At 34.8% G+C, this 144,179-nt stretch overlaps 5 protein-coding genes and 1 long non-coding RNA gene across 8 annotated transcripts in view; 1 reads left to right on the top strand and 5 right to left on the bottom strand.

The window, feature by feature from the left end:
- Nucleotides 1-35,642: 35,642 nt before the first annotated feature.
- LOC120351777 (charged multivesicular body protein 2b-like) lies at nucleotides 35,643-41,691 on the bottom strand. Its single transcript, XM_039430032.1, is given in 7 exon segments — nucleotides 35,643-35,770; nucleotides 37,128-37,234; nucleotides 37,873-38,053; nucleotides 40,286-40,402; nucleotides 40,579-40,593; nucleotides 40,595-40,671; nucleotides 41,503-41,691. Coding segments are annotated over 7 exon segments (645 nt in total). The 5' UTR covers nucleotides 41,540-41,691; the 3' UTR covers nucleotides 35,643-35,659.
- Nucleotides 41,692-43,280: 1,589 nt separating this feature from the next.
- On the bottom strand, nucleotides 43,281-94,515 carry LOC111055412 (valine--tRNA ligase). The gene is made up of 19 exons (XM_039431336.1): nucleotides 94,263-94,515; nucleotides 93,490-93,669; nucleotides 93,178-93,305; nucleotides 92,515-92,679; nucleotides 89,054-89,255; nucleotides 78,846-78,941; nucleotides 77,084-77,276; nucleotides 75,522-75,646; nucleotides 74,004-74,149; nucleotides 69,503-69,619; nucleotides 67,831-67,921; nucleotides 66,189-66,365; nucleotides 65,640-65,761; nucleotides 63,283-63,539; nucleotides 59,570-60,127; nucleotides 50,745-51,013; nucleotides 48,353-48,473; nucleotides 47,323-47,489; nucleotides 43,281-43,562 (listed from the first exon to the last, which is right to left on the bottom strand). Exons 1-19 carry the CDS (start codon nucleotides 94,398-94,400, stop codon nucleotides 43,347-43,349), a joined length of 3,468 nt encoding a protein of 1,155 aa, XP_039287270.1. The 5' UTR covers nucleotides 94,401-94,515; the 3' UTR covers nucleotides 43,281-43,346.
- On the bottom strand, nucleotides 79,398-79,627 carry LOC120351776. The gene is made up of 2 exons (XR_005571521.1): nucleotides 79,554-79,627; nucleotides 79,398-79,518 (listed from the first exon to the last, which is right to left on the bottom strand). It is a non-coding gene; the product is annotated as an uncharacterized LOC120351776 (long non-coding RNA).
- A 3,927-nt stretch (nucleotides 94,516-98,442) lies between the features above and the next one.
- On the bottom strand, nucleotides 98,443-108,002 carry LOC111059339 (U6 snRNA-associated Sm-like protein LSm2). The gene is made up of 4 exons (XM_022346984.2): nucleotides 107,552-108,002; nucleotides 105,645-105,712; nucleotides 104,501-104,591; nucleotides 98,443-98,680 (listed from the first exon to the last, which is right to left on the bottom strand). Exons 1-4 carry the CDS (start codon nucleotides 107,552-107,554, stop codon nucleotides 98,555-98,557), a joined length of 288 nt encoding a protein of 95 aa, XP_022202676.1. The 5' UTR covers nucleotides 107,555-108,002; the 3' UTR covers nucleotides 98,443-98,554.
- LOC111059342 (eukaryotic translation initiation factor 2 subunit 2) lies at nucleotides 107,988-121,192 on the top strand. Of its 2 annotated transcripts, XM_039430029.1 has the most exons (7): nucleotides 107,988-108,193; nucleotides 110,479-110,650; nucleotides 111,706-111,869; nucleotides 113,736-113,853; nucleotides 114,947-114,979; nucleotides 116,107-116,311; nucleotides 120,826-121,192. In XM_039430029.1, exons 1-7 carry the CDS (start codon nucleotides 108,176-108,178, stop codon nucleotides 121,175-121,177), a joined length of 1,062 nt encoding a protein of 353 aa, XP_039285963.1. In that variant the 5' UTR covers nucleotides 107,988-108,175; the 3' UTR covers nucleotides 121,178-121,192. The 2 variants fall into 2 exon arrangements, with proteins under 2 accessions (XP_039285963.1, XP_039285964.1); XM_039430030.1 differs by lacking the exon at nucleotides 114,947-114,979.
- Nucleotides 121,193-132,795: 11,603 nt separating this feature from the next.
- The window catches only part of LOC111050320 (ecdysone-induced protein 78C), a 126,450-nt gene continuing 115,066 nt past the window's right edge, over nucleotides 132,796-144,179 (bottom strand). For both annotated transcript variants that reach the window (XM_039430028.1, XM_039430027.1), the window contains 4 exons: nucleotides 143,508-143,665; nucleotides 141,316-141,495; nucleotides 138,629-138,888; nucleotides 132,796-137,974 (listed from right to left, as the gene is read on the bottom strand). In XM_039430028.1, coding sequence (XP_039285962.1) covers nucleotides 138,637-138,888; nucleotides 141,316-141,495; nucleotides 143,508-143,665 — 590 coding nt within the window. In that variant the 3' untranslated portion in view covers nucleotides 132,796-137,974; nucleotides 138,629-138,636. The remainder of the gene's footprint in view (nucleotides 137,975-138,628; nucleotides 138,889-141,315; nucleotides 141,496-143,507; nucleotides 143,666-144,179) is intronic.

Below are 144,179 nucleotides of genomic sequence, written 5' to 3'. Positions count from 1 at the left end.
GCGCATGTTTGTGTTAAATTTCCGGTGTAGCTGACGTCATTTTATATCCAATAATCTGTTTTTAGCAAATAAGTTTCTTGAATTGCCAATAGGTGTTGAAAACCTCGGTTGGTGGCGATGAGGCAATCTAACTGGCTGGCCACTGCGCACACATTTCATGACCACTACCGTTTTTATCTAAATACCGTGCCCTATACCATGGGATATCTACTTATGCTATTGTTTCTCTATGGTATCATCCAAGTTTTGAAATATATTCACAATAAATAGAGATATTATAATGTAGAGAGACCCTTGGATTTGGAATTCTGTTTCCGACTTGTGGTCATTCGTTCTCATGGGATCACTTTTCCCATTTCCTGTTTCGCACATACCTTTGAATTTCCCTCATGCACCTCTCTCTCTATATGCCTTCTACAGTGCGGTGCCCTTATTCTCATACTGTTGTGCCTTTGCACATAAGTGTAATAATTTGTACATGACTGACTGAATACCTTTCTATCTGCTTATTTCCCTCTCTCGTCTGCTTCGAATACGAATGTATCAGCATTCCTTCTCTTCCTCCACCTTCTCTACTTCATCCATCTGCTTCTTTTTCTCCTTAACATCCTCCACCACCACCTCCACCACCTCCTTTTCATCCTATTGATCATCCTCCTCATCTTCCTCCATCTTCTCCCACTTTTCTTACTCCTTCTTCACCTCCTCCACCACCTCCTCATCCTTCTACTCCTCCTCCACCACCTCCTCATCCTTCTACTCCTACTCCTTCTCCTCCTCCTCCTCCTCCTCTAAACCCCCTTTCTCCTCCTCCTCCTCCTCCTCCTCCTCCTCCTCCTCCTCCTCCTCCTCCTCCTCCTCCTCCTCCCATCATCATCATCATCATCATCATCATCATCATCATCATCCTCATCATCATATCATCATCATCCATCATCATCATCATCATCATCTTCATCATCATCATCATCATCATCATCATCATCATCATCATCATCATCATCATCATCATCCTTCTCTCTTCATCAACTATCAGCCTTACTTCTCCCTCTCTTTCATTACTTCCTCCTCCTCCTTCTTTTCGCCCATCTCCTCAACCACCTTCTCTTACCTATCCTCCTCTTCTCCCTCTTATTCTTTCTCCACCATCTCCTCCACCACCGCCTCCTCCTTCACCTACAAATCCTCTCTCTTCTCCTTCGCCTTCTTTTCCCATCACCTCCTCATTCTCCTCCTCCTTCCCTCCTTCTTTCCTTTTCTTCTTCTTCTTCTTCTTCTTTTTTCTTCTTCTTCTTCTTCTCCTTCTTCTCCTTCTTCTTCTTTTTCTTCTTTGAAATTGGCGTGTAGATTGATTTCATGAAGTAATAGACGCCAGGAAAAATTCTAAAGAAGGCTAGAGTCTACCAATTATTGATCACTTTGAAAGAAGGCAACGGGATGTCAAAGATTTCTGGAAAGTGGGTCACAAAATAGTCTTGTACAGGTGGCAGGGGGTTCTTCTCCAAGTCACCTGTTGCTCTGTGAAATGTTGGCGATTTTCTTTTGCTGAGGGTGATGCTCATATATAAGCTTCAGACTTGTGCCTGGGTATTGGGAGGATTTTTTTACTATTATTTGTATTAAAACTAGTCACTAGGACTAACCATTAATTTTGTTCTCTTATTTCTTATCCTAAACATATTAATCTTTATTGCTTAAGTCTTTCAGTGAAGCCTTCAGTTCTAATCTATAATTTCACTACATTAAATTCTTTCACTACACATTCATTTAATATACTTTTTTCGCTTTACTAACACTACACCAACTCGAAAAGTTTTGTTCTCTTCAACCTCCTTGTGAGTTCAGTGTTGTCTAGCAGTTGAATGACTTCGGTTTTGTCGTGTATTGGCAGGATGATGGTGAGAGTTTAAAGCTCCACAGATTTATTTATGTATTTATTCATACATTGATCAATACAATAATAATTCTCAACTATGAATTATTGGGGAAGGAACAACAGGCTTAAAGCCCAAAACTGTTCCTTTCCCAAATTTAGATAGAAATTGTCCAAAAATAGGTTATATTTTTATCACTCTATAATATTGTCTAATTAAGATGAGTTCTGCACCACTGTTAAGTTATTTTTACACTCATGTCTGTTATTGAGACTTTCCTGAGATGAACACCCTTCCAACTGGAGTTCCGACAGTTCGTTACTTACTTATGTTATAAAAATTCTAATTTTAGATAATTTTTCTGTGAAAGGAGTCAGACTGCAAATCAAGTCTCAATAGTATAGGCAAAATTTATCTAGACAAAAAAGTCAAATTTGTGATAGATTGTAATTATAAATGATATTAATAAAAGAAACTTGTCTGATCTGAGCGAATAGACAAATGTAGGAATAGACTGTCCGTGCTAGCTGATGGATCTAAGCAAAAACTGATAATAATCTGACCAAATATAGACTAATATCGACGAACTTCGCTCTGAAATGTAAAAGCATAGAAAATTTGTAACGAAAGATTGAATTTATAGTTATTATTTATTCATTCATTTTCTCAGTTGTACAATTATTTTTGCAGTTATAGGAGGAGGCACAACAGGCTTATGCCCAAAACTGTCCCTTTTCAAATTTATACCACAGTCCAAATCAAAATCTAGGTTAAGCTACTATCACTCATCAAAATACGGTAACAATTCATTCACACTTCAAAAAACAAACACATCATCAATAATAATTACAAATGGATCTACTATGAATTCCATTCATATTATGTTTTTGCTACAATATTTGTTAATATACTATGTACTACTCTACACTAACAGCATCTAGTTACTATTTTGGACTTTCTGAAGTAAACATGTTTTCTAAAAGATGAGAAATCCTTCTTCTTCCTATTCTTCTTCTTCTTCTTCTTCTTCTTCTTCTTCTTCTTCTTCTTCTTCTTCTTCTCTTCCTCCTTCCTCTCATCCTCCTCCTTCCCAATATTCCTCCACCTCCTACTTCCTAACATTCCTCATTTTCAACCAAGTCCTCATCCTCCTCCTCCTCCTCCTTCTCATCATTCTCTTCCTCCTCCTTCTCCTTCCTTCATCCCTTCACATTTAACAAATAATGAAGTCAGTTTAAAGAGAATCTCTCAAACAGCGGTCAGCGTAGAAGCCGACTGGTTTCCATTTCCATTGTTCTCCCAGTTTCTTTGCATTAGTAGCCATGCTTTTATCCACATTTTTGTTGAGCCACTGAAGTGTACACATGACTGAAAAATGGAGATGAATACATTTTTTAGCGTTTTTGGTTTGAGAACGCCAGTGAGGTCAATTTCATCTCACGTTACTCACCATACATTCCACTTCTATTACCTTTTTTTGTGTTAAGATGATCCCCACATAAGCTCCAGGCTTGTGCTTCTAATGAGGCGTATGGTGATTGGAGATGAAAAAGTTTTATTATTCATTCTGTATGGAATTTTCCTTTTTTTTATATGTTATGTAGTGAAGATTACTTTCCCATTACAACTTTTCCTTATACCTTTTCCTCTATTTTTCCTTTATCGTGAGTATTTAATCTTCTTTCGGTTTCAGTGAGTCCTCTCTGATTTAAGCCTTTTGGCTTCTTTTCTCAAAAGTATTAAAATAAATCTTTACTATAGTGATAGCTTCAATAATTCTCCTCTTTCTTGTTCTCTCGAAGCTTCTTTCTCCCACTGTACAATATTGCAACGTTCTTCAGTGAGGTCCACGTTATAATGGCAGTGTTCGATTAACAATGGTATTGCTATCCTAGTCTACCATTCAACAAAGCGGATAGCACTATCTCTTTCTTGCTTTGCTCTGTTACCATATTGTCTTTTAACAATGTAGAATTTATAATTAATTAACAGAATATTTCATCTTAATTATGAAGATTCATTAAGAGATTAATGAAAAATAATATGATTTCTTGCTTAATAAAATATTATTGATTTTTTTAAACGAGAATGAACAGTCGATATTACACCAATAAACCTGTATCAGCTACCGTCTAAAGAAGGCATTGAAAAGACAGAAGATCGGCAAGGTTTTTCTGCTATCTTTCTCCACTGGCATTATAACGTGGACCTATAGCCTCACCATGGACAGCGAAAAGGTCCTCTTGCATTGTTCAAATTTATAAACATCATATTATGGAATACTCAAAAAGTGATATTTCAAGCCATAGAAATACAACAGTCTCTTTTCTGTATAGGGCTACTTGTAATATAAATATAAAGAAAATAAAAATCTCAGTACCCTTTTTTTGAAATATTTTATCACAACATGTTTCGGACATTTATGCCATTTTCAATTAATTGATCAATTAATCAATTCATTGAAAATGGCATAAATGTCCGAAACATGTTGTGATAAAATATTTCAAAAAAAGGGTACTGAGATTTTTATTTTCTTTATATTTAAATACAACAGTATATTAGATTGTATTAAGGTGCGTACAGATATACGCGCCGCGAACATGAGCAATTCACTTTTAATCAGCTGATTATATCTGTATTTTTACCGAAACGGTAAGATACAGATATAAAAACCTTGGCATCAGCTGATTAAAAGTGAATTGCTAATGTTCGCGGCGCGTAAATCTGAACGCACCTATAAGCTGCGTACAGATATACGCGCCTCCAACCCGCTCCGCCTCCGCCTTCATTCCGCCATCGCTCCGCAATCGCTCCGCCCCCGCTCTTCACTCGCACCGATCATGAACGTTACGGGAGATGTTAGCTCTTCTCGCGTTGCACTCTTGCTCCCCGGTCGATCATCAATCGCTCTGCTGGAGTGACGTTCGGTTGCGGAGCAGAGCGAAAGTCTGTACTCACCTTTAGATGCCGTGTGACACTGTTTCTAGTACTTAGCAGCTCTGCATCTAGTAACTGCAACTTGCTCTGGCAATGTTGCGATGCTATCTGCTATGTCGAATGATAGACAAGGATAGCATTACTGATGTTAATCAAAATAATACTGCCATTATAACGTGGACCTCACTATATAAGAGAATGATACAAAGATGTTACGTAGATGATACAAGGATGATAGACAAGGATAGCAACACCTATTATAATAAAATACCGTTATTTTAACGTGGACTTCACTATATAGGAGGATGATACAAGGATGATAGACAAGGATAGCAACACCAATTATAATCAAATACTGCTATTATAACTTGGACCGCACTATAGGAAGATGATAGAAAAGGATAGCAACACATATGTTAATCAAATACTTCCATTATAACGTAGACCTCACTAAAGGAACTTTTGTAGGAAGATGTTTGATTTCAGGAACGTGATTGGTTCTCCACCCACTCAGTGTTTGTTAACCTTCGAGTGACATTCGCGATGCCAAACTATTGCAGCACTCAGTTTCTCTGTGATTTGACCCAAATGTGAAGTTCCGACGCACTCCAAGTTCAAGTTCAAGAGTGTAACTTGAGTAGGGGTGTCTCGATTCGACCCGTATTACTTGCACCAACATAACAGACTTGTTTGGCAGACAAATATTGGCGAACGATCTATCTCTGCCAGGCCATTAATTAATTTATACTGCGCAACTAAGCTGCTGAATACATTTAGCGCTCATCATTTTCCAGGAAGACAAATCTCTGCAACCAACCACCGCTAAGACGTTCTATTAAAATCACGTAATCCCTTTATTCTGCTCGAATTTCCTTGTTTTCCTCCTCGTACTATATACCACCTCTTCCTCATCCACGTCCTTCTCAACCTCCTCCCCTTCTTCTTCTTTTACTCGTCTTCTCTTCCTCCTTCTCCTTCTCTTCACTACCGTTTCCTCCTCCTCTTTCTTCTCCCCCTCCTTCTCGTCACTATTGTTTTCTCTACTTTCTTCTACACTTCCTCCTCCGCCTCATCCCCTACCACCACCTTCTCCGTCCCTTCCACCCCATCACCTTCTTCTCAACATACTCATTTTCTACTTCTACTCCTTCTCGTAATTATTTTTCTCCACCTCTTCCTACCCGTTACCCCCCTCACCCCTCACCCTTTACCTTATCATACTCATCTTTTACTCTTCCTCCTTCCCGTCACTACCATATTCTCACTTTCTCTTCCTCCTCCTCTTTATCTTCATCTCATACTGCTCCCCTCCATCATCAACACATGTTTTTCCTTGAACTACTCCTCTATTTCTTCCATCGTCCACTTCCCTTTTGGCTTCTTTGATGAGTCTATCTTATTTCTTTTTCATTACTTTATTCTTAGATTTTTCAGTTTCTCGTTATGTTTTTCTTATTGTCTTGAAATGTTTTTATCTCTTTCTGTATCATGTTTTTCCAATTACGGAAACACATTATCTTTCTATAATTGAGATACAATATGTTATTAATTATATTTCTACATTGTTAATAAACTATCTTAGGAGTTAAAAAAGGTTACTACTATTTACTTCGTCGAAAGATACACAAGGATAATGTTCATCTAATGCTGTCATCATTATCACGTGACCCTCACTAAAACACACAAGAAGTCTATTTATTCACACACACACACATTTTCAGACGTATGATGATTTGCCGTCCTCATGAATTCTATTAGATTAAACCTAATAACTTGGCATACAGATGATGATTGTTGTTCATGTATTTGCCAAGTTCCGTGTTGATGTATTTGCTGGTTGATTTTATAGGGACGGCACAAGTGTGTGTAACTGGCTTTATATTATTTCATTTCCGACAAGAGTAAATCCGGTTAAAATCTAGGCATCACCAGCAAAAAGAAAATCTTTGCCCGCTGGTGAGAGTTGCAAAACAGTAAAAGAAAAACATAATATTTCGAAATAATGCAGAAAGTTGAAGTTAAATTTAACTAATAATTACGAAATTTTATAACAGCAGAATCATAAGAAATCAAACAAATATTGTGCAGAGAAAAGACTGTAAAATGAAAATAAAATAATCTAAATTAAATTGCTATATTTAAGGTAAAGAAATATTCCCTCTTGATCCACTCATTGACGCTCGTTTTACTAATTTTGAAATCCAAGTCAAAAGGTATTGGATTGATCAGTTTACTGCTTGTGTAAATTAGCTGTCTTCTGATCAATGAAAGTTTAGTAGGATAAACTTGAAATTCCTCTGTTACACCCGGTCTAAAATGATAAGTGTTCTTGATCAACTTTGGGAAGATATTTTTATTTTTTATCAAGTATTTTATTAAGACTGACATATAGTTGTCTCACTGTAAAAACATCAAAATCCAGGAAAATTAGATTTGTTGGGTATAACCATAGAGAAACGATAGCATAAGTAGATATCCCATGGTATAGGGCGTTTATGTCGCAACTTTTACTGTTATCTCAAGCCGATAGTTCACGTAGTTCTTTCCCATGCAGCTGTGTGACGCTGGTAGTCTCTCAAATTGTGCCGTTCATACACTATCACCCCAACAAAACAGTAAAAATTGACAATAATCGACAGTAATCGGATTAAGATAACAGTAAAAGTTGCGACATAAATTCCCTATACCATGGGATATCTTCTTACGCTATTGTTTCTCTATGGTATAACCTTGGTTTATTCAAGATAGTTTTTATTATATTTTTTTGAATGATAAATTAGTAGATTTTTCATGTGTACATCATATGCAGCACCCCATATCACTAATCCATATTGTAAAACTGATTGAACTATGGCATGATAAACGATTTTTAATTTATTTATATTCAATATGTTGTGATATTTTATTCCGTCTTTTAGTTCTGATTAATGTAGAGAATGTGCATTATACATAAATATGAGATACTAGCAGTAACAACAAATAGATTAATACCACCCAGTTTTATTAATGTCGACCGTAAATTGCAAGGCGGCTTCTTGAAGCTAGATTTGCGCGCTTTGACGCTTCTGCTGCCGCTCGGTTGACGCTAGCGACATTAACAGGATGCCAAACTAATTAGCTGAAGCGTAGCACGCACGCACGCCAAGCGATGAGCGTTTTTCGGCGAGTGATTAAGCGATTATCGGCTCATCGCCGCGGATATTCGTCAGATCTGACAGCTACACGCCTTTATATACTAGACTGGCTTTGCGGCTGCATTTTATTGGTGATATCACCGTGTTAACGTGAGTTTGTCCTTCTCTTCCCATCTACACAACTGTTTTCACTCTATTGCTTTGTATTCTTCAATGTATTGCTTTTGAACTTCCTCATACATGATTAATTCATGAATACAGGTTAAAATCACGATAAAGGAATAGTTCCTAAACTATCTACTGTATTCACTTTATTTTGCTTCCACCTGCAATCAATTTATTTATTTCCATTCATAATTTTATTCAATTTAGCTATTTAATTCAACACAAAAAAATACAATGAGAGAAAACAGTTTACGATAAGCTTAGTAAGCTTATCGTATTTAGAACTTTTTCATAGATAATTAATTCATAAATACATTATAAAAATCACAATGGAATAGGAATGATTTGAGAGCAAGATTACAGTCCTGGAAATATATTTATTCCAAATTGAGATTGATATAATAATTTATACATTCATTCATTTCTTTATTGATTGACAATCACAGATCATCATATACAATACATTGTATACAATAATATGATTGGGAGGAGACAACAGGCATAGCCCAAAACTGTCTTTCTCCCACATTTTGTTGAATAAAAGTTTTGAAAAAAGGGATGAGGTTATGTTTTCACTTTCCACTTTCAAGTCAAATTATCACCCCAAAATTTACGACTTGACTTGAAATTTTAAATTTTTTGGTTTGAAAACTGATAGAAGAGAAAAATACTCAACTGAAACCTCTACTAATTGGAAATTTTCTAGCCACAGCTATTAATAGAATTTGTGTTACTATAATTACCGTTAATTATAATTCATTTGAAGGAATTGTGTTTAATGAAGCTGTTCCAACTCTTCTCTATGGTAGTGAAAATTGGACTCAAACAAGTGAACTTGATAGCTAGAATCAAGGTCAGGAATGAGGTTTCTGAGGAGTGCATATTGTTGCACCAGAACTGATAGAATCGGAAAATGTTGTGATACGAAGAGTTCTTTCTGTTACACTTTAATACAATAAGATAGCACAAAATAGAAGGAACTTGTTTCAACATTTGAATTCAGGAGAATTCCTCTAGAGGCTCAATATTGCGAACCCACCGGAGAAAGAGATGTAGGAAGACCGAGAACGAGATGAGTACTGGAACAGGTTATTTGAAAGAAACCTAATCCTTGAAGTGAAGATGGTGATGATGATGATGATGATGAAGATGATGATGCGATCAATGGATGAATGACTGATTAGAGTTTGAATGATATGGAATTCAAATCTTATAAGGATTATACTCTATTTTATTGGGTCATTTCTTAAAATGTACTTTCTTTTAATAGTGAGTCCAATGAGTTTCACAAGTTGAATGAAAACGACTTGATATTTTTAAAGCCACTAATTTATTATTAAATCAAGTTGAGATAGTAGTCTCTGTTGTTACACCATCATCAATCTCTAGTAAACTAAAAGCTTGAACAAATGAGCAGAAGAATGTCATATAGAATGGGAGGAGCTCTATCATTAGCCATTAGCTGCTGACCAATGAAGGTTGAGCTACACGAGACTAGACGAGGCTATTGGTCGAGACTAGACACGCCCCCAAGTATTCCACATATAGTAATGAAAACCGTTAAGCAACAATGCAACAATGCAACAGAGAAACTAAGTAGCTCTGTGGACAGTAGACCTCACGCAGTTTTCTCATCCACAAGTATCTAGTGTCACCTGTTCACCGGCTTCTCCCGACATCTGTGTAATGCATGCAATGAATAATCGACTTGTCAGCTGATTAATTATGAATAGCTCTATAGTCTGATTAATCCTATCTTCAGAGTAGATGATATATATAGTGATATCGGAGTGGAGGAAGAAATTCCTTTTCCTTTCATATTATCCTTGAGATTCAAAATTAAAAAAAAACCTTGTGAAAACATCGACGCGCAGATAGAAAAGGAATATTCCTGCCAAATCTCATAGAATTCTATCTACGTGTTTGGCCGTAAATGCGTTACATACATACAGACATATAGACATACAGACATACAGACATACAGACATACAGACATACAGACATACAGACATACAGACATACAGACATACAGACATACAGACATACAGACATACAGACATACAGACATACAGACATACAGACATACAGACATACAGACATACAGACATACAGACATACAGACATACAGACATACAGACATACAGACATACAGACATACAGACAGACGAAAGAAAATCCGAGTTAAGACATAGACCTCAATTCTTTCAGTCAAATATGAGAAAAAATGGGAGAATATACAATATCATACGATGCTATATTCTCTGTACTCATGCAATGTAGGCCCTCCAACTGTTTTATTAAAAACATGTTTCAAGGAATTACAGTGATCATCTTTATTGGCAGTGACTGCAAGCTGATACCTCGAAACATGTTTCACTTGCCCAATTTCAAACAAAAACATATCGACAGGAATTTGAAAGCCGAGATCAGCCGAGATGCAAAAACAATTTGCCAAATTACAACCGTCTCTTAATCTCGTCTCTTTTTATCACTCTGTTTCTGGTAAGCTCTTCTCTTTCTATCACTTTGTTTCTGGTAATCTCCTCTCTTTCTATCACTGTGTCGGCTCAAGCTTGAGCTAGAAGTGTTGTGACAGCCTGGGGCGATTCGAACCATGATATAAACAATGTATATTTTTGTAATAGAAGCGCCAGGATTTTTTCGAAATGTCTCGTCTTTTTGATGTTTTGCTGAATTGAATTGAACCGTGTCGTTTGGTGGCATTATTAAAATGGTTGGAAAGAGAGGAAGAAGGGGGGAGAGAGAGAGAGAGCCTAGATGTGTAGAAGACAGGTGGGAAGAGAAAGAGGACAGAGTGTGAAAGGAATGAATAGAAAGGGTTTGGGAGACAAGATGAGTCAGTCAAGAGAAATTGAGAGAGAGAAAGTGAGAGAGAATAAATAGAGAGAAAGATGGAGAGTGAGAGAGAAGTTAGGCTAAAGGCCAATAATTCCTGTGTCTGTCTAGACTAGACCTCCAGATCTTCTTTGATGAGTAGACTACACATGTGTGAGCTAGGATTCATGATATATATCCTCACTGTTGGGATCTGTTTGAAAGCGTGGGTGTAAAGGGAATGAGAGTGAGGAGGTAGAGGAATAGGAGGAGGTGGAGGAGGAGGAGGATGTGGAGGAGGTGAATGAGGGGTAGGAGCAGCAGGAGGAGGAAGAGGAGTAGGAGGAGGTGGAGGAGGAGGAGGAGGAGCAGGAGAGGATTGATTGATTGATTTACAATATATACTGGCTTATACATTCATATACTACAATAGCTTAAAATACAGCAAAATTATAGATGAATTTACAAAATATAAATTAAGAAAATGATTATTGAGCTGTATATAATATGAAAAAAAAACATTTTTGATGGACCTGATAGTAACGGGAAGTGCATTCCATGCTCGACAGGCACTAACTAGAAAGGATTTTGTGAAAATAGAAGTCGATGGTTGGGTATCCTTGAAGTACTTCCTCCGGTTCTAGTATGTGAAGCATCTATCCTCCTACCTTCAGAGACAAATTTGAAATCATCTTTAAAATAGTTCGGATTCCCGTATGTCAAGATATCTTTAACAAGCTTGACTATTCGAAAAAACCTTTGATCGGGAAGCTTTAATGTTGAACTAGCAATGTGGGCTGGGGTGATAATGATCATGGCGTTGGAGAGAGTAGACGAAACGTGGACAATAATTTTGGCAACGCTGTAGTTTATCATTCAGAGTGACTTGCATATAGTTAAGAACAGAATTACAATACATTAAATGTGGAAAGATGAGAGATTGAACCAATAATAATTTAATGTTTCTAGGGAGGATATCGTGATAAGGAGGAGAAGGAGGAGGAGGATGAGGTGAAGGAGGAGGAGGAGGAAGATAGGAAGGAGAGCTGGGGGAAGAAAGGGAGAAAGAAATGGAAAGGCAATTACAAGAGAATTGATTTGTACTTCAATTCAGACTACTCAAGGACAACCAATATCTTTGAGACTTTCCAATCTTATCTTTTGATCAACATGATCTCAATTATTCGAAATGACAAACATATTTAATTATTGTTAATTGACCTGCTTAAACGAGATAGAAAGATCATTCTTTGGCGGAGCTAGTAAGTTCTTCTCCACCTTCAGATTCGAATTCTTCATTTGCCAAAAATACAATTACTGAAAGGAATTAAACAAAGTAATTCGAGTCACTGTCAACGTTGTAGAACCGTTCCGTAATGAAATAAAATCACATATTTTGTCAAATTCTACACTTTTCTGTGTGGTCTCGAAACCATGCCATGGTCCTGTAACAAATAAATGTGTAGAATTCGACAATATAATATATGTGTGTTTTCATTTCATTAAACAAAGTAATATAAAAAATCTGGTGTGGCGCACTCACACAACTTTCCTTGCCGTTAAGAAAATGTATCACCTGACGCTAGTGTTCACGCGCATCTCAAGTCTATTATTCGAAGATCCAAGCCAGCTGGTGACAGGACAATAACGCTGGAGTCACACGAAGTCTGCTATCTCTTCATAGTAAATGATTCAATAGAATCAACAGTTGCCAACAGTTTGCAATTGAAATAGTAACATTTTCTCGAATTTCGAGCTTATTTTAAATTTAGGTAAAAATGTTACTGAACATTAATTGTAGTAATTTTCATGCTTAATCTTTTCCACTTGCTGTTTTTTGTTTAAATTCTATCTGAAGCCTGATAATTGAGAATCTTAAATCAAACTTTGCAAAGATGGGGCAGAGCTCCTGGAATTTTTACAGTTATGGGACTTGTGGCAGTTAATAGAGCTTATCAATAACTATTTCAGGTCTGAATTTGATCAAAATCGTTGGAGCCATTTTCGAGAAAATCGCGAAAAAACCTGTTTTCCCATTTTAGTCGCCATTTTATCCGCCATCTTGAATTTCATTTGATCAAGATTGTTCGTGTCGGATCTTTATATTGTAAGGACCTTAAGTTCCAAATTTCAAGTCATTCCGTTGATTGGGAGATGAGATATCGTGTACACAGGCGCACTTACACTCATACACACCTTATTTATCTCTTTTCTGTATAGGGCTACTTGTAATATAAATATGAAGAAAATAAAAATCTCAGTACCCATTTTTTGGAATATTTTATCACAACATGTTTCGGACATTTATGCCATTTTCAATTGATATGAAAATCACTTGAAAATGGCATAAATGCCCGAAACATGTTGTGATAAAATATTTCAAAAAATGGGTACTGAGATTTTTATTCTCTTTATACTCATACACACAGACCAATACCCAAAAACTACTTTTTTGGACTCAGGGAACCTTCAAACGTATAGAAATTTAGAAATTGGGGTACCTTAATTTTTTTCGGAAATCAATACTTTTTTTACCTATGGTAATAGGGCAAGGAAAGTAAAACGTTCTTGAACTACTTTCACGACACTACAGTCCAATTTTTTGAATAATAGTTATTATTAAAACTTACTGGTAATCCCAAGATAAATAAAATAGAAACCTTGAAACAAATCAACAAGTTTTAACGATGCTCCCAACTTTGATGATTCAATGAACAAAGTTTGAATCTAGTATCCCCAGAGACCGTTCTGTTAATGGAAGCGAAATGCTGTACACTATGCTTGTTGAGTAAAGTTAGCATTCAGCTTCCAAATAGTTCTGACTCAGATAAGTCAAATTTGTTTCTCCAATCCTTTTAAGGCGCCGGTTTCGGGGAGTAGACGGAGAAAATCGATCATTTTGTTGCTGCTTCCTTATTTGGTAATGACAGCTGAGTTGAACTTGGATGGCTTATCATAAATTGATCAGTGGAAAGAGAAATAACTACAACAAAATGACTAGATAGAGAGATAATGGCTACAACAAAATGGAAAGCAAACACAAAGACTGTCGAAAAACAAGGTGTCAGTTACGTTCAAGATAGGTTGGTTCAAGATCAAGACAGTCTTAGTTCATCGTTTTGATCTTGACTTTTGTACGAAGTCGTAGAAGACAAAATTATTTGTTTATTAAATCATGATATTATTAGATCACTAGCTGTAAGGCTCGCTTCGCTCGCCATATCCGTCTAGCCATTTTTCATTTGAGCATTTTCATCATATGTTAGGACAATCCAGTCGGGGGTCCAGACTAAACGTCTGGCTAAACGGATATGGCGAGCGAAGCGAGCCTGACGGCTAGTAATATAATATTCCCAGGATTGAAGTAGCACTGCCCAATCAATTTTTCCGCGATAAATGCATATAAATCTTCAACTTGGTGCCAACCTAACAAAGTCAACTCACCTTAATGCCATCCTGACAAAATTATTAATTTAGTTGCCAGTTAACAACTGTTTCGAAGAGGTACTCTATCTAGATTATAGTTCTATAATAACATATGATATGGAAATTTCAATTATAATTAAGAGATTGGGAGAAGAAGAATATACATGCTAAAAGACGAACTTTAAACCCTTAAAAGCAACCCTTAGAGTTAAAATATTGCCAAAAGATTTCTTAGTGCGCCTCTAAAGGGCCAACTGAACATACCTACCAAATTTGAACGTTTTTGGTCCGGTAGATTTTTAGTTGTGCGAGTGAGTCAGTCAGTCGTCAGTCAGTGCCATTTCGCTTTTATATATTATATAGATTTACAAATCATCATATAAGGTCAAAAATTACAAAATGACAATCATATAGTTCCTATTATGTTACAGTGGATTAGAATAATTACAGTAGACCATAATTATAGATCACATTATGATGTAGCATGTACCCTATCAGACTATAATATTGATGAAATTGTGATCTTAGCTAGAATCTCAAATGGAAATATTCATGCATTATCAAATGCCTGTCTACTCAATTTGATGTTTGACACTTATGGATAACTTTCTAATGGATTTCTGCTCTGCTGGAAAGTATTGACACGTGAGTACATATCAATTAAATTTCAAGTGAATGTCTATATATATTATGGCTTTTAATTATGTTTACAGAGCTTTTTCTTACACAAACTTGGTAAGGAATTTCCTTGCATTGAAATGAAGAAAAATGTTCTAGTGAATTTGTGTCCTAAAAAGCTTTATTACTGAGATAATAATTGAAGAGGATTTCAATTCATTCTTCAAATTTTCATCATTATAATGTTATGGCTAAAGCCCCTTACACACACATTGATTTTTGTTCAAACGATATTTTGCCGTCCTTTTGAATTCTATCAGATTAAACGGAACTTGACAAACATGATCTGTTTGAAAACATCGGTTTAATCTAATAGAATTTATAAGGACAGAACAATACCGTACGAACAAAAAGCGATGTGTGTATACGGGGCTTGACACTGTGTAAATTAGCAAAAGAAACAACTAGTACAACAAAACTCAAATTCCAGATTCTATAGAATGTAGATGTGCCATTTTATAGAAGCACGCTGGTTTCGTCTTTTTCCCTCAAATGTCTCATTCATATAAATTTTGAGGCGTCAAGTTGCTCTTGACGCAACAAGATTCACAATAACCAGTCAGCATTTGTTGAATGAAGAGCATTCATATTGATTACAAGGAATGCCGACAGTATAAAGTGAATCTTATTCTACCTCATTATATTTGAAACGAGGAAATTCTTCCTCATTTCCGTGTTTCTATTCTGTTCCTCATTTCACGCTCTCTATTGAGGCGTGAGGCAATACTCGTATTCTGACTGAATATTCATTTAAATTCTCATATTCACGCGCACTCATTTGAGTATGTCCTGGAGCATTTCGAACTAATGGAGAAGAAATTTATCAGTATTTCCGCATGCAGTACTCACGCTATCAAAATTATGCTTGAGATGAAGTGACGTATTTTATTGAGTATTAAAATGTTTGGTGATTGCTACAATGCTATAGTGAGGTCCACGTTATAATGGTATTGGAGAAAGATAGGAAAACAGCGTTGCCGATTCTTTGCCTTGCTACTGCCATCTCTATGGAAGATAGATGTTACCGGTATATCTGATATAATATTAACTGTTTATTCTTGTTAAAAAAAACAATTGTATTTTATTTGTCAAGTAAATATATTTTTCAATGGATTTTCATCATAGGGATTGAATATTTTGTTGATTAATTATATCTCTATATTGTTGAAAAACGAACTGGCAACGTTGCGGAGCTAGATAAGAAAGTCACTATCCGCTTCGTCACAAGCGATAGACAACGATAGCAACACCAACTAGGTTAATCAAATACTGCCATTTTGACATAGACTAAACTTTGCTATTGAAATCTCAAATAATTGCCATTCTTCTACATCATAGAAATATCGCTATTGAATGAAAAAGACTCAATATTGTTAAAGCCATCAATTTATTGAAACAATTAGAGTTACTAGTTTCGATTGTTACACCATTATCAATCTCCATTAAACTGAAAGCTTAAGCATTTAGCAGCGGAATGTACAGTATGGTTGAAGCCCTCCGATTGGCCATTACCTGTTGACCAATGGAGGTTGAGCTCTACTGTCATTGGCGGAGACTATTATAGACACGCCCAACTATTCCAAATATGGTCATGAAAGCCGTTAACAACAAATCCACTTTCCCCCTTATTCTTGTTTTTTTTTTATTATTTGACATTGTCTTCACCCTCTATATCAATTTTCTAAATTTGTTTCTTCTTGTTATTATTGTATTTTATTTAGAAAAACTTATGGAGAAACTTTGTATAGAGAGAAAAACTAAGTTAACTAACAAAGTCAAAAGGATAATAAATTATGAGTAAGAATGGAAGAATATAGAAATTGAAAATCAGAAAATATGAAAAAACAAAAACAGGTGGAAAATTCTCCACAGTGGTACTGTACTTCTTCTTCGACTCAATTTCAATTTATCAACAACACACAAAAATTACAATGAGAGGAAACAATAGCAAATAAACCAATTTCCATCATCCATTTATTCTAATGCTCAATGTTTAAGTTATCAGTCTATTATTAATTTTTTTTATACTTTTTTACAATGGAGCCCAGATCGAGAGAGAGAAAAAGAATACCTTGTACTATTTCTCTCTCAAATTTACGTAACATTAAAAGTCCAAATGAGGTTAATATGTCTTCTAGATTTCCACAAAATTTTCTGTCCAAAAATATTCTTACAAACCATTCTTTTGAGTTTGAATGCTCCAAATAGTAAAATAATAATAATTTATACACTCAGTTATTTTTAAAGTAGAAAATATTTACTTATTCGACTTGATTGATAATAGCCGAAACTAGTATTTCAAATTGTTTTAATAAATCGGCGGTTTGGCAATATCAATTCGTTTCATTTATTATGGATATCTACCACAACATAACCTTCACAACATCATAGGAAGATAAATATCATACATCATACAATTTAAATATAATACAGTATAGTACATATCAATCAAACCCATTATTCCAGACTTTTTCCATAAAGGACGGCAGAATTTGTCAGCACGGAGGCACGGATATGAATTCTGTGATACTCATCAATACAATCAGACTGGAAATGCGTTATTTTTACGAAACATTTTCCTCATTGGACGAGGTCAAAAATGATGGATGATCTCCAAAAGTATGTGTAGATTTTTATCGAGTATAGTTGTCACTATTCTACTTGTACTATTCTCCTAACTATACTCGTATGATACTAAAAACAAAGTTCCCAATCGTATGATACTGTATATTGAAATCACTTATACCTGCAACCGTATGAAAAAAAACAATATGATTTTACTTTCCTTGTCCTATTACCATAGGTAAGGAAAGTATTGTTTTCCGAAAAAAATTAAGGTATCCCAATTTCCAGATTTCTATACGTTTCAAGGTCCCCTGAATCCAAAAAAGTGTGTGTGTGTGTGTGTGTGTGTGGTGTGTGTGTGTGTGTGTGTGTGTGTGTGTATGTGTGTCTGTGTATGAGTGTATGTGTGTATGTGTACACGATATCTCATCTCCCAATTAACGGAATGACTTGAAATCTAGAACTCAAGGTCCTTACACTATAAGGATCCGACACGAACAATTTCGATCAAATGCAATTCAAGATGGCAACTAAAATGGCGAAAATGTTGTGAAAAACAGGGTTTTTCGCGATTTTCTAGAAAACGGCTCAAACGATTTTGATCACATTTATACCTGGAATAGTCATTGATAAGCTCTATCAACTGCAACAAGTCCCATATCTGTAAAAATTTCAGGAGCTCCGCCTCATATATGCAAAGTTTGATTTTTGATTCCCAATCATCAGGCTTCAGGTACAATTTAAACAAGAAATTCGAAGTGGAAAAGATTGAGCATGAAAATCTCTACAATTAATGTTCAGTAACATTTTCACCTAAAATTGAAAATAAGCTCGAAATTCGAGATAATGTGATTAATAAATTGCCAACTGTCAGTGGGCAACTGTTGATTCTATTAAATGATTCACTATGAAGAGATAGCAGACCCCGTATGTCACCAGCGCTATTGTCCTGCCACCAGCTGGCTCATATCTTTGAATTGTAGACTTGAGATGCGCATGAATCCTGGCGTCAGGTGATCAATTTTCATAACGGCAAGGAAAGTTGTGTGAGTGCGCCACACCAGATTTTTATCTGGTACTCCAATTAATTCACTCCTGCATCCTGTTTTCGGAATTGGAATTGGAAACGTAATGAATTGTATTTCTGATAACTGCTGTTATCAGACTTCTATTATCTGATAATGCTGATAATTATCTGATATTATCTTATATTGCTGATAATATTCTTCATTTATTTATTTCACAAAGTTAAGAATTGTTATCAAACATTGTTTTTCAATAAACCGCATTCTATCCATGATGAAGATGAACTTCAAGAGATAACTTCTAGATAATAAAAAGATAAGATAGAGAAACTTGCTCATTGGAAGCGTTCGCAACGAGAATAATAATTCAGAGGATTCAACACTTTTCAATAAAAGTTGCTCTGTCTTTCTCTAGCAATCGAACACAACCCTTCCGATGAACTTATTGGAAATTGAAATATTGTTTTTTTTTCTATCTTCAAGTTACAGGCCTTATTAAAACTGCCCTTATTTATTAAAACTGCGACCCGTTGAAACAATTCTTCACAATCTGACTGCTAGATTTTTAATTTCCAAGTTTTATTCGATTGGTAAAGTGCAACATCAGTGAATGAGGATGAAGATGGTAGAGGGGTTGGAGAAGTGGGAATAGTTGAAGAAGGAGAAGAAGAAGAAGAAGAAGAAGAAGGAGAGGAAGAAGAAGAAGAGAAGAAGAAGAAGAAGAAGAAGAAGAAGAAGAAGAAGAAGAAGAAGAAGAGGAAGAAGAAGAAGAAGACAGGCGGAGGAGATGAAGAAGAGGGAGGAGAAGGAGGGGGAGAAGAAGAAGAAGAAGAAGAAGAAGAAGAAGGAGAAGAATATGAACTGGTGAGGGAGAAGAAGGAATAGGAGGATAAAGAACACGAACAGGAGAAGATGTGGAAAGAGAGAAATAAGGAATAAGAATAGAGAAAGAGCGCGCAATAAAAGAAGATAGAGTGAGGAGGAAGAGCGCACGAACAGAAGAAGACAAGTAGAAAAAGAAGGAGGGAGGAGTGAAATAGGGGAAAAAGAGAAAGAATAGAGAGAAGAGGATGAGAAGAGAAGATACCTTGGAAGTTGGAGTAGAAAGAGGTAAGTGTAGTTGGAGAGAGAGTGAAGGAAGAGGAGGAACAGGACGAGCTAGAGAAAAGTAAAAGGAGAGGGATGAGAGAGCTGAAATATGGAAAATATTTGAAACAATAGAGAGAGGAGGATGAGAAGGAGGAGAGAGAAGAAGAGAGGAGGAGGAGGAGGATGAAATATATGATTAGTGGTGAGGGAGAGAAAAAGGAAGAGGGTGTGTAGGTAAAGAAGGAATAGGGGGAGGGGAGAATGAAGGAGAAGGATGATTAATAGGATTCCATGTTTATCATCGAGACCCGCATTTTCATGAACTAAATGTTAGGATGTACAGATCCACTCATGAAGGTTTCATTTGACGACCTTGATATTCAACAACCTGCAAAATGGAGAGAAGGAGAGATGGATAGATAGAGAGAGAGTGTGTGTGTTCGAGAGAGTGAGAAATGGTGAGAGGGAGAGAGAAAGGTTCAATGTATGATTAATTCAAAGCACAAATATAAGTGCAAGAGTGAGAGACAGGGAGAGAGAGTGTTTGTGAAAGAGAGACGGTGAGAGTCGAGAAGAGCTCTTCAAAGTTTCGATGGTACATAACCGCTACAGAGGAAAGCCCTTGTTTACATTCTGTCTCCATTCCATCAAGGAGCAAGCTAGGCCTAACATAATACAAAGAAGCACCTTGAGAGCGTAATATGGAAATTTACTAACCACATTATACTGATTTATGACTTTATCAACTTACATCAAGTTTTTAACAGCCTCTCATTTTACTTTACTACAAAATATATCACTTTTTTACGTTCATTATTATATTTGAGAGATTTAAGTTATCTAGGTAGCCCACTATTATTCCTGAACAATAGTATATTTCGCACCTAGAGCAGAAAATGAGATTTTTCCGGCTCGAAATCGAAGAAAAGAATCGGCTAGAAAAGATTGAGAGCCGGAAAAATTTTTGCCCGTGGTGCGAACTATTTTTCGCCACACAGAAAAATATACAATATATATATATATGAGAATAATTGTTCATTAAGCACTTCCGAAAGCAGAAGTGGAAGGTGATAGCTCCAGCAAATCTGAGGTAATCTGAATATCAGGAAATTGTGCAAGTATTTTATTTTTTATTCTGATTGTCTAAATAACCTAAAAGATGATGTTCAATTATGTGGGAGGTTGAGTTTATAATTTTTTATTCTTTCAAATGACAAGATGATATTATTATAAACGTTTTTAATTATTGAATAATGAACACAAATGATGAAAAATTTTTGATCACCTTCCTTAGTTCCATGTTAGCGGCTGGAAAGGGTACTCTTTCCGGCCTAGGCCGGAAAGAAACCTGTTCTGACGTCAGACGAGAGTCGTCTGCAAACAATGTCTTTCAGATCTACGTAGGGACTGGAAAACAGCTGCTTTCTGTGCAGTGTGGCGAAAAATTTATATACTTCTTGAAATTTCTGCTATGGGTGATCGCGAGATCCAGATACCCACATGTAGGTTTCTTCTTACTGTACAGTATATATTATCAGGTTTCCTTCAAGAAAAATATCAAATTCAGTCTCCCAATCACACAAGTACGTTGATTAAGGTTGTAGCCTCTTTCTCAACTATTCAGTTTTATTCATTTAGAGCCGGTTCCGAGCTCGGGATTTAGCCAAGTCCTAGACTTTAAACAGCTGGAGTCAGAAAATTGGTTTTCCAAAACGGGGCTTAGTCGCAGTCATATGCAGGCTAGTTTCACACTCATTCGGTTCGTTTCGTTTTCGGAAAATTCCGATAAGTGTGAAACGGTAATTCGGTTTGAATTCGGTAACGAATAAAAACCGCATAGAACCGAATGCCCACTTGACTCTAATAAATTCCATCAGGTTTCAATTCGTTGCTAGCAAGAGGCTACTTTCACACACTTTCGGTTCGGTTCGGTTCGTTTCGTTTTTGGTTCGTTTTCGGCAAATTCCGATAAGTGTGAAACGATGATTCGGTTTGAATTCGGTACCGAATAGCAACCGCATAGCACCGAACGCCCCCTCGACACGAATAGGTTTCATCATATTCGAATTCGTTGCTAGGGAAACAGGAAAAAACAAAGTCTTTTACACACGCTTGCCTTTTTTGTTTTTATTTTAACCTGATGTCGTGATTATCTGTTTCAAAATTTTCCAAGTCAAAATCATATGGTCAATTCATTCCTGTTAGTTCACAGGAACATTTTTTCCTCAATGAATAGTTTGCTAAAAAATATGAAATATATAAATTAAAACTCAGGGAGAATTTTAATTTTATTTTATATTCTTCCACGAATATTACATGATTTCATCAATGGAGAGAGGAGATGAAGTTTATATACCATGTGTCAAAACAAGGTACAAATTTTCAATGTAAAAGAATAATCTCTCAGAACATCCAAAATTAACACAATCATACTAATCAACAGAAGGATACTATTCAAATGATCCACAATTTTTAATTGACTTTGAAATTTTGTTGTTCAAGAAATAACATCTTACAATTTAATACCAGCTGTTATATTTAAATATACCAGCATGAACTGTGAAAGTTCAAACACAGCTGTGTTTGAGAAGAAAATACCTAATAAATTAGAACCGTACGAATTAAAACCTGACATGTATGAAAGCCTCATTCGTTTTCGGTAACGAACCGAACCAAAACGAACCGAACCGAATGAAACCGAATGCGTGTGAAGCTAGCCTAACAGTGAATTATTCACTAGCTATTTCAAGTAATCTACTAACTCTATCCACTATTCACAAGTAACTGAGTATTATTCACTTGTGGGGGCGGTTATTTGAATATCGAGCCTACAGAAGCCTCAAGCAGAACACCCCCCCCACCCCAAGATCACCCCACTATAGTGAATTCACTATCAATTGTCAGCGTCCCTAGTGAATAACTTCAACGGCACCCCATTCAACAAATTCTGACAGTTTGAAGTGAATCTCACCATATCAGAAATCCACCAGTAGAAAGCACTATAGTGAAATTTCTTTTCCTACAGTTACGTTGAAAAGTGCCATTGCTGCACTGATTACAGAACGCAAAGAATCACTTTTCCGCTCTAGTGCGGGAAAAATTTTTCTGCACTCCAGATTTGCAACATGGCAACGAAAAATACTTAGTAGGTTATATGGAGCAACAGTGCAGCAAAATCAAAATGAAGTTGGTAACAGTGACTGGGCTGCTATAGTGAGCAGAGGTGCAACCAAGCACAACGAGCTAATTATTACCATTATATATTATAACGAGGACAGCAACAGCACAGTGCCACCACAGCACACACCACACAGCTGCCCCCGCCATTCAAACACTACTAAGTTATTTGATGGATTTCAGGCAATTTAACCCATAATTACCCACTTTTCATATTCAATGGTAACTGTAGGAAAAACTTAATGTGAAATACGTGCGCAAAGTTCTCTGCTGCACTCAAGAAACCATTCCGCCCTCGCCTACGGCTCGGGCGTAAACGTTTCTTTCGGTGCAGCAAACTGTCACTTTGCGCACTAGTTGCACAAATAACTATTCAACTGTCAGAGCATCCCGTATGTATAACTCAAATGCTTCCCATTCAACAAAAACTGACAGTTTGAAGTGACGCTCACTATATATAGTGCGATCCACGTTATAATGACAGTATTTGATCAACTTTGGTTTTGCTATCCTTGTCTATCACTCGACAAAGCCGGTGTTACTATCCTTTTCTAGGTCCACAACGATGACAATTATGTTTTTGACGGTGTAGATAATTAATAATGAAGAGAATGGCATCGCTATTCTTCTATTTATCTACTGCCATTATAACGTGGACCACACTATAGTAGAAACCACTATAGTGAAGTTCACTTTGATGGTATTCCTTGTGAATAATGACGTCAATGATTCGCATGCAACCTATGCTGACAGATTGGAGTGAATTATAGTAGAAAGCCGCCCGCAGAGCCTATGTGAAATCCTCCATCATCAACCGCACAGCGCATACGGAATTAGTAAACTGTCGTTGTCAGTAACTGATTATAGTGGCTGTTCCACATGTAGAGCAGCTTAAGACAAATGAATCTTTTATCTTGAAGACGCGACAATCTTGTACAAGCCGATTAGAATCATTCTGCACATCAGTCGCTTTGTCTCTCTCACACTCCTCACTCTCTCTCTCTATCTCTCTCTCACAATTTCTCTCCCTCCCACAATTTCTCTCTCTCCCTCTTTCTCTCTCTCCCTCACTCTCCTGCCCCCTCTCACGCTCTCTCTCACACACTTTCTCTCTCTCTTGGTAGAGAGTTAGTGGGAAGGATATTTTTAATATTCTTTCCGAAGAATGGACATTGATATGTCCAAAGCTCCGCCAAGATGCATAACAAATAATTATCTATAGTTATTATATTACAAATTTCTTTTCATATCATATACAGTTCAATAATTAATTTCTTAGTCTATATTATGTAAATTCATTATATAATTTGCTGTATTGTAAGCTATGTATATAAGTGTATAAGCCAGCATAATATATGTAATCTACATAAATAAAGTACTCAATCAATCACTTCAGTCTCTGTCTGTATCGCTCTCTTTCTCTTTGTCTCTTTATTGAATTTATTGAATAATTGGCTCTATAAAGGGCGGAGTTAGGACTCTAGGTTCTCTCTGCCACACAACCCTTTTGGCCGTTGCACAGTCAAAGCTTAAACTGAATTCAAACAGCTGGTGACTTAAACTAAAAATTAACCACATTATAACAAACGAGAGTTGACATGGATTTAATCCAGTTTAAAATGGAATCTAGTTGAAACTGAAACTGTGCAAACGCCCTTACTCTCATAGGGTTGTGTGTCAGAGAGGACCTGTGGTCCTAGCTCCACCCTTATTAAATGCAATTATTCAATTCATTTCAATTATTATTCTCTCTCACTCACTCTTTCATTCATTCGCGCTCTCTCTCTCTCGGGAATTTAAGGTTGTATAACAGAGAGGACCTGGAGTCCTAACTCCGTCCTTAATAAATGCATATAATCAATCCATCTCTCTCTCTCTCTCACCCTCTCTCTATCTATTTATGCCATGTAATTGTGTTGGCCTGGTTGGGTGGTAGAGGGAACCAAATGGTTTCAACCCTGCCAGAAGAAAAATAAAACAATCAGTCAATCAATCAATCTCTCTTTTCCGGTCGTGTGTTGATGGGAAGGATTTCATTTGATATCCTTTTCAGAGAATCGACTATTATATTTGTTGAAACACCGCTGATTTATGAAGTTACATCACAATCTTATACTATCGTTATTAAATTGCATTCAATCTATACTCTCATTGATAAACTTTTCATACTTTGTAAAATTCGTTGAATAATTAGCAATACTGTCATTTTATTGTCATTTTACTGTCATTAGTGTTTAAGCCAGTACCCATTTATAGTAACATATATGAATAGAGAACTCTGATCACTCTCTCTCTCTCTCTCTTTTCTCTCTCTCACTCTCTCTGCCTGTCTCTCACTAACTCACTCTCTCTCTTTTCTCTTTCTCACTCTCTCACTAACTCACTCTCTCTCTCTCTTCCCTCTCTCTCTCTCTCTCTCTCTCTCTCTCTCTCTCTCTCTCTCTCTTCTCTCTCTGCCTGTCTCTCACTAACTCACTCTCTCTCTCTCTCTCCTTCTCTCTCTATTACGGTTAAGTGCTGAAGGGGAGGGTATCCTTGATACCCTCTCTGAGAATGTACTTCTTAAGGTCCAAACTTCACCGTTTCATGTGAAAACATTACAGTAGTACCTTAACTTTTGCATTTTTCATCATTATTCTTGCTCAATATTATTGTAGAACTCATCAGTTCAATATGATTCACCATGTCATTTTACCGCTACTGGTATTTATTTTTAACGCTAGAACGCAAGTTGAATTATGTTTTGTTAAACACATGAATAAAGGAATCTGAATCTGTCTCTCTCAGAAATTTAAGGTTGTTTGGCAGAGAGGACCCAGAGTCCTAGCTTCACACTTAATAGGAGCATAATATAATCAATCAATCTCTCTCTCTCCCTTTCGCTCCCATTGGCTTAGCGGTGTACCGTGAACGTGTCACGGTTACTGTGGAGCAGTTACACTGTAGTAAGATTCACTTAATACTGTCATCGTTCCTCTAAAATAACCTCAATGCTTCCCATAGAACGGTTAATGTGGATCAAGATCCCTGAATCAAGATTCCTACAAAGATCCTACTAGCAGAAGTTTTTCATTCTCTTCCCTTCTAGAGAACGTGCCATAGAGTAGTATGACTATCGTAAAATCATCATAGATTGTCAGCATTTCTTGAGAATAACATTTAAGCTTCCCATTTATGCTGATGTTTATCAGTTCTAATATATCTTACTATGTCTGTTCCAACAGTTCCTCCGTGTAATCGTTCTAAATCATTCTAACCGTGTAAATCGTGATGGGGTTTCAGTACTTATTTCAAATACGAGTAGTATTTTCACCACTCGCTATTCGATACAAGTCGCAAGTCGATCGTACCGTGCTAATCTTGGAAGATACTATCAAAGTCTCAAATCCTAATTCAATACTATCAATCCCATCTCCTTTCAATAATCCCAGTTTGTCATTAATCTCTAAAAGTACTATCAAATTCAATCAGTGAGTATCCTCTTCGATTTAATTTTATAACTTTCAGCATTCCATATGAAGTCAGGGATGAGGGAAAATACTTCATGCTGTATGATTTGAATATTACATATAACTTTCCTTGCCCTACTACCATAGGTAAGGAAAGTATTGTTTTCCAAAAAAAATTAAGGTACCCCGATTTCAAGTTTTCTATACGTTTCAAGGTCCCCTGAGTACAAAAACATGATTTTTGGGTGTTGGTCTGTGTGTGTGTATGTGTGTGTGTGTATGTGTGTATGTGTGCATGTCTGTGAACACGATAACTCCATTTCTAATTAACCGATTGACTTGAAATTTTAAACTTAAGGTCCTTATACCATGAGGATCCGACAATAAGAAATTCAATGAAATTCAATTCAAGCGGATAATTACTAAAAAACCATGTTTTTCACGATTTTCTCAAAAACGGCTCTAACGATTGTCTTCAAATTTATACCATATATAGCTATTATAAGTCCTATCTACTGACATGAGTCTATTTCTGGGAAAATAGCAGGAGCTCCTTAATATTCTTGAGAAAAATGGCGCATAGCTACTAAAAAACCATGTTTTTCACGATTTTCTCAAAAATGACTTGACCGATTTATTTAAAATTCATACCCTCTATACTTATTTATCAGCTCTATCAACTGGCATGAGTCTTTTTCCTGGGAAACTAATGGGGTCCACCCCATCCTTGAGAAATGTTCTTTGTAAACTCCTTCTCGTGCATGAAGTAGGTAGGTAGAGCAGTTTATAAAAAAGAACACAGTCATATTCGAGATATTTCATCTGTAGAACAGCTGTTTTGACGACTTTTAAAAAATCATTGAATTTCACAATTTACACAAAGGAAAAAGTACTCTGAAAACAATCATATATGCACATAATTATACAGTATAGTCTGATCGTAGTTTCAAATATGTTCCCGCCAATCGTCATTACGTTAATCCCATAAATTATTCTCGTTCAAGAATGAGGCTTACAGTTCACTGAGCAAGGAAAGTTGTGTGAGTGTACCACACCAGATTTTTTTTTTTTTTTTATTTGTATAGGCTATAGGCTATAGGCTGATGAGCAAAGGAAGACAGAACATAGAAAACATTATTTCAAACAACAATTAACCACCTAATGACTTACTAAACACTAACTAATTAATAATACGCACAAAAAAACTAACAAAACCTACTCTAGAACATGGCACGCCATATTGGAGTAGGTCAATTTCCACACAGAAAAAACTTAACAAGTAGAGGACACATTATAAGAATTTTTTGTAACTAACTATTGTATGTAATATTGTAATTTATCTGATATTTTGTGTAATTGATGTTGTAGTTCTTTTTGAGAAATAAACATTTATTTATTTATTTATTATATTATATTATTATTGTCGATATGTTATTTATATATTCTCAAATCACATAATATGAGAATACATGATCTATTATTTCCTTATTCTATTATCAACAGTATAATAGAGAATAGCACAGGACAGAGAGGAATAAAGGAGGAATCATGCATGGACCTGCCCAGGGGCAGTATACTGATGATGATGGTGATGATGATGATGATGATGATGATGATGATGATTCCTCACAAATGACAACAATGCTGGCAGCAATTCAATCATTGCTGGCAGTTTGGAGTGAGCTTAATACTCAACTCCAAAACATATCGTCTATCATCATATTATCATACTAATTTCTTCAACAGATTCAGATGTTGTAATTTGAAATCTCATTACCACAAAAATATGAATTGGAAAATAGTTTTACTCACCGTCAATTCATCGATCGAATACAGCCAGAAACACTAAAACACTATAATCCAATTATCCGGTATTCAGAAGGAAATAATGGGGTTGACTCCCAAAATTGATAATCACTATTTTGAAGCTAATGAACCAAACACTATTCACTTATCTCACCAGTTATTCAAAACTCAAATTCAATATTAGTTGATTATCAAGTTAAATATTCACTAAGAATCCTAGTTGTCCAACATAACTAATGATCACCGATATTGTCACTATTTTAGTGACTACACTGAAAAAAAATATTGATCACTACTTATTTAAATAAAACTTTTAATGCATTCTACAATAATTATTTCATTTAAAGTGTGAAAAATCGCTAGTGACCGGTGGTCATCGAAAACAAGAATAGTTTACTCTTCCAGGGTTCATATTATGAAAAATCCTTTCTGTTCAAGTAAAGATACTAGAGGTAAATAGTACTAATCTACTATAAGAGATAGTGGGCTCTCAGACAAATATACGTAGTAATTTCTTGTTTTTTATTCAAAGATTTGATTTGTTCATTGAGGTTTCAGTATCGCTATGGTTGTCAGTGACTTGGAAGTATTCTGTAGGGGATCATTATTTAATCTTCTTTTTTCAAATCGTCAAAAGAATTGACTTTGAAGATGATACTACTTCAGTTTCCCATTCTGATCATTATCAACTATAGTCTAATAAACATTAGATAAGACTTGATCCTCAACCTAACAAAAAATATCAGCGATTATAATACCACATAATCTAATAGACTACTTATTTTCAATTCAACCACAGACCTGAATGTGAAATTTCATCTAGTACTGGGAATGTATTGCTGGATAACTTTTATGGTACGTTGTGGAAAGTTTGCTTCACCTAGGATCACTAGTGTCGGTCCCAGGGACCAGGAACGTCACCAAAGAAGTTTCTATGACCAGAAAATGTCACTAACAATGAAATGGATAACAATTAATTTCACAAACAATGAAATGGAGCTTCATGAAATATGATGTAATGTATTAATAGGCAATAGCGTTTCAGTTGCCAGTATACTACACCAATGATTAAAGACTTTTATTGGCCAGAAATGTCACTTAAGACGATTTCAATGTATGTATCTATGTATTTTGGTAGAGAGCTAGTGGGAAGGATATTTTGAATATTCCTCCCAAAGAATGGACATTGATATGTCCAAAGCTCCGTCAATTTATGTACATGCATAACAATATTATCTATAGCTATTACCAATTGCTTTTTTTATATAATATGCAGTTCAAAAATCATTTTCTTAGTCTATATTATGTAAATTCATCTATAATTTTGCTGTATTGTAAGCTATTACATATAAGTGTAAAAGCCAGTATATATTGTAATCTACATACATGAAGTACTCAATCAATCAAAAATTATCTTTCAAAAACTCTTCTACTACTAATGATTGCCAATCACCATCTGCTTGATAGTACGCAGCCCATGAGATGAATGCAAATTCATTAATCACACCCAACGTAATTAATGGTATAAACGTTACTATCTACGATTTTATGATTAGATGTACTTATTCTATGAATCAATAACAATCTCATTATCATAAAAATTTGGTACCAACTCTAGAGAAAAATGTTTCGAAAATTCGGGTACTTCTTTTGATGGACACTAGCGATTTTTCAACGCTCATGATTAGACTATTTTGAGATTCCTATACCTCTACCGCATGATGGTCACTAGTGTTTCTACGTCAATGATCACTGGTAATGATTTTATTTTACGGACCAAAAATGTCACTAATGACGGTTGTACGGTATGGCAAACGTCACTGAAAACAACTGGTCACTACGACCACGGCCGGTCGTAGTCGCTAAGAAGTCGTAGTGATGTCGTAGTCGCAACACGACTCACGCGACACGCGAACGAGAAACGACGGAACACGACTGAATCTGTAATCGCTCGCGGACTTTGAATGCGTCGCGGACAAGTTTTTGCGTTGTTCTGCGCATGCGCCAGCCTCGTCCAATCAGGTGGCTTCATTTTGGCAGGCCACCCTCACCTGTTATCACAAATGAAATAATGATAGCAGGATTGTAGACGGCAACAGGCGACTTGGAATACGGTATCGTTTGGTAGGCTAGAGTAGATTAGATACGAGAATAGAAATACAACTCGAACAACTTGTGTAGCATAGCCTTCCCTACAAACCATGGAGGATAGGCAGTCCTGCTTTGATTATTGCAACATACAACCCAACTCTATACAAACAGTAGCATGTTTCAAAATACTGTAGGCTACGAATTGCACCAGCTGGATTTATTATTTCACAGGATTAATAAAATAAATAACAGTTTCCATTACAACGTAGGTACGAAGGTACCTATTTCATGTTTTTGAGCCTTGAAGATGAAATCATGTACGAGACGTCTCCATTTATAAAGTAATTTATTAATAATATAGAGTCCATAAAAACGCAGTACATCTTGGCGTTTTGCTGCGGCGTTTCAAGCCACTACCTCCGTAAACAAAGCCGTAGTACATTCGTGTGACGTCAGCACAGGTAGGGCTCCTACACCAATAAAAACACTAGCTGATATAGATCAGCTGAAATCAACGAATTTTTATTGGTGTAGGAGCCCTACCTGTGCTGACGTCACACGAATGCACTACGGCTTTGTTTACGGAGGTAGTGCTCAAGCCCTCAACCAACCTTACCTGGCCCTCCAACCAAGAAACAAGCATATTATAACGTTGTTACCGTACGTCCTCAAGTAGATGAAAATAGTTCAAGTCAATCAAAATCAAAATCGTCAACTCCTCTTGAATATTTACTCTGACAAGGTGCGTACAGACTTACGCGCCACGAGCACACGCTTTACGCTTTCCAGCAGCTATGATCCTATGCTTATTACGTCTGTATTTGAACAGATACAGAAGGGTATAGCATTAGCTGATGAAAAGCGGTGTTTCCGGCGCATGAGGGCCAATCCTCACGAAGCGTTTCTTCAGGCGTTTTAAGGCGAGTCGGCAGGGCATGAAGCTCTCCGATTGTCTGGTTGGGTTAGCGCTCGGGAATCAGCTGATAATCAGCCAATCGGAGAACTTCCTGCCCTGTCGACTCGTCTTAAAATGCCTGAGAAAATGCTTCGTGTGGCTTGGCCCTTAGTCTGAGCGCAGCTAAAGATGTATCTCTTCTTAAAAAATGAAGACCGGGGATCTCTCTCCTTTGAAAAAATTATCTGAAACAGCAACACCTCTTAAATATCCCCTTTCTAGTTAGCACGCTTCCAAACTACCCATTTATCATCATCTTGAAATTTGAATGCTTCAAATTCTGAATTATTAAAATTTTAAAAATCTTCTGTTCCCCCTCCCCCACCGAGGAGGGAACCATCCTCCATCAATTTGTCCATCAATTAACCATCAATTTGTTAAGAATAATCAACAATTATAATTTTTATATCTCCATCCGCTCATTTTCAAAAAGAATTCAAACTCAACTGAATACTAGAATACATCAAATCATTTAACTTTATCTGTTCTTGCTAGTCACAGTTCACTACAGATTGATAATGGTGGTAACAGCCGAAAATAGTATCTCAAACTGTTTTAATAAGCCATCTGTTGGACAATATCAAGTCGATTTCATTTAGATTGAAGTCTCATAGATGACAGTATCTCAATTGTTCCAATAAACCAGGGCTTTGACAATATCAAATCAATTTCATTTGAATATTCATAAAATTTATGAAGTTTCGGTTTTTGCTGAATATTTCGAGAATCTGACCACAGAAAATATCCAAGAACCAATGTTCGAATCGACCATTACGCAGCTGCGAATTTGAGTGGAATAATAACAGGAAAGACGATCCAAATAACACAGATGCTGCTTGATAAAACTGATAAGAGCGATTCGAATACCGGTTTGATCAGTGCAATCCTTACTATCATTAGACATTAGATTTGCTTCTTAAACCAGACCACAATTGGGCATAACTCAGGTTACTCAGGTACAGCCTACCTTATAATCGCTAATAATGATATCAACTTGAAGAATTTTATACATTCTTGATTGCGTCTTGCTTACTCTTTCCCTCTAAAAAAATATTAAATCTTTCTCTCTCTTCCTCTAAAAAAAATTAAAATAGGATATCTCTCTCTTGCCGTTTAGGCCTACTCTCTTCTACGTTTACTGGACTTCTTCTAAGCAGCCTCACAAACTGACTCTCTCTTTCTCTCTAAAAAGAACTAAATCTTTCTCTCTCACTCTTTCTCTAAAAAATCAAAATATCTCTCTCTGACTGGTTACTCTCTTTTACGTTTACAGGTCTTTTTCTACGCAGTCGTTTTTTAAGGCTGTTCAATCAGGTCAAGATTTATGTTTTTTCGCACCCGTATTTAATAGAGATTGAGAGAAATTACAAGCTAGCTATATTTTAAAATCTATGTACGGCATTTAAAAGTTGTTTTTTAGCGGAATTCTTGATTTAATATTCATTCATTCATCTAGATTACTTTATTTTATTTTGAGGGCCTATAGTTTATTTCAGTTGATAAGGCGGGTTGAAAAAAATATCAAATGAATATATCGAAGTTGGTGAATAGTTGGTAGCCTAATAATATCATAGAGAAAAGATAGTAAGAGAAGTATCTATACAGTAGTTAAGTCAACTACTAGAATAGTATAATCAGGGTTTTTTAGAAATTTGGTTATACAAAAAATTAAATTGATTTGGCGGTTTTTTAAACGTTTTAGGTTGTTTATCAGGATGGTAAAGGTTGTTTATTATGTTCCAAATTTCAAGTCAATGTTTTGTTAAATCAAACCGATTACTGTCGACTACTGTTTACTCCTGTCTATTATTACTGTTTTGAGAGTGTAAGAATGGGAATGTATGAGAGACTACCAGCGTCATATAGCTTCAAAAATCACAAAAAAATACTAGGACTATATAGGCTTTGATTAACAGTGAAATTTGGAGAAATATAAACGCCCTCTATCATGGGATATCTTCTCAAGATATTATTCTGTATGGTAAAAATCTGAAGGAATATTTGGTGAGCTTATCTCTGTATTCTTTGCAGGAGTTCAGCGATCACTGATTTATTTTGAATTATATTTGTGTACCAACTATAGTTAAGACATTCATTCATTCATTCATTCTTTATTGATTGATATAATAAATATACATCATATAAATGACAGGGAGAGGAAAAATAAGGTAACCTTGTGCTAATCCTCTCCCCAATTTAGATATGGTTACACATAGTCCGAAATAGGTTAAGTCTTATCTAAGACTTATCTGTAATTTCAAACTGACGCTATTCATATGTATTTGTATAAGTCTGATGGTAATATCAGAGACAAGAAATATAGTAATATTCAATAATAATTAAATATTATGCTTATCCTTTATCTATGGTAATATACTTACGAATAGCGACAACGAGATACTGAGGTGTGCTGTTTGGCCGTGTATGGAAGGGGTGTCGACAGGTGGCTATGTAGCATTGGCTGGGAGGCAGCTGAAGCCCTTCTCTGCTCTCGTTACACCCGCCAACAACCCTTGTACAGATAAAATTCCTTGAAATCATTAAGTGATTTTTCTTGACACGATATAAATGTTATTTTTTCCTTTTTTTTAAATGATAAATTATTCCTTTCTCTTATTTGCAACCCACCGTGACACGGTCTCAGAGCCATCCTCTCTCATTATGAATAAGTTATCTTTCTTTATTTTACTTATTTTTTAAAAAATATTCATTTACTTAGTAATTATTATAAAAAATATGTTGTGATTGCAAATGTGTTGTCCATGGAACTCTCCTCCACACGCAGACGATTGGTCTTTGTGGGGGAATTCCGTGTACTATATGTATCTCGCTTGCTATTTTTGTAAACTACCTATGTTGTAAAGAAGGAATAAAGATTATTTGAATTTGAATACCAGTATATCAACGAATACAGTCTAATTAAACACATGTAGAATGTAAAACTTGTAACCTTAATCAGGACCTCCTATATACTACAGGACCTGCGCCTACGAAAAAAATGGCCGCCGTAAGTGGTGGCCTGGCAATGATATTTTGAACGGGAACTGGACGAACTGAGATCTCGATAAACTGAGACGCTCTCTTACAGCTGATTAGTGATTTTTTTCTTAGTAGGAATTTCTATAAGACCACCACATACGGCGGCCATTTTTTTATAGGCTTAGGTCCGGTAGTATATAGGAGATCCTGCCTTAACGAAATATGCATTTTAAAGTGCAATTCCTTAACGACGACTCTTAGGATAAAAATATCCTCTGAGATTTTTACGATGTCTCAAGACTAGTATACTATAATGAGATTCTGGTTCCAAAGTCATTGAAAGTGATAGGAAGGCATTATTTGCACTTTTCCTTTACCATCGACACACCGACTTCTATACTACGGTAGTAGATAGCTGTGGTTCAAGTTAAATCCTATCTTATCCCAAGAATCCTACCCACCTACCTACCATAGAATCTTATCCTAAAAATCTAAGTAAAATCCCGCTAAATCCTATCTAATATTAATAATGCGGATGATACACATTGTCTATGAATGTGACAGACGTGCCTACCTGGGTGACAGTAATGACTTTACTGTGGCAAGCCCTCAGGCGATCCAGTACATTTTAAATTTGGACGTGCACTTGTAAACAGTGCGAAATTACAAGGACCTACGAATAAGAAAATGTCATACGCTATATATGAAATATATAATGTTAATTCTTGATTATAATTAATGTTTAGTTTCATCTGAAGTATGTTTTATTCCTCAATAAGATATTTTTTTCACAAGTCAATAATATTGATTTTCATGATATTGAGATTGGTTTGTAAAGAGAGATTAGATAATACATACTGTATTGAGATTTATGTTCAGTTTCATCTGAAGTATGTTTTATCCGTCAATAAAATATTTTTCACAAGTCAATAAAAGATTTTCATGATATTGAGATAGGTTTGTAAAGAGAGATTATTTGAGAATACAAATTGAGATTTTGGTAGTTCATAATATTCATATTTACAGTTAGTCTACAACCAATTTGACAACGGTGTGGAGTTGGAAAAGGATAGAGCTACCTTCTTTGGCTAATGACAGACAAGGATAGCAAACTAATATTATCTATTCAACTTGTTATCTATTTTTTTAATTTATTTTATTTTATTTTAATGTTAATCAAATGATGACTTTAGAAAACTTGTGTCTCACTAGAGAATACACTTTTTTAATATGCAGAGCAATTTGATGAAAGCGAGACATATTGTACTGGCTACAGGATTCTAATAAAGAGTAACAAATGTATTATAGACAAGAGGAGTCTTTATTCATAATATTAAAATTGTAAATAAACATAGAAATATATAATATAGCAATGATAATACCATTATTTGTTGTGGTGTAAGGCAATAGCTCTTATGATAATAATATATAGTACAAAAATCAACAATTGGAATTTCAAATTCGTGTTAGAGAGCTATAAGGCTCTCAGTTTAGCAAGCTGAGCTTCGATTTCTTCGTCTGTGGGAACTCGTGATTTGGAGGGTGCTCCAATCCTGTCTTTGATGGCGGAAGGAGCTTCGCTGACCTAAAAATTTAAGAATAGAGACTTAAGATAGACGGAAATCCACCAAAATACACAGAATTACAAGAAGGGAGATTTATTCATGGTGCCATAAAATATTATAGATAATTGAAGAGACTTGAAATGTTGTCAAAAATCCTCTCTATTTAAATAAGAATTAATATTTTACAGGAGCATGCTTTCGTGTGTGCTCACACATCATCAGCTAGTTAAAGTACAGTTGGGGAGTAGAAAGATTCCAAATTAACAAAACAAAAGTAACAACTACTTGCTCATTCTGACTAATTATTATTTGCTATTTTTAATTTCAATTCTAATTTATATATTCTTAATTCTAACAAAATTATTCGAAATTACATAAATTAGGCCTACTCTATGACGAATACCTAAACTAACAAAAAGAAAAGCAAGAGCCACTTGATCATTGTAACTAATTATTAATAGCTCTTGCTTTTCGTTTTGTTAGGTTGGAATCTTTCTAATTCCCAACTGTACTGTAACTTACAGCTAATGATGTATGAGCACATACGAAAGCATGCTCCTGTAAAATATTAATTTTTATTTAAATAAAGAGGATTTTCAACAACATTTCAAATCATGGAAAAGTTCCACAACATCAATATTCACGCTACAAACTTAATTATAGATAATCTCTGATTGAATTATCAGTACAATCAACGTATTATCAGTACAAGAGGGGATACAGATGGAATTAATAGAGCAATGAGGTATCATATTATGTTATGATATATCTGATTAATTTCTCATGTAAATACAAGTAATTGTAAATTTCCTTGTACAATTTAGTAATGAAAATTTCTTAATAAAAATATTTTTTATAGATGTATTTTTGTAGATTGTCAACAAACTTCAAACTGAGCTTCAATTGATGCAACAAAAATAGATCGTCTCTCGAGTGAGTATGAAAAATTCTATTACAACTTAGATCTATCTCTACATAACATCGAGGTAGGTTTTTTACTAACCAGAATGAAGTTTAATTTTTACTTTTTACAGTATACAATACTGATTAATAAGTATTATAAGTTTTGTTTTATTTCTGCTCTTATGTCTGATGAGGTTCTATACAATGTCCACATAAATTTAACATTACAGTTGTGTTATGCGTGATATTGTGGTATTCATCCATCCATAATGAGAAAACAAATATATGTTGTCAAATAAAAAGTGGATGACAAAATGTATTTGAATTTCAAAGTCCACATAATTAATGAGTAAAGTAATAGGCTAATGAAGAAGGCATTAAATCAAGAAAATCTATTGGTTACTAACTTTTGTGAACAAGTATCCAGGAATATAAGGTTGAATATTTTTCAATTAACAAAAATAATTCACAAACCTTTCCAGAAATTTCTATTCCGATTTCATCCAAGACTTGTTGAACCACGTGATCACTTTCCTCTTCAAGACCATCTTCGTCTAGAATGTCATCTAGCGTATCGTTGACTAGAAAAAAGCACAAAAATTATTATCTCAATTAGTATCTCTACTCTAATTAGTAACACAAAATTAAAAATATTCTATTAAAATACTGACTTCAGCATGATATAGCTGCACCGGTCATGGGTTCGATTCACATTGCAGTAGGCTTTTCCTACTAATAAAATAGAACTTGAAATAGGAAACGATTCAAATTTTCAAGTATGACATTTTTAATTTCTAATCTGAAAATTTCAGCTTAGTTTCTGAGAATTCTGTGTTCTACTTTGATCCGTTGGAAATATTCGCAAGGCCAACTTCAGTGATAGGTTATAGATCGAATCACTTTTTAATAGTTCGGACCCCACCTAAAACTTCAAGTGCATTCACGTCTAATCATAATCCCTCCCATTAAACTCACACAAGCCTGGGTCTCATTTACGCATCATCCTTATTGAAAGTATATATTAAGGAAAATTTTCTCCAACAAGGAATCCATATTTATTGGAATGTCATAACAATATTGGTAATACAAAGTGATCAAAAAGTCAAGCAACATACATTTTAGAGGTTGGGTTCTGCAACTCTTTAATCGCTCTATATTCATTTATTTTGTATTATCGTTAAATAAATTTAATTTATGTATTTCATAAGTAGTTACTCACTCATTTCCTCAGTCATGTCCATTTTCATGGCTGCTTTAGAGAAGTTGGACATATCAGCTGCCATTTTTTCAGGTTTCATGATGTCGTTCATGTTTTGCATGGTTTTCGCCGTAGTTGACATCGCTTCTGCCAGTTTCATGTTTGCTCCCATTGCTTTGTTCTTTACGCCAATATTTTGCACCTACAACATTTAATAATTCTTTTGTATTTAATTCGATTTTTGAATTAATCAAAAGTTAAAACGGTTTATTCATTTGTAGGCATTAATAGTTTCCGTGCTGGTCTGCTGGCACTAGGGACGTCAATCCCGGATCCCGGTCCATTTTTTATACTTAACAATCCCGGGATTTCTAAGCGTCAATCCCGGGATTTTCGGGATTAGAAAACCTGAAATTGTGAATAGTATTTTTCAAAAAAAAATCAATATAGAATTCATCTACAGTGACGAATATGAGTTTTGCATGGCTAATTTACTGTTCTAATGCTCAACTCACATGTGACTCAGGTCGAGAAGAGACTCGACTCTAGTCGAGGGCATGTGTTTAGAATGATGAGGTCGCGGAGACTAGAATCGACTGGTCTGAGTGTCACCATTTGGAAACACATGCTCTCTACTAGAGTCGAGTCTCTTCTCGATTCAATTTCCTTGAAATGCACTCAAAACTTTGAAAGGACTCCAGAAATCAGAAATAGACAAGCACCATCTATAACTCTCTTATCTGTCTAATGATTAATCATATATCTTCTCTGTCTCTATCATAAGTAGAATAGCTAGTTGAAGTGAATAATAAAGTTGGCTCTACAATAATCCATTCAGTAGTGGTACAGCTTTTGAAAAAAGTTACTCCTAATCTTGAAAACATTTATTTTACCTAAGTGATGTTTTTTTTTTTTTAAATAATATCCTCTCCCAATATAATGAGCATTTTTTCATCTCCACACACTGTTACTGAACATGTAATTGAGGAGGAACAATTGGTTAATAATGCATGAAACTGATTTTTGGCCAATCCCGGGATCCCGGGATTGATATTGGATAATCCCGAAATACCGGGATTGGAAATCAGTCCCGGGATTGACATCCCTAGCTGGCACGCTCGCGTTTTTGTATTTTCTGTCAAAGAACTTCTTCCCGCTAGAGTTCTCATTGAGATCTGCGGTCCGTCAGCCGGTAGTGTGAACTCAGAACGCCCTCTGTGTGTGAAGCCTTAGGAGTACTGAACGGTCAATTTTGTAACACACTATAGTGAGGTCCTCGTTGTGAAGTCAACACTTGATAAACAATGGTCTTACTATCCTTGTCTGTCATTAGACAAAGCAGATAACTGTATCCTCTTCTAGCTCCGCAACGTAGCCAGATTTTTCCTGGACCATGTAGAAATATTATTAATTACTAAATTATTCATTCTAAATTGAAAGAATTCATTCAAAATATTTTCTTGGTGAATAAAATATGATTATCCTTCTTCTTTCGTGTATGGGGATACACACAGTCAAATACTATTCCAAAATTTAGCAGCAGAAACTGCTTTGTCATTTCCTGAAATAATATCCTCCATCGTGCAATGTATTTCCATATTTGGACAGGTCATGAGATGTTCGTAGTTTTGAGTCATTCCACATTCGCAAATTGCATCTTCACTATAACCCCATCTCACAAGCTCCGACCTGCATCTAGTGTCACCTGTTCTCAAACGATTCCACGTTATGTATGGCAGACTCATGGTAAACTCAAGTTTATGATTGATTATTATTAACAAGAATCAACAAATTAATATTATATAGGATATATTGGAAATGCTATCTACTATAGAAGGCAGTGGTGACGCAGAGAATCGAAACACAGTTGTCATATCTTTTCCACTGGCATTATAACATGGAGCTAACTACATTAGACCGAATAAAGAATGAACTGACTGAGTTTATAGTCTACCATTGCTTTAGTTCGGACTTTACTAGTGTTGAAAACCTTAGTTTCAATGAAGTTTGATAGGGTGGTGGTTTAAACTCTGAATACGACACATTGGCCCGGTTGCACAATAGCCGGTTAAATTTTAATCGTGATTAATTTCACGAGAACCAATCAGAGAAGGCCTTTTTGATAAGACGGCTTCTCTGATTGGTTCTCGTGAAATTAATCACGATTAAAATTTAACCGGCTGTTGTGCAACCGGCACAACGAATGGAACCTTATAATGAATTTATGGAATCACCAGATTCTATTCCAAGTTTTTATTTCTCAGAATCCTAGATTAACTTGGGTAGTGCATAAATATGATCCTTATACGCCATTATGGTGAATATCATGCATTAGCCGACAATGCGACTGTGTTTGGAAAAAATTATTTATAATGTTTTAAAAAACATTTAAAAGCTTATCTAATTCTAAGGAATAATTCAATCCTATTTATACCTTGCTGCCAGCTGCAAACGTCCTGTTTTTCTGCTTCCTCAACTGAACTAGTTGTTTGGCTAGAATTGTGTATCCCTCTTTGTTACCTTCTTTGACTAGTTTTTTTATTTCCATTTCCTGGGGAAAAGAAATAAAAATGTAATCTTGTTTTCAAATGGCAAATACATGGATAAATAAATGGCTGATTCAGTATAGAAGTGGAGATTTGAATTGTTTCAAACCTATTAGAAATAAATAAAATGTAAGTGAATGAAGGAAAATTACCAATATAATAGTTAAAGAAAAATACTTACTATTTTCTTTTCCTCCCCTTTCCAACTGCTGACGATCCCTTTCAATGTCTCTTCCCACTTTTCGAAGGGCTCGGTCATTTTCACGTTGTTGTTCTGTAATTGAAAATTGAATACTTTGGTAAGATAAAGCATAAAATACATGGTGGAAGGGAGAAAATGGTATTACTCCTAGATAAGGATTACTTCATTGATGAAACTAGTACTAGACCAATCATTATGTATAAATAAGTTTAAGGTTAAAAATTGTTATGATAATTATGAATAAATATCCTATACGGTAGTTGAATTCAAGACTTTCTTGTCCCCCAAATAGGGACATGACAAGTGTGACGGCAGTAGGATATGAGATAAATTGTAAGAACTTTCCAAAAGCCTGTAGTTGGAGGTGAGAAGATAAGTAGATTCAAAATTTTATTATTATAGGAATATAATTATGTTTCATAAGAATCTACATAGAGGTGCAATTTCTTAGAGGCGTTCTAGCAGCGCCGCTTGGGCAGTGCAGCTATAAACAGGAAGCTCTTGATGCAGTCAAACCTGCTTATAGCTGCGAGCTTCCTGCTTACAGCTGCGCTGCTCGAGTGGCGCTGCTATATAAGGAATTGCATCTTTAGTATTTGTATTAGTGCCATAAATGTATGTTGTTGTGTACTCTAACCAAGATGAACAAGAACAAAAGGTAAGAAATCTTCCAAGTTATTTAAAATTTCGAAGTGCTATCGAATGTTAAACCTGGTTAAAATTTGATAAAACACGATAGAAAATAATGATATGAATTTTAGAGAGCAGTTGTCAATCATTGCAATTTGTTGCGTAAACATTAGCTAAGTTACAGTAGCCTAGTCCTATCTTGACAACCTAGATTTTAATGTGATAAACTATATTTTTTCATCATTTAGAACTATTGAAAAAGTCATGACTTACCTTTTGGCGTTACCTTTTTACCGAAAAGAAAGTCCATTGTTTTTTATCTTTTAACAAACTAGAGGAAAATAGATCTGATAAGAGTGATTCATAACCGTCAACAAACACATAACCTGAAAAGTCAGAATCAACATAACCTATAAATTCAGCCTTGATGTATTAATCCATTAGAGAAATGATATTATTTCAATAAAATTATGAATTATCATAAAATTGAAATTACATTTCAAATTGTAAATGAGGATAAGAAAGATTTCAAATAATTGAAAGAAAAGCAATTAAGCAGACGACTTTTTAACGGATTTCATGATCGCATCTTCATGAACTGCCTTCTTGAATTCACTTAGCGCCAAATTCAAATTGAACTTTTTTCTTTGACGATGATTATATATTTATTTATACATTGATGCATACAATATCATTCTCAATTATGAATGATTGGGGAAAAAACAACAGGCTTAATGCACAAAAATATTCCTTTCCCAAATTTAGATAGAAATTGTACAAAAATAGGTTATATTTACACTTCATGATTGAGCAAACTCATCTTTGAGTTTTATTATTGTATGTGTAATTATAGCAGAGACCTGTTTTATATTATATATTAGCTGGTGATCACGAGGAGTCGTTCGTGGAGCAAGGTGGAACAGTGAGACACCATTATTGTCTCAGTGGTGTCCAGAGTGTGATAAACGCAATAAGAACTACAGTAGTAATAAATCGCGACTCACTAAGAAACTTGATGTCTCAGGGTTCATATTGTTAATAAGCTATGAGTATACCGAACGGACACAAGAGAGGCACCAGCTGGTAGCCTAGTGGTGACCGGTCTGGTCACCAGTCAACTACAAAAATTTGGTGTTCTCAGTCTCTTAGTGTAATATAGGGCATTTATTACATAAGGACACCAGACTGGGTCGCCAGTGATATCCGTGTATAAAGGAAGGTGGAACTCCAGGAATGGTGTCCGGGCTGGTGACCCTATTAAGACATTAGCCATCCACCAATAACAGGGTGTCTGAGAGCTGGTGTCACTAGTGTAAATAACGCCGTAATAACTAAAGCCTCGTGACATGCTTGGACACTAGACCTACTTAATGTCCAATTAGCGACCCAGCCTATTCGTATATTATTTTGAAATAACATAATAATCTTCATAACCGTAGTACAGTTTCTGCAACTGATATTCTGAATTGAGTTGAAAACTCAGAATAAATTAGACAATTATGATTTTAATTTTGACAACCTAAATGTTGATTTAGGGCCGGTTTCCGAGCTCGGGATTTAGCTAAGTCCTAGACTTTAAACAGAAAATTGGTTTTCCAAAACGGGGCGTAGTCGCAGTCATTGTCATAGTCACGTTTGAATTAAATTTCAAAAACTAGAAAATTGAACACAAAATGAAATAAAGAGATAATATTGTAAAGTTTCAGCTGTTTTGAATTATTTAGAAATGTTTTATTTCGTCAAGGAAAAAGTTTCCATATTATAGAAATGAGAAATTAAAAAACTGCTACTACTGTTATAAAAACTGCGACTACGCCCCGTTTTGGAAAGCCAATTTTCTGACTTCAGCTGTTTAAAGTGTAGGACTTAGCTAAATCCCGAGCTCGGAAACCGGCCCTAAATGTAGTACGGTAAACGTATAGACTCGATTTGAAAAGGGGCAGTTTTGGGTTTCAGCCTGTTGAGCCTTTTCATATGAGTAACTAACTGTACAAGACTGAATAAAATAGCAAATATGATAGACCACTAAAAGGGCAGGAAAACACAATAAATCTATACGAATGTTATTTTATTCACTGTTATTTGGAATAACGAGCAAGTTAACAACAAACAACTCGCTATAAAGTTTTGAGTGCGGCGATTGCATCGATAACCCTCTGCATTTCTCCGTTGTATTGCCTCAGTTTTTCCGAGTTTGCTTCTTGCACATCGACAGGCACTTTCTTATCGTAGTCGGCCATCGACATATTTTGTTCCAATTTACTTTTCACGCCTTCAAGGCCTTCCTTCTTCTTCTGCAAGCGAGTCAGCTCTTTTTCCGCGTCGATTAGTCCCTGAAACAGAAAATTAAATATTATAATTAAAAAAACAATATACAGTTAAGTAGGTACTCTATAATCTACTTTCTAACTGAATGTACTGTTTTCTCTGAATATTGTATTTCTTTGAATACTGTCTACAGAATGAATACTGATTGTTAAGAATTCAGTAATAATTATTATTACAGTCACCTTTGCTGTTTTGATTTAAAAAAAGGTATGGTTGCACGTACATAGTTGCACATAGTATTATTAAGTTCAACCGCTGCAAAATGACATCAAATTGTTGACCAATTCGTACATTGGGTCTCTTGTTATTGCTTCCAATGGAAAACATCATTTTACGGCGATTAACGTTGATTAATTCACCGAAGTGCAACCTGGTAATTAGAAAATAGATTATTATGATTAGATAGAATAAGTAAATTGTATCATTTTATTATTATTAGATTGATTTATCAAAATAATTGGATAAATTATTTTAGAAAACTGTTTATTGTATTGGAATCCAATACTGCAGTTGTAGAAAAAATTTTTTTTGTAATTCGAGCGGAAAGCATCTTTATCGCTCGCGTCAAAATTACAAAATTCCGCTACGCGTCGCGTGGTAACTGTTTTGACTCGAGCGATAAAGTCGAGTTTTACGCTCTAAATACATGAATAACTATTATTTATATTAGAAAATATAGATTTTACTTGAAATTGTAATAACACAACAGTATTCATAATAATTTGAAACACCAATTTATAGATTATCAGCCTTCAAACAGGCTGTGATGACTATATACAGGCATCTTGCTAGCAACCGTTCATCACCCTAGTCCTGAATGACTCTAGTGACTGAGAATCCCTTATATTTCGGGCAAGGCGTTGAAGATTTTTTTCCCAATATATTTAGGTTTCAGCTCATAAAAATTTGTCTTAAGCTGTTCAGTATGAATTTAATTTCCGCAACTTGTGTTATGCTGGTAGATGTCAGCCCTTGTCACCCATTCATGTTTTCAATTTATAGGAGTATACAGTCTCATGATAAACGAAAAGATTTGGGACTGTGAGTATTAACAATGCTGACAATATAATATTTATAATAATGACAATATGAGTACTAGTAGTTCTGTGAACAGTAGACCTCGCGCTCAGTGAGTTACATTGACCTGTTGTTTATGTTTCTCAAGAATTTAATAAATAATTTATCAATTAAAAATGTCTAGAAAAAATCCTAAATAAACATAGAGCTTTCTGTCCTATATCGTACCGTGACGTGTCGTCCCGGAATGTGAGTGTGAGCGCTGTTATTAGGTCTGGCTGCAACTGTCTACAACGTTGATGGAAAGATACAATTTTCAAGATGTTCGATGTTTTTGAACGGGTAGTATTATAGTCAACTGTCTACTAACGTTAATGGAAAGATACATTTTCAAGATGTTCGATGTTTTTGAACAGGTAGTATTATAGTCCACTAGACAGCTGATTTATAATGAATAATTCTATAGTCTGATTTTTACGGTAATATTGGCGTAAGAAGGAGGCTCCTTTTTTCTTTTATATTATCCTTGAAATGCAAAATTTCCAAAAACCAGTTGTATATACATCGACGTGCAATTTAAAAAGGAACATTCCTGTCAAATTTCATGGAAATCTATTACCGTGTTTCGCCGTAAATGCGCAACATGAAAACATATAAACATTTGAACATTCAAACATTAAAACATTAAGAGAAATGCCAAACCGTCGACTTGAATCTTAGACCTCACTTCGCTCGGTCAATTATAATATTTGGACAATTTGAGACAAGGTTAGGAAAATGAAGAAGTTTTGGGCAATAGCCTGTTTTTTCTTTTCCGACTATTGTATTGTTTGCTCTTTCCAATAAATAAATAAAGGCCGACAAGAGAAGCGTGGTCTAACCGCTGATTTAATACGTCATTTAGTTCTCTGTGGCATTTAAACGTCATTTTATTAAATCAAAATCTTTATTGCAGAAAACATTGTACAATGTTATAGCAACAAACAACGAATACAAGTCAGGTCACGATTAAATTAATATACAGGGTGGGTGAAAAGTCCGAGAAGACTTTCATATGATTTAATATCTCATACACAAAGGTAATATTTGACGATGGGTGTGATTGGGGATCCTACTCAAATTGAAAATTGTACTTTATTGTAACTTCAAAAATCTGGTCTACCTTCTTGGATCCGCCATTTTGAATGCAACTTAGTTTTTTTAAATAGAATTTAAATAAATTCACTTATCTATTTCATTTCTGATTTTCATGGTATTGATTAATAATGTGAATATCTAGGAAACGGATTGAGATATCGATGTGCGGTTTTCACCATTCATTTTTTCTTGAAATTCTATATTGAAAGCATGTATCGCATGACCACCTTCCTATTAGAAAAAAAATAAGTTGCATTCAAAATGGCGGACTAGATTTTTGAAGTTACAATGAAGTAGTATTTTTATTTTAGTAGGATCTTCAATCACACTCACCATCAAATTACCATTGTTTATGAGATATTAAGCCGTTCTGAGACTTTTTTCTTTCCTTTCTGCTTTGAATAGTATTGATTAATATTGTGAATATCTTCGAAACGGTTTGAGATATCGATTTGCGGTTTCGCCATTCATTTTTTCTTGAAATCTCGTATCGAAATACTGTATCGCATGACCACCTTCCTATTTAAAAAAACAAAGTTGCATTCAAAATGGCGGATCAGATTTTTGAAGTTGCAATAAAGTAGTATTTTCAATTTTAGTAGGATCCCCAATTTACACCCACCGTCAAATTACCTTTTCCTCCACCTACTGTCAAAAGTGCTCCCTGAAACATGATACTAAAGTGTCACTTTTTCGCTCTCGGTACTAAAAAACAGATAAACTCCCTAGGGAGTAAAAGTGACTCCATTTAAATAAATAACATGGGAAGCATCTCTATTTTAAAAACGTACATTTGGAATAGGTCAGAAGGTCTAAGCTCAGATGAGGAAGCATAAAGAGTAGTCATTAAACCAACTAAATTCAATACCTCAACCAGACATTTGATCGATTTAAAAAAAATTATGTTTGTATGCTGAAATTATTATTACAAACTTCATATCACTATACTAAAAAATATATATATTTTTTTCTTTTATTCCATGTTATTCAAAATATCAGCCAACAAATATTACTTATTAACTAATCAAATTTGAAACGGGAACTTCATCATAGCTGTAGTTTTGGCTGTCATTGTTGTTACAACTTTAGCCGACAGATAGTGCTGTCGGAGGAGAACTGTGATTACAAGCCAGCTGTTCCTGTTTACTTTTTAGATTATGTTGTAACACATTGTTTGGTCACATACGTTTTATTTATTTATTATAAATTATTTTATCAGCAGTTTTTATAAAAATGTAGGTGGAGGAAAAATGTTGTGTATATCACGAGTGAAAAATGTTTTTTCTCCCTCAGGAAAATTTTTGCCCTCGGCTTCGCTTTATTATAAATTATTTTATCAGCAGTTTTTATAAAAATGTAGGTGGAGGAAAAATGTTGTGTATATCACGAGTGAAAAATGTTTTTTCTCCCTCAGGAAAAATTTTGCCCTCGGCTTCGCCTCGGGCTTCAAACTTTTCCCTCAGGGAGAAAAAACAGCACTTTTCACTCTAGATATACAAATAACTATTGTGTATGAGATATTAAGCCGTTCTCAGACTTTTCACTCACCCTGTAGATCTGCTTGCAACAGAGTGAAAGTATTAATAATTGAACAAATATAAATTCACTTACCTTGATCAACATATGCACGATACACTTGTCGGAGATTGTGAGAATAGCACAGCCCACTGGAGGCTCCTGAGTGAGTTCAAGCTTATTGCAGCCTGCCAAAGTCTTAATCAGCAACGAAAACTTCTCAACTATGCTCTCTGTGCTCTTGTCAGAACAGCACACAAATACTGAAAGAAAGAAATTTTGATTACACATAGTAATATAGAATAATTTGAATTGCATGGAGCAGAGAGCTTGAAAAATAATAAATTTGAAATGTGAAAACTTGAAAAATGAAAAAGATTTAAAAAAATAACGAAGAATATTTCCAGTGATAAGAATTTCATATGAGATATCTATGAACTATCATCTTGAAATGACAATGCATACCAATATTCCAAAAGAGTAATAATTACAGTGACAGAGAAAAAGTTCAGGCGTGACTTAATAGCCAATAGATTGTTCTACTTATGTCTAGTACCAAGTTCCTGTAATACCGTAAAGCCTAGTTTATACGATGCCAATTGGCGAGACAATTGTCATAAGGCAACTGACTGGCAAGACAATTATTGTCTTCGTATAAACACTTCAGGCCAACTGTACCGACAATTGGCCCGAAATTCAACTGTCTCCGGGAGTAGACTATGGACAGTCAATTGAGCCCAGCGAGCCCCCCACCACTCGGAATCTCAGTTGTCGCTATAATTGGCGTCGTGTGAACGGTGTAGGCCGATAGCGCTGTCTTGGTTTTGCCAGTTCAGCTGTTTAGTCACAACAGATGCCGATAACTCGGACATGTTTAGCTGTCAACTGGCAGGATTTGAGTCAGCTGTACAATCTTCAGTTTTCGACTGTCGTGCCAATAGTTGGCCGCGTATAAACATCTTCTCGTTTAACTGGCCTGGCCTCCGACAATCCGCAATCACGTGATGACAATTGTCCAAAGACAACTGTCTCGCCAATTGGCATCGTATAAGCTAGGCTTAATTAAGAACTCTAGGACAAACGAAAATCTTGAAATTCTTGAAACACAATATTGAAATGAACTCACCATCAACCTTGACCTTGGCGACAAGATTGTAGTCCGACCTTGTAGATCTCAAACTGCGCACAATGGAATGCGCAAATTCCAATTCTTGTTCAAGAGCCACATTGCGCCAGTTGCATTCTTCCTGTGAACACAAATTACATCAAAATATTAAAATACTTTGGTATCACTAGAATTGATTTTATCTTACAAAGTAAATATAAATATTGTATTGTTCTAGAATCTAGATCATCAACTAAAATATTATAATCATTACATAATTGTCAACATAACAAATGAGATTCGCTCCTTTCAGAAAAATGTAAGCTGTTTTGAATCTAATTATATTTTTTCAGTGATTGTTTATATAGCTGTAGTTTTTATGTAATTATAATCCTTATTTTTTTTCTTCGTTCCTGTTTGAAGTGCTCATAGAGAATTGCACTGGAATGTTTACTGTAGGTGGGGGTCTCTTAACTTCGCCCCTCACATGGAAAAAATAAAGGCAGCCGATTCATCTTATTTAAGCTAATTTATCCTAATAACGGATATTTTCATTAATTGATTCTATTTCAATGTTTATCAAATTGCAAAACTTGGTTTCCAAGTCAAAATTAAGATAAGATCGTCGTCGTCTTCCTACAAGGATTAGGCAATTTGCCAGTTCCGACTTCAAACTTACCCCACTTGAGATAAGATATATTTTATTACCAATAAACATATACAATGCAGTAATAGGCAAAAGTCACAATACAAACAATACAATAGACGGTGGCTAAGAACCCAAATGAAACTGTAGTCATCCAATTCACTTTCCATAACCAACTCAGTAACTACATTTTAGCGCTATAGTTTTGTAATCAATTTTATATCACCATCTCAAACAGGTTTTAGTACCTCGAGATCCAAATACTCAATTGGCACTGCATTTTATTTTGTAATAGTATTTTCTCATGTTGTAAAATTTTTATTGCTTTTATTATGTATTTCTAAGATGTTGTAATTTTATATTTCTGCTAATAAAAAACATACAAACTGCTAGTTGATAATTGAGAAAGGAACAGTTTTGGGCTTCAAGCCTGTTGTTCCTTTCCCAATTATTCACAGTTGAGAATAATATTGTATCTATAGTGAGGTCCACGTTATAATGGCAGTGAAGAAAGATAGGAGAACAACGTTGCCGATTCCCCGTCTTTGTCAATGCCTTCTATAGTCGGTAGCTGATACAGGTTTATTGATGTAATATTAACTGTTCATTCTCGTTTAAAAAGATCAATTATATTTTATTAGGCAAGAAATTATATTCTTCGATAATTTCATAGTTAAGATGAAATATTTTGTTTATTAATTCTACATTGTTAAAAGACGATCTGGCAACAGAGCAAAGCGAGAAAGAGATAGCGCTATCCGCTTTGTTGAATTATAGAGGAGGATAGCAATACCATTCTATTCAAACACTGTCATTATTACGTGGACCTCACTATATCAATGTATTAATGAAATAAATAATTCTTTTTTGACAACATTACATAATAGAATATTTATTTAACCTCAAAGGCACTACGTAATCAAGCATAGCTCGCAGCTTACAGTCTAATTGGACTGTCTAATGGAACAGTCTAACTAGACTGTAATGTCATCAAAACTATCGAAAATAGTTAAAAAAAGGATTAAACTGTAGCTCTCTTCAACAGCAAGGTCTCAAGTTTAGTATATTCTCATATTCGTTTATTTTTCTAAATTCTAACCAATTAAGGTTGTGCATTCAATATTTTTTTTTCAAAAAAATTCTTTTTCTGATCTATTGGACAGGTTCTTAGGACATAATCTATGCAATTGAAATATTTTCATCACCTACTGTTAGCTAACAAAAGGGCTTCAAAAGTCACTTTTTTGAGGCAGATGGTACACATACCCTTCAAAAACTACTGGTCAGAAAAATTTGAGAAAAATATGCAAGTTCTCCCAATTTAGCAAAAATTACGTCAACTTTGTTTTTGAAAATCTGCATTTTTATGCATTTTAAACTCCTTTTTCACATTCAATGTTCGTTATATAGACTTCAAAGTCATAGCAACTTGTAGCGCTGTTCTTGATGAATAAAGTTGATGCTTAAACTTCTTTTATAGACACAATAATAGCCGCTGGTATGTGTACCTTTAAAGCACGGTTTTACGCCTGCTATGCTCGGGCAGCAAGTGAATAGTACAGCTGGAGCGATCTAGCGGAATTAGTTTGTCCCTAGAGCTAAGCGCTCGACGTTAAGGGATATTTGTGCATTTGTTAATGTAAATGACTAAATAAATAAATATACATTATATTAATAGAGATTCAAGAAATATTGTGGTATTTTCCTTGTAACGAGTGAAAAATATAATTCCAGACAAAAGTATTCATTTGCAAACGAATCTCTCACCAAATCCGGATAAGGCGCCACACAGATACTGGCCGCTTTCGGTTTAACGGGCGCATTTTGGACCAATGGCAGCCGCTGATACAACTCCTCAGTGATGAACGGCATAAACGGAGACAACAGCCTCAGTCCGGCATCGAAAACAGTGTACAGGGTGACACGGGCCGCCTCTTTCGCCTCCTGATCATCGCCGCTGAACACTGGTTTGATCGATTCCTGAAATGAAAACAGTGTAAATGAGTGGAGGTGTTCACACCGGCAACTAGTTTGTTCTGAAATGAAACTAATGTTGGTGAATGGAGGTGTTCACACTGGCAATTAGTTGGTTCTGAAATTGAAATAATGAAGGTGGATGAAGGTGTTCACACTGGAAACTAATTGGTTCTGATATGGAAATGATGTTGGTGAATGGAGGTGTTCACACTGGAAACTAATTGGTTCCGAAATGGAAATGATGTTGGTGAATGTAGGTGTTCACACTGGCAACTAATTGGTTCTGAAATGAAAATGATGTTGGTGAATGGAGGTGTTCACACTGGCAACTAATTGGTTCCGAAATGGAAATTATGTTGGTGAATGTGGGTGTTCACACTGGCAACTAATTGGTTCCGAAATGGAAATGATGTTGGTGAATGTAGGTGTTCACACTGGCAACTGATTGCTTCCGAAATGAAAATGTAGTAGATGAATGGAGGTGTTCACACCAGCAACTAGTTGGTTCCTGAATTAAAATGTAGTAGATCCCATCTATAGAGGTGAACATTGTTGAAATGAATAGGATAAGTTAGAAATGAATTATTGCTAATCTATATAAATAAAAATCGAGCCTCAAATTTTGACATTCAATAACTTTTTTATGTGTGCATCGAATTTAATGATTTTTTAGTAGTTCGTTATGTTCAAGACCAGGTTTATGGCCTATCAAATTTATAATCCGACTTCAGGACTCCTTCCTACGGTACTTCAAAGTTTACATGTAATCCTCATGAGAGAAGATTTGTGAGCTGGCCACACACAGAAATAAATAAATAAATAAGCTGTTATAATCATTTTCTCATACAACAGCCGTCGGTAGATAGCAGACAAGAGTGTGTGCTGCTCCATAACCGCCCATGTATTTTATTCGTAAATAGTGGATGTATTACATAGTATTTGTTGAAATTGAGTGAACAGTCGTGACCATTCAAGTGCTGGCATACGTTTTTCTTTCTTGAATTGTCAAGTTTTAATAATATTAGAGTTTAAATCGATATTTATTGAACAAATCAATAGTTAATTTTGAGATCATTGGAAACGATGACAAGATCCAAGGCTAAATCGGCGGATGGTGGGGATGGGAAGGATGGTGCTAGCGGTGGCGAGGCAGGTGGCAGCGGTGCTGGTGGTGAGGGGAGCAGTGATAAGGGTACCGGTAAGCAAACAACAACTATCAGTGCAAGTGATCAAATCGACTTCAAAGCCAATTTCGAAATGCTCTTCGACAAGCTAGATAATATAGAAAAAGAGATAAAGTCTGTTAAAACGGAGCAGAAGGACATGATTAAAAGCATTGAGTTTCTATTCGAATTAAACAAGGAAAATAAATCAGATATTGAGAAAAACTCCGAAGACATCAATAAGTGTTTCAATCATATAGATGTGATTGAAAAAAACAACGTGTTATTGGGAAAGGACATTGAAAGACTTACCGCAGAAAACAACAATATACAACAATACTTGAGAAAAGACTGTATTGACATAATCGGCATCCCCTACGATAAAAGTGAGAATTTGACCGTAGTTCTACACAAAATATCTGATGCAATAGGATTTGAACTGAAAGAACATATGCTAGGAAACTATCACAGGAACCCCGCAAACGTTAATTCGTATCAATCACCAAGTGATCAACTCATTAAATATCCACCTATCATAGTGAAATTCTGTGGTCATTTGTATAAGGAAAAGTTTTTGAACTGTAAGAAAAACAAAGGGGATCTGACACTGTCCGAAATAGGGTGGTCGGGTAACAAATTAAAGGTATTTATCAACGAAACAATGTCCCCGTTCAATCGCACACTGTTCAGGTCTGCCAAATCTATGCAGAAGGACGGTAAATTGAAATTTGTCTGGTTCAGAAATGGGCGTATCTATGTAAGAAAGGACTTGAACTCTAGACCACAGTCTATAGTCACGATAAAGGATCTCGTTCATCAAATATAGTCCTGACTACAAGAAAAAACTAATTAATAGGAGAGACTTTTCAAATGTATTTCTTTTTTTTTTTAATTTACTTTTTTCATAACGCTTAGCAGCTTCTTGGAAGGTTTGTTACGATGGATACGATTTATTTTTTTTTTTTTTTACCAATTACATAGAATGGACTCTTTCAATATTCTTATTTTTAACTTAAGTGTATTTTCAATGGACTATCTAATACTTTATTTTTATCAACAGTATGGACAATAAACTAGGCTGAATTTAGTGTGAATGGACTCAATCATAATATTATACATTCAATCTTAGTTGTATCCAGTATTTGGAGTACATAATACTTCAATTTAATAGTCTCTTCAAAGAAATAGCCTATTTTACTTACAAGTTCATGTTGATTGACTTCTAAATAACAATATTTTTCACACTCAGTTTCAGTACTAAGATAAGATTTTTATTTCTGTTTATTTTTATTATTAATATGTTAGTAGCCTCACAAGAGATCATTTGGCTTTCGTGTACGTGACTAATGAATGCTAATCAACTGATCATCTTATTCACTTCGATCATTATTATCTTATCTCCTTCACTCTCTATTTCATTTCATCATGTATTCTCTATTTCAGTTTTTATATATTTGTGTAATGCCTCAGAACTAGGCACATCTATTCACTTCAGAATAGACGCTAAAGCTAAAAGTGTTTTAAAAAATTATTTAGTTTCTCATAGAATATTTCTTTTTCTTTCTTTAAAAAGTTTTTTTTTTGTTCTCAAAGTACTTTATCTTTTGCTATTTTGTAATTAATGAATCTTGAAGGGATTGAAGATCCAATCATATACGGCAATGATAAGGAAACAATTGAAGTTAACGATTTATTTTCTTTTGACCCATGTAATTATCACGTACAGACGGGTACACTTTTCAACATTGTACACATGAACATACGTAGTATAGCCAAAAACTTTGATGAGTTTCTTTATTATATAAGCAACAGTAATGTTAAATTTGATATTATAGTTTTGACAGAGACGTGGGTTCATAGTTCTTCTGCTTTCAACTTCAATATTGATGGCTATTCCGTTGTCAATCAAAACAATAGATTCACGAAATGTGATGGCCTATGTGTTTTCGTAAATAACGATATTAAATTCAATAGAATTGATATCACAATAGACTTTACAAACACAATCTGTCTGGATTTTGAATTTGATAGCAAAATGTACAAATTGTTGGCTCTTTATCGATCTCCGTCCTTAGCTGTTAATAGTTTTCTTATCAGTTTGGATTCATATCTGCAGTCTTTACGGCCAGACAGTTCCGTCATCTTGATAGGAGACATAAATATAAATATTCTCGACAATGATAATTTAAGTAATGAATATCTAGGTGTCATGCAACTGAATGGATTCAAGTCATTTATAAATAAATCCACTCGAGCTCAAAACTATAGCAGCAGCTGCATTGATCACATATTTTTCAAAACAAGATCCGTTAAAGAGAGTGATACATTTGCAACTATTATAAAATCTACTATCACTGACCACTACTGTACCTCATTCCATATAAATTGCCTTTCTAATTCTATCCAAAATCCACCTGTTAAAAATACCGTTATGAAAATAAACTACGAGACATTGAAGAATGACTTAGTGGGAGAAAATTGGAATTGTTTAAATATGATACACTCTGAGGGCATTGATAAATTGGTAGATGTTTTTATTGACAAATTAACCTATTACATAGTTAGACACACTGATATCATACACATATCACATAAGAAAAGGCCATTAAAAAAATGGATTACACAGAGTATGGTGAGTGCAATGCGCAAAAGAGATAGAATGGCCCAAAAACTGAAAAAGCAGCCTTTCAATACAGTTCTGAAAAATCATTATAAGAATTACAGAAACACCTTAAATAACATTGTTAGAAATGCAAAAATTGAATATTTTAATAATAAGTTTGAATTGAACAAAGGTAACACAAAAAAGACATGGGAAAATATTAGAGAAATTTTAGAAATAGAAAAAAACTCAAAGATAGAACCAAAAATAGATGCTGAAATATTTAATGATTATTTTGTAAATGTTGGGAAAAAATATGCAGAAGCACTAGATAACAATAGAAATACATCTCCCCTACGATCATCATCCATACCTCCTGTAAATAGTCTCTATCTACATCCAACAAATGCTGTTGAAATTTCACTCACGATAAATTCCCTAAAAAATGATGCTTCACCTGGAGAGGATAAATTCACTGGTCGCTGCCTGAAACAGATCTCCCCTTATATTGCTGGCCCACTTGAAATAATAATAAATAGATGCTTCAGTGAGGGTTACTTTCCAAAACGTTTTAAAATAGCCAAAATGATATTAATCCATAAAATAGGCGATAAGACCAATCCAGCAAATTATAGACCAATTAGCCTACTTAGCAATTTTGCTAAAATAATAGAAAGACTGATTAAAAAGAGATTGGTTGACTTCCTAAATAAAAATAATTTAATTGCAAAAAATCAGTATGGTTTCCAGTCTGGTAAATCAACCAAAGATGCTGTTATGGTATTGATTGATTCAGTTAACAGGAATTTCAATAAGAACATTAAAACACTGGCTGTTTTCCTAGACTTGGCCAAAGCTTTTGATACCATACCTCATTCGACATTGATAGATAAGCTCAATGGATGTGGTATCCGTGGAGTGGCAAAAAAGTTGATTACCAGCTATCTGCAGGATAGATCACAAACTATGACCTTTAACAATAAAACTGATACAAGAATTCTAACAAGTTTTGGTCTTCCTCAAGGAACGGTCTTATCGCCAATATTATTCTTGATTTATTTGAATGATCTTCTCAAATTAAATATCCCGAATTCCACCAAGATATCTTTTGCTGATGATACAGTATTGTTATTTACTGGATCATCATGGAGAGAGGCATATGAAAACGCAAATGAAGGATTAAGCATTGCTAAGCGATGGTTTGATGAGCAAACTCTCACATTAAATTCAAATAAGACAAAATTTATTGCTTTTACTCCAACAAAAACTGGTGAACCACCTATTGAATTAGATATAAAAATTCACAACCATGACTCTCATATCGTCTCTAGACCCAATAATTGTATCTGTGGAACAATCGAAAAAGTCAATTTTCTAAAATATCTTGGAATAATAGTTGACAGTCACTTGAAATGGAACTTTCATGTACAACACATAATATCTAAATTAAAATACCTAATATACATTTTCTATAAAATTAATACTCTAAAGGATATCAGAATCATAAGAACCATATATCATGCATACGCTCACTCCTTGTTCCAATATGGAATAGAATTATGGGGGGGTACCTTTGACACACACTTTAATAGAATATTTACCCTGCAAAAGCATTTAATTAGAGCCGCTCTAAAACGGCCTAGACTGTATCCAAGCAGGAATTTGTTTGTTGAATTTGGGGTTCCAACGCTACGACAGGTCTTTGTAGGGAAAATCATTACACATGCCAATAGAAATAAGCAGCATCTTACTTTGAATACACATTTACACAACCTTCGTCCGTCTGTACTCAATCCTTATACTCGAAACTTTACAAGATTAACTATAAATAAACATCAATTCACATACTTCATGGAATACTTTGCTAATATAGTCCCATATCACTTTATAAACAATAGAATAACAAAAAAACTAAGTAGTGAAATAGAAGAGTGGGTAAAATCTAGAGTTTATTTTAAGATAAGTGTATGAAATGATAATTTTGTAATAACTATAAGATCATAGTGTATAATACGTCTGTTATAGTACGTTTTTCTTGATTCTCTACTATGGATATTATAGTATATATCCACTTTTAGTCTTGATTAATGTTAGGCTATAATATTTGTAATTTTCAATCGCACTCACTGCTGGCGAACAAGTTCCACTTATGCCGGTAGTGCCTTTTATATAAATTCACTTATTTATAATATTACTTATAGTATCTATCATATTTTTAATGTAAGTACTGATTGTAAAATGTTATGGCAAATAAGGTTGCATAAGACATGAACCTGATAGATCAAAATTCAAGGAATTGCTGAGAGCATATTTGATAGATTTAGCATGCTACACTATAAACGAGTTTACTGTAAAAAAATGAATTTTAAACAGTCACTATTTCTCTTCAGCTTTAAGTTAGTTTTTAGTTTTTGACTTTTTCATGTACATTTTAATGTATGTTTTGGAGAGAAATAAATGATTGATTGATTGAATCAGTCCCTTCAAACATATCATATAATGATCAATTAAAAAACAATCTATTATAAATAAATATTCCTTATTGGAAAAGCAAGCAGGGATGGATATAGATGATCGATAGCCTACTCATTTTTACTATGATCAATACTTACCATTGTGTAAAAAATAAATGTATTGAAAAATACAGATCGAAATTTAGAATCAAGGTAATTGGATCATTATCACTCTAATCGATGTATTCTAAATTGCATTTATTTATGTGCAAATTGAAAGTCCTCATTTAGCAAAACAATAATATAGATTAAATTGGAAAACATAGGAATACAAGAAAAATATATAAGAATAGAATCTTTAAAAAGATCAATCAAAAGCGTACTACAAATCATAACACATGACTGATTTACAAATCACAAAGAAGATCAAGAAGAGAGAAAAACCATGTAATTGGGAAAATTGTATGCAAGCTGAAGAAGGGATGGGAAGAGAAAAAGTAGGGGATAAGAGAAGCGAAAGAAACAAAGGAAGAGAAAGCAAAGATGAGAAGTGAACGAGGAAAATAAGAGAAAAGAAGCAAATAATATGGAAACTATGAAGAATATAGGAAGTGAAAAAGAAATGAAGAGGTTAGAATAGAGGAAATGTAGATAAAGAAGAATAAAAGTGAAAGAGAAAATTGAATAACTAGAAGGTAAAAGAAAATAAAGAGAGAAAACATTAACATTTCATCGAAATTTTTGGAGAGGAATAGTACAGGCTGAGCCTAGTTTTTCCTCCAATGTCATAATTGTATTATGATACAAGAAGTAGTGTTTTTATACAATAAACAAGGATAGTGTTTTTTACAATAAATGAATAAATAAAATAAAGGGCAGAAGGAAAAGAGAATTAATAATATTTAAGAATACTTGAGCAAGAATTGATAATGAGAAGATTGAAATAAGAAATAAGAAGAGGAATAAAGAGAACAGAGAATATGATAGAAAAAAAAGAGATAGAGGAAGAAGAAGAAATGGAAAGAACAATAAAAATAAATGAATATTTACAGCATGCTTGCAGTATAATGAGAATACGTACATTGATATGTACCACAATAAAGATGAAAGTTATCAAGTACCCTTTCATTTTATCACGAATAACACTGTGTTGTGATGAAATAGAAGGGTACTTCACTTTTATATGGTCCACGTTATAATGGCAGTGGAGAAAGATAGGAGAACAAAGTTGCCGAACCTCTGTCTTGTCAATGCCTTCTATAGACGGTAGCTGATATAGGTTTATTGATGTAATATTAACTGTTCATTCTCGTTTAAAATAATCAATTATATTTTATTGAGCAAAAATCATATTTTCAAATAATTTCATAATACTTATTATTATTAAACGAAAATCCAAATTAAATGATGTAATTCTAATCCTCGAAGACTCCTGCTACTGCAAATATTGACAACAAGGTAAACAGCTAGATGGAAATTCGATGAGCGCTACTATTCAAAAATTATTTGTCAGCCCGGGAATCGAACCCAGTACCTCCTAATTGCCGGTCAGGAATGCTTACCCTTACACCAAACTGTCAATCTCTGGATAGCAGCGCTCATTTTATACAAAGCCATAGCGGCCAGTCGTCAGTCTACAGATGGAAATTACTGAGATATTGCAATTATTCAAATGCTAATGAATTAATTATTATTATTAAACGAAAATCCAAATTAAATGCTGTAATTCACCTCGAAGACTTCTGCTACTGCAAAGACTGACAACAGGGTAAATAGCAGAAGTCTTCGGGGTGAATTATAGCATTTAATTTGGATTTTCGTTTAATAATAATTAATTCATTAGCATTTTAATAGTTACAATATCTCAGTAATTTTCATCTGTAGACTGGCTGGCCGCTATGGCTTCGTATAAAATGAGCGCTGCTATCCGGAGATTGTCAGTTTGGTGTAAGGGTAAGCATTCCTGACCAGAAATTAGGAGGTACTGGGTTCGATTCCCGGGCTGACAAATAATTTTTGAATAGTAGCGCTCATCGAATTTCCATCTAGCTGTTTACCCTGTTGTCAATATTTGTAGTAGCAAAAGTCTTCGGGGTGAATTACAGCATTTAATTTGGATTTTCGTTTAATAATATTAATTTATTCATTAGCATTTGATTAATTGCAATATCTCAGTAATTTCCATCTGTAGATTTCATAATACATTTTGATGTATTATTTGAAATATTTTGTTAATGATTAATTCTACATTGTTAAAGACGATCTGGCAACAGAGCAAAGCGAGAAAAAGATAGTGCTATCCGCTTTGTTGAATGATAGACAAGGATAGCAATACCATTGCAAATCAAACACTGCCATTATAACGTGGACCTCACTATAGTGTTTCAACAATTTCAGTAGCCCTAAAAATAAATATGAGTATTGATATGTAAAGTACAAAAATGAGACGGTAAAGAAAATGCAAAGGAAGACATGAAGTAGATGAAGAATGCATAGAAGGCGAGAACAGAGAAGGAACAAGCATTAGAATGAGAAAGTTGAAGAAGAATCTTACTGCAGATACATCATTGCTCCCAGATCCATGAGGAAAACTTTTGATATGTCTTGCCCAGCGATTAATGTGCGGAAAAGTCTTTCGGGAGCCGAACCCACCACAGACAGCAAGCTCCTCATACACCCTACGGTCCAACTCAGTCAACGTGTAACCGTCCAAGTAACTGTTATCAGCCAGGTAACTGTTAATAACCGTTATTGCATCTGTTGACTTTTGAGCACAGTTCCTGCTACACCTGTCCACCACCACTGATATCACACTATTATTGCTTACAGATTGCTTAACATTGCTGCCGCTTTCCTGCTTGAGGTAAGTCAGCGCGAACTTTGTGGCGTTCCACAACTTGTTGCAGAAGAACCGGTAGCCCTGCACCCGGAGGATGTCCAGGTTGATGTCACGACCTAGGTAAGTGAATAGAAATCACACAACAAATTAATTGAGAAGTAGATCAGAAGGTAAATAAACTAATGTAGCATTATAAATTTAAGAGCCGTTTGCACAGTGCAAGTTTAAGCTAAAGCTTAAACCAAATCTGATTTTTTTTTTGGTTTAAACTAAAATTCCGTTTGCACACTATCAGTTTAAACTCTGTATTGTGTTTAAACTCTGGGAAAGTTTAAACCTTCAAAGCAGGAGGTTTAAACCAAATAATTTGGATTAACTTGACATTTGTAAAGATTTGATGGGGAAACAGCTCATAGTAAATTATTTTTCGACGGTTGTTTTTATTGCTTCTGTAGACGATAATAATTATTTAGGTTATGGTGAATCATTATTTGAATGTAAAAATAATTATAATAGAAAAAATTAATAGACGTTTTTAATGCGATTGATAAAGATGACTGCGAAGAAATTTTGAAACTGAGAAAAATTGGGCAAAAACGAATAATTTAAATTTCTGGGATAGATATTTTTTTACGGTTTTGCTTGAGTAAAGCAACTGCTAATAGTATTTGATTGAATAAACCACTTGATAGAAATTAAGACAATTTTTAACAGTGGTCTTGGATTAGAAAACATGTTTTTAATAACATATAACTGAGATATTTTTAATAAACGAGAATGACCGTAGTAGATTCAAGCGTAACAAAATAGCTTTTTTATCTTTAATTTTAAAATATATTTTTTGGTGCCAAATAAACATAAGTTTTTAAAGAATTTCTTGATCGCTTTCCACTTTTATTACCGTACAGCTTACAGCTCTGTGGATTTTGAACAAGAAAATAGTAGCTACATAACCTCAATTTACTGATAGTTTGTAAACAAATAACAAATTTCCTGTAAAAATCAGCCTTCCTAATATTATAAACAATGACATTCTATTACCAACTTAATGCTAAACTAGTTTAACTTGAACTGAATTAGTAAATGCACTGAGAAAACCGATTCAAGTTTAAACTTCCAGATTAACTTAAACTCGATTAACTTAATCGAGTTTAGCAATCTATACTGTGCAAACGGCCCTAAAAGTGATAAAGTTGATTTAGAATTTATAAAATAACATAATAGTACCCTTTTTTATATATAAAAATAAGTAGCCCTGAATACATACATTTTAATTTAGAATTATAAATTAGAAGAAGTGTATTTGAAGGTTGAGTGACTTAACAAAAAAGTTAATGTCCAGATTCATGTCACGCCCTGAAAATGTACGGTGAGTGGAAAGAATTCACAAAAAAATTAAAAGTATAAGGTAAAAAATAGTTTAGAAGTAAATGTGAAGGTTAAATCTATATCTATAAATAAAAATCAAGCCTCAAATTTTGACATTCAGTAACTTTTTGATGTGTGCACCTAATTTGATGATTCTTTTAGTTGTGTTCGTTATGTTCAGGACCAGGTTTATGGCCTTTCAAATTTATAATTCGACTCCAGGAATTTTTCCTACGGTCCTTCAAAGTTTACATGTAATCCTTATGGGAGAATATTAGTGAGCTGGTCACACACAAAAATAAAAATCAGCTGTTATAATCATTGCGTTATCCAACAGCTGTCAGTAGATAGCAGACAAGAGGGCTGCTCCATCACCGCCATGTATTTTATTCTGAACGCCCCGACTAAAAACAAAATGATTGTTCTGTGTGTAAACATCCAGCAGTGCGGCCTCAGGTTAAAGGCTTACATTCTCTAAAGACATTGCTTTGTTTCGAATAGTTCTGCTCTCTTCGGTGTTTAGAATTAATTGATTTTTAGTAAATTATTTATTTTGCAGTTGGAAAATTATCTATATGAATAAACCAAAAAAGGTCAGATTTGTTTATCACCTTGACCTGTCACCTAAAGTGGACAGAAATACTGGAACAATTATTTCCTGGCCAATCTCTCATGATCGCCATGACATTAAAAATAGATGGATATGTGGAATCACTTTAATTGTATGGGCTACTTTATTAAAATTATTAAAAACAATATAAAAAGCTAAAAAAAATTGAGTGCTTCCATTCAAACCAATAAGCAAGAAGCATCTGGATGCAAAATGCCGAGCCTCCTCATGTGTGCATCCAGCTAAAGTTTGTCATAGGTTGCATTGATTATTTGGCGATACGAAGTTCGCCGGGCCAGCTAGTAAAATATTAAAGAAATTGAGTTGAAAGTTGATTGACTAGCAAAGAAGTTAGTACAGTTTGATGTCACGGAATGAAAATTTACGGTGAGTGAATGAAAAACACAGTCAATTTGAAGGTGAAAAAGTTAATATAGAAGTAAATTTTAAGGGTATTTTACTTTACAAAGAAATATTACTTGTATGACCAGGTTGTTGTTATGACCTGAAAATGTACTGTAAATGAAAGGAAGTATCTGAAGAAATAATAATAAATAAGTGGATTTTAAAAATATTAACTCATCAAATGTTCATCAGAAAATATAATGATATGATTATTCATTATTTTGTGAAAACTACCTATGTAAAAAAAAGAAAAGTGAATTTGTATGGCTTTTTTTGGTTGGGAGGCCCTTGCGGGAAGGTCCCACCTGAATATATAATTTAAGCCGTCAATGGGCCTTACGACTGTCATACTTCAGCCGGGACCGACAGTGACGTGCCCATCCGATAACACGGGAGTGATCTAGTTAAAAAACTTTTGGTATTAAGAGGGTTTCAACCCGGGTAAATAATACCTATGTAAATAATCCATTAGAGGTAAATATCCTCAGCAAAAAAAGTTTGATCTGTTTTGAACACACAACTTTCTGCTAATAAACCCTCGGAATCCTTCAACTGAGAGCTTTAACCTTCGGAGAATGCTCTGTTTCGTTGAGCTCTCTATCTTTGCGTAAAATTTGAATCATGAATTGAATGTTTTTAAAAAGTTACTAAATAAAAATTAATTGATCAATACTAATGAAAATAGGCATATAACCTTCATTGGTGAGTTCAGAATCTTTATGTAAAATTGAAAGTTAATCGGTTCAGTAATTCAGACATGATGATGCGGCAATCGTGTATTTCTCATCCCAAACATGTATAAGCTAATTCCTTCCTTTATAGTACAGATGGATAGATATACGTAGGTGCAATGGGCCCCTAGAATAGATGAATAAATAGCTTAATTACCCTGCGTCATGTAGGCACAGAGCGCAAACCGCAGCGCATCGGTGCCGCATTCGGGAATTCCGGCCGGATAGTCCTTGCGCTGGCCCTGCCTGGCCCGCTCCAACTCGGCCGGGTCCAGGTTGCTGTCGGCCAGCTGCTGATGTAGGTGGGCGAGCGTAGCGCCCGCTATTACGTCCATCGGATCGATCACGTTGCCCAGCGACTTGCTCATCTTGCGGCCGTGAGCGTCGCGGACGATTGGGTGCAGGAAGATTTCTCTGCAAAAACAAATAAATTCAAATTCAATTTATTTCCAGAAAGTACATTTTACAATATATTCACTGAAAATTACTCCTTCTAATATGGAACAAGTCCGTGTTTAGAGGAGGAGTCATTACAACAATAGACACAATACAAGAAAGAAAAATGTACAAATGTAGGTCGAAAGAGATCAGTTTACGACGAGATCAGCTGGAGGAACGAAAATGTTCTCTTTTTCGCTCTAGAGTCGAAAATGTTCACTTTCAGACCTAGGGCGGGAAATAAAAGACCTTGCCCGATCATTCAATTCCATTCGTCAAGTTTTCAAATTCAATTTTGTCATTTATTATGTATGTTAATGTTTCAGTGCGTCAAGTTCTCATACTGTCAAGTTTTCAGTTCGTCAATTTTTCAATTCATCTATAGTTTTCAATGCCTAAGTTTTCAGTTTGTTCTTGTGGTGTGGCGCAATTGCTCTTGGGCTTCCATCTTGATAGGAAACTTTCTTGAAGGGAGCATATACAGAGTGTCTCTGCAGGCTGAACAGAGTCCTGTTTCTGCTGAGGAGTCTGAAGAGCTGTGTTCCTGAGGCATATCTCCGTATGAGGTACTATGCGTTCTTCCACAGTGTGATGTCATATGGCATCACACTCTGGGGTGGAGTTATTGAGTATTTAATGACCAGAAGTATGCATATTATGAAAATATCGAAAAATCGATATATCTCGAAAACTAAGGTCGATAGGAAAAAAGTTTGATGAACAGCTTTTGTCAGAAATGTCGAGTAGAATCTATGGTTAACGGCTGTTGAAACGTTTAAACGAATAATATAATAATATCGGGGACCGAGTACAAAAGCATAAAAAATGTATTACGAAAGAAGAAATTATAATAACATTCATACAGAAATGTTCTATCTAATCACAGTAAATTGACATTAATTCCCAGAGGAATGCAAAAAGTTTCCTCACGAAGGCCCAGTTGCACAAAATCCGGTTAAATTTTAATCCTGATTAACTTCACGTGAACCAAATCAGAGAAGACCATTTCAAAAAGATGGATCTACTGGAATTAATCAGGATTGAAAATAACCCGACTTTTTTGCAACCGGCACTAAGTACCTGATTGAATGATTACAAAAGTTCAACAGCTGAGTCATGATTTTGACACAGTCCCACACACATGAACTCGCTCACTCACTTCCATCACCAACAGACGAAGAAATAATTATTATCAGCTGTTTTCCCAAGGATGAATAATAATTATCCTTTTAATGTACTTCAGCGAGTTTTGCCAGGGATGAAACCTAGTTCAATCGAATCTTCATATTATATGTTCTGATTTTCGATAGAATCATTGGAGCCGTTTTCGAGATCCGGTGAAATACAAACATATAAACATATAAACAGAAGTTGCTCGTTTAATAGTATAGGATATAATAATATATATTATATGATGTAATGTATTATAAATAATATATAATATATACATAATACCATAGGCTCGACCTCCCGTTTTGCAGGCTTGGGAGAACGCAGGTTGGTTCGGCTGATAAGATGGGAAAGATCATCAACAAGCTACCCATTACAGCGGGGACTCAGCCACTGGCAAGCCTGAGGAGAAAGTTGAGGCTGTTCCTTGAGGATCACCCGTTTTATGCGCTGAATGAGTTTTTCAGTTGTGAGAGTGCTGCTTTGGAGCGGTATTTTACTTGATGCATGCTCTTGCCTTGAGTGCATGTTTTTCTTTAATTGCTTATGACTTGTGTATCTGTGACCACATTATGGACAAAAACATAATAATAATAATAATAATAATAATAATAAAATAGCGTTCGCAACTCGGGCAAAAATGTATTGCCGGCTCTCAAACGCTTCAAGTTCTAGACTTTGTCACTTTGTCTCGAACTTGAAAACTGCTATCTCGAGCCGACAAACTCTAGGTACAATATATACTCTATTTCCGCCCTAGGTGCCATATATACGGTTTGGAATGAGTAATGTGAATTGAAATCAGTAATGCGAACTTGAATTTACAAAGAGCTCTACCCCTAGTCTTCAATGATCCGTTTCCACTTATGACGACACATTATCGAACCACTACGACAATCTACTCACTTGAAAGGAAGTTTATTGAGTAATCTTTGGCCGAAAAACACCATTCTCGCAACCCAGAAGAATATGATGTCATGTCCGGTTTCCAGAAGTGTTCCAGGGTAGAATGCCTTCAGCTCCTCGGTCTGAAAAATTGTAAAAAATAACTAAAACATGGAAGTTGTAACAAGTAATATGTAAAAACGTTATTTAATATTTTGGTGAATTGAGATTGGTCTAAACAACAGTTTCATACAGCCGTTATTGAATAAATTGGCGAAATGAGTTCAGTGGAAACAAATATTTCATAATAGCCTACAGTAATTCTTTGAAGGTCAAGTAATAAAATTTTTCAAAGACTAAGGCCCGGTTACACAAAAGCCCGTTAAATTTTAACCGTGATTAACTTTACGAGAACCAATCAAAGAAGGCGTTTTTGAAAATACCACTTCTCTGATTGGTTCTCGTTTCGTGGAATTAATCGCGGTTAAAATTTAACCGGCTTTTGTGCAACCAGCACTACGTCTTTAAAAAATAGTTTTATTTGAAAATATATGGATTTTCGCCACTCACCTCTTCCGGCCATCCAAATATGGAGAACGGAAACAGTCCCGAGCTGAACCAAGTATCAAGCACATCGGGGTCTTGCTTCAATTTGATTTTTGAAACTGGAACTCCAAACTTCTTAGCTGCCTTTTCAGCAGCTTCCTGCTCCGAACGCCCGCTTACCCAATATTCGTTATCGATTTCCTTTAATTCAGACAAAACTTGTTAGGTATTATCATAGAGAAACGATAGCATAGATATCCCATGGTATAGGGCGTTTATGTCGCAAGTTTTACTGTTATCCCAAGCCGATAAATCACAAAGTTCTTTCCTATGCAGCTGTGTGACGCTGGTAGTCTCTCAAATTGTGCCGTTTATACACTATCACCCCAACAAAACAGTAAAAATTGACAATAATCGACAGCAATCGGCTTGAGATAACAGTAAAAGTTGCGACATAAATTCCCTATACCATGGGATGTCTAATTACGCTATTGTTTCTCTATGGTATTATTTTCAAAAAATAACATTTAATTCACTCATCATTCAAATAGACAAAATATCTCAACAACCGAATCAATATTTTATCACTCGATTCAATACAAAGATCGTTCGATAGAAAAATAAATCAAAATATTAAATTAAATATACCAAAAACATCCATTCATGTTTAGAGACGTATCAGTTACATGACCAGCTGCTTAGAATGAAAGTGGTCTAAGTCACTATAACAAGCTTTCGAGTAAGTTGCTTTTTATCAAAACAAGTTGTTAGAAAATCCATATAACAATCTTGAAACAGTTTCATTGTATTGAACTATTAATTTGACCACTATCATACTGAATAGAGAAGCTAAAAATGAACCTATTTCAGTAAAGAGCCTAGTATTGTACATTTTTGACTTGGACCACTCTCATTCTAAGCAGCTTTAATCAATCAATCATATGAATATCTCAACAACTGAATCTATATTACAGTATATCACTTGATTCAATATAAAAGATGTTGGCTAATAAAATAATTCAAAATATTATACGAATAACGTGATTTTTTTTAATTATTAGTGATTTGAGTGTAATATTTTTGTTTTCTATCCAGTTTCTCAACCTTGGAATTCAAAATTCTTAGTTTCTGTTGTTTTTGAGTGAAAAAGAACTAAATTTCAGAAAAGTGGAATCATAACTTCATTTCGGACTTTTAAATTATTATCTTAATTTGGGAAAGAAATAGTACAAGGAGTATCCTTAGTTTTTCTCTCCCATTTTCGGCTCTAAATTTAATATTTTCTAAATTTGGCTTAGTGGTTTTGTGTTTTGTTTCGGTTTTGTATATGTTAGGACTTTTTAACATCAAACTGAACTTAGTTCCGAAGTGAAAAGTGTAAATTGAAAGTATTGTGCTCACTATAACCTTAGTGTCCGGTTTCCCATTAGGGAACTTTGGACTATATACGGCGAGGTGGAACTACCCTTGGGTCTCCCCACCATTCAAAGCCATACGCTAATAAAATAAATATTCTCTCCCATTCAGTGTTTCTTGTAAAAATTAGAATAATAAAATAAATAAATAGTAAATAACTTGAATGAAACATCCAATCATAGTAAGAGACGTATTATCAGTTACATGACCAAAGACTGTTAGAAAAATTATAGATGAGAGAAATACTTACCGTTCCTGCTTTAACAGAGGGATCATCGATAGTCACATAGTAGGCCGGAATCCTATGTCCCCACCACAATTGTCTGGATACACACCAATCCCTAAAAAAAAATGAAATTTGCTATTAACCTTCCGGCAGTCGCGCTGTTGTAAAAAAGTACAACAGTGTTAGTTTTTTTGCTGCACAAATCTATTGAATGGGGTGGTGTCAGTGAATGAGTCACCTATGCATTCCAAAACTTTCTCCCATCACTCCACTGAGTTGCAGTATCAACCGAGCAATGGTTCAGTCTTTAGGTGTCATTTAGTCGCGACAGTATATAAGTCGCACTGTGCATAAGATAGGGAAAGACTGTATACGGGGACTGTAAACGAACCAATAACACAGAATTGATGGCTTTGCTTGGTGTACCTTATTGGGCTATGAAATGGTAATCATCCAAATGTTTATAGGCGTGAAATTATCCAATGTGATGGGAATAGTAGTTATACAACGAATTAATATGTTTTGACAGTAAACAGAGTACATAACACTAGGAAAATTGGATGTTGTAAAAATTACAACACGCGACTGCTCGTGTGATTGTGTAGGGCACGACTACCGAAAGGTAGGTATGATACTTGGTTTGTCTAATGAATCAAGTCTAATATCAATGATCAATACTTAATACAATCACGGAATGCGATTTTTAAAGATGAATTTCCACTTAGAAAGACAGTTTTGGGCTATGCTTGTTGTCTTCTCTCAATCATATTATTAAAATATAATGATTAGTGATTGTTGATAAATGAATGAACGTATCAGTGGAAGTAACCGGCACAGTGAGAATATAATTTCCATGAGTTTGAATGGGACTATTTACACCCAGCACGGCTGAGCTAGTATGAATAGTCCCATTGGAACTTGAGAGAATAGTATTCTCACAGTACAGGTCACTTTCACAGACACTGATATGTGGGAATCCACCTATAAATTCAATTATCACGGGTCATCTACAATAGATTTGATAGTTCATTTGAATTTCATCAAGAATGAATCATTAACATTTACTTGGAAAAAGAGACGAATTAAAACAAACAACTAGTTGTTATTTTTATCTTATGAGTTGATCACCATCAATAAAATTGCTTCATTGATATATTCTTGAATAAAAAGTTACTGAGAGTACTAAATTCATGTACCGTAATTATTTCTATTGCAATAACCATAATATTGCGGAGTAATCACCCTTATCTGATTGAAATGAAAAGCTAGAGTAAATAATAATTACATCAAGTAAACTAACTGGAATCATTGAAGGTAACTAGTATCATAGAGAAACAATAGCGTAATTAGATATCCCATGGTATAGGGCGTTTATGTCGCAACTTTTACTGTTATCTCAAGCCGATTACTGACGATTATTGTTGATTTTTACTGTTTTGACCGGGTAAGGGTGTATGAACGGCACAATATGAGAGACTACCAGCGTCATAAAGCTTCACAGGAAGGAACTACGTGGACTATCGGCTTGAGATAACAGTAAAAGTTACGACATGAACGCCCTATACCATGGGATAACTATTTATGCTATTGTTTTTTATGCTAGTATGTTCGTTACGGTAAATAAGTGAATGTCTTCCAATGTTGCTTGACTTCAAAAAAATATGAATAAAATTGAAATAAATAAAATAATAATCACCTGATATTCTCCATCCAATGGAACCATGTCTTATTGTGGAATTCTGGAATGATCTTCAGTTCCCCTGAGCTTACAGCATCCATTGCTTTCTGAGCCATATCTCCGCATTTGATGTACCTGAAAAATTGGTGAAACATAAAAAATATGAGATTTAATATTTAATACCGAGTTATTACAGAGTTTAAAACGAATCAAAAAAATTCAAAGTTTTTATACTGTCGACTCGATAATAAAAATATATACAATAAAAGATACCGTATGAAAAATTTGGAATATCGTTTATTTATTATCAATTCATTAGGCCTACTTGAAAGGTTGTAAGAATTTGAAATAATTCATATTTACTAATAGTTATCACAAGTGGAAGTAATTTATTTATTTATTTGTTGATATATTCACTTACTGATATGATAAAAACAGTCATAAATTGCCTGGTCTCATTAATATCAATGTTGGCCTTCCAAGCTATATTCACACAGACAGAGGAACATCATTCATGTCAACTGAGTTGAAGAGCTTTCTTGGCTCAAAAGGGATAGCAACTAGTAGATCAACGCCTTACAACCGAGAGGGAATGGTCAAGTAGAGCGATATAATGGAATTATATGGAAAGCAATAACACTAGCTCTAAGATCACGAGGACTTGATTCAAATCGATGGGAGGAAGTGTTGCCTGATGCACTCCACTCTATTCGATCTCTTTCTATAAGTCCGTTTATTGTACGTTGGAAGGCAGCTACTCCATGGTTACTCCGAATGGTATTCGTTTGAACTGATAAAGTTTTCGGCTACTTCAAAGGCAGTGTAATGTCGTTCATTCTCAAGAATCGGTATTTGATGGTAACTGACTTGAAATCTACAGTACTAAAAATGTTGTACTTGGCATTGTGTTTACAAGATCTTCGATCAATGGGAGAGGGTATGCGTCTAAATTGTGAATTTATTAATAGTCTGTGAATAGTCTATGACCATTCGTTTCTTCTGTCCATGGTTACAATAAAGGCTGGGCACGCCAACTGGACTGGCTTTCCTCAATTATTCCTTCTGTAAGGAGGCGATTGACCTCATTCTTCATGAATTCATAGTCATCTTGTGGGTGTCTTCTGGATCGGGTAGTTATTGGGTGGCAATCGGGAGTCAAGTCATTGAAAAGGGAACATGGTTTTATCATGGCCTCCACCAAGAGGCAATCTTCAAGGGTGGTGTGGTTGTAGAATTATTATCTATTAAAGAGGCTGTTTATTACCATTGAATGCTAAACTTTGTGAGAGTGATTCATCAAAAAATCGTGACCAAGTATCACATTGCAACAGCATTTTTTAATACCAAGAGTTTAATATTGTTGTATTCATTTCCTTGTACACAATATGCTATAAACACATGCTTTTGTAGCGGTGTTATGTGAACAGAGCAAATCTTATAAAACAAGAATCTGATGCAGTTTTAAATTTATTTGTTTTTTGCAATTTTTCATCAATAAAACTGGCAACACTTCCGGTATCAATAAGAGCTGGTGTATTTATTCCATTCACCGAAACAATAATTGTAGCTTTAGAAAGATTACTGGCTATACCAGCTGCAGTAATAGTTGACGTAGTTAGTTTTTCTTTGAGCGTTTACTTTTACAACATGGGAAAAGTGTCCAATTCGGGAACATTTATGACAAGTCTTTCCTATTGCAGACATTCTTGAGAATTTGAGTGTTTTTTATATCCGCAACGTTGGCATTGAACGGATTCTCTACAATTGCCTGTCGATTTTGGGTTACAGCATTAACATCTGAGAAAGATTCACTCAAGCTTATGTTTTTATTTTCTTCAACAGAGTTTGTATAACAAGTACTTTTAAAGGAGTCGGCATATGTTTTGCGGATTCAAGAACACGTGCTTGGGAAACGGGTTTCTTGTAGACTGAAATCTCCTTGTTGAAAAAGTTTCTCTTTAATTTCAATAGAACATAACCCTGAAACAAGAGCATCTCTAATATGCTCGTTTTTGTTTTCTTCGGCTGACACTCTAGTGAAGTTACATGATAAGCTTAATCTTTTTAGTTCAGAATAGTAGTGATCAATGGACTCACCTATTGTTGTTTTGCATTAGCAAGGCAGTATCGTGCATAAATTTCGTCTTTGGTTTAACGAACATATCTTCCAACATGGATATAGTTTCTTCATATGAAGTATAGCTTTCCACAATTTCGTATAAAGCAGGTGATAAGAAGTTTACCAATATTTTCATTTTGTCTTTGGTTGTCGTTCCTTCTAAGAAATTTTCGAACGTCTATTTCCAATGTTCCACTCTCTCTCTGCCGTAGGCGAATCTGGGTCGATAGATAATTCCTTTGGCTTGAGAAACTTGTCAATATGTGATTCCATCTTATCTTCTTCGTAGTTACGGTTTTCAATCGTTTTTGTCTTTTTCTTTGTCGGCATTTATTTGATTAAATTGAAAACATGGAGATAAAACCATGGAGAAATTAAACCTGACCCAGAAGCCTTGCACCACTCATGAACTTTCCACCCCCAGAAATGCTAAAGAAATGAAACGACTCATGGGATTACTGGTCATTACTCCCGATGGATAAAAAACTTCTCAAAAGATTCACCCCCTTGTCCACATACAGAAATTCCCTCTATCTCAAGATCAGATGGAAACTTTGGAATTGTTGAAAAATGAAATTGCTTCCGCGGTACTGCTCTTGTTGATGAAAATGTACCATTCATAATTGAGACAGATGCATCAGATTTGCAATTGGTGCAACATTAACACAAAATTCTCGACCAGTAGCCTTTTTCTCACGAACTTTGTACCAAAGTGAAACCAGGCATTCAGCTGTTGAGAAAGAAGCCTATGCCCTTGTGGAGTCTATAAGAAAATGGAGACACTATTTACTACGAAAACAATTCACTTTGATCACTGACCAAAAATCAGTCACATTCATGTTTGGCACTCAACACAATAGAAAAATAAAAAATGAAAAGATACAAAGGTGGCGCCTAGAATTATCTGAATACAAATTCAACATAGTCTACAGACCTGGAAAAGAAAATGCACCAGCTGATGCACTCTCTCGTATATGTATTACAGCTGGTTGTTCAACATTGAACTCAGCTTTGGAAAATACCATGATGAACTTTGTCACCCTGGTGTAACTCGTTTCTACCACTGGCTCAGAATGAAAAATCTCCCCTATACTGTAGATGATGTAAGGAAAATTTGCTCCAATTGTGCAATTTGCTCTGAAATAAAACCACAGTATATGAAGACAAAAGGAAATCTCATAAAGGCAACAAAACCTTTTGAACGAATTAATATGGACTTCAAAGGACCCGTACAATCAAAAACAAGAAATAAATACCTACTGGTGATGGTTGATGAGTACTCAAGATTCCCTTTTGTATTTCCTTGTCCAGACATGACTGCGAGAACAGTCATAAATTGCCTGGTCTCATTAATATCATGTTTGGCCTTCCAAGCTATATTCACACAGACAGAGGAACATCCTTCATGTCAACTGAGTTGAAGAGCTTTCTTGGCTCAAAAGGGATAGCAACTAGTAGATCAACGCCTTACAATCCGAGAGGGAATGGTCAAGTAGAGCGATATAATGGAATTATATGGAAAGCAATAACACTAGCTCTAAGATCACGAGGACTTGATTCAAATCGATGGGAGGAAGTGTTGCCTGATGCACTCCACTCTATTCGATCTCTTTTGTGTACTACAACAAATTGCACCCCTCATGAACGAATGTTCCTACACATGAGATCCTCAACAAATGGACAGTCACTACCATCTTGGCTAATGAGCCCAGGACCAGTTTGGCTGAAGAAAATGAACCGAAATTCAAAGCAAGATTCATCAGTAGAAGAAGTTGAATTGATTGAGGCAAACCCAGAGTATGCTCACATTCGTCGCCCTGATGGACAAGAGTCCACTGTGTCGCTCCGTCATCTTGCCCCTAAGATAACACGAAAATCTAGCCGGGTAGAATGATATGATAAACCATATGTTTTCGTTGTCATTGATTCATTCATAAATATCAAATGTTGTTGATCCGTTACTAGTAGAAAGTCATGTTCAATTTTATTTGATTAAAGCTCTACAAATGAAGAGTTACTTATTTCACTTGCTTTATAAAGTTACTCGATAGGTTATCGCGATATTCATGAAATAATTCATTATGTTTTTTACGCAATAAGAAACTGCTCAAAGCTAATTCGAACCAAAGTTCAAAGTTGAAAGACAATGAAAATTTTACGTTTCAAAAGTCGAATAGAGTCAAACTCCTGAGGGGAATTTTATTAATTGAAATACTATAAAATAATATGAACTATGAACATTTTGACATTTCATTAATTGAAATACTATAAAATAATATGAACTATAAACATTTTGGCGTTTCAAAATGGAGAAAAGTCGAATAGAGTCAAACTCCTGAGGGGAATTTTATTAATTGAAATACTATAGAATTATATAAATCATGAAATGGAAATACTTGCCATTGGGGCTTGATGAGAGGCTCAACTACATCTTTAGAGCGACTGCAAATAGGTACAACCATGGCGTGTGAAACTGTTCCTTTGTAGAGTTTCAACTCTTCCAAAGCTTTGATCACTTCTTTCCTGCATTCGAAACGTTTCATACCCTGTAATTGGGAAACAAAAATATTATCCATCACATGATGCATCATAATACAGCATATTGAATGGAACATGGAAAATAAAGTTACTAATAATGAAAGTAAAGTTCTTAATCAATTTGAAAGTAAAGAATCGTTAGATTTCTGGTTACATTGGAACAGTAACAGCTCGTGATCTTTTAGCTTGGGGGTTGAACCTCAGGATCTATTGGGGAGAAAGGTCAAGAGGATATAGAGTATTGAACATAATCAAGTGTAAAGGTAATTATCAAGGAATTATCCCCCAATGATTAAGCATATTTTCTACAAATATAGATTTTTTGTCCTGTTCATATTTTTCTTGTTTGATTTTTACTTCGGGAGTTTGTCTACCATCATGTTTTATTTTACACCTATCCTCAATATTATAATGTTTGTCTTTAACAAATAATGAGCCTTATTCTATTTCTTCATCAAAATGCTGTTACGGTAACACAATAAATTATATTCACACTCTCATTAAAAGAAAATAGACATACTAAAAATACATGAAACACACTAGAAATTATTATTTTCTTCAACACGGAAATAAATTTACATAACGAAAAATGCAGTGAAATCGATCACAACTCACAACTGTATACAGTGTATACTCGAAACCGTACCATATAACCTCAAAACTGTCATGCTTACTTCTTGTTTACCGCTTTTTACTGTTTACTGTCACCAGATTTAAATTTATTGGTTATGAGCAAGTTCAAGATGGCACTGATACTGAATCCGTATCACGAATACTCACGATTCATTCCGAGGTTTACCGAATGCTTCACTTGCCTCGGCTAGGTTCGGCTACTCTCGGATGAACTCGTGCCAGCTTGGTTCAGGCAGGTTTGTGAACCAGATTCGTGCTAGCAAAACGATTCCCCTCCTCCGTTCTTTTACCTCACCCAGCCATGTTTTTGGGTTAGATTGGGGAATGAACACTGCTTTCCACCACCACACGTCCCGTCATGCCAATTGGTGCTGTTTCAAGCCACTCCGGCAGCAAACGTTAATCGACGTTAAGTTTATGTAGATAAAAAATGTTGTGATGTAATTTCATAAGTATAAAATATAAATATAATTATTTGAGTTGCAAATTCATCATTGTATAGGAAGTTGATTCATTCTGGGGTTCAATGAACCATTCAACACATAGGACGAGCCGCCGCTGCATTGGAAGTATTTTGATGGACTTACAGAATGTAACATTTAGAAAGGATGTGTTATTAACTTGGTCAGTCTGAATTATTACAGTATTGTATTGGCAGGCTTTCATGACAGATTCAATACAGAACCTTAAAATTGGGAAATATATTGATTTTCAAATAATTTATTGAAAGGAACAAATTCTACTCACAGTGAACTTGCCACAATCCCCGGTCATAATTCCATTCTCATCAATCACTGTCAAGAACGGCAGATTGTGTCGTTTCCCAACCTCGTAATCGTTGTGATCGTGCGCTGGAGTTATTTTCACAGCACCTATTATTACAATCAAAATAATAAAAAAATATAATTCAAACGAAATAATAATAACACAATAAATTGAAAACAAACAAAATATGAGAAATATATATAAAATCGTGGTTCATCAATTTAATAAACAGGTTCCTCTAAAAAGTTTAAAAAACGGCCCTTCAAAACAATTAATTACGTTTGAAATACTAAAAAGTATACTTTACTCCATTCATGAGGGCAAACAACGATGGCTTGAATTCTATGACGATTACAGTCTGTCAGCATTGGCTGAATGGGAATCATAGACGTTTTTAAAAGGAATCTGCTGACAGTTTTAATTGAAACTCACTATGGTCTATGTGATATTTCTGACAACATAACTAATTATTCTAGAATATTCTACAGAGCAGAAAGTGAAGAGTTGGGAGAATTCACTAAGTAAATTCTGTCAAGATATTATTATACTGAGTTTTAAAAATTCGTTCACTTTAAGTAAAGAAAACTTCTTTACAATGTATTAATAATACAGTAATATAGCATTATATGAGTGATACTTTGACGAAAAGAATTACATATTCAATTACAATATATTATATAACCAATTGTTTGAAGGTGAATACCCAACCTTATTACGGACTAAGTTATTCCATCCAAATTCGGGAGAGATAACCTATAGCTCAAGATTCGCCTTTTTCTTCTGAAAACCTGTTTATGATAAATACTGTTTATGATGTATTCGATAGAATTAAGACCTCGCCATTCAATGAGACCACTAAAATGATCTTATTGACCTATCATTGAAGAACTACCCATCAATTCAATGTTAACCTTCCAGCAGTCACGCTGTTGTAAAAAGTACAACAGTGTCAGTTTTTTTGCTGCACAAAACTATTGGATGGGGTGGTGTCAGTGAATGAGTCACCTATGCATTCCACAACTTTCCCCCCATCACTCCACTGAGTTTCAGTATCAACTGAGCAATGGTTCAGTCTTTAGGTGCCATTTAGTCACGACAGTGCATAAGTCGCACTGTGCATAAGATAGGGAAATACTGTATACGGGGACTGTAAACGAACCAATAACGCAGAATTGATGGCTTTGCTTGTTGTACCTTATTGGGCTAATCATCCAAATGTTCATAGGCGTAAAATAATCCAAGAAGATGGAAAAAGTAATTATACAATCAATATGTTTTGACAGTAAACAGAGTACATAACACTTGGAAAATTGGATGTTGTAAAAAGTACAACATGCGACTGCTCGTGTGATTGAGTAGGGCGCGACTACCGGAAGGTAAAGTATTTCTACAAATGAATCTTGAAGAAGAAAGAATATAAACTGAAGACTAAATGATAGAGATTAGAAAATAAAGATTGAAGATTAGAGAATAAATTATAAATAGTAAAGAACAGTGAATATAAAACAGATTAAGAATAGAGAATTGAAGAATATTCATCTCACCAGTTCCGAATTCCTTGTCCACAAAGTCATCGGTGACAATGGGCAAAGTGCGGTCGCAGAAGGGATGCACCACCCGCTTGCCATGCAGATGCTTGTATCTGGGATCCTCGGGGTGTACAGCCACCGCCGTGTCTCCGAACAGAGTCTCGATACGAGTCGTCGACACAATCAGCTCGTCGCTCCCGCCTTCAACCTGCAACATTTTGGGGTTCAGAATAGGAAGAGAAATGTTTGTTTATTAACATGTTTAAAAGCTTGATACGAGCTATACTCTTATACAGAGTGTTTCAGAAGTAGTGTCGAACATTTTAGGGTATTGTTCCTGGATGATAGGAGACTACAAATGTCGTATTTGAAGTGTCCAAAACTCAGCAAAAAAAGGTTACCCTTATAACTGCCATGGACATGGACGAAATGTTGCATGAATCTGAAATTTGGCATGAATATTTATGCTATGAAGACTCAACTTTAAAAAATAAAATAAAAAATGTTCGATGTAAATTTCAAAAATGGCGGCCATTTTAAATTTTTGATGGCAAATTTCACGAAAATCGTTCACTTTACAGAAAATCTACAAGAGACAAAAAGTTAGCAAATTTTATCAAGATTCCAAAGATACCTAATTTATAAAGATTGGTTGAAGAATAACAGAGAAATTAATTCTTTTCGTGCATTCATACTTTTACAAGACAAACAAGATCATCTGAAAACATTGTAGAATCAGACCATGTATGGCCATATGGAGCCATACCGAGTTTCAAAGCTACATCTTAAAAATACAATTGGAATTAAAAATTTAATATTGACTTCTCTTTAATTTCTCTGTTATTCTTTGACCAATCTTAATAAATAAGATATCCGTGGAATCTTGAACAAATTTGATAACTTTTTGTCTGTTTTAAATTTTCTGTCAAGTGAACGGCTTTCGTGAAATTTGCCATCAAAAATTTAAAATGGCCGTCATTTTTGAAATTTAAATCGAAATTTTTTCATTTTATTTTTTAAATTTGAGTCTTTATAGCATAAATATTCATGCCAAATTTCAGATCCATACAAAATTTCGTCCATGAGATAAAAATTACTAAGTTGAAAAAACAAAATTGCAGCTATAAGGGTAACCGCTGAGTTTTAGACACTTCAAATACGACATTTGAAATTTGAAATTGAAATTTATTCACAACACTGACATGTTTTACAAATATTTTTACAATGCAATTATTATAAAGAAACAGTATCATGATGGAAAAAAAGAAAAGAACTTCAGTAGCTTTTAACAGCTGTGGTTGAAGTTCCACACTATTTTTATTGTACATAATAATATGAACGAGACAATCACTTGATTTTGGTAACTTAAATAAAAAAAAGTCTTTTTGCAATTTCACACAAACAGAATTAGAGCAATCGTAAAAAACAAAAAATAAATAATAATAAAACCTGAAAAAAACAAACAAAATATAATTCCTGAAGTACCTAAACATCAATACAATAATATATAACTTAAAAAGAATAAACAAATAAACCTCTGTCACCAGTCAAATTTTTAACAATTGAGTCTAAAATCAGTCAAATTGAGCATCAGTAATGTAGGCCTAACAAATAAAGGCAAAAGTTAGATTTAGTACAAAATTGTTTAAAATACTACATGTAAATTAATAATATTAGTTCGTAAAGGAATTAAATAAAAATTGATGAGAGAATCTTGTTTTGTACGAAAAAAAGAATATTGGAGAATATTGTAATAACGAAAATACTAGGATGTTACCTTGTACGCGAATGAGACCAGCACTCCAAACTCAACCTTATCCTTGTAACCAGGGATTGAAAGGAACGTTTTTCCCGGCAATTCCATTTTATCCACCTAAACAAAAAAGACAACAATTCACAATAAATTAAAAAAGCATAATAATTCAAATTTATAAATATTATTTCACAACAAATGAATATCTTCAATTCACAATACTGTATCAATTTTCATTTCCATTTGGTTTCAACCACAGAATCTAGCCGTTCGTGGAAAATCGTTTTGTCGTTCATTAAGGTTGTGCATTCAATAATTTTTTTCATTTTTTTTTCTAATCTATTGGACAGGTTCTTAGGACATAATCTATGCAATTGAAATATTTTTATCAGCTTATGTTAGCTAACAATAGGGCTTCAAAAGTCACTTTTTTGAGGCAGATGGTACACAAAAACTACTGGTCAGAAAAATTTGAGAAAAATATGCAAGTCTCCTCTTCAATATAGCAAAAATTACGTCAACTTTGTTTTTGAAAATCTGAAAAATTAAATTTTTATGCATTTTAAACTCCTTTTCCACATTCAATGTTTGTTCTATAGACTTCAAATTCATAGCAACTTGTAGCGCTGTTCTTGATGAATAAAGTTGATGCTTAAACTTCTTTTATAGACACAATAATAGCCGCTGGTATGTGTACCTTTAAAGCACGGTTTTACGCCTGCTATGCTCGACCAGCAAGTGAATAGTACAGCTGGAGCGATCTAGCGGAATTAGTTTGTCCCTAGAGCTAAGCGTTCGACGTTAATAGAGTTTGATAAACATGAACCCGGTTGCACAAAATCATGTTAAATTTTAATCATGATTAGATGCCACGAGAGCCAATCAGAGAAGGCTTTTTTGAAGAGGAGGCTTCTCTGATTGGTTCTTAATGTGGCATTTAATCCCAGTTAAAATTTAACACGCTTCTGTGCAACCGGCCATAGAGTTAACGTAGATGTACATGGAGTTTTATAGAGTTACCATGAACCTTGATCAAATTACCATAGAGTTTCGTTTAATCACAATTGAAATTTAACAGGGTTTTGTGCAACCGGGTCAGAGTTAACATAGATTTACAAGTTTTATAGTTACCATGTAGCTTGAAATCGAATTACCATAAAGTTACATGGAGTTGACACCTCGATATCAGATATAGTTTTTGTTCAACCGGGCCATAACCTAGCGCCGCAGTGCAGGATGGTTTTCTCACAAGCTTGGCGTTGTTGTCATTCGAGATGGGTGTCTGGCTTGGATGTTTCGGCCGCATTGCAGGATGACTGTTAACGGTTGCTGGAAGATCAACAGCTGGGTTTTTTTGTTATTTTTCGTGATAAGAAATTCTGAATGCAGATTCGTTCTCAGCGACCCCAAGTTTAGCCTGAAGGCTCAGAATGTCAACAATGTTTTTTAAATAATTAAAATAAATCATGAAAAGTCAATTAATATGGTAGTATACCACGTTTCTGGAAACTTTTTACTGGTGACTGGAGTTAATAGGCACACAAAAATCAAAATAATCGTGAGAAAGAAAACTGCTGATGACGCGAATAAGACCGCCACGATCTTGTTCTATTATCTCGGCTGCTTGGCTGAGCCTGGCTGGAGAGATCCATAACCGATTGGATTGATCCCTAGCGAACTACGCCGACCATGCTGGGTGTGAAATGTGAGAAAACACCCGTCCACGTGGCTAATTATTAGTTAGCATGGAATTAATATTAATATATATAATATTAACTAGCATGCAAAGAGCATAAATAAAAAACCAAATAAAAATAATTTAATGTATTCAGGAAATAAGAGTTACCAGGCGCATGAATACCTAATAAAATTTGCATGCACCAATAGTAAAACGGCAGTTAATAGGCGGCAACTGTAGGCCGATTCAAAAATATTTATATATATTTATATAATTGTAGTAGATTTCGTGTAAAAATTTGTGTAATCTATGTTATCAATATGGCTCGAATGCAAAGAAATTATTAATCATATAATCTAAGCAATATTTTGGCATTCTTTGTAAGATCTATTTGAATTTAATGGCGGAGGATTGAGATATTTAAATTTTATGCTAATTTGAAAGTCGGAAAGAGGATCTGTAAAACTTGAGAAGGAAGAACCACTCGCAGCCACTCGCCAGCCAGATGCCACCATAAGAGGACCCCAAATATTTTAGAGCGAAGTACCTTATTAATAATTTTGTAAAAATTAAAGTTAAAGTAAATTATTAATTTCTTAAAAGACTTCGTGATGCTATTGTGAAGCAGAAGTCATTTTTCATTTTTATTAATTTATAACCCCTTGGAGGAGACGATTCCGGCTACCATATTCCCGGACCACATGGAGTTGGATCGACATCGGCGGCTTACAAGAAGATTTTCGACACGTGAGTGATTTAAATTTGAATTTAGTGATGGGCGCCCTAGTGCTTCGAAATAATCTGATGATCAAAGCTAGCTCGCCGAAAGGGTTATTATAAATTAAGAAATTAATAAGAGTAATACTTGCGCAAGTAAAATTAGTATTAAAGGTATCTAATTGAAAGAAAAATATATAGATCAATATTTTAGAAATTTCTATTTAATCAAAGAAGTACGAAATCTAGGCTATCAAACGTATGCATACAATATTTAATTTTTGCAATACAATTTGCGATAATTTATCATAGTTCTAATTCACTAGATGAATGGCTCTACCTATTCCGTCAGGTGCCGAATCTTGCACCCTGAGATAAAAATATATATTCGATACAAATAAATCTACTAATACTAGAGATTTTAATATATAGATATATTTGGATTATTAGTGGCTAATTTATCAAGCTGATCTTAGAGCACATATTTATGATTGAATTATCCAAGCCGACAAGTATTAGCAAGTACATGTCACAGCTACATGCCAAAGATGCATATGATTTCAAGATAAAGGCACATGGTAATGATTCGTGCCATAATCTAGAATATAAAGTTAGCCTGTGATATTTTTATTGATTTCAAATATTGTTCTATTTTTATATTATATTTTTTATCGCTCTATATATATTTTTTTGCCTCGACTGATCTTTGCATTATTTGTACAATATATGTGTAAAATTTCATGGTGTGCAATTTATTTTATATTCCTCATCTCTATAGTATAAGTATCATTTATATATATATATTTATTATTATTGAATTACAAGAGTTATTGGAGAAGCCCATATCTAGGCCTATCAGGATTTTTTAAGACTGAATACTATTAGAAAACCACGCCCTATTATATTAAATCTCATGCTTTACCGACTGATGCCAAGCAGGAGGCTAATCGTTATTTTATATAAAGAATAACGTGACATAAATACATGTCGTGCCAACGTGGGGCTGATGATGAGAGCCAAGCTCATTGAATAATTACTTGAAATTAGGTCAATAACCATAGTGAAAATTATAGATAACTTATACGAGTTGTGAGGAAAACTGGCGAAGGAATATTTGTATTACTTTTTGGGGAAACAAGAGCTTTAAATAGAGAGAAATTATATGTTTTAAAGAAAATTTTATACTATTAGTACTGTGAAAATTACATGTTTATAGAGAGAGATTATATTTTATAAGCCTAAACTGCTATTACTTTCTAGTCAAAAATATATTAGGTGTTTAAGCCGGTTGGAAAATAAGTCGCAGCCTGTAAACTAGCCAAGAATAAATCAACAAAACATTGAGGGCGCTAGAGCATTGTAAAAAACTTAAGTATAAATACCTGGTTGTAAGAGTATCCAAACACATTACACATCACTGTTCACTGTAAGTCCCGGTTGTGTCTCTTTTTTAAGCATTTTCGCTTATCATTTTTATCACTGTTTAATTAGCATTTATCACATTTGACATAATGAATCACACTCCCGCAAACTCTGAAGTTTCATATATGTACGGCGGTTGCACAGATCCCACTTTGTCGACTCCGAGCACATCAAACCCCACCACGGTAGATGCCAATACGCCACGAGAAAGGGAACCAGGAAGCGTCGGGTCGATAATTTTCGATCCACCAGGTCTGCAACCTCTATCCTCTACTCGAATCGACGCCGCTGACACACCATTGAATCAACGGATAGTAGAGATCAATTTTGAAGGGGGCGAGGAGCAGTCTGCAGAACCCGCATCGCCGGAGGCCGAGTCACACCTGGGCAAACAGAGTATGTTTTCAACCACAGAACTAGATCCGCTTCAAAAGGTAATAATGGAACAAACGAGTAGCACTTTCAACATTATGTTACAAAAAACAATGGATAGTATGATGCAGGAAATTAAAAAGGAGATTGCTACAGTAAAAGAGGAAAATAAACAGACAGTGGAACAGGGTATGAAAGAGACCACAGGCGCTATAAAATCAGTAGAACAACGGTTGGATAATATTGAAACTAAAGTAGAGAGTCATAGGGAAGAGTTAAAAGCAATGATAACCCTACAAAAAGAAAGTCAAGATAAAGTTACGGCAGGATTATCGGAAAGGTTAGATACGGTTACATGTGAACTCAATGAAAGGATAGACAACTTAAATACACAAATCACTACACCTATTCAGGATATAACAAATAACATTAAGGCCGATTGCCACCAAGAAATCCACAAACAAATTACCGTTGCCAATCAAAACTTAACAACTACAGTTGACAAAAATATTAACAATATTAAAGAAATACAAAACAAACAGATTAATATGTCCACAAAAATGAACCAACTGCAAGGTAGCATCAATCAAAACACTGAAACCTGTAAAGCTTTAAATGGAACTCTACTAATTCAGAAATCCACTCTGACTCAACTAAATCAGAAATAAACGCAAATAAAATTACGCATGATAGTCAATGGCAGATAACACAGGAAAAAATAATAGCATTGGAAAATCATATTCAACAACAACCTCAAGGAATTCAAACAGACAACCTCAACGTACATAGTATATTACAAGGACTAGGAAAATTTGATAACACTGATCGCCATTTGCACCTCAACCATTCATTGATCAGATAAAATTAGTACAAACTCTTGCACCTACCTCTTGGAATTTTTGGCGTCTCCGTTTGACTAATTTATTGATTGGCGAACCCCTGATGTTTTTTCGGAGTAGAGCCCATGAGTTTACATCATTGGATGAGTTTGTCGCTGTCTTCCTGGAACAATATTGGAGCAGAAGTAAACAGTTGGACGTGCTAGCGGACATCATATCATGCGATTTCAACCCTAACTTAGACGGTGCATGTACCACTTTCGTCACTGCCCTACAGTTTAAAAATTCTCAATTGAGCGAGCCCATTAATGAATCGGCATTAGCAAGCATTATTTTAAAGAAGCTACCGTATCAAGTTAGAATGGCACTCGCCACACAACCCATTACTGATTGCAAGCAGCTAATTAATCATTTATATGGCATACAGTCTGCAATGGCAATATCAACCCACCGCTCAGACCAGAGATACGCATCAAATCAGCATAATTCAAAATTTAATCCGCATAACAGCCAAAAATATGAACCGGTATCATATGATCGCTACCGATCTGCTCCCCAATTTGAACGCCGCTATGAGCACAGGCAAAATGGTAATTGGAATAATGAAAAATTTCAAAATCGTACAACCAACCACTATGCCCAGCAGAGCAATCGTAGGAATCACTATGATGGCCGTGATCGATTAAACTCACATAATAATAATACACAAAACAGTTACAACAGAAATTACAAACCACCACCTCAACAAGTAAGTACAAACTATACACTAACACATGCAATAGGTTTGAATCAACAAAAAACCCAGAACCCAGCACCCAACGACCCGCCACCAGATATACAGAAAACTACAGCTAATAAAACAGGACTATATGATACCCCCAATATCCAACCACAAAAAACCGCCGCCCACCATGCAGTTAAAACCAGCCGCAAGCAACAACCCATTTTAAGTATATTGTTTCCCGACGAAGACCCATCACCGCCAGAGAACACAAACAGCCGCCAGGAGAAGACCGCCACCATGCACCCGCGCAATGAATCTACAACCGCCTATCAAGGGACACCACCGAAGCAAACCACTGACCCCATGGAAGAACGAGAGGACGGACTACCAGATAAGAGGAGCGACCACCGTAAGGCCCGGAGACGGAGGCGCCTGAGGACACCGGACGGCCGACATCAAGACGGAGGGGACAACATGCTGGAGAAGAAGAAGATGCATCGCAAGGCCCGGAGGCGAAAGAAAAGGAGGAACCGCGCGCGCGCATACCGGCCGCATGCACGATTTAAACGACCGAGGAGGATTCCGGACCGGCACCGAGGAGAACAGGAACAGAGCATGCATCCGCGGCACATACGCTTCAAGAGGGCAAAACAGCGATGTGACCGGCAAATTGGATCGAATAAATGGATTAAAACTAGAGCTACTACAAGAACAAATATGGATTCGTGCATGGGCAACAATAATGGAATGGATTACTTGTGGATATTGATGGACAGAAAGTGGTTAATAAAATTAAGAGCAATAAGAAATTATATTAAGAAAGAGAAAGTACCTGGATATTATATGATGAGAGATAATACTATTAAAGAGATGATAAATGTTTTGTTATGGTGTTTGATGTTTGTAATTATGGCTGTGATATGGATAAAAGACTGTGTTGTAGATAGGATGGAAAATATTATATTGTTATTATTAAAAGAATCCAGTATTGATGAATGGAAAGTTAATATTATAAAAATAGTTATTGTTGTGAGCCTACTAATTTATAATGAACCGAGATCGAGAATATTAAATGAAAATAATGAAAGGAAAGATGAATTAAAATTACAGGATGATTGGAAAAAGAATGAATTGAAAGGAACTACCATTAATGAATCAGGGAATTGTTTGAAAAAGTATACCAGATACCGGGGTTTTATATTCATGAAGATAAGTTAGTAATAGGACAGCCTCAACAATCAACAAATGGATAGCAGATAACCCAACCAGCCTACAGTGTAGCTACAAGCAGAAAGCCTAAAGATACGGGCAAACCACAACAATTCTACATGAAATATCATCGAATTTCAAATAAATATGATAAGAAGTCAAAGGAAAACAACACTATCAAGCCAATTACTAACCTTCCTTAATAAATTTAATATTGGTATAGGACCTCGTGGCAACAATCCAATGTTTTAATTCCTTCCAGCCGTTAGAAGCCTGCAATAAGGAAAAGAACAATTTTTAAATATGTAATTAAATTATATACATCAGATAAAAAAGGACACAAGCGGGGATAATAAAATTAAAATTGTTAATTACCTTTTTAAGAGAAAAAATTGAGCAGTTAGGTTAGTTATGAAAGTCGATAGCAAATTCTGCTGTAACATGTAACACTATGAATTGTAGAACAGCGAACAGCTGACCAAAGCCACCCAAATCAAATGAATGTAATATCTGTTGAACATATGTTTATAAAAAGAAGTACTGTACCAAAGAGTTATTTATTATTGTTATTTATTATATTTATTAATGTCGATATATTATTTATATGTTTTTATATTTTTACTTTAATTATGCCACGTTTGTTACCTGAAAAGACTTAAAGTGAATACCAGTTACCAAAACCAAAGAGCCATTAGCAAAAGAAAGTATTGTACCTGATGTATAGAAAATTATTTATATTAAGACCTAAGAAATACTATAAGATATAAGCCCAGAAGTTTATGAATCGAAATTATTGTCTAAAAGGATCATTTATGAGAATTATGAAATGTGTGTAGTTAAGTTGGCAGCCCTGCAAGCGGCGAATTCAAAAATTACTGTGTTGTAAATGGTGTCAGGAGGAGTGCGTTTAGAAGTTTATATTTATGATATTTTTATGTATGTTGAGGAGGAGAATTTGTTATTGTTTTTGATAAAGGTTATAAAGGAGATGCAGCAAATATGACTGCGAAAAGTGATAGAAGTAGGAGAGTATAATTTATAAATAAGTATAGTGTATATCAGTGTATTTGAAGGGTGGGTTTTCATTAAAAACATTGTGATTCTCAAATATTTTGAATTCAAACCCAGGGGCGTGTGTAACATCTTAAATCTGGGTAGATGAAAAGCCCTAATAGAAGAGTAATAGGTCTAAAAATAAAGTAATTGGCTAATATCGCCAAGCAGATAATAATCAAGATAAGATAGCATCAGCTTGTTCTGGCTAAATGGTACAAGAACTTAAAAGGATTTGAAGAAAGTTTACTACTCATAAATATATTATTTATAAAATATTTGAAGATTGAGGTTAGATAGATGTATTCACAGATCGGTGACCTAGAGATCGATCAAACCGAAGAACGTAGAATCTGACCAAAACCCCTTGGCAGAGCTTTATTGCAATCAGACGGTGTGCAATGTGAGAAAACACCCGTCCACGTGGCTAATTATTAGTTAGCATGGAATTAATATTAATATATATAATATTAACTAGCATGCAAAGAGCATAAATAAAAAACCAAACAAAAATAATTAATGTATTCAGGAAATAAGAGTTACCAGGCGCATGAATACCTAATAAAATTTGCATGCACCAATAGTAAAACGGCAGTTAATAGGCGGCAACTGTAGGCCGATTCAAAAATATTTATATATATTTATATAATTGTAGTAGATTTCGTGTAAAAATTTGTGTAATCTATGTTATCAATATGGCTCGAATGCAAAGAATTATTAATCATATAATCTAAGCAATATTTTGGCATTCTTTGTAAGATCTATTTGAATTTAATGGCGGAGGATTGAGATATTTAAATTTTATGCTAATTTGAAAGTCGGAAAGAGGATCTGTAAAACTGGAGAAGGAAGAACTCACTCGCCAGCCAACTCGTCAGCCAGATGCCACCATAAGAGGACCCCAAATATTTTAGAGCGAAGTACCTTATTAATAATTTTGTAAAAATTTAAAGTTAAAGTAAATTATTAAATTTCTTAAAAGACTTCGTGATGCTATTGTGAAGCAGAAGTCATTTTTCATTTTTATTAAATTTATAACCCCTTGGAGGAGACGATTCCGGCTACCATATTCCCGGACCACATGGAGTTGGATCGACATCGGCGGCTTACAAGAAGATTTTCGACACGTGAGTGATTTAAATTTGAATTTAGTGATGGGCGCCCTAGTGCTTCGAAATAATCTGATGATCAAAGCTAGCTCGCCGAAAGGGTTATTATAAATTGAGAAATTAATAAAGTAATACTTGCGCAAGTAAAAATTAGTATTAAAGGTATCTAATTGAAAGAAAAATATATAGATCAATATTTTAGAAATTTCTATTTAATCAAAGAAGTACGAAATCTAGGCTATCAAACGTATGCATACAATATTTAATTTTTGCAATACAATTTGCGATAATTTATCATAGTTCTAATTCACTAGATGAATGGCTCTACCTATTCCGTCAGTGCCGAATCTTACACCCTGAGATAAAAATATATATTCGATACAATAAATCTACTAATACTAGAGATTTTAATATATAGATATATTTGGATTATTAGTGGCTAATTTATCAAGCTGATCTTAGAGCACATATTTATGATTGAATTATCCAAGCCGACAAGTATTAGCAAGTACATGTCACAGCTACATGCCAAAGATTGCATATGATTTCAAGATAAAGGCACATGGTAATGATTCGTGCCATAAATCTAGAATATAAAGTTAGCCTGTGATATTTTTATTGATTTCAAATATTGTTCTATTTTTATATTATATTTTTATCGCTCTATATATATTTTTTGCCTCGACTGATCTTTGCATTATTTGTACAATATATGTGTAAAATTTTCATGGTGTGCAATTTATTTTATATTCCTCATCTCTATAGTATAAGTATCATTTATATATATATATATTTATTATTATTGAATTACAAGAGTTATTGGAGAAGCCCATATCTAGGCCTATCAGGATTTTTTAAGACTGAATACTATTAGAAAACCACGCCCTATTATATTAAATCTCATGCTTTACCGACTGATGCCAAGCAGGAGGCTAATCGTTATTTTATATAAAGAATAACGTGACAAGAGTTACATGGAATTTAATAGAGTTACCTCGATATCAGATATAGGTTTTTGTGCAACCGGGCCATAGAGTCAACATAGATGTACGTGGAGTTTGATAGTTACCATAGAGCTTAATCGGATTACCATAGAGTTGAATAGTTACCTCGATATCGGATATAGCCGATTTAAGCGAACAGGACCAGTTGACGAGTCTGTTGCTTCTGTAGATGTCCCCGTCATCATGCAGGCGCACAAAGGCCTCGACCACAGCACGACACAGTTTCGGGTCCATCGTGAAGGCGGCGCGGTCCCAATCGAACGACGAGCCCAGTTTTCGCAGCTGTAGATAGATGCGGTCACCTTTCCTAGTAACAAACCGTGATTAATCAATTCTTATTTTACTTCTAATAGCTGAATCAATTCCAATTCGGCATTATTCAACTGTGTTGTTTTGAAGATGATGATGTAATAGAGGTGTGACATGAGTAGGATTTAAGTACTTATTCTATTGATTGATTTTTTGTGTGTTTTAGATTTAAGATTTTCAGGAGAAAAGACTCTGATATTGAAATAACAATTTCCGTAGTTGGACTATAGTGAGAAAATATAATTTAGTGAGTAAGTAGTATCATAGAGAAACAATAGCATAAGTAGATCCCATGTCATAGCAATATCCCATGTTATGAGGCGTTTATGTCGCAACTTTTACTGTTATCCCAAGCCGATAGTCCACGTAGTTCTTTCCTGTGAAGCTTTATGACGCTTGTAGTCTCTCATATTGTGCCGTTCATACACTCTTACTCGGTCAAAACAGTAAAAATCGACAATAATCGACAGTAATCGGCTTGAGATAACAGTGAAAGTTGCGACATAAACGCCCTATACCATGGGATATCTACTTACGCTATTGTTTCTCTAAGGTAGTATTAATGCAGCGACAATAAGATTCTGCTAACTTATGTCTAAACGACTCTGAGAACCAGCAAATTCAGGGAAATTTGCTAGTTCTCACGGATGAGGCGGCTCCACGAGGCAAGGACACGGCGGGTGTTTGGTAGCCTGTAGATATTCCCACAGAGGAATACTGCAGACCTGGCAAGTACCCGCTTGCCGAATCTCGTGAGAAACGACTCTTCCACAAGCAGTAGTTAGGCCTTCTGGCACACTGACGTGGAGAGATGGAAGGTTTCCGGACGGAAAACTTCCAGTCGTTAAACAACCGAGATACCGAGCAGATCAAAAACCATATTGCAAAAAGTTAAGTTAGTTTTGCGGCATCATGAGATACGTGAGTGTCCTGTGTTTTGGGATTAGCAGTGGGGAGTGAAGCTGTGGGAAAGTGCCAAAATTTCTAGCTCATTATAAAACATATTCACCCAACCGAGAAAATGTTGTTTTCTCAACAACAAAAAATCTACAAAAATTAAGGCAAATATTAACAGGCATACATTGTAAAACTTATAAAGTAACTCTATTACTGTTTGCAAATAAACAAGATATTTAACTTTTAATTACGAGTGGAGGTTTCACAAGACCAAACAATGCCGAATAAATGCAGAATACAGATTATTCCATGGCAACTGCCATGACAACAACAGTGACATAAAAAATATTCGTTCCAGATATTTTTTCGTTTTGAGAAAAAATCAAATTGTTGATAGTCATAAATCAGAAATTTTATTCTTCTCTTAAAACCATTTAATTCGTATATTCATTTAAACTTTTTTTTATTAGAGGTTGCCTTGCTGAGTAGCTGCGCACTCTATTATGACTAACTACTCGTCGCCGGGAAGTTTGTTGAATTTTGAACAATATTGCAAAAGATCTGTTGTCTGTTCATTTTTCAATTAATTTAACTCAATTATAGTATATAACAGTGAAAAAGTGTTCTAATTAGAGATTATCTTAAATAGTGTCCTAATTAGAGATGATCTTCTTGTAGTAAAATTTATAGTTAGCAGAATCTTATTGGCAGGTAGGAATAATATTTTGATAAAATGTACTGCATATTTCGTACTTTAAATTTCAAGTAATTAGCATAATAAATGAGAAATTCTTTAGGTAATACAATGTTGTTGTCTATCCAGTTCCCATGACTCCCTTGAAGTAATAATAAGATATCTTCAACCCCCATCAAGGCCGGTTACAGAGGAGTGCTTCAGATCTGCGACATTTAAAATTGTCTAGTGTATGAACATAACCTGATATGTTCATTTTTGGGGTTTAAAGGTGAAAGTAAGGGTTAGGTTTTGGCTTTAAAATGGCAATATGTTGATATTATTTGATTTTGAAGTGGAACCGTAGCTAATCATCGTAAGTGTGATTGGATGCACAAGAGTGTGGATGGCTATTAAGCCACCGTTCGCCTTTACTCCACCCGTAATGGTAGATGTATACAGCGGGCCGCTTGGTAAGCGACTTGACAAGAGTGTGGCGCTGGCATTAAATAGATTCCTTAGAGGGCTTCAGAGATTGAAATTTGTGCAAGACGATGTCATACTTTTGCTGAAAAATCTTGAATGTAACTTCTCATGTATAAAATTGATATTTTTACCGGCTTAACGTACGCATGATAATTCTAATATCTCAAGTAAATTTATACTTGTATAAATTTTTTAATTCGGTAGTTGAATAGTAAATATCGGGGACCGAGCTTCGCTGTGGAGTACAAAAGCATAAACAATTTATTACGAAAGAAGAAATTATAATAACTTTCATACAGGAATGTTCTATCTAATCACAGTAAATTGAGATTAATTGCCAGAGGAATGCAAAAATTTCCCTCACAAAGGCCCAGTTGCACAAAAGCCGGTTAAATTTTAATCCTGATTAACTTCACGTGAACCAAATCAGAGAAGACCATTTCAAAAAGATGGATCTACTGGAATTAATCAGGATTGAAAATAACCCGGCTTTTTTGCAACCGGCACTAAGTACTTGATTGAATGATTACAAAGGTTCAATAGCTGAGTCATAATTTTGACACAGTCCCACACACATGAACTTGCTCACTCACTTCAATCACCAACAGATGACGAAATAATTATTATCAGCTGTTTCTCCAAGGATGAATAATAATTATCCATTGTCCTTCAGCGAGTTTTCCCGGGGATGAGACCTATAGTGAGGTCCACGTTATAATAACAGTATTTGATCAACTTTGGTTTTGCTATCCTTGTCTATCATTCGACAAAGCCGGTGGTACCATCCTTTTCTAGGTCCACAACGATGACAATTATGTTTTTGACAGTGTAGAAATATAATTAATTAATGCAGAGAATCGGCATCGCTATTCTCCTATCTTTATCCACTGCCATTAAAAGGTAGACCACACTATAGTGCAATCGAATCTTTATATTATAAACCTACTATGTTCTGAATTTCATGACAATCGTTGGAGCCGTTTTCGAGATCCGGTGGAATACAAACATCTAAACATATAAACAGAAGTTGCTCGTTTAATAGTAAAGGATGATGCCTCAAACTAACCAACAAAATTATATTTATTCATACAGGAAATAGTAGAGAAGTGAAATGATGAGAAGAGGAGAGAAGAGACGATAGGAAAAGAAGAGAAGTGACAGAGATAGAGACGAGATGATAAATATTAATTTGTAGACTCACTCATGTTTCCACTGCCACACTTTGTCGATGAACTTGTCTCGTCCGACATCATGCCTGGTCTTGCCCTCCTCCCGCCACAGCTTCTTCTCCACGACCACCTGGGTGGCAATACCGGCATGATCACAGCCCGGGTTCCACAGAGTTGTGCGTCCTTTCATGCGATGCCTGTAAACATTACCACTCGATCAATTATCATCTTTGTGACACACGTATAGTGAGGTCTACGTTATAATGGTAGTATTTGATTATGACTCTTGAAAAAGTCATCAAGTTAGGGCTTGATAGATGATGCTTCGACCATCTTAACAAAGATTGGTGCTTTTTATAAAAGCCTGAAGCTGTTTTTTTTTTCTTTACTTTTACTTCTGTTGTCTTTGCTGCAGTCTGCTGACCGGGGAATTGTCATTTTGCTGTCAGAAGCTGTTGAGCACCCTTCTTGAATACCGGAACAGTTCAAGTTTATCAATTTGTTCGAAATTTGAACTTTATAGATCAAAGCGTTCGGTAGTTATCGTTGAACATACTAACAACAAACTCCTTGAGTCTAAACTAAGAGCTCGCTACGCTTGTTTGAAAAATATTGAGTAGGTAGACCTGAAAAATACATAATAAAGAATTTACATAAAATAATATTAATATGAATGAATAGCATATAATACAAACCATCTAGTAATTGAGTCTTCCACAGCATTAGTCAATGCATGACCAAGATGAAGGGAGCCAGTTACATTAGGAGGTGGGATGACCATTACAAATTTTCCATTCGGATTAGGTTCCGAAATACTTTTACGCTGAAAAAGGAAGAATTGGATAATTATCAAGCTATTCAACTTGATCAATACTTGAATTCATTCAATCATTTTTCATATAAATTTATATTTTATATTTTGATTCAAATATATTATATTGAACATTCAAATATATAAGTGAATTTGTAGGTAGGCTATTAAATATTGCCGGTACTATAGTACTTACGCCATACTCGGGCTTGAAAAAACCCTGTTTCTCCCACCAGCTATACCAGGCCGCTTCCACATACTGAGGACTATAGGAATCAGGCATAGGGCCATCAATGTCCTTCTTAGCTCCATCAGGAGTATTGCTTGTATACGTTATCACATCCTTTTTAAAGTCTTTGACAGCTTTCTCTTTTTTCTGAAAAGATACAGCAAAATTAGAGTTATGATATGAAAATTACATCTAGATCCAGATAATTTTCATCCTAAGTTTGGACCCAGATTTCTCAGGACGCAACTCAAAGTCACACATCTTCTGATTTCCTATAAATAGTTCAGTTAAGAGTAAAAGATTGAAATTGCCGTGGTTTTATAAAGACCAAGCTTTTTCTCGTGATTGAACCATCTAAAGTTTCTAGAACAATAAATTATTGTTTACGTTACTAAATAACCTCAGGACGCAACTAAAAGTTCTGATTTACACACATCTTCTGATTTACTATAAACAGTTCAGTTTCAAAAGATTAAAATTGCCGTGGTTTTATAAAAACCAAGCTTTTTCTTGTTCAACTAGATCAAACCATCTAGAATTTCTAAAACAATTATTGTTTACGTTACTACATAACCTCACTGAAAATAACTCAAGAACTTTGGAGCAGAATATAAAGCAGAAGAAACTTTGAATAGCTTTGGGAGCTTCTAAAATAATTTACCAAATTGAGAATATGAATTTCCAAGTACGCCAATTATTACCGATCATACTTAAACTCACGGAATATGTATTGAACTTACCTCAACTTTCTCTTTATTTTGATCGGCAGGTTGAACATTTTTCTCCTGCTTCTGCTTGAACTTTTCTAGCTTGGCTAACTTTTTTGCTTCTTTTTCAAGTTGTTTTGGTGTTTTTTGAACAGGTTCATTGCTTTCCATTGTAAATCTTCTGTAAACACTTGAACGGTACCAGAACGGCACATGTAAGTAAAAAGTGAAAGAACAAAAAGAAAGGAGATAACGTCACTCAACCTCAAAACCTTTCGACATAACCTACAAAAATCTGAAACAGCTGCATTTGCAACTGCCTTTTAAATAATATGGATTCGTTTCGATTTAAACGGCCTTAAAAGGTTGCCGGAATTCCAACACCCATAAAAAGTGCCACACCTATGGTGGTCGAAAAATTTCTCTGCATGAAACGTTCACAGCTTTAGCAGTTGCTCGAAACAGTTAAGTTTTGACATGCTATAGTGAGGTCCACTTTATTATTGCGGTGGAAAAAGATAGGAGAAAAACGTTGCCGATCCTCTGTCTTGTCAATGCCTTTTATAGACGATAGCTGATACAGGGGCTGCACTTTAGTATATGGGCCGCGGAATCTAGCATTGAGACCTACATAGATCGATAGAGGAGATCAAGACGAGATCAACCATGTATAACATTGTTGTTGATTTCCAAGGATTAGCTGAAAAAACATGGCGGAAAGTTCAAAATTTTTATATCAAATTTTATTTTAATAATTTTTTTATGGCTACAATATTTTTAAAACTAGTGCTATCTTATGTAAAATTTGACGAGGAATCCAATGAAACTAATTTCAGGATCCTTACTTCAGTACCTAGTTTTTGAGATATTGCAAAAAATGTGCGAAAAAGTGCAAATTTTTGGTTTAAAAGAGGTGAACCTGTTTGCATGGTGATTGATAGGTATTTTAAACTATCGGATTTAGTAGAATGATCAATTCTAAAGAAAAAATGTCCAGTCACTTGATTACCTAAACTCGAAATTGTTCGAGATATTTGGGCAAATAAAAATTTTTTGCTACCTAGGGAGAACTTAGGTTAGAAAAAGCTTAGATTGGGGAAAGCTTAGGTTAGGAGGAGCTTGGATCAGGAAAATATTAGGTTAGGGGAATCTTAGGTTAGGAAAAGCTTAGATCAGGGGAAGCTTAGGTTAGAAGGAGCTAGGGTCAGGAAAAGCTTAGGTTAGGGAAATCTTAGTTCAGGAAAAGCTTATATTACGGTGAAAGCTTAGGTTGGGAAAAGCTTAGATTAGGAAAAGCTGAGGTTAGGAAAAGCTCAGGTTGGGAAAAAGCTAAGGTTGGGAAAAGCTTAGGTTAGGGGAAGCTTGGCCTGAGAAAAGCTTAGGTCAGGGAAAGATGGGTTAGGAAAACTTGCATTAGAAAGAGCTCAACTTAGGAAAAGCTTTGGCTAGGAAAAAGCTTAGGTTAGGAAAAGCTTAGATTAGAAAAAGCTAAGGTTGGGGAAAGCATGGGTTAGGAAAAGCTTAGGTTAGGGGAAGCTGGGTCTGGGGAAAGCTTGGGTTAGGAAAAGTTTGGATTAGAAAAAGCTTAAGTTAGGAGAAGCTTAGGTTAGGGGAAGCTGGGTCTAAGAAAAGCTTAGGTTGACGAAAGCTTGAGTTAGGAAAACATAGATGAGGAAAAGCTTAGGTTGGGAAAAAGTTGAGGTTGGGAAAAGCTTGGGTTAGGTAAAGCTTAGGTTAGGGGAAGCTGGTTTTGGGAAAAGCTTAGGTTGGGGAAAACTTGGGTTAGGGAAAGCTCAGATTAGAAAAAGTTTACGTTAGGAAAAGCTTAGGTTAGAGAAGGCTGGGTCTGGAATAAACTTAGGTTAGGAAAAGCTTAGGTTAGGTAAAGCTTAGATTAGTAAAAGCTTAGGTTAGGACAAGCTTAGGTTCGGGGAAGCTGGGTCTGAGAAAAGCTTAGGTTGGGGGAGCTTGGGTTAGTAAAACTTAGATTAGAAAAAGCTTAGGTTAGGAAAAGCTTAGGTTAGGAAAAAGCTTAGGTTGGGAAAAGCTTAGATTAGGAGAAGCTAAGGTTGGGGAAAGCATAGGTTAGGGAAGAGCTCAGGTTAGGATAAGCTTAGGTTAGGGGAAGCTGGGTCTGGGGAAAGCTTGGGTTAGGAAAAGTTTGGATTAGAAAAAGCTTAAGTTAGGAGAAGCTTAGGTTAGGGGAAGCTGGGTCTAAGAAAAGCTTAGGTTGACAAAAGCTTGGGTTAGGAAAACGTGGATAAGGAAAAGCTTAGGTTGGGAAAAGCTTGGGTTAGGTAAAGCTTAGGTTAGGGGAAGCTGGGTTTGGGAAAAGCTTAGGTTGCGGAAAGCTTGGGTTAGGAAAAGCTCAGATTAGAAAAAGTTTAGGTTAGGAAAAGCTTAGGTTAGAGAAGGCTGGGTCTGGAATAAACTTAGGTTAGGAAAAGCTTAGTTTAGGTAAAGCTTAGATTAGTAAAAGCTTAGGTTAGGAAAAGCTTAGGTTCGGGGAAGCTGGGTCTGAGAAAAGCTTAGGTTGGGGGAGCTTGGGTTGGTAAAATTTAGATTAGAAAAAGCTTAGGTTAGGAAAAGCTTAGGTTAGAAAAAAGCTTAAGTTAGGAAAAGCTTAGGTTAGGAAAAGGTTAGGTTAGGAAAAGCTTATATTGGGAAAAATCTAAGGTTAGGAAAAGCTAAGATTGGGAAAAGCTTAGGTTAGGAAAAACTTAGGTTAGGGGAAGCTACGTTTGAGAAAAGCTCAGGTTAGGGGAAGCTTAGGTTAGGAAAAGCTTAGATTAGGAAAAATCTAAGGTTAGGAAAAAAGGTAAGATTGGGAAAAGCTTAGGTTAGGGAAAGCTGGGGTTAGGAAAAGCTTACATTGGGAAAAAGCGTAGGTTAGGAAAAGCTTGATTTGATTCATTATTTTCACAATCTTTTAAAGCTTCTGAATTGCATTGGAAGCTGAATAAAATGTGATCCTCAATATTGGTCTGCACTATGCCTATGCAAACATATTGAACTCTTCTAAAGCTAAAATACTACATTTTCTTGTATTTTTTCCAAATATCTTAATAATCTATAGAATTTTCTAACCTCAAATCTATTTTAATGAATTCCCTGCAAAAATCCCAATGAGATTTAGCCAATTTAGTAGTCACTAAAAGTAGTAAAAAAATTAAATTTGAGAATTGAAGAGTATTGAGTGTGCAATTTTTTTTATTTTCCCAAATATCTCGAACAATTTTGAGTTTAGGCTATCAAGTGACTGGACATTTTTTCTTTAGAATTTATCATTCTACTAAATCCAATAGTTTAAAATACCTATTAATCATCATGAAAACAAGTTAACCTTTTTTAAAGCCAAAAATTTGCATTTTTCTGCACATTTTTTGCAATATCTCAAAAACTACTGAAGTTACGAACCTGAAATTAGTTTCATTGGATTCCTCGTCAAATTTTACATAAGATTGCACTAGTTTTAAACATATTTTAGCCATTAAAAAATTATTATAAATAAAAATTGATATAAAAAATTTGAACTTTCCGCCATGTTTTTTCAGCTAATCCTTGGAAATCGACAACAATGTTATACATGGTTGATCTCGTCTTGATCTCCTCTATCGATCTATGTAGGTCTCAATGCTAGATTCCGCGGCCCATAAACTAAAGTGCCCCCAGGTTTATTGATGTAATATTAACTGTTAATTATTGTTTAAAATAATCATTTATATTTTATTAAGCAAGATATTATTCCTCAATAATTTCATAGTGAATTTTCATAATTAAGATGAAAGATTTTGTTAATTAATTATCAATTCAACATTGTTAAAATACGATATGGCAACAGAGCAAAGCGAGAAAGAGATAGCGCTATCCGCTTTGTTGAATGATAGACAAGGATAGCAAAACCATTGCCAATCCAACACTGCCATTATAACGTGGACCTAACTATAGTAATTATATTTTCACTTGCTTTGTTGTGTACGAATCCTCCTTTATACTATACTATAGGCTATTATACTATATTCATTATACCAATAACACGTTATCTGTTCATATAAGCTCAGGCTCACAGCAAGTAAACTATATGGCCGCGTGTCCAGACCTCTTACTATATACGTGTACAGACCTTTGTTAAACTACTTACGAACGAAAAGAACATCAAACTGTTTATGGAACAGGCTACAGTTGACAAAGTTGACAAACTCATGAACAGATATTTATCAAAAGAATCAAATAATTATTTTATTGATATTGATTGTACAACTTATTATAAATTAATGGTTATTGATTAATGGAGTGTGGTTGACAGTTTAAAAATAAGTTATGATCTATCTGGTGGCGGCCATTGCTTCTTTTCTGGCCGCATCCTGTAGCAGTTGTGTGTCCACCTCATCGGCGGGTAGCTGGACGTACCGAACCACTGATCCTCGAATGAAACAATTCTTCACTGATAACTGTTGACAAAACAAACGAAAACTGCGGTTAATTGAAGAATTCAATTGAGAAAATAGTGAGTTGATCACACAAACACTTCTAATTTATGTAAACTAGTTGTGAGTACTTACCAAAAATCAATTATTTTACATAATATGGTGTCTCCACACAGAGAGCGGTCAGATGTTCCAAGTTGCACGTTTTTGGTAGCTGAAGTTCATTATTGAACGAGATAATTAAATTGAATTAAGTAATTGCCTTTATTAAGGGAGGAATTATCAACTTGAGATCCCGTAATCAGCACGTAGTGTGAATGTACCTTTACTATAACAATTTCTTAGCCATGTAATATATAGTGAGCCGGAACAAACATCATCAAACTTTGTTATTAAAAAGTTGTAGTTGTCAAATTATATTACAGTCCATTTAGTTCTTCTTTATTTCTTCTTTCTTCTTTACAGCTTCTTGTATACATTGTTTATAACTTATACTTTTCCAGTGTTCTTCATTGGGTTGCATCAATGCTCACGAGGTGTATCATTACCTCTCAGTAATTTTTCTATAATGATCAAACTCATTATCATTCAATAATTAACTATTCAAGGATTCAGTATTCAAGAATTACTTTATCCTTCTCAAACCACAAAAATTTTATTCTAAATAAAGAACAGACTCCTCTCCACACACAGGCTTAAGCCTTCGTGGACGAGATGCATGTTAATTTTTCTTTTCTTTTCACTTTAGTATCATTAAGGATTATTATGTCTTTATTGTATAATACTTATTCTGATCATGTGCGATAGATTACAACCTACAAGTGTACATGTTGATCCATTTGAAATTGTACTAGCTGTGAAGTATATTCAATTGTGTATTTATTTCATGCAATAAATGAATCTGAATTTGAATTAGGACTCTAGGTCCTCTCTGCCACACAACCGAGAGAGAGCGAGACAGAGTATTCGAAGTAATACTTTTTTTGCTCATATTTTTTCTCTCTTTTTTCCTGCCTTTTTCTCCATTTCTTCCCTTTTCCACTCCTCTTCACCCTTCATTCCTTTCTTTTATACCCTCTACCTGCCTATTACATGGGAAACCATAGTTGGCTACGTATTTTTCCTCATTTTTTTTTCTTTTCAGCACACACCACCATGAAGCCTGTTTTTTTATTTTATTAGAAACTTATTTTTGATTGTAATTTTTGGTATTTTGATTTCTTTTATGTATTTTGTGTTGAATTGAATAAAATTATTGATTGATTAAATACGCTTGTATTTGACGCTTATAATATTATTGAATTGATACTAAAGCTACAGATACTAGCTCTCTCTCTCTCTCTCTCTCTCTCTCTCTCTCTCTCACTCTCTCTCTGTGATAGCATCTTGTTTTTTCATCTCATCTTTAATCGAAAAATCGAACTAGAACGCTTGTATTTATGACCGCCACCATTTTGTTCAGAAAGAACAGAAACAGCAAAATGGAGATACCTTTTCTCCATGGTGGCCCACCAAGATGGGAGAATGCAGGCTATCTGTAGGCTACTCCAGATGGCGTATACCATGAGTAGGCTGAAGCCTGATTCTTCTATGAGAACTTACTCTTGGATAACGCTGGGCAGTTCAGCGGGTATTCATCAGGTGTTGAGAGTGTCGGGGACCCATGACAGTGCCAAGCGTTTCCTATATTGCTATATTACAGTGGCGGTTCCAGGGTAAAATGCTTAGTACAGCCCAAATAATGTGATCAAAACTCACCATCTATGTTATTTCTTGTAGACCAAATCCAGTTTTGAATGAAAAAGACTAAGAAATTGTCAAAAAACCACTGATTTATTGATAATTAGAAAGACCGGTTTCGGTTATTACACCATTGTCAATCTCTGATAAACTAAAACTAAATACAAGAGCAGCAGAATCAAACCCTGTCACATGACCAGTGGCGTGATCGTCTTTTCAGACTCTCATTGGTCAGGAAGCTCTTTTCCCCCGGCCTCCTAATTTTCAGCGACCCGGTGCAGCTTCAAGAAGACCTGGGAGAAGCAGTTATTCGTTGAACGGGTTCGTGTACGGCTGCGTTCCGAGCGGCCCTTCTAATAGTGGTGTACTAGAGGGTGGAATAGGACATACTAATAAGCCAGACAAAGAAAGTTGATTTTGTCAATGTCTTGGTTTCGAGTATTGATTTCCATTGATATATGATCCATTATTTCAAAATATAGCAATTTCAACTTCTGTTTGTACTCTTCTTTTGAGCTCACACTTCTCTTCAGATTCACTTCTGATTTTTTTTTCAGCTAGCCGAAGTAACATTCAAAGCTGGTTTCATTCCTTTTTTCAATCATGATTTTCTTTGTTGAATCCACTTGTTTCGCACAAAAATTAATGTCCAAGTTCTTTTTCTGTAACACTTTGAATAAAATATCACAGACATGAAAAATATCATTGAAAACGTGTGACAGGAATGTGAAAATGAAAGAATTGAAGTCTTTCAATAGCCCCCTTGCCTGCTGAATAGCTAAAATGTCACATGTTGGGTCATCTATAATGTTTTGGAAGATTTCTTTGAACCCATCCCAGTTTTCGACAACTTTTAACACTTTGCCATGTGATAAAAGATTACCATCTTGTGTCAATACCCGATGGTATGCGTTTCATGATGACTGAGTCAGCAATGTACGTTCTTTTAGCTGACATATGAAAAAATGATGGCACAGAACATATTGTGGAAAAAAATACTCCACATTCTTTGACGCAGCTGATACCCTGTTTTAAAACTAGATACAACCTATGTGCAAGGCAGTGTATAATAATTGCATGAGGTGCAGATTCCTTAACTTTCGCCTGAAGTCCACGTAAATGTCCACACATAACACTTGTACCATCATAGCATTGTGCTATTAGTTTTTGTGGGTATGAAAACTTCCTTATTGTAGAGTCCAGTAGTGTAAATAAAGCATCAGCTCTTCTGTCTGAACTAACATAAAAAAATCCTAAAAACCACTTCACCTTTCTCAGTCACTTTACCTTTTTTTGATACAAATCTCAGTATAACGGAACACTGCGATGTTTGTGTGATGTCTGTGGTGTCAACCACTTGAACAAAAAAAAATTACACTTCATGATTTCATTTTCAACAGTATCTCGTAGATGATCAGGAATAATGGATAACAGTTCATTTTGGATGGTCTTTGAATCACCACTGAATACATTTTTTATTTTCTCATAATGTTGTCTTGTTTCAAATGGACTTGTTTGGAGTAATAAATTTAAAAGTTCTTTGAAATTGCCTTTATTTATGGACTCACTTGATTCGTCGTGGCCTCGAAATGCTATCACTATCACTATCCTGTTCAGTCTAACATTTTCATTGAATCTAGAAATGAATAGACGATAATTTTCATTCAATGCATTCGAAATAGTGTTCATATTTTTTCTAAGATTTTTCAAACCAATAGCATTCTTGATATGTTCTGTAGAACCTTCATGCTTCTGGAATGATCGCTTAGCACTTGTTAAATTATCGAAGCCCGAAAAATTCCATGTTCCTTGCTTCACTCCAACAAGCAGACAGTCCCAACAAAAAGTTTATTTAGGTATGAGCTCCCACATAACCACGAGTTACACTTATACCAAATTAATTGAAAATTACTTCGGTGAGAACCACTTTCATCAGCCGATTTTTGTGCCACAAGAATTGGTTGTGGTCTTTCGGAGGCTAACAAATCTTTCTTGTCCTCTTCTTTCCACTTGCAGAAAGGAGTTTCTATCAGTGATAGCACTAAGTCATGTTTAGGTTCCATGATTACGTTGATCATTAAAGCATATTTACTACTAACTCACTTTAAATCACAATAATTATTTACCGTATCACTTCCAAACCGTAAAAGAATTCACGCGCGTTTTCAAAACAATCGTAACATAACCTCAACTAAGAAGTGAAGCGTGGACGCAAGCATGGAGTGGGGACTGTAGAAGCAGAGAAAAAATAGAGTACCGTATGTGTCTTGGGGAGCTCGCTAGTTTTAACCACTCTACTAGCTCAACACATGCTTAGACCCAGGGCAGCCAAGATCCCCTCTTCAAGAATCGGGCAGTACCTTGCCTGTGACTCATCATTTCTAGTCGCACTGAAGCTACGTAGCGTGAAAGCCGTTGTCATGGCAACCGAGCAGTAGGTGCTGCCTGCAAGTCAATTTTGGAATTGGGCAGTACCTGGCATATTATACTATGCGTAGTCAACTTTCAAAATAACTCAACACTTCAAGCATTTGTAGTGATCCTAATAAACAATTTTTTTATCGAATATAGGTTCTACACTATATTCACACTCAATTAACAGATAAAATCCATCTTGGAATCGAAAATAACAGCTCATATTTTCCTATTCATCAGATACCTTAATGAAGCAATTTTATTACTATTTTCTAAGAACATTTGGTACGCCCGGCTGTACCTGGAGTCCCAAAATAGCCGCTATCATATCCAATCTATACTAGGGACGCACGACAGTGTTTAATGCCCCTGCATGGTTAATAATAATATCCTTTAACCTAGCGCCGCAGTGCAGGATGGTTTCTCACAGCTTGGCGTTGTTGTCATTTGAGATGGGTGTCTGGCTTGGAAGTGTTTCGGCCGCATTGCAGGATGACTGTTAACGGTTGTCGAAAGATCAAGAGCTCGGTTTTTTCGTTATTTTTCGTGATAGAGAAATTCTGATTGCAGATTCGTTCTCAGCGACCCCAAGTTTAGCCTGAAGGCTCAGAATGTCAACAATATTTTTGAATAATTAAAAATCATCATGAAAAGTCATTAATATGGTAGTACACCACGTTTCTGGAAACTTTTTACTGGTGACTGGAGTTATCATTGATTATAGGTAGCACAAAAATCAAAATAATCATGAGAAAGAAAACTGCTGATGAACGCGAATAAGACCGCCTCTCCATTGTTCTATTGTCTCGGCTGCTTAGCTGAGCCTGGCTGGAGGGATCAAATAACCGACTGGATTGATCTTTAGGCGGAACTTCGCCGACCATTGCTGGGTGGAAGATGTTACTGCGGCCGCTCGCATTCCCACCAACGCTACTATTATTTGCTGTCTAAGCGCCTAGTCCGAGTCAGAAAAGCATCCAGCCTGCACTGCGGAGCTAGGTTTATTTCTGCATGGTTGACACTCAGCTCAGGAATTGAGAGTCCCACACAAGGTGGGCTTAGTTTGAAAAGCTCATATCTGTGCGTAAATGCATTCAGTCCTAATAAATTTGGTCAAAGAAAACTTATAAGTTTGTTTTATTCTATGATATAGTGTACTGGTATAGAAAAAAAGACCGCAAAACTCGGTACGCCTGACTGCTAACTGTATTCATACACCTATAATATTATTATAAATGTTGCTTGAAGTTGAATTTATGGTTTAAATAAGTTTGAATTATGCAGTGCATCTTGGATTCTACTTGTGCACTGAGTTTTCAATCTTCAAAACATACAATTTAGGCTCAACTCACACTTACGCGACTCAGGTCGAGAAGAGATTCGACTCTAGTCGAGAGCATGTGTTTTCAAATGGTGACGTCGCGGAGACTAGAATCGACTGGTCTGAGTGTCACCATCTCATGAGTGTCTCGACTAGAGTCGAGTCTCTTCTCGACCTGAGTCGCTTAAGTTTGAGTCGAGCCTAAAATTTCGCAATAAAAAACAAAGGATAAGTAGTTACTGTACACTCAAGCTGTCCTTTACAATATTTATATATTATTTATTGTTCAATTTTAAAGCAACTTTAATGTGTGGAAACAACTGAATTCAAACTTGAATATTGAGTGAAACTGAGTAAAATTTACTAACCATGTGAGGGTATTTGTCAGGATCTGTCACGCTGATGTCGGTTAGTTTTATATTTAGATATTGATCCACTGAATGAAGAGTGCCACAAATACTGAAAAAGAAGATATTTAATGTGAGAGAGTAGATTGGAAGAATTAACAAATTATTGTGAAATTAATGAAAGTTATCTGAATGAACGATGAATCACATACAAAGGATTAAATCGTTTAACAGAATGATTTTGGAACTGGGAGAGTGATGTTGGATTCCCACACAACAGTAAAAATATAATTATCAGGATTTCTAATGGGACTATTCCCACTGAGCCCGGCCGAGCAAGTATGAATAATACCATTGGAACGTATGGGAATTATATTTTCACTGTTCACTATCACTGTTGTATGCGAATCCAGCTTATACAGTACTTTTTTGTTCGTTTTACTACATAAAAAATCTATTCTATAGTATTTGTGAATACTGGCCTCAAATCCTTATAATATATTTATTTTATTCATTCAATCATTCAGAATTATACAACTTATAGAAAAGTACCACAGGCTAACTTACGCCCAAAACGGTTCCAATTCTAATTTACAACAGTCCAAATGTAGCTAGAGTTATGTAGGTTATGTAGTCACTTCAAAATTCTTCAATTACACACTCAATTTACAATCCATACACATTATATAGGCCTAAGTATTACCTTACCCGTGCACAGGATTTTGCCGTGAAGGTAATTGTGTTCTTATTTAAGTTGGACGTTTCAATTTTAATATATCTTGATTTGTGAAAGCCTTAAAAGAGTTTGATTGATATTAATACTTCGGCCAGTAGTGAATCCAAGGGGGGTCTCTCCTTGGATATACAATTCACACTACATAGAATAATGCTTAAAATATTGGAAAAATTAAGTAAGCTACACATGAAATATTAGATTTCAGGAGGTAAACCGTTGATTTTTATAGCCCTTCCCCCCCCCCTTTGACTCAATTCTGGAATCGCCACTTACTGATGCTGTAACATTGGACCAACTTACATGCGGTTTGCTCAGAGCAAATTCCAGTAATCTAATATGTACAGGCTTTACTTGTGTCTCTATGTAAAATAGTGAATTTGCTAAAAAGGAACCGTTAAGTTATTAATGAGCAAAACATGAGTCACTCACCTAAGATCATTCTTCAACTCAACGACTACGTCCTTGCCGACGAGCGATTTGAAGAAAGAGTAAAACAACTGAAAAAGAGAGGAGAATAAAGATTACTATAAAACACTTGTGATTGGCGTACAAACATAATATGAAATAAAACAATATAAAAACTTTTAGTACCCTTTTATTAAAAACTTTGAAATATGTTAAGACTAGTTTCGACCATAGATCATTTAATAAAAGGGTATTAAAAGTTTTTATTTAAATCAAGTAGCTCATATAAGCGAAGTGATTTTATGAAACATATGAAAGTATAACTTCCTGCACACAGAGGCATTGTAGGCGCTATTAGTGACAAAACACAAATACACGGTAAAATAAGACACTGCATATTGCAAGGATGTGCTACCGTACTGATTCAAAAAAGAGCTCTGAAAATAATAACGTTCTCCAATCATTTGGAACACTGCAGGCCGATGTTCAAGAAACTTCAGATAATGACTGTTTACAGCCAATATATTTTCGTTGCTTTGGTGCATGTGAAGAAGAATCATGAACAAATGAAAGGAAGAAATGAGGTCCACAACTACAATACACGGTCAGCAGGGAACCTGGAAATTCCACGAACACAACATATTCTGGTTTATACATGAATTTACAATAAATTACAGTATAGCTTCATCGTGTGAACACGATTGACAAGTAATCAGAAGAGCTTCCAGATAGCGGCATTGAAGATCTTCAACAAACTTCCCACCGATGTTCAGGAAATGGAACTTAAGAGATTCGAGAAAGCCCTGAAAACCCAATTTCTTAAGCGGCCCTTGTACTCGCTCAATGAACTGGACGAAGAGACGCCTTTTCCTGCCAGATGACCCGGCTGGATCCACGACTACGACGCGGTCTATCTGGCACCCCCAGTCAACGACCCAGACATCAAGTATCAAGTAATTAAGTAAGTAAGCAGCATCCAAACACTTTTTATTTGACGTTGACCATGCATTGTTGAAAAGGCAATTTCTATTTTCTCCTCACATGGCAATAAACGAAATGTTGGTAGCCGGTCCGGTCCAGATCTAGTTGTCGCCACTATAATCCCTGTGTAAAGGGGTTTCTACAAAGCAAGTATAGGCGGCAGCCGATCACGAAGATACCAGATGCTTTACAGAAAAGGCCAAAGTTGCATTCGAGACCGTGGCGGGTGGTCATGTAAGTTTTTCTGTTTTCTAAAAACTGGAGGAGCTCAGAGTGGATGCTGTCTTAAACGCAGCAGTCCCTCAAATAATATCTCAGCTTATAATATGCTTGTGCTTCAACTCACTTTATAAAAGCCTATACTATTTTTGTGAAAATGGTAATTTATAGAATATCTAAAGGTGCAATTCTTTAGCGGCTTGAGCGAAGTGTCTCGGGACGCAAAGTTAGAGCTGCCGCGGCTAGAGCAAATAACCTGAAAAAATGTATTAGATTCGACGACTCATTGGATTCTTATGTTGTAAGAACGTTATAGAGGCAGATGAATTGAAAGTGTAGGCTAATAGGCCTATATAGCTTTTACAAATTCATATCTGATAAATGATCAAATCTAATGTATTTGTAGGTTATTTGCTCTAGCCCAGGCACCTCAAACCTTGCGTCTCTAGACGCCGTCGAGGAATTGTATCTCTATAATAACGCGTTGTATTAATCAACACATAAAGCTACTTCCTAGATTCTTTAGTTTATGCACTAATAAAATATATTGTTCTGTGGTAAATATAATCAATATTCTAAAAACTAAACAGTTATCTTGGAAACGTCCCGGCGCCAAAGATTCCTATCACAAAAATAAATAATATAAAAATTAGAAGGCCTAAGCATCGCGGCACCGGCACCCATTAACTATATCAGGTATTTTATCATAAATAAGAATATACACAGCTTACCATGTTAGATATTCAATACGAGAACTTGTAAAAATCTAAAAATGTTTATATTTTTGTATAAAATAACCTCACTAAGATAACCTAAAAATTCGAATTCGAAAACGAAATGCTATTTTCTATCTCTCTCGCACAACACACTCCATTTCAGCATTTTAGTTATTGAGTTATCACTCATAATTTATTGATTTTTTGAAGAAAATACACATAAATAAATTTTTAAAATGTAAATTGTGTGAATCAGTTCTTATGTTGAAAATTTTCATTCAAAGTATTTTCCAAGAAGTCGAAGTTTCAAGGATTCTTGAACTCTTTCGAATTTTATGTTTGGGAAAATGTTAAATTCTTTCTTATTATTGTTTTGAAAGTTATTTTGTAAAGTTAACTTTTATTATGTGAAACATTCCACGCATTTCGGAAAAAGTGAAACAAGTTGGTATTCCTGTTTCGCATGTGTGTGTAGTGGAATAGGTGCTGGCAGAAAAGTTGGCTGATGCAATAGTTTTTGGTGAACTGAACTTTCATTTGTATTGTGAATTAATGTATATTTTGAATTATTTATGATATTTTTTAGTTTCAATTGAAGTGTTTCAATCCGGTCTACATCTAGCTTCCATTTAAAACAAAATGACTGAAGAAGAATCGGTAAGTCCAAGTGTACATTTTTGCCCATTCGTGATCAAATTATTTTTCCAGCTGCTGAATAATTTATTTATCATATTGTAATAATTTTTATTGATTCCAATGTTTTTCCCACTATCGTGTACAAAATCCAAAGGTATTTAGAATTCGGTGTTCTCTAAAAAAGTTTTATTTTTAAAGTTATTCAATATTGTCGTTCACACGTGTTTGCTCCACTTTTTGTATTTTAAAACATTATTAATAAAATGCATCAATGCTATTTTTCTATTAACTGCATATTTATAATGTTTCTGATACATTAGAAAAGCTTTCCAACATGAACTTTGATTGTAAAGCAACTAGAAATGAAGACTAATCTAGGTTATCTAGGACAATAAAGTAGTGTCGTTACTGAATTTTTTATCCTTCAATTATTAATAATGATGTCTATCTTATTCTTACTCATTTTACTAGATTGAATTATTCCTTTTTCTGAAAAAATCAGCACAAAGAAAAACAGTTGTACTGTTTTTTTTTATATTTTCGGCAATATATGAAAGGTCTTTTTCACATTTACCAATTTTCAGACGGCATTCAAATTTTTCGACTGTAATTGGCCGTATTTACACCTACTAAATTCAAATTTAAATTTATTTTATTGTTATGAACATTGATACAATTTATAACATAAAATTATAGTCATAAAATACAAATCATAATAGGCTAATATATAAAACTAATATTTCTCAACAAAACGAAAGGATATAAAGCTCTCCGATTGGCTGATTCTTGATAACCAAATCAATCAACTGATCTGATATGAGAGCTTTCTGTCGGCGAGAAATTGGCAAGTGTGAACACGGAGATTGGCTGAAACCGTATCCAGCTGTTGATGAGAATTAGAGCAGCTTGTAGATCATAGTAATGTCCACTAGCTATCACGGAATTATAAATACCATGTACATTTGATTTTTAAACGTTTCCAATTCTGTGTTCCCGGAACTTAGCAGTTAGTAGATGCTACATAATTATGTGCAGGTTGCTCAAGTGTTGGACGAAAATCGGTAGGCCAAAATGTAAAAGCGGCCATCGGGTCAAGGTAGAAGTGTTTACTACTTTGTAAAAACAGCAACTTTTAGCAGATAATATTGATCAAATAAAACCTGTCATACAGATTTATGCTACTCACCGTTCAGTCTTTGAATTTCTGAAAAAGTCAGGATTTGAAAGATTGTAATTATAATTAAGTCCATCACGTGAGACACAAAGTAGACACACAAGGACACGTTTAGACGGGTCGCCGCCAATCTGTCGCCAACTAAGCTTCTCGCAGCTTTGACCATAGGCGTCAGCCGATCTCTGGAAAAAAATACCATTGCCGTCAACTAGTCTCCCCGACAGCTGATCCCCTACTAGAATGAAGGAGCTTGGTTGTCGGCGACAACCAAGCTCCCCGCGAGCTGATCCCCTGCTAAGCATTGAAACAACCAGCTTGAAGCGGGCGGGGAAGTGGTACAATCACTAGTGCAGACACTGTTTCACACATCCTATGAATTCGATTATTAGAATAAAAGCTTGTATATGTTGTCACTTCTATCACGGCAAACATTAAATTCCATTTAAACGGATCTATCTAGTACATCATATCACTCAACAGGGTATTTTGAACTTGCCTGACTCGCTTGTTGTTTTGAAATGTAGCTCTTGGATAAGAACATATGAACCTATACCTAAACTGAACCTCTTTGTGAAGTTCAAACTATTGGTTTTTGAAAAATGTGATATAATTCATCAAAAAGCAATGAATGAATGACTGGGAAAACCAGACGTGATTTGAGGACTGTTCCAAAATGCATTGAGTAAGTGCATGAAATATATGTCAGTTTACTCGCGAAAACTCCAGCACTCAAACGTGAGCGTGCGAGGAGCTTGGTTGTCGGGTTCGGTGACGACAACCAAGCTCCTTGCTCGCTGGCGTCAACTAGTCTCCCCGACAGCCATGCCCCTACTGGTTAAGAGGGGATTGGTTGTTGGGACCGTAGTCGACAACCAAGCTCCTCGCACGCTTACGACAACCAAGCTCTCCGTCAGCCAAGCTCCTCTCTCAGTAGCTCGGTGACGCCGTCAACCAATCCCCTCGAAAGTGGTTTTAAAAGGAGCTCAGCTGACGCGTTCCCGTTTGGACCCAATAACCAGTTACCTCCTTACCCATCAGGCTCTCTCATTACCTTTTCACCCTTACCTCATTACTACACTTCACTGTCCTTCAGCTTCCAATATAAATTTTGTGTTGTGCTTTGGTCTTCCAGATCTTTGATCCGACTTCCCGCAAGAAGAAGAAGAAAAAGAAGGTGTTCGACCTTGACGCGGGTCTGTCAGATGGCGGGGAACGGGAGGGGGGAGAAGCTACCGACTCTCAGGCCACCGATAAAGAGAATCAGGAGCCAGCCAGGAATCAAGAGAACGACATGGACCTCGATGGTAAATCTATAACATTTTGTAAAATGATATAATTTTTCATTCGTAAAATGTGATATAGGAAATTCCTTCACGATATTTGGAATAACAAGGGACAACCAGCAAAGTGACCTTTTACGCTAGCCTTCAAGTTTCCAGTCTAATTATTCATTGGTCCGTAAAAATAAAATGTTGAAACAAATGGTTAGAGCTGTCGCGGCCAGTGCTTCTTAAATCGATGAAATTCGATGACTCATGGATTTTTATGTTTTTATGATCGTTTTGACGGCAGATGAATTAGAATTGTTGGCTACTATATTGCTTTTACGAGTCATATCTAATGAATCATCGAATCCAATGAATTTGTAGGTCATGTGCTCTAGCCGTGGCGGCTCTAACCACGCGTCTCGAGTCGTCGCTAAGGAATTGCACCTTGAGCGTAAAAGATAAGGATTTTGTCTGAAACTACTTCTATTAGAGTATTGAATCATTAAATGCTTGGAATGATCACTATTTACAGGCCTGATACCTTCAATACTGTTGTATGATGTAGAAAACAAATTCGTGTTTTTATTTTTAAAGTAGTAATAAATCCCAAACTTTGTGTGATTCTATCACCTATAACCGGATGACATGCTTTTTTATAACTTACATTAAGGCTAATGACTGTGTTTAAAAATTGCAATTACAATATGATTAAAATTACAATCACAATCAAAATGTAATAATTACAGCCTTCTCGACCTCTGTCAGGCATAGAGGTAATTATATTTATTGTTCTATGATATTTGTTATACTATATTAAGTTTGGAACCTTATTAGGCCTATATAGCCAAGTTACTGCACTTTATTAAGCTACCAAACTCTAATTGTATATCATCATTGTGAAAAACCACTAACGAATTTTAATTATATTTATTGTTCTATAAAACTATGTATTTATTATACTACCTATATTGAGTTTGGTAGCTTATTATATAGCTACTGCACTTTATTAAGCTATTAAACTCTAATTGTATCTCATCATTGTGAAAAACCACTAACGAATTTTAATTTTCTTCTTTTTTTTTTGTTAACAGAGAACAGCCTGGACCTAGAGAGTTTTGGAAAGAAGAAGAAAAAGAAGAAGACGAAATTCAATTTGGACGAATTGGACAGCGCTCTTCCAGATGCGGGTGGCAAGACTCTCGAGGGTGGAATTGGCAACGATGCCGGTGAAGGTGCTGAGGATGGAGCTGTCGAGGTAAGCCATGTTGCCACTTTTCTTCATTTCTTTCCGTATCAAATATTGATACAGTATCAAGTTGTTTATTACTCCTGTATCACAGTATTACTTCAGTATGGAGCTGTCGAGGCACTCTTTCAAGCCATGTTGTCACTTTTCTTCATTTCTTTCCGTGTCAAATATTGATACAGCATCAAGTAGGTTATTGTTATTACTCCGGTGTCACAGTTTTACTTCAGTATGTCGAGGTACTCTTTCAAGCCATGTTGCCTCTTATCTTCATTTGTTTCCGTAACAAATCCTATTACAATATCAAGTTGGTTATTACTCAGTATCTTATACTGAAACCTTATTCTTATTCAAGATAGGAGAACAGTTATTCCATTCTGAATTAAAACTGTGCTGGCTCAAAGTACTTCTATTTTTCCAGGCAATTTTCTGTTACAGCCTTTATTTTATCATAGATGTGTTATTTCATTGTGAATCATAACAGTATGTTATATTTTTCACCTTAGTTTGGAGTACAGTGTTGCCGGTTTTCATAGAATCCAGAATGCCTGTGAGCTAATTGTTTGAGAGGAAGAGAAATAAGATAAACTAGGCATTTTTTTATATAATCAGCATAAAAACGGCAACAGTGTTCTCCTATTGTTATATTGAGATAATATTGGAGACAAAGCTCCATGCTGCGAACTAAGGTTTGCACGGACTACAGTTCAATGTACTTCTATTTTTCAGGCATTTTTCGGTTACAGAATTTACCGATTAGCCGATTTCATACAGTATCAAAGATTTAGGATCAGATTTAGAACTGTTATTGTTGTTTTATGTTATAAAATAACGGACCAAACTGTGAATGACAATGTTTTGTGGAATAAAAATGAAAATTCCTGTAGTCGGTTCTGGGAACTGAGAGATGATGTAAACAAACATGCGCGCGTGAGAGTGGATCAAGACCGATTCACAGTAGCCACCCAAAATATTTGTCATAGATTGAACTCAATAAGCTCAGTACATGATTCATCTGAAGAAGCATTGTGAACTGGTATTTCCAAGACTAGCAATCATAGTCTAATTCATAGCAGATATGAGTCATCACAAACGCTAAATTTATGTTATAGTTGGCTCAACTTTTGATGTTCGAGTGAATAAAATATAATATTAGAAGAGTATTTTTATGGTTACATTTTTCTCACCTATCTACATTTAAACTGTTATATGAATTAGAATTTGAACCGTTTTGGTTCAGCTTGAGGTTGTGGAACTTTTCTGAAAGTTGTGTAGTTCTGAATAAATTATTGATTGTGAAATATGGTCGGCAGAACAGAGAATAAATTCACGGAAATATTTCATACAGGACTGATATCAATAGATTCGTTAGTTTTATAATTCTAATGAAAAATATCAAAACAACATTATTGAAAGCATTCTAAGGCATACTGAGCATTCTAATACTGAATTATACATTGATCTTGTTTAATTGAAACTTTTGCTTGGTCGACCTATTTATAGAATTTGGATTCAGTCTGAAAATGAATGCCAAATGGGGTGTTGCCAATATACTAATCATTCTCATAATATCATTAAAATTGTTTTGTAAAATATTCAATAGAAGTCTATTTTAAAAATAGTTCACGATCATCACATCCCCTTACTATTAATTTTCATAATTTAATTGTTTATTATCATTTTATGTCATTCTTTAATAAATTTATGTTGATCACTTAACATAATATTCCATGTTCAAATATAAACTTTCAACTATTCATATAATGAACTTTTTTCTCAATTCTACTTTTCTAACACCAAATCTACATTAAACATTCAGATAAATCTATGTTCTTGTATTCTAGATTCTTGAGGAATTGCTATTTTCTGTTGTAGGACAATTTCGAACTTGACATGGACTTCTCACAAAAGAAGAAGAGAAAAAAGAAGAAGAAGGACTTGGATGTGCTCGTGGCTGAAGATGAGAAAGAGAAGGCCGAGGATAAAGAAAATGGTACTTATTATACTTGAATTCATGCATTTTCAAAAACAAATTGTTTTATTCTAGTACTAATGCTCTTTAGGGATTGTAGGAGATTTTTATACTTATTCAACTTATCGATTCTGATTTTCATTCATTTAATGTACTTTGATAGACTTACTTTTACTAACCGTAGTCTACTTATATTTTATTCTTTTGCATTCTTAAGAAAATATAGCTTTTCTATTAGTTTGCTATATTTTTTACAAACTTCTATTCATCAGTAAGCATCATGTTTATTCATTTGATATCAGGACTTAATCATTTCCATAATAATGGAAATGGATTTATAATAATAATGGATTTATTCAATTTTAACTTGAGTAATTCACCAGTAACTCATTTCTTCGTTTACTTTTGCTATCGCTATCATTTCATTCTTCACAATACATGGTAGGTTCACGGTTTATGATTGTAATAAATATTTTTTTCTAGAACTATTCAATATTGTATTCAATTTTTAATACTCATACTTTTGTATTATGTTTACAAAACTTCACTAATTTGAATATTGCTGTGGGCTATGACTAACCATTGTTATAAGTGTTTTTGAATGATTCATTCTATCTTCAACTCTTAATACTTTATCCTATTTATATTTACTAATACTTCCGTCTATATGCTTGTCCTATTTCTCTCTAGGAAATACATTTCTATTAAGATTCACTATCAGATTCTAGTAGACATCTTCCTACCAATTGATTCTATTGAGTTTTACAATCTACTAACTTGATATCACTTGGAATCGAATGACTTCTAACTATACAGTATACAGATAACTACAATTGTCTTTAAATCTAATTGAAAATGTAGTAATGCTACATTGCAAGTTGAAAGCTTTCTACCAATTGATTAGTTTTCTATATTTTATTGATATTCACTATCTTCTAGCTTGATATAACTCAGAATCCAATAGCTACTAACTATACAGAGAACTGCAATTATTGTCTTGATAACTAATTAAAAATGAATAGCTCTTTAATTAACATCTCTTCCCCTGGTGTTTTGATAAATTTGTGGGTGATTGTTTGAATATTTGAATGACAATTTCTGTTTCTGTCTGCATGCTATACCGAGGTGGATAGAAATACTGAAACTGGTAAGTCTATTTGTATCTCAATATTCTCGGTGTTAACTTTTTTCTTTCGATAAATCTATCTCTGTTATTTGTCAACAGTGTTTATTTTCTATAAAATGTTCATATTTTCCAAAACGAATTTCTTCTTCATTGTTGTATATTTTCTACATACCTATTGTCATTTTCTCCTCTATTCTTTGTACAATGTTCTGAAAGTCACTGTGCCCTTGAATTATGGAAATGATATACTTGGTGTTCAGTGGCTTCCCGAACACTCTTTATAACTATATTTACATACTGGTTTTTACTGGTTTTAGGATTAATTTATATCAAGCGTTTTAATGTTTGCTATTCAAGAGTTCACTTAGCGGTATTTTTATTCTAGAATTATTTTTATTCTATCCAGTCATACTCAATTATACACATCATCTAATACCTTTTCAATTTTAATCTACTATTAGTTTGTGACAGTTCTTACTAAAATAGAATCTTATTACATTTTCCAACTTATTTACGTGGTTGTTTCAACAATAAAGTTATTTCAATATTTTGGCTCTTTGCTGTTTCGCAAACTCATGAAGTGATTAATATATTATATTTTATTTTATATTATATTTTTCTTCTTCTCAATCTGTCCATTTCACAACAGCGTATCGTAGATTTAACATTGGGAGACAATGTTAAATCTACATTTGTAGATTTAACATTCGTTTTCCAAAGACTTATTTCTAGCTACGCTACGTTTGGTGTGTAATGAATGGCCTTGAGGTATAAGTGATGAGAGAGACTATTTGAATATGAATGATTAGCTAATTGTGTGTGAGAGAGAGAGAGAGCGAAACAGAGAGCGTAGGCGTTTTTGATTGAATCAGCATAAAAATGGCAACATTGTGCTCCTATTGTTATATTGAAATGACTTTGGCCATAAGGCCCCGTGCTGTTGGTTTGCACCGATTGTAGTACCGTTTTTCTATTTACACGACACATTTCAGCGTATAATTTATAATAGGAACAATGTTGCCATTTTTATGCTGATTCAATCAAAAACGCCTACGCTCTCTGTTTCGCTCTCTCTCTCACACAATTAGCTAACATGAATTGTTTGACATTTTAGTAACTGTTTATCGATTAACCGATTTTTGGTGTAGCCGAGGACGAGAGCGTGACGTGGACGGGTACAGATCGTGACTACACCTACGACGAGCTTCTGAACCGCGTGTTTGAGATCATGCGCGACAAGAACCCCGACATGGTCGCCGGCAAGAAGCAGAAGTTCGTCATGCGGCCGCCCCAAGTCGTGCGAATCGGCACCAAGAAGACCTCGTTCGCCAACTTCACCGAAATCTGCAAAACGTACGTGAATGATTTCCTTATTTTCTGAATTTGCAAAACATAGTGAATGATTCCGTCTATTGTCAACTATAATCAACCGCACGAAAATATTCCGATGGCAATTAGAAAAGATAAGTTAACACTCACTCCCCTCTATCGCATCCATAGATGTTGGCAATCAGGCAGGTGGTGTATTACAAAAAATATTAATAGATTCTAATTTGTCTTGATTTGGACAACGTTTATCAACTCTTATTATTTGAAATGTTGCACTCATCTGTTCCAATTTCTGGATATATTCTTGCGGTTGACTATAGTTGGATTTTTTAATGATTGTCCAAGGGTGGCAACTAACGACAGGACAAGAGTGTGTTGAACATGTGTGAAGAAAGATGTTCTTCATAGATGTTGTGTCGTCATCGAAAGGCTTCGAACAACATTTTTTGAGGTTAGGTTTTTTAATCTTAGATTTTTTGTTGTTTATTTTTTCTTCGCTTCTCTATTCGAGGTTAAATTATTCCTCTATCATTATAATTTGTAATTTTCCAGTGGTTCATTATTATTGTTATTGGTTGTTTATTTAATGTTAAAAGCTGCTTTGAAACTGCTGTTTTTTGTTAAAAGCCTTTCACCTGAATGTCGTTTTCGTTCGAAGACTTATGTCTGTTCATATAGACTGTTCCTGTTGTTAGTGTCCGGCCAGGTTGACAAAGAGCAACCTGGTGATGCCACAAAAATTATGAACAACGCAACAAAAACTTGAGTTGCTCTTTCGCAAATTAATGAAATTAAACGTTCTGTTGATATTGAGGCGAAAACAACAAGAGTTACTCAAGTTTCCGTTCTGTTTTAAGCATGTTGCTTTCTGTACATGTGATCATCTTCAGTTCAAGTGTGAATATCGTGGCACCGAGCTTCGCTCGTTATTTATTTATAAACTATTGATAAACAGAACACAATTCTTTAAAATGATTGGGGAAGGACTAACAGGCACAGCCCAGAACTGTTTCTTCTCCGAATTTTGATTTATACACTATAAATAGTCCAGAAAGTAGGTTATGTTCCATACACTTGAATTCAGGTTCAATTTTCAGTTCATTTGAAAACAGAAAAGTTCTAATTTAGATTATTTACAAACCAAATTGAATAACAAAATAACACTCACTAATCACTTAAAAATTGTCAAATAATGATCAACTTTGAAAATTATACTATACTCTAGTTTAGAAGAATTATCATGTCATGTCAACAAAATGCAGATTATTTTGATCGAGTCAATAAACATTTCTAGATTTCTCGCGAGATACGGTAAGCTCATTGATTACACAGCTGATCTCCCACACAGGCACACGCATCTTCTGTTATCGACAGACGACTTCTGTTTTTCCAAGGATGAACTATCCTTTTCATGTCCTTCAGCTAGTTTTCCCAGGGATGAGACCTAGTGCAATCGAATTTTTATATCATAAACCTACTATGTTCCAAATTTCGTGAAAATCGTTAGAGCCGTTTTCGAGATCCGTTGAACATAAATAACCAGATATAAAAATATAAACACACTTGCAGAAATTGCTCGCTTAATATAATAGGATAATAATCAACACAGCCGTTTTCCTTTTTCAAATGATTTAGCATTGTGATGTTACAGTTTCTGCCTGCTAGAATGGAAGTTCGATAATTTAAGAGTGTTCGATTGAGTGATTTGTGTATTTCTGTTGGGCAGCCTCCGTCGACTGCCGAAACATCTGTTTTTTCTCTCCAAATGATATTGACAATGATTGTGTTCATGGGAGGTTGCGGTGCATGTACGGCTTCGGCGAAGTGAGCAGTAACCAGAAACCACGTGACTGGTGCACCACTACTTGCTCCCACCGAACGAAAATCGAATTCTGGTTCACCGTTTTTGGAAATTAATCGTTTACAGATTAGTGGACAAAATAATAAAGGTGTTATCAATATGAACATTTCAGCTATTATTTATTATTATTGAATCAATAATAATTATTAATTTATAATTTGAAAAAATATATATTTTTAAATTTATTATACCTACAAGCTTGTCCAAGCCAATATTATCTTTTATGTAGGTTGTAACAGACCTATGTTATCTTATCACAACAAAGCTGGAGTATTGATTAGTTCTCATAGAAGCACTAGGCTAATCATGTTTTTCCTTAAAAAGTTTTTTAAATAATTAATGATGGCTCGTGCTGTCATTAATGAAAATTTGACTACTTTTTCTATGCAATTAGTGTTAATGAATAAAACTTTTTATGGAATATTAGCAAAATGTTAATAATTAAAGTTTCTTGATTTATGTCTACTATCCAGAAATTTATCAGGATAGATCCTAGCCTAGGAATAAATCAACAAAATATAATATTCAGACTTATATATAACATAAACACATCTTAGTTTAGTAGAATGGTCGATAAAGCTAAAAATAATAAACTTTCCAGCCAATTAATAATGAATGAATTCTTGCTTTTCGACTATCCTGTAATAATTAATTCCATCAATGGAATAAAATACTTTGTACAACTCATCCTTATTTAGTCTATAGATTCTGGATGTGAATACATAACCTATCAAAACAGCAGACAACCAACGCTTTAACTCTTGACCAATAAGAAGCGTTGATCCCGGTACCGGTTTTGTGGAACATACTTTTCGAGCGGTGCAAGTGAGCATGTACGTGGTGCAAGTGAGCATGCACCACTCCACTCTGTTCCAAGATGGCGACCGGTACCTGAACTGTCAAAAGCTCCCACCGAACGCATTTTCGTGTCCTTGGTCGAAATCGTACATGTACCGCAACCTCCCATGAACACAATCAATGTGGTGTTACAGTTTTCGTCTGCTAGGATGGAAGATTGATAGTTATTTTTTGTTTAATATATCGCTACAAGAGTGTTCGATATTTATATCGATATGAGTGTTCAATGTTTATTTTTCATTTGTATATCGATATAAGGTGTTCGATATTTTCCGATATGTATATCGATATAGTCCAGGCAATGAATGCTCAAAAAGGGTATAGAGGGAAATGTTAGGAAGACAATGAAAATTTCACCCCCTACATTGAAGCTGCTCTGACAATGAAAGGGAAACTTGGAATAGTGAAATAATGCATCATTTTAAAGATTATTCAATGCTCTACAAACCTACGATAATCATAAGTTTTTTGATGCATTGTTGGAGAGTTATAAGCCCTGAAAGAGCAAAACATTGGATAAAAACCTGTCATTTTAACAGTTACACACCTTCAAGAGCGAATATCTCGGGAACTGTTGGGAATATCACAAAATTCCACTCAACAAAAAGTGTAGGGAATCTATCAAGCTTCATTTTTGAATAGTTAATTATGTTAGTTGAATCATTGTTCTTAAGATAAGAGCGTGGAAACAAAACGCTGAAAAATGCAACTTTTAAACCACCCTCATCCCTTAGTACATGAGTTAGTGATGGGGACTTTTGATATGTTCTCCTAACTATACTCAACAAAGCTGCAAAGTCAAAAATTTTGTTTAAAACATTCCCTCCAAATTCCTTTGTCAATTGGTCTGTTATTGCAAAAATGGAGATTTCACTTTCAACACTAAAGCTGCTGCAAATTCGTAAAAGTGGGAAATTATACATCAAATTGAAGAGAATTTAATGTTCTATACGTTCATAATCAACATGGATTTTTCCCATCGATTTTTAAAAAGTTACAAGAGCAAAAATAGAAACAATTGGTGGCAAACGTGTTTTTTTTTCAAAAATGTCACACATTCAAGAGCGGATATCTCCAAAACTAGAGGAGATATGAAAAAAGTGGTAGAATGAATTTTGTAGGAATTTTATGTAAACTTCAATTTGTTATATGACAGTCAAGCCCTTAGGATACATAGTTATTTAGTTTTTTGTGAGAAACCAAGAAATGGTACTTAGCAAAAACCTTTAATGGTACTTAGCACAGGGGGTAGGGGTGGAGACTTTTGATATGTTTACCTCCTTACTACCCTCAACAATTGGGGGGGGGGGGTCAAAAATTGTCTTCCCAACTTTCCCCCCTATAACCTTGTCTTGACTGGACTAATATAAGTTTTCGATATTATTTTTTTGATATTTATATCAAGGTTTTCATAAATTTGACCCCCTGAATATGATTGAATTCCCCAACTTAAGAATATTACTAAAATTAATAATTACTCCTATAATAAACTCTTTTAATAGGCCTATTTACTTTTCAGCCTTTATAATGTTACTACAAACTAAGAGGAATACAGGTTCAGTGCTGTCAAAAATTGATAGATGTAAAATAGGAATAGACCCAGTTTGTCTTTCATTATTTTTGTAGCGTACCACTTTGGTAGCGTCGGTAAAAACTGACCTTTTTTTGTTGGTTTTCAGGGCTGGCGGAATTCCGGCGACCCTATATCAATATAAGTCTTTGATATTTCTATTTTACGATTTGTATATCGATACACAAGTGTTCGATATTTCTTTTCAATTTGTCTATCGATATTTTTTATTGGATTTTTGTTTTGCAGCCTGCATCGACAGCCGAAACATCTGTTGGACTTCCTGCTGGCCGAGTTGGGCACAAGCGGCTCGGTGGACGGCAACAATCAGCTGATCATCAAGGGTCGCTTCCAGCAGAAGCAGATCGAGAACGTGCTGCGTCGCTACATCAAGGAGTACGTGACGTGTCACACGTGCCGCTCGCCTGACACCATCCTCCAGAAGGACACGCGGCTCTTCTTCCTGCAGTGCGAGACGTGCGGGTCGCGCTGCTCTGTCGCCAGCATCAAGTCTGGATTCCAGGCAAGTTACCACAAACACCATTATTGTTTCATTCAAATCATTCTTTTCCTCCTCCTCCTGTCTAAAGTGCTTACTTAACTCCCTGGAACATAATAATAAAGTGTCACTTTTTCGCTCTTGGGAGGAAAAAACAGGAAAACTCCCTAGAGCATAAAAGTGACCCCATTTAAATAACATGGGAAGCATCTCTATTTTTAAAACGTACATTTGAAATAGGTTGGAAGCTCTAAGCTCAGATGAGGAAGCATATAGAGTAGTCATTAAACCAACTAAATTCAATACCTCAACCAGACATCTCTAAATGAAGGTAGAATTGATAAGGATTCAGTTCTGTTGTTTTAACATTTTTTCAAATCACTTTCAAAAAGTTCATGTAGTACCTACTAATGTGTTTGAGACACTTCTGGTGCTATCATAGTTTACCACTATTCTGTTCCACAGTCCTATCTCTTGCAGTCGTTAACTATATCTATAATAATTATATAGATAATTATAATTATATAGAGCTGGCTTATGCACGTACGGGATAGGAAAATTATGTTTGACGCATCATCACGTCTGAACTACTGGAATAATAACTTGAAATTTTGCATATAGATTCTTTATTAACCAAGGATGGTTATAGGCTTATTTTCAATTCTTCAAAATTTCATTACGTCAAGTTTTACAACAGATCCTTGCGAAGCACGGGTTCCTGCTAGTTTGATCAATATATGAAATTTATGTTTTTATGCTAATATTATTACAAACTTCATATCATTATACTAGAAAATTTATAATGTATTCAATCCTCTTATTCTATGAAATATTATGCTGATTGTACAATTTTCGCAATCGGTGCAATATGCGTTTCTACTGAGCTGCAATAATTCATAATCAAACTCTATATTCTTGAATTGATTCGCGTGAATGAATAATCAATCATTCACTCGTCAAGTTTAGTAGTGAAATTGAATTGATTGATGTTCTTGATAACGATGATGCTATTAGTACACACTTTTTGTATCAATAACATTGTAATTATTAAGAATTAATTAGGTAAGGTGACGTTTATTTAGCTAATTATTATAACCTTATACAAATTTCAATTGATTTATAAAACTTTATTACAATAAAGTTTGATATTGCTAACATGGTTGATTATTTCCCACAACAATTTCTCATTTTGCATGTTAAGGTGCGTACAGATATAAGCGCCGCGAACATGAGCAATTCACTTTTAATCAGCTGACTATATCTGTATTTTTACAGAAACGGTAAGATACAGATATAAAAAGCTTGGCATCAGCTGATTAAAAGTGAATTGCTCATGTTTGCGGCGCGTAAATCTGTACGCACCTTAACAGTGTTGAAAATATTTGGACCTTTGTGTTCAACAATATTCATCGGAATTGGGAACGTCAACTAAGCGTCCACCGTCCACTAGCTATCGCGGGAACACGGAATCGGAAATGCCATGCAGATTTGAAATGCGGACATTTCCAATTCCGTGCTCCCGCTACAGCTAGTGTGTACTACTATTGTCCCTGTGTGCAGGATCCTTGAGTGGTAAGTTGAACAGGCAAGTGACCCTACTAGACGCCAGTAACTTGCTGCCTCTAAGCCAGCTGCTTTCTCCGCCTCTAAGCCAGTTGCTTTCTCCGTCTCAATGTTGAATAAATGCGGAATAATGTCAACAAGTTGGAAAATGCTTGTGACCTTTGGGTCCCGGTCCCACAGGTATTTTACTGCTTGGTTAGGCAGGAACACACGAGGCGTTTTTTCATGATTCGACATGATAGGCGAAGTATGGGAGTGAAATCCAATGCACATCATCAACTGGACATTATGGTGCATAGAACCATCAAGCTTCTATTAGCAGTAGTGAAAGAACCGAAACACACGAGGCGTTTTTTTTCAAACAAGTCGGCATGGCACGACAGTACAGGAAGCTCTCCGATTGGCTGATTGGGTTGGCGTATAGAGAGAGATTCAGCCAATCTGAGAACTTCCTGTACTGTCGTGCCATGCCGACTTGTTTGAAAAAACGCCTCGTGTGTTTCGGTTCTTTTACTACTGCTAATAGAAGCTTGATGGCTCTATGCACAGTAATGTCCAGTTGATGATGTGCATTGGATTTCACTCCCATACTTGAGTTAAGCATTTGAAGATTAGTGATTTTTCTGAACTGAGAATGGAGGTAAGAAATCGTCCTGTCCGGACCGGTGGGGTGCGGTGCGGTGTGATGCGGAGCGGTGCGTTGGGGTGGTGTGGTCCGGTCCGGCCCGGTCCTGTCCTGTCCAAGGTAAGCTTCATCTATGGTGAAAATCTCAGCCATGGTTTTTTTCAATTTGTTGTGAAAAATGAAAATTGCTCAAACTTCGTGAACTTATGCTCTTTGATGCGAGAAACACGAATCTGATTTGAAAAATTCTTACCGTTCAAGAGATATGACCAATTGAAAAATTGCAAATTTTATCTTTGCAGCTGCATAACTCACGCTGTTTAGTAGCTGGAGGTGCCAAATATGGCTTTGACATTTCCCAGGTGATTTCAACTATAATTCCCTGATTTGCTTCATATATGGTGCAAATCTCATCCAAATCTGAGAAACTTTCTCCACTGTTCCAAAATTCACTATATTAAACAATAACATAATTTCACGAAAAGTAATAATTACTAAGATTATCGGCTTGAGTAAATTCACTATATTAAACAATCAGCATAACATAACTTCACGAAAAGTAATAATTACTAAGATTATCGGCTTGAGTTAAGAGTGGAATTTGGAACATGAACGAACCATGGGATATCGTCTTATGCTATCTCTTTTCTATAGCTTATAAGCTCGAGAAAAATCTAGACTATTATTTATTTTTAAAAACCTACTATTCCATAGTTCCATATTCTGCTCCAAATTCATGATTGATGGATTTTTCTATATTTTTTACAGGACTAGCTGATTCGTCCACAACTGATGATTTTCCATACTCCTGTAGCAGATTCATCAGAAGATTTTTTGCATTCTTCATTGGTATCACTACCCTGGCAACACAACTACAGCTGTGTATCACCATTCTTCAACTCACACTGCATTGTGTATCAAATCCATGTAACGCAACTGTAGTTGCTTATCACGGTCTTGCAACGCAACTGCAGTTGTGCATCACCATTCTTCAACTCCACTGCATTGTGTATCAGATCCATGTAACGCAGCTGTAGTTGTGTATCACGATCTTGCAACGCAGCTGTAGTTGCGTATCACGATCTTGCAACGCTAAAAACCTTCGGCTTTATCAAGGAACTACGTTCTAACAATTATGTGATAGAATTGCATCACTATATTAATTATTTATAAGTAATCACGCATTTTTTATTCTAATTCATAGTTTATTGTATGAATATTAATCAATATTTGTGACTAGAGTAGTTTGTATATTTGTTGTAAAAATGATTAACATGTTTGTTATAAATGATACGTTTGTATATAAGCTGGAGACTGTGGAATGATTATAAAATAATTATGAAATATAAATTATAAAATTGACAAAAATAAGCCTCGACTGTGAATAGTCCAAAAGTGCCTTTTAATTCAGTAGGAAAATACATACTGAGTTTGAAATATCATTAGCTACTGAAAGCTACTTCTTATAAATAGGTACTGATTGATATCTGTATAATATTAACCTTATTTTCAAAAATTTTAATAAAAACATCAATTATTTTATCAGACAAAGTTTTAGTCCAAAGTCAAATCTTTATAGATTCTTTGAGATTTGGAGGGAAGTGTTCAGAGAATACTTTAGAACTGGTCAATAAGAATAATAATAATTTGCATTTTTTATTGAGGTTCACTTTAAAATGTCAGCAATGACTATAAATGTAATCCATGCTTCTCATTTAAACAATTCAGACAGTTGGGTGAAGTGTTTTGCTCCATAGCAATTTATTATTGTACTATTATTGAATCAATAATTATTTTACTCGTATTGCAAATTTATACAAATTTTGTGCGATTTAGAACGGTCATTTTTCTAATTTTCAATCTGATTCTCGAAAAGATATTCATATTTTACTTGTATTGCAAATTTATTCAGATTTTGTATGATTTAGAACGATTATTTTTCTAATAATCTGATTTTCGATATTTAGTGAATTAAGATGTATTAAAATTTGAACTAGTTTTGGAACGTAAGCTATTGCTTTTTTATAAACTAACCTCAATTCTATATTTTAATTAACTCTTTAAATTTCACAACGTTAATCCTGAAAAGTTCTCTCTCTCAGAAGAGTTTTCTTTATTTATTTATTTATTCTCTCTTGCTCTGCAAACTTGAATCCCACAACTTTGAAAAATCAAAGTTGACAACTTGCATGTTTATTTTCTAATATTAAAGTGTCAAATACGCCTACTGCTCATAAAGATGAAAGTTATGAAAGAACTACCAAATTATTACAGATTAATATAGAAAATGAAAAATTATTGAACTAAACTTTTCATTCCAAATAGATTTTATACTTTTCTTAAAGTTGTGAATTTGTTAAATATAGTATACCCGTGAATTAGTTGTAAACAAATTTAAATGCTATAAATATCATTTGTACTCAATTTTTTGTAAAGATTTGCCAACTTTATCAATTCTATTCCGAATTTATTAGGCTTAGTTAGATCGATGTATATTTATTATTATTTATTGCTACTGTGACAATTCCATCATACTTGAGACTCTAATCGTTTACAACCTCTATTTATTTCTTGATCTCAAAAATAATAATTCAGAGTTGACTGCTATTTCTTTGCTTTGGATAAGAATGTAACTTAACTTACTTGCATTGGAATTTTATTTTCAATAAATCTTATTTTTCCAGAATTCTTTTCTTTCTTTCTTTATCCGGCGCTACAGCCCTAGGTGAGCCCCGGCCTCCCCCACAACACGCCTCCATTGCTCTCTGTTCATGGCTCTTTCTTTCCATCCTCTCACCCCCCTCTCACTCGGTCCACCCACCTATTCCTTGGCCTACCTTTTTTTTTGTCTGTTTCCAGAATTCAAATGACGTAAATTATTTTGGAAACTCCGAAAGGATGGTCAGATTTGTTTGATTTTGGTACCAAATTAAAGCCTTACATTTGATGAAATTGAAAATAAACACTCATTATCAACTGAACTATAAATAGTATAAATCATGAGACATTTGAATTTCCCGCTCAAATAATATAAATCATGGGAAATTTGAATTTCCCGCTCAAATAGTATAAATCATGAGAAATTTGAATTTCCTGCTCAAATAGTATAAATCATGAGAAATTTGAATTTCCCGCTCAAATAGTATAAATCATGAGAAATTTGAATTTCCCGCTAATCATGAGAAATTTGAATTTCCCGCTCAAATAGCAGCTCATTTGAATATTAGAAATGACCAGATTTCTACCAGGGCAACAGAAACATGCAAGGTACACGAACTAGATCAGTGTTGCGGGTTGCCTATGCTTCCATTGGAAGGCGTTGAAGAAACCCTGCTACCTCTTCAAGTGTTCTGACTCCCTGGTACAGATTTAAAAACCAACTAAAATACTACCAGGGCACCAGAAACATGCACCAAGAGGAGGGTACTGCTGATTTAAAAAATCAGTGTTGGATATTAACTGGAAATACTACCAGGGCAGCAGAAACATGCAACAGGTAACGAAATCATTTTTTTTCATGAAATCCATGGATCCTAAAATTGAAATTGTTCAAACTCTTAGGAATGATGATGGATCTGAGATACTTTTCATTTCAGTGTGTGTGTTTCACGATGGATTTTCTCAATTTTTTGTGAAAAATAAAACATGTGATTTTCATTACAGCATACTATACTGTAAAGAGATCATATGTTCTCTTTACAGTCGAGTATGTTAGGACTCTACTGAGTCCCAATAACATCTGAGTAATTAATATACAAACTCAAATAATTAAAGAACTCATTTAAGGAGTTTCAAGTCATAGAACTCATCTGAAATCTTATAATAATTTAGGCCTTTATTATTTGATTTGAGCTCGAAGGATATGTCTGTTATGAACTAGGAGCTACAGAGTAGGTCATGGTTATAGAATGCAGTAGCTCGAGCTGCAGCAGGTAATGGTTTCTGTTTCTCATCAATATTATTCTTTGTCAGATAAGTTTGACAAAAGATATTGTACGTAACTTGCTCGGTAACGTATTTACCGCATTCGTATGATAATTCTGCCCGAAACGTACCTAGTTGAGGGCAGAAACAATCATACTTATGCGGTAAATTATCGTTACCGGACTTGTTACGTAAAGTACTATTGCAAATTAGTGTTTCTCGAATCAAAGAGCATGAGGTCACGAAGTTTGAGCGATTTTTATTTTTCACAAAAAAATGAGAAAAACCATGGATTAACTAATCATCCTGCGTTTTGAAACTGAAAAAAAGTATCTCAGATTTGGCTGAAATTTGCACCATAGATGAAGCTCTACTTGAGAAATGAGTGAGTTATGCAGCTTCAAACATTAAATTTTCAAACGGCCATATGAGATGTTTACCTCCACTCTCATATCAGAGAAATCACTCATCTTCGAATGCTTATAATTCAAGAATGAGAGTGAATTTCGCCAATGTGATGACATATTATCTTCCCTCTCGTCAAGTACTATCATCCCTGAGAGTTCGAGCGATTTTAATTTGTGACCATTTTTGCAAAAATCCATGATGTTTCATTCAAGGATTTCATGAAAAATGCGTATCTCCCAGATTTGGTCGAAATTCGGGCTATGGATAGTAATAGTCCATGACTTTTCTCAATTTTTTGTAAAAAATGAAAATTGCTCAAACTTCGTGATCTTATGGTCTTTGATGCGTGGAACACGAATCTGGAATCAAATTTGAAAAATTCTTCACCGTTCAGAAGATATGACCAATTGAAAAATTGCAAATTTTATGTTTGCAGCTGCATAACTCACTCTGTATAGTAGCTGGAGGTGCCAAATTTGGCTTCGACATTTCTCAGGTAAAGCTTCATCTATGGTGCAAATCTCAGCCAAATCTGAGAAATTTTCTCCAATGTTCCAAAATTCACGATGGTTAGTCCATGGCTTTTCTCAGTTTTTTGTGGAAAAAAATTGAACAAACTTCGTAGCCCTTTGCTCTTTGATGCGGGAACACAAATCTGGAATCGGATTTGCAAAATTCTTCACCGTTCAGGAGATATGACCAATTGAAAATTTTCAAATTACGTGTTTGCAGCTTCATAACTCACTCTGTATAGTATCTAAGATACAGAGTGAGTTATGAAGCTGCAAACATAAAATTTGCAATTTTTCAATTGGTCATATCTCCTGAACGGTGAAGAATTTTTCAAATCCGATTCCAGATTTGTGTTCCCGCATCAAAGAGCAAAGGGCTACGAAGTTTGTTCAATTTTTTTTCCACAAAAAATTGAGAAAAGCCATGGACTAACCATCGTGAATTTTGGAACAGTGGAGAAAATTTCTCAGATTTGGCAGAGATTTGCACCATAGATGAAGCTTTACCTGAGAAATGGCGAAGCCAAATTTGGCACCTCCAGCTACTATACAGAGTGAGTTATGCAGCTGCAAACATAAAATTTGCAATTTTTCAATTATTTGGTATATCTTCTGAACGGTGAAGAATTTTTCAAATCTGATTCCAGATTCGTGTTCCACGCATCAAAGACCATAAGATCACGAAGTTTGAGCAATTTTCATTTTTTACAAAAAATTGAGAAAAGTCATGGACTATTACTATCCATAGCCCGAATTTCGACCAAATCTGGGAGATACGCATTTTTCATGAAATCCTTGAATGAAACATCATGGATTTTTGCAAAAATGGTCACAAATTAAAATCGCTCGAACTCTCAGGGATGATAGTACTTGACGAGAGGGAAGATAATATGTCATCACATTGGCGAAATTCACTCTCATTCTTGAATTATAAGCATTCGAAGATGAGTGATTTCTCTGATATGAGAGTGGAGGTAAACATCTCATATGGCCGTTTGAAAATTTAATGTTTGAAGCTGCATAACTCACTCATTTCTCAAGTAGAGCTTCATCTATGGTGCAAATTTCAGCCAAATCTGAGATACTTTTTTCAGTTTCAAAACGCAGGATGATTAGTTAGTTAATCCATGGTTTTTCTCATTTTTTTGTGAAAAATAAAAATCGCTCAAACTTCGTGACCTCATGCTCTTTGATTCGAGAAACACTGATTTGCAATAGTACTTTACGTAACAAGTCCGGTAACGATAATTTACCGCATAAGTATGATTGTTTCTGCCCTCAACTAGGTACGTTTCGGGCAGAATTATCATACGAATGCGGTAAATACGTTACCGAGCAAGTTACGTACAATATCTTTTGTCAAACTTATCTGACAAAGAATAATATTGATGAGAAACAGAAACCATTACCTGCTGCAGCTCGAGCTACTGCATTCTATAACCATGACCTACTCTGTAGCTCCTAGTTCATAACAGACATATCCTTCGAGCTCAAATCAAATAATAAAGGCCTAAATTATTATAAGATTTCAGATGAGTTCTTATGACTTGAAACTCCTTAAATGAGTTCTTTAATTATTTGAGTTAGTATATTAATTACTCAGATGTTATTGGGACTCAGTAGAGTCCTAACATACTCGACTGTAAAGAGAACATATGATCTCTTTACAGTATAGTATGCTGTAATGAAAATCACATGTTTTCTTTTTCTGCAAACAGCTGTTTACCGGCTTGATTTAATGCATGGAAAACAGCTGCAATTGAGTAAGTATGACAAAAAATTCTTTTCCTCCACCTACTGTCCAAAGTACTTACTTTACTCCCTGAAACACAATACTAAAGTGTCACTTTTTTGCTCTAGGTAGTAAAAAACAGAAAAACTCCCTAGGGAGTAAAAGTGACTCCATTTAAATAACATGGGAAGCATCTCTATTTTAAAAACTTACATGGTAATAGGTTAGAAGGTCTAAGCTCAGATGAGAAAGCGTAATAGAGGTGTCTGTCATTGAGTCAACTGAATTCAATACCACAACCAGAAATTTGATCAACTCATGAAATATATGTTTGTATGATATTATATTCTTAATATTGGTAGACGATAAAAATTTATACAATTTTAAAAATATTTTATTCTATTCAAAATACCAGCCAACAAATATTTTTGATCTGCATTCTGCAATTCAAATCTGAACCGCGTGATCTGGAGTCAGCCATTTTTGGTAGCTCAGCTGATATGATTGTTACAACTTTGGCCGATAGATAGCACAATCAGCAGTGCCTATCAGACGACCGGTTTTTGGGTTTTAGTTTTTAGGTTATGTTGTTAGGAAACATTGTCACCAATACGTAAGTTATTAGAATGATTTAATTTGCAGTTTCTATAAAAAAATGTAGATGGAGGAAAAATATTGTGTACATCACGAGCGAAAAATATTTTTCTCCCTCAGGAAATTGTTGCCCTCGGCTTTGCCTCAGGCTTCAAACTTTTTCCCTCAGGGAGAAAAAGTTGTACTTTTCACTCTAGATATACAAATAACTATTTCCTACAGATACCTTGAAAAGTGAGCATTTCTTCACTAATATTGCAGGCTGCAAAGAATCACTTTGCTGCTCTAGTGCGCAAAGTATTACTTTGCGTATTATCTTGCAGCCATCCCAATCAGCTGTTGACATTGTTGGCGTGTATTTTGATAGCGAATTTGTTCTATCCATGTTTTTTCTGATTTTCAAATGAATAAAAATGAGAACTCATTAAATTATATATTTTTAATATTATTAATTATTCATTATTTCAAATAATATTTTTCTCAATCATAGATTGATTGGTTGAAAAATTATTTAGAAATCAAGATTTACTCAAAATTATTTAAATTTTCAAATTAATTGGATTAATTCAATTCTTAATTTGAATAAACTATTGATAATAATTTTCAATTGGATTGTCAAGTTTTAAATAAATTAAAGTTGTTATTGATAACAAAATTATAAAGACAAACATTTGATGGATTTCAGCCATCATTTCACCCATAATCAACCACTTCTCATATTCAATGGTAACTGTAGGAAATATTTGATTTGGAATGATTCTAATAGAAAGCTGTTATTATTCTAGCGTTAATACATCCAGAGCTTCATTTGTACATCTAGAATGTGTGAAAATTGAAAACGTTCAGAATTATCATTATGAGAGAAACTTGAAACAAATAGAATAATCTCTAACGAGCCTATCCAATAGAACAGACTACAATAATGATTGAAATCGCAATAATTATAAAGAGAACAAAGTTTTAATATTTTTATCGTATTTTTCCATTTTGCGTTGAAAAACATTTACACATAGAAACCATACAATAGACTGTACAATAAATACTAGATAACGATCGACACTTTGTGCGAAAAACTGTAAAATCTTCTCACAACAACATTCAATAAATATGATATAGTCATTAAAAATCAATAATAGTATCTATATTACGAGATAATTATATTAGAATTTTCATTATTCGCTATTATAATTATAAATCCTAACGTTTTCTTTGAGAAGAATTTTTTGAGGCAGTGGATAGGTTGAATTATGTAAAGGCAATTCACATTCAACAATATAACAACAATAATTTTAAAGTAATAATTATCATCGATTGATTTTTATTAGAAATTCAATTAACAACTAACATTCAAATTTAAAGACAATAATATTAACAACACAACTAGATTTTTGAAAAAATGTAAGTGAAAGAACTATTTCTGAACATTAACCTAAATATCTATTATCTGTTGAATTAGTTTTTGAAAATACAAAGCTAAAAAGCTCTATCCTAGACATAACAATCACAATCAGAGACAAAAAGTAACGTTTAGAACACATTGAAAATATCTAAGATACATTGAGCCACCTAGTACTTTGATGGAAGTGATATAAATATAAGTATTGCTGTGTATATTCTGTGAGAAGAGAGCTCGTTATTTATTTTCCAAGATTAATCACACTGAATATTAGATTTTAGAGACTATCACATTTAGAATACAAACTTGAATTATCAGAAGAGTGTATCAAATACTTCGAACCATCGTCATAGTTCTTCACTGTTCAATATTAATCCACGATTTATTCGATTCTCGAGTTTTTGTCTTATTTTATGCTTCACGGCCAGTTGTAAGAAAATCCAATCACATTTAACCGCCGTAACATGATGTCAAAGAACGAATCTGAGGTTTTTACGGTGGTTAAATTCAATTGGATTTTCATGACTGATAGATATTTATTAGTTTCAGTTCAAGTTCCAGATTTTTGTATGAGACTCTGACAAATATGAATGTGTCATTCGAAGAACAACGTCTTGAATTTTCAATAGATTCATTCGATAATTTTTCATTTTATAGTTACTAAATTATTTCATTCAAAACTTTCCTCTCATTCAATACCGGACACAATTACCAATGAAACAACGAAAATTCACAACCATGTCCTATCATGATTTCTCATCCTTTCTAATTTATTGGGTCAAACTGAAACCTTCCATTTTGATAAATTGTCTTTCTCCTATCTTTTCTTATACGATTTTATCCTTGAGTCGATCTAAAGCCTGTATAATTTAGGATTCGCAAGTTTCTGTTTTAAAATACTATACTGTCTTGTAAATACAAGTTTTCTTCTCAAACAATCTTGTGTTTTATGCAAAACAATTTTTTAAATGATATGAGATCAAAAAATGCAAGTCGCAATTTACTGATTTGGACGGATTTACAAAATTTAGCTGATTCCAAATTATAATAATATTCTCACTCAGATATTAAGCTAAGAATTATTATTTGCTAAAGTAAGTCAATGACCCTATAACAAATTAAATGAAAATCAACCATTCTTCATTGATTTGAAATTTCCTTATCATATTTTACAATTAAAAACAGTTTATTAATTGAATATTTAGTATTTTACTCTCATACTTTCGTTCTTGAATTTAAATTATATATTGCTGTGAATTCTAGTATTGCTTTAGTAGTATCAATTCAAAATCGAATTTTGAACTTATCACTGAAAATCCAAAATAATTATGAAACTTTTTCATTGCTTGATGGGATAATTAATCATGGAATAACAATATTCTAAAATGAGTTGATAGTCTTATAGTATTCATAAACTAATCACACAACAAATTAACAAAAACATTACATAGGCCTGTCTTTTATTTATTTTGATATTGCTTGAATTATTCACTATTAGTGATAATAGTACAGCTCTGAATAGATTGTCTTTATAATTGATGCTTCAATATACCCGCCATATTAATTATTTTAACAGAGTATTTAATTTTCACGTATTGCTTTCTTGTTCCATATCCCCTTATGTAGTAATTTATTGTTATAACTAGTTTCCATTTTCACTGCCAAACCTACTTAAAGCCACTCAAATCTAATGTCTTCATCACATTTTCAAGTAGAGAATTCTTTCTCAACCTCAAAAATAAGTTTCAAATTTTTAGAATTTAATGATTTGTTTTACCTATGCATGTACATCTAAATGATGAAAAGATTTCAGTACAACACAATTTTTCAATCATATAGTTTTCAATGATATAATATTTATAAATTATTAAGAAAGAACATCGGACTTGTCATTCAGCGAATATTTTCAAGTAAAATTATTTCGGAATAGAATTTTGAATACTATTGGAATGAATTAGAGTAATACTTTAGATAAATGACAGTAACTATCATAAGTCACTATTAATCAGAATCTTCAAGTAATTTATCACAATATAAGATGTAAATGTTGGCTGTTCTGTAAATTCACATTTTTCCAAATTCATCAAGATAAATTGCAAATAACTTTTCTTCTAGAGGATATTTTTGAAAGAAATAAACGATAGTTTCAAATTTCTCTAATTTTTCATAATTTGATTATTTTAGTTAACGGAAAAGCTAGATATTCCAACTGCATAGTCTTGGTAGAGTAGGCAAAGTTTATGAGTTTTATTATAAAAAATATTATTTTACTGTGCATTTGGCACGTTTTATAGAGTCTAAGTAGTCCAACTACATTTCAAAAGCAAAAGGTAATGGTTTAGAAGTCAGCTATATTTTCGAGACCCAATAAGATCTTCCTAGAGTTCTAGTATAGTTTTATAGAAGCTAATTTTATAATACTTGTAGAGCTCCACTTGTCTGAGCGTTTAAACTAAATGTTGTACTGTACTTTGAATGCATTTCTAGAGATTATTTAGTTTAAAGCTGACATTGTTCATACAAACACACTCACACACGCACCTACACTCACACACTGCTCTGATTCAGTTGTTTCAACATTCAATGAACTTGATTATATTCATTCCGTGATTATAATGAACTATGTCGGAAAATTACTGAATCTATTATCTTAATCAGTTCGAATTCTTGATTCAAGAACCACAACTGATTTAATACTATTCATTAATTAAATATTACATCTTGAAAAGATCGGTTCCTCCACCATTTATAAGTAAAATAAAGCCTGTAACCGCTATTAGTAGGATAGAGAATTAGGGATACCATTTACCTAACATTTCTTCGCATAAACAATAATTATTTAAAACAATAACTTATTTCGCTTCGGAGGCTACACCATAAGAATTCTATACACATGAAATTCTCCTAAATTGATCATAATACTATCACTTAACAATGAATAAACAATAACAATGTGAAACATAATTATGAAGAATACGTTATAAAAATCTAAACAACTATTTATATAGGCTGATGTATACACTATGCATTCGCATCAACATAAGTGAAATTTACAATATAAATAATAGAATTCCAATAAACTAAATTAATTTACACTATTATAATTACAAAATATGACTAAACCAATAAATTAGACAAGAAAGTATCAAATTCTTAGCATCCCTGTTTTTTTTAATTTACTACTTATTTTAGTAAGTACGATCTTCTAAGTAAGTGCTAAGTACTTACTTAGTTTAGTATGTTCAATCACAATAAGTTCATAAGTCCAATAAGTTGGATAAAAAACTAAGTAGAGTTTGATTTTTAAGTACCTTGTCTAAGATTGTGTGAAGTTAACTATTTAGAGTTCATTTTTGGAAGTATATTCTTGTCGAATAAGTCAAATTTATTCATACAGTAATTTTAAAAAATCACTTTTAATATAAAGATAAAGGGAGTTAGTGTTTAGAAAAGTAATGTAAACCTTAATCATCATCAATTTCATTGACTTAATTCTGTAATCAATAATTTTGAAAAGCTAATAACTTTAGATCTAATATGTATAAATAATATTATTGTATTTAAATCTGACAGCAATTTACTTGATTGTCATTCTTGTTAATTATATCTCATTTTTTAGATACAATACTGTACAATATTAGAACCAGTTTTCTGGGGTTCTGCAATATTATTTCTCAGTAGAATTTTACGTAATTTGACTTTTAAACAGCAATATATATATTTGAAACAGTTACCTTTCTCACCAGTATTCTACGAAATTAGACTTTCGAACAAGAACATCCTTCCTCAAACAAACCCCATCCTCAACTCAAGAAAATGTAGGCTAACATTAATTTCTAAACATTCACTTAACTTTGAAAGCACTATAAACATTTGAACTTTGATATAACAGCTGATTCAAAATGGAATGTTCATGATTGTACATACACTATACAATAATCATTATAACAACAATAATATAATCACAATGAAATCAATTAACAATGATAGAATTCTATTTAAGTAGATAAAAAGATTGCTTATTGAGACAGAACAGTCGATAGAATGTAATAGAGGGCGATGTGGACTGATTTACTCTAATTCCAATTTATTTTTTATGGTTAAATATCAATATTACAAAAACTTGAAATATCCTACTACTTTTGAAATAATTATCCCAAAAGCTATTATTATAAGTTCACAGAGTGGGTGATACAATGATGTAATGAAACCTAATTTTTATTATGTGAAGCGACTTTTCGGCCACGCTGTATATCAAATGAATTTTGTCACTTGATAGTAATGAAAGTTATTGCAAACGTTATACTGGACCAAATTAAATTCGGTTCATACCAAAACTAAGGTGTAAATCCAAAGGTATCAAGATATAAAGCTATTGAAGGGTTTCATTGCATTTATTTTGGAACCATGATTTGTTCTTCAAACTCTCAGGCCCGGTTGCACAAAAGCCCGTTAAATTTTAACCCTGATTAATTTCACAAGAACAATTAGAGAAGGTATTTTTGATAAGAAGGCTTCTCTGATTGGTTCTCGTGGAATTAATCACGGTTAAAATGTAACCGGCTTTTTTGCAACCTAGCCTTAAACTTCAACATAGTTATAATCAAGTGCTCATGGAATGAACATGAATTTCAAAACATCAGTTTTTTTCTCAATTAAAGAATATCAGTCCACACACATTGATAACAAAATATAAGTAGTATCCTACAAGGGTTTACAAAACCTAGCCTAGAAGATTAGACTACAAGAACCTAGAAGATAATTTCTTATTTTGACCAGCTTTGAGCGGCCATCTTTGAAAATGGCGACCGTCTCTTCACAACCAATCTCGTGAGCAGTGCGACAAGCGACTCGGCTCGAGCGCACCTGGCGGTACAAACTACAACTAACCTCAACTCTTCGCTTAACATTTTTACAACTACTACAAGATTTTAATTTTTAGTCTTGAACACATTCTGTGATGGAATTTCATATAATATCGTAATTGTTAATTTCGTAACAATGGAAATAATACCGTTATGCATACCCTTACGTATCATGATAATAACCATAACGGTTAACTATGATGAATATTGGAAACAGTTAAATTTGTATATCAGTTTCTACTCCATTATAATACATCAAAGTAAAATTACTCCAAGCTCTTGATATGAAGAGAGCAGAATGTTTTATCACAGCATAATATATAATATGCTTTAAAGATCTACAGCTTTTGCTACACATGTTAGGTTAGGTTTGTTATCGTCTTCATTCATCATATTTAGGGCCAGACCACATGAAGCGTTTTTTGAGACGACAACCAAATCAGCCAATCGGAGAGCTTCCTAGCCGAATCTAAACACGTCTGAAAAAACTCTTAATATGGTCTGACCTTTGGGGCGAGACAACATTAGGCGTTTTTTCAGTCGGCACGACAGGACAGGAAGCTCTCCGATTGGCTAACGTCTCGAGAGAGATTCCTGTCCAGCCAATCAGAGAGCTTTTTGTTCTATAAGAAAAAACGCCTAATGTGGTGTCGTCTTTATTGATTACAGCCATCTACAAGAGATACTTGTAAACTGGTTCAGTGTTCCATCTTGGCTTATCTTGCAATTTGATGATGATGAGGAGAACTAAAACCAACCTAACCTTCCATTTCTCATTCAACTATGCAGTGTTGATTAATGAACAATGTGAAAATGATTGATAGTATATAATAAACTAATAAAGCATCAACAACAAATTAACTAAACAATAGTTATCTACCTCCTTAAAATTTCTCACATTCTTAGCTAGCATCGAGTTTTTATTTTAATTATAGTCATCACCATTAAGTTAATGACAGTATTTACAACGTTTGTTAGTTACTATTTTTAATTTTTCGAGTATGTATATATTATTTCTTAATATATTTATTAAAACAAGTCGAAGTTTACAATATAATACGCAGTAGGCTTAATATATCGATCGAGTCGGACGCCTTGCTTTAAAATGATATGTTTGCTTTTATTTTAGTTTGTAGTGAGCGTTTACATTTCCTTCCATACGATCATTCTCGCTTTCACTCTAAAACGATCTACCTTTCTTTTCTCTCTCTCTTGCATTCATTTCCCAGTCAGTCGCGCTGAGTAGTTGTCTGGTTGTAGAAGCGTTCAACCCTAAGTACCTGCAAAATAAGATATATTTATGTGAAAATTGGCAAATTAAATCGTCAATTGCTAATTTTCAATAATTATGTCTTATGTGTACAAAAATAATTTCAATATATTCAAGGTTGAGACACTACATGAGGTAGTTCAAAAATGTTTAATTAGATGGGAAGAACAAATTGACAAAGAGCCAACTGGTAGAATCCCGGTTGAGACTATCAGGAATAGAATCCCTGAGAGATAGAATAGGATCGCTCCCTTTATTTTCACCTAGGAGAGCGGAGTTAGGGCGCAGTCGGTCCTCTCTTACACTCAATTCATTTACACTCAAAATATTACCTACATAAATTAATAAAAACAATATAAAAACGTGTAGTACCCTTTTATTGAAACATTTTAAGAAACTTTAAAACATTTTAATGACTATTTTCGACCATTGGCCATTCTGAAATTGAAATAACTACAAGTTTTTATATCGTTTTTATTAATTTTAATAAAGTTGCCCATATAAGTAAAGTGTTTTTACCTACATAATATTTGGACAATTCAAGACAAAATTTATAAATTGAAAATTTTTTGGGCAATAGCCTGTTTTTTCTTTTCTGATTATTGTATAGTTTGCTATATCCAATAAATGAATAGATTCTTTGTGAAAATTACAATAGTGGTACCTTGTATTTCACTGTAGATCCTCCTCACACTTTGGTATGTCGAAGATCTCAGCGAAGAGAGGCGGCAACCTCAGTTTGTTCCAGTTGAGGCGGAACCAGTCCAGGTGCACACTGTGCTTGGCGCCTAAACTGCGCAGTGAGGGCAGCTTGGCAAGCATGCTGGCCACCACTGCCCCCGAGTCTGCCACCGCCCCTGGGCTGCTGCTGCTGCTGTTGTCGCCGGCCCCCGGTGACTGCAGTGGTTGCTGGCTTCTGCTCACCTGGTTACAAAAATGTTCATGAAAATAACAAACTTTCCCAATTTGTAGTGTTTATACACAAATAAACTTCATTTGGAGTGTCCCACGAAACAGCTAAAAACCATACATTCTACATGAGATTTTCAACAAAAAAGATCCAGTAAAATTGTCTTTTTTCGAACTTAGTTTTCCAGATAATCGATTTTACGATATTTTTGAAAAACATCAATAACTAGAGACCTATCAGTCAAAATCCAATCTTAAGGATATAGTTGGAAATAGGAAAAAGTTTCCTTTCATATGATTTGTTTTTGTTTGCTTGAAGTTTTTTAACTTTTTATGAGCGTTCAAACTGTTTGAAATTGGCTTTGAACTCGACGAATGTACTTTTTCAACTTTGAGCGCCCATAAAAAGTTGAAAAACGTCAATCCAAAGGAACAAATAATAAGAATCTTATTAGAGATTTCTTCCTCATTTAAACATCTCCTTAGAATTAGATTTTGACTGATAGTTTTCTAATTATTGACGTTTTTCAAAAATATCGAAAAATCGATATATCTCAAACACTAGAATCGATAAAAGAAAATTTCATCGTATATCGGTCGACAATAATTGGCAAGTGTGAAAACTGGCAATACCTCACACTTGCTACTGTGAGGATGATGGGTGAGGTTTTACTGAGTTAGGGAAAATGATCTAACACTCCCTTCTAGATCAAGATGACGTTATTGTCTTGTTAGTTGTTTGAATAAGCACCAAAGAATACGAAAACATCAGTAGGGATATCATAAAGTATCTATCCTATTGTATTCTAAAATAATCCTATACTATTAAACGAGCAATTTCTGTTTATATGTTTAGATGTTTGAATGTTTGGATGTTTATATGTTTGTATTTCACCGGATCACGAAAACGGCTCTAACAATTCTCACAAAATTCAGATCATAGTAGGTTTATACCATTTATAATTCGATTGCACTAGGTCTCATCCCTGGGAGAACTCGCTGAAGGACATTAAAAGGATAATTAATATTCATCCTTGAAAAAACAGCTGATAATAATTATTTCGTCGTCTGTTAGTGATGGAAGTGAGTGAGCGAGTTCATTTGTGTGGGACTGTGTCAAAATTATGACTCAGCTGTTGAACTTTTCTAATCATTCAATCAGATACTTAGTGCCGGTTGTAAAAAAGCCGGGTTATTTTCAATCGTGATTAATTCCAGTAGATCCATCTTTTTGAAATGGTCTTCTCTGATTTGGTTCATGTGAAATTAATCAGGATTAAAATTTAACAGCCTTTCTTGCAATCGGGCCTTTGTGAGGGGAATTTTTGCATTCCTCTGGGAATTAATCTCAATTTACTGTGATTAGATACAACATTTCTGGATGAACTATGAATGTTATTATAATTTGTTCTTTCGTAATAAATTTTTTATGCTTCTGTACTCCAGAGTGAAGCTCGGTCCCCGATATTTGTTCTAGTAACAAGTCAATATAATTGTCTTAGGTACGGTATTTTCAAGCCGGTGCGGATTTGCCGAATGACTCACACACAAGGACACAAGGTCACATAATATCTAATCATTCAGACAAGTGAATAGAATTTGAACTATATTTTTGCCGGTGACCAGCACAAGCCACTACAACTGCATAAATACAACGAATTTAACTGGCACACACGCGCTGTTACCCTGACCAAGCAGGTGGCAAGTTCAGGCAAATCTATCAGGTGAACCGTAACGTGAATGGCTGTTCAAGGGCCAAGACATAGTGGTGCGGCGAATATAGTTGAAATTTATGCATGTATTAGAATGTGTTTGAACCTAGTGAAGTGGCGAAGGTAGGGTAGAAGGAAGAAGGAAGCGGAGACATTTAGATGCATGCATTAATAAAACACTCTCAGCTACCTTCTCTGCTACCATCTATGATACACTCTACCTTCTACTACTAGTAGTTCTGTGAACAGTAGACCTCACGCAGTATTCTCATCCACAAGTACCTGATTGAAACTATAAGGAGACCTTAAGGAAATACAGGAAAAGACTGGCTTCTCCACACATCAGTGTAATCACTTGTCAGCTGATATAGGATGAATAATTCTATAGTCTGATTTTGACTCTAAAATTGGCGTATGAAGGAGGCTCCTTTTTCCTTTTATATTATCCTTGAAATGCAACATTTCCAAAAACCTTGAATATACGTCGACGCGCAATTAAAAAAGGAACATACCTGTCAAATTTCATGAAAATCTATTATTTTGATTTTTAAAATCGTTTCGCCGTAAATGCGCAACATTTAAACATTTAAAAATTAAGAGAAATGCCAAACCGTCGACTTGAATCTTAGACCTCACTTCGCTCGGTCAATAATTCGAACCTAAGGGAGTTCGTGATATAATACTCTAATTTGGTTACAATTAGAGACCAAATCAGGTTGGGTTAGGTTACCTGTAGCTTGAGCGCGTCGATGAGCCTGTCCTGATGGTGTTGGATGGCCTTGATGTCGGTGACGCCTGCGCGGTCGGGCGAGAGCAGCACTATGGCCGAGAACAGACCCAGTTCGGTGTCACCCAGCGCCAGTCCGTTCAGCCAGCCCACAAAGTGCCACAGCACAGACACAAATTCAGCCTAAACAACAAACACAACACTATATAATACACAGCAAACACAATTAGGCTAATAGTTGTATACAGAGTGTTTTAGAAGTAGTGTCGAACATTTTAGTGTATTGTTCCTGGATTATAGGAGACTACAAATGTCGTATTTCAAGTGTCCAAAACTCAGCGGTTATCCTTATAGCTGCCATTTTGTTTTTCACAATCAAACTGATAGTTGTATGTACGTCTGTAGTGAGATAGTCACTTTACATAGCAAACGAAGGAACACATTAGTTATACCACTGTTAGTTATAGAGCTCTGACACAAACTCAGCCTGACCAACAAACAACAAATTATCAATAAAAAGCAAATTGGAAGAAACAGATCATCGAGGAACAGCCACCAAAATGGCGATGAGAATTCACAATAATAATTTTATAAAAATTATAATTATAAAAAATTTGTAAAATTATAACCATAGAGTAGAAATACCGTTTGAAAAAGATACCTACATTATTTGTATCTGTAATAACTAATGAAATACATGGTGTTGGATAGTTTTAATCTTCACTGCAGTTTTCCACTACCTGTATGAAATCTTTGACAGCCAGTATCTCAAAACACAATTTTTGACTGTAGGTCCTTATTGCAGCTACCGTCTCAATTATTAATGTAATGGAATATATTATGGAATAATGTAATATAAAATTAATTGAAATAAAGTATAAGGCTGGTCACTGACGTAGCATTTCGTATGTCCGATATGTCTCTGTACAGTCGAAAACCTGAACTTAGTGGCTGAGGCTTCGATGTAGGTCTGCAGGCAAAAACCGCTGAACAGAGAAGATTTATTACTTCGTCTAACAGTCCTATCGGACATGTGAATCGTTACGTTTGTGACCACTCTAGAAAATATAACGATTGATTGTGAAAAAAATAATTATACCCGTCTGACAGATTCGACTAAGCCTGAATAACGTTTTCTTTATTGAGAGAGAATGATTGTTATCTTGAATTTATTTCCAATTGTGTAATCTATTTTATGTATTTTTATTGTGTCATCTGAATGAATTTCATTATTTTGTAATTTAAAAAAAAATTCTAGACTATTCATATGGAAACTGGAACATTTACATGATTCATTTGCATTAGTCGAGTTCTAGCTGTTGGCGGTTGACATGGTAAAATCACAGAATAGATACAGAATGGAAACTAACAATCAAACGCCTATCCAACCAATGCTTTTTACATGTCACAAATACTTAAGTGCACCAAGACCCGTGACTGCGCCATCTTGTTAGAAATTAAAATCCTGGTCTTTTGATTGGCTCCCAGCAGTGAACGAAACCGATTGATCCGGATCAGTAAAGTGATCCGAACCTCCCATCGATACTATTACAATGCTGAACTTTCTAAAAAGATGGCGGGGTTTTGAGCCAGGGTACTATAGTGAGGTCCACGTTATAATGGCAGTGTATTATTTGCAATGGTGTTACTATCCTTGTCTATCATCCAAAAAAGCAGATGGCGCTATCTATTTTACGCTTTGCGATGTTGCCTCATCGTTTATCAACAATGTAGAAATTAAACAAATTGACAGAATATTTAATCTCAACCATGAAAATTTATTATCACATCTTTAAAAAATATATTTTCTTGACAAATAAAACATGATTAACTATTTTCAACAATAATGAACAGTTAAATTGATCAGATATACCAGTATCAGCTGTTTGGGTGGCAAGGCTGAGATCTGGCAACCCTTTTCTCCTATCTTCCTACACTGCCATTATAACGTGGACCTCACTATAGCCGAGTTTCCATTCTGTATCTATTCTGTGGTAAAATGCCTAGTCCACAGTGAAAGCCAGCGGTGGCCACAGCGTTGGCAAACCACCCATCCACACATTGGCGCTGATGATCGTCAATGGCCTTAATTGTGCCAACATATAGATGCGGTATAACAATAAACTATGAAAAACGTATAAAACTTTGCAAATAAATCAGCATATTTGTACAATAATTGTGTTACATTAACTCACATCGTAGACGAGTTCTAGCTGTTGGCGAGTGACGTAGGTGCCGTCGGCGAAGGTGAGGTCAGAGTCGGTGGTGAGCCTAGCCACGTGTACCAACCACAGCTCGAAGAAGCCCACCTTGATAAGGATCAGCTGATCGTCTTGGCTCAGCTCGCAGAAACCTGAAAAACAATGAAGTCAACATGGTTATTACATGCATTCTTATGTTAACTATTCATTAATATTAATTAATTTATTTTAATACAGTCGCTTTTTAGGAAATTATCCTACAGCTATTCACTAGTAGTTCTGTTAACAGTAGACCTCACGCAGTATTCTCATCCACAAGTACCTGATTGAAACTATAGACCTTATGGAAATACAGCAATAGACTGGCTTCTCCACACATCTGTGTAATCACTTGTCAGCTGATTTATGATGAATAATTCTATAGTCTGATTTTTACTCTTATATTGGCGTATGAAGGAGTCTCCTATTTCCTTTTGTATTATCCTTGAAATGCAAAATTTCCAAAAACCTTGTATATACGTCGACGCGCAATTAAAAAAGGAGCATACCTGTCAAATATCATGAAAATCTATTACCGCTTTTCGCCTTAAATGCGCAACATATAAACATTTGAACATTAAGAGAAATGCCAAACCGTCGACTTGAATCTTAGACCTCACTTGGCTC

This window comes from Nilaparvata lugens, chromosome 6 (assembly GCF_014356525.2).
Source record: "Nilaparvata lugens isolate BPH chromosome 6, ASM1435652v1, whole genome shotgun sequence".
NCBI lineage: Eukaryota > Metazoa > Arthropoda > Insecta > Hemiptera > Delphacidae > Nilaparvata > Nilaparvata lugens.
Note: the sequence above shows the minus strand (reverse complement) of the source record. Positions and strands in the feature narration are given on the sequence as shown.

Coding starts and splice junctions, on each gene's coding strand:
- LOC111059342 (XM_039430029.1), top strand. Junction 113,854..114,946: donor GGCCGAGGATAAAGAAAATG/GTACTTATTATA, acceptor TTCTGTCTGCAT/GCTATACCGAGGTGGATAGA. Junction 116,312..120,825: donor TTCACCGAAATCTGCAAAAC/GTACGTGAATGA, acceptor TTTGTTTTGCAG/CCTGCATCGACAGCCGAAAC.
- LOC111055412 (XM_039431336.1), bottom strand. CDS start 94,400: ATGGAAAGCAATGAACCTGTTCAAAAAACACCAAAACAACTTGAAAAA. Junction 93,670..94,262: donor AAAATAAAGAGAAAGTTGAG/GTAAGTTCAATA, acceptor GTATCTTTTCAG/AAAAAAGAGAAAGCTGTCAA. Junction 74,150..75,521: donor GGGATTGTGGCAAGTTCACT/GTGAGTAGAATT, acceptor TCCCAATTACAG/GGTATGAAACGTTTCGAATG.
- LOC111059339 (XM_022346984.2), bottom strand. Junction 104,592..105,644: donor GAGTTGAAGAATGATCTTAG/GTGAGTGACTCA, acceptor CTTCTTTTTCAG/TATTTGTGGCACTCTTCATT. Junction 98,681..104,500: donor CTGACAAATACCCTCACATG/GTTAGTAAATTT, acceptor TTTTGTCAACAG/TTATCAGTGAAGAATTGTTT.